We start from the raw sequence: 107,634 nt of genomic DNA on the forward strand, positions 1-107,634 counted from the left end.
AGCACACATGTGGTGGTGGCAGCCTCTGAAGCTCATGTCCTTGATTGTGTGACCATCTTGCACACCTTCCCTGTCGTGAACGGCCTTACCTGTCCTCTTTGCCCCCAGTCAGGGTCCTACCAGCCCCACTCTCCTGCTTCCCAGCCCCCAGCTGCTCTGTCTTCCCCCTCTGTCCCTTAAGACCCCTTTCCCAGCTCAGGCCTATCTGATCCGGAGGCCTAGATGTCAGTACACAGAAAGCAGAGACAAAGGTTAGAAAAACCTAGAAGGCGCTTTATTGGAGGTCTCGGCCTCCATTCACAGGAGAAAGGAGCCAGGACCCCCGTCTTGAGGGGTCTGGCTGCAGCCCTCCTCTCACTGGCCAGGCAGGGTGACAAGTCTGGCCACAAGTGCTCAGTGAGAGAGGAGGGGGGAGGGGAATGCCTTAGAAAAAATAGATCTCTATGTACATCTGACGTATTTATAACACATAAATTAGGGATGCTCTGACCCCCCACCGTGGAGCCCAAGCACTGAGCAGAGAGGTGGAAGCCAGTCCAGAAAGGAGGGGCTGGAGGACACTGCCTGTCCCCTCTGTACCAGGGCTCCCCAACAGTCTCCATGGCTGAGTCCAAGCATCTGCCAGGGAAGGTGTCATCGGCAGCAGCGTTGGGATTGGAAGCAGCCAACCAGCAGCTGTAGAGTCAGCGAGCAAGTCGCTTCAAACCCCAGGGCTTATAATTCCAGAAGGAGGACAGAGGAGAGGCTGCAGGCCCCGCTCCAGGAAAGGCCTGACCACACACCAGACTTCGGCTTCTCCACAGCTTTGCAGGGAGCACATCCAAATGGAGGGGCTTCCAAGCCTGCCTGGCCTCCAGGAGGGCTGCAGGCCTCAGTCCAAGTCCATGAGTTTGGTCCTGGTCTAGTTCAGCTCCTCAGTTCCGACTCTGAACCACCTCTTCTTCCTTCCAGCCACTGGAGTTTTTGCCAAACTTGTAGACCAGTCGGCGGCCATCCACCCGTTCCAGGATCTCGCGTTTGTAGTAGTACCTGGACCAGAGGCGAGGTGGTCAGAGATGCGCAGGCAGGAGACGTGGCCTGTGCTGCAGCACGTCCCAAATGGCCCAAGTCCTCGGCTGATCTGTCCCCTCTGGTCTGCAGCCAGACCCACCTGAGCCTGCCCCATACTTCCTGGACTGCTCTTCCCATCTGCTGCAGCCATACCAGCCTATCAATGTCTGCAGGGCACCTGCTTCTGCACTCTTTTGTTTATAGCTTATGGCTACGTCCTGGGACTTTTCATGAAGGCACATGGTGCAGGCTGAAGGGAGCCTAGAGATGAGCGAGGCCATCATTGTGGCAACAGGAGGAAACTGAAGCCCAGAAACAAGCAAGCAGAGCCCTGGCCCAGGCACGGCTGTGGTCTTTCCAGCACTCTCCAGGTGCCTTTCTTAGGACCACCTTGCAAATAACACATATGTCAGCTGAAGTCACGGTGCCTGCAACATGCCAGGCTAACACTTTCTCTGTGCTACCATTTGACCCCCCAGGTCAGTGGGCAACTTCACCGCCCTCACTCCACAGGATTAACACTTACTACATGGATCCCAGGGGTGACAGAGAGGGTGGGGAGGGGGGAGGGGAACACAAACAACCGGTCAGATCAACAAGTCCCCGGATGTCCAGCTCAGTCATGAGCCCCATGACTCTCATGAGCGTCTCACCTCATGGCCCGGCTCAGCTTCTCATAGGTCATGTTGCTGTTTTTTTTCTTTTGGCCCCACAGTTGGGCCACGGCCTCAGAGCGCAGGAACTTGAAGACACCCTCATGCCGGTTCTCCCACTTCATGAGACCTTCGTTGAGCTCAGGGTGGATGAGGATGTCCCGGATGAACTCCCATAGGTGGGTGCCTCTGGGGGCTACAAGGCCAGATCCCTTCAGTCAGCAGGCCAGGGCAGCCCCTCTCACCAGGCTGGCTGACCCTAACCCTAACCCTGCACACTGCTGACTAATGGCCAGAGCAGGAAACCAAACCTTCAAGAAACCGGCTACAGTGCCCTTGGAGTGTGTATTATAGTGAGCACTTTCCTCCTCATGTCCTCCTAGACGAGGCGCTCCAGGAAGACTGGACACCTCTTGCACAGCACAGATGTTTCACTCCTGACAATACTGATCAAACGTCTGGCTGGCATGGATGGTGACAAGGACCCCTATGGCCTCTGGGAGCTCATGGCTTGGTGGGGGCCCTACAGAGAAACCCATGGTGAGAGCTTGCTGAGTATGGGAACAGATAAGTAGCCCCAGGCTGGGGGACCAGGGGACAGCTTCCTGGAAAAATACACTCCCCACAGAAACCAGCTATATGTGCGTGAGAGCAAGCACCAGGCAAGAGAGGCCTTCAGGGCAATCTCCCAGAGGCTCAAAGCTGCTGGAGCACACAATGCCTGAGGCCCCTTCCCCACCCTCAGCAGGCTGGTGTCCAGAGTTTCAGCCCAGTGGCTCTAGGTCCCCTCCAAGGCACCCACCAGCGGCCTCCACCCACCACCTAGGGTGTCCCAGCAGGCAGGACAATGGCTAAGTGCGGACAGAACTGGAGTGGGTGGACTGGAAACCTAAACACTCAAGCCAGGGGCCTCCCTCCGGAGCCTCGTTTCCCCTCCTCATCAAGACCACATGGTAGTCCCTGCAGTGAGGCGTGAACCAGCGCCATACAGCCCTCCTCCTCCCCGCCTGCGCAGCAGCAGGGAAGCAGAGCAGAGGTGGCCTGCCGCCCACCAGCTGCCCGCCCGCAGGCCAGGGCTCACCCACCGTGCTTGCTCTTCTTGCCCTCCAGGCACTCCCAGTACTCCTTGCTCAGCTTCCGCGGGCGGCCCCGTTTCCGCTTTCCGTGCTTGCTTTCCCCCTTCTTATAGTCAGGAAATCCATCTATGGTGGGCAGGTGGAAGGTCAAGAGGGTGGTCATTGGGGGAGCAGCTCCTATCCAGAAAGCCCTGCAGGAGCAGGGAGGAGGGAACGGGACCCCCAGGGCCTCCCTCTGCTCACCTCTGGGGAACAGCTTGCTGTCAGTGGGGTCCAGGTCCACGTCACTTCCACCGGAGTCTGAGGAATGGAGGCTCTGGGAAGTACCGGTCCCTGGGTGGGGAGGTTAGAGTGAGCGCCTGTCTGCCACACAGGACCCAGAGGCCTGGGTTCCAGTGCTGGGACCCAGGGCGGGGGCGGGGGTGGGGGGGGTGGGGGGTGGGCTGAGCTCTCACCTGCGGTGGAGACGTCAGAGCTGCCAGGGGAGGGGGCTCCTGCGCCATAGCTGCCTGCATAGTAGGGGCTGGCCTGGTGGCCATCTTCCAGCAGCTCCTGGGTGAAAGGGCTTCCCTGATCTGAGGGGAAGAGGAGAGAGGGCTCAGGGGACCAGGCAAGGGCAGGTAAGGCTCCGGGGCCTGATGAGCTGCTGCCGGGACTTTTCTAGTTGGGTTAGGAGGCCTGGGGAGGGGCCGTTCCTCTCACTCTAGGTAGGGCCAGGGATAGGACAGGACAGGTAGACCTGGGCATGGGGGAGAAAAGGAGCCTCACCAAAGGGGCCGGGGTCTCCTAGGGTGTCCTGGAAAGCCATGCCGTCCTTCTCCAGCAGCTCTATGATCCAGCTGAGTTCGTCAGAAGAGCTGGAAGCTGAGGAGAAGGAAGGAGGGGTCACTTCCCTTGCCCCTCCCTCAGGGCCCTCTCTGGCTGCGCCCTCCGGCCAGGCTCCAGGTCTTGCCCAGGGCTCACCCTCTCCTCCCCTCCAAGGCCCCTCTGGCACCAGTGGCCTGCACTCACTGAGGTCCCGCAGCTGGGCATGGAGGTGGTCCCCCAGAGGCCCAAAGACCAGACGCAGCTCGTCAAGGGCACAGTTGCAGAGGGTGGCCCCGTCCATGTCACACCGAGAGAAGTCAATGGAGCTGGCATCGTATTTGTTCTTCTCCACTTGGTAGCTGATCCAGTCCAGAACCTGGGCCTTCGACCAGAACTGGGGCTGCTCCCCCAACCAGCTGGCCTTCTCTGCAAGGGGCCCAGCACAGCAACCGGGTCAGCACAGGCCCCATTTCTGGTGCCCCTTTGGGATTCTTTTTTTTTTTTTTTTTGTACCAAGTATTGGACCCAGGGGTGCTTAACCGCTGAACCACATCCCCAGCCCCTCCACTTTTTTTTTTTTTTTCCTAAGACAGGATCTCACTAAATTGCTTAGGGCCTCAGTTGCTGAGTCTATCCTTGAGCTTGTGATCCTCCTGCCTCAGCTTCCCAAGTTGCTGGGATTAAGGCCTGTGCCACAGCTCCCAGCCCCTTTGGGATCCTGTGTGCACTCCCACCTCATTTCTCAGGAAGCCTCCCCAGGAACAGGGGGAGAATGTGGCTTTCACGACACCCTGGTCCCAGTATCCTCTCTTGGCCCATCACAGTCCCCACAATCCCCACCACCTCAGCCCCTAGTCCTGGAGTTCACTTGGAAACCCTCCTCCCCGTCTGCTTCCCCATTTATCTAGCAGACAGCCGTGTCTCCCTCGGTCCCTGAAGGCACCCCATCCCACGTCACACACCTGTCCCCTCCAGCGACATCTGTGGGTTGCTCAGGGTTAGCACCAAGTCATCTGCCCCAAAGGTGGCAGCAGGGGGAGCAGAGGCCAAGCTGGGGTCCTCGGAGCTGTACATAGCACTGAAGTAGTTGCTGAAAACGTTGCTAATCTCACAGGTTGCAGCCATGAGGCTACCTGGGGAGAGGGGACAAGGTTGGTGAAGGTTCCAGACTCCTCCCCTTACACCCTGGCTGCTCTTTTCTGGCCAAACCTGGGCAGGAGCCACCCAAAGGGGCAGCAAGGTCAGCATCTGCGTGCGTCCTCTCTTCAAAAAGGGCTTCTAGATTCAGAGCAAAGTGTGGCTACTAGACCCTCCTGCTGGGGCTCCCTGCTCGGATCGCCCAGAGCCCTTAAGCGGGAGCTTCCAAGTCCCTGTCCCTCCTACAGACAGGATACTCTGACTCACAGGACCCCCCTACTGCCGCACACTCCTGCGGAAATTCCAGACTAGAGGCGGCAGGTTCAGAGCCGCAGATCCACTAAACCATCCCTGGTTTCCCGGATGGGAACGGACAGGTGGGGGTCCTACCGGGTGGCAGGGTACGGGCGTCAGGCAGGCAGGCAGGCTTCGGAGGTCACAGGTGGAAGAGAAATCCAGGTGGCCAACAGCTCGGCCAGGTAGCAGTGAGGAGTCTGGCCCCTGTGCTCCCCCACCCCTCCTATATAGAGCCGCAGGAGCTCCTCCCCACACCAGGTCTTCGGAGTTTGTCCCGGCGGTAACCTGAGCTGGTGGCTCATTGGATGGAGGGGATTTCCTGGCCTTCAGACTGGGCTCCTGGCCCCAGGTGATTTGCATATTCTGTGCCACTTGGCCCGGATCCTAGCAGGCGGTGCTGGGAAATCAGGCCCGGCTGGTTTAATGATTGTCAGACTCTGTCATCCTGCACCCTCTGGGGTTGGGCCCAGGGCTCTGACCTGGGCAGGTGGCGGGAATGCCGCTGGGGTGGGCATCTGTGCTTCTGGCCACCCTGTGGCTCAGGAAATTCCTCCTGGGGGCCAGGCCAGGGATGGGCTAGGGAGGGGAAAAGGTAAGTGGGGAAACCAGAACCCCTGATTGAACCCTGGCCCTGCCTCTAACTGTCCAGAGAACTGGGGACAAAGGAGCCTAGGAGGAGAGAAGTTATTGAGGTTTAGGGATTTTCTCCACAACACCCAGGATTTGGAGTGAAGGACGACTCTCCAGACTCCTTGCAAGGCAATATTCAGGGCTAATGGGTGTGGCCTGTCCTGCAGGTGTAGCCCCAGGCTCCAGGGTCCCTAGCCTCGGAACCCATTCACAGGGTCCACTTCATTTTTTGCCTGCCTAGGCCCCACCCAAGCATCAGGGTTCTGCAGCCACTTATGGTGAGATGGGGCTGTACTTAACAGTCCTCCCTCAGCTGGACATGGTGGTCAAAGCCTGTAATCCCACCCTACTCTGAAGGCTGAGGCAGGATTTCAAAAGTTTGAGGCCAGCCTCAACAATTTACCTCAAAAAAAGTTAAAAGGCCAGGGGATGTAACTCAGCGGTAGAGCACCGCTGGGTTCGATCCCCAGGACCACCACAAAACAAACAAGCAAGCCAAAAACCTTCCTCAGATGCCTAATTTAGTAGCCCTCCCTGTTTACCAGTACCGGTCTGCTGCCCTCTACTGGTCAGAAGCCTGACCCCGGGTCACGTCATTCGGAGAAGGGAATCCTGTGGCATTAGTTTCCTATTTTGTCAAGCTCTTTGTTTTTGCAGTTCGGGGATTGAACCCAGAGCACTCTGCCACAGAGCCACATCCTCAGCCCCTTTCATCTTTTATTTTGAAACAGGGTCTTCCTAAGTTGCTTAGAGCCTTGCTAAATTGCTGAGGCTGGTCTCAAACTTTCCACCCTTCTGTCTCAGCCTTCCAGGTCACTGAGATTGCAGGCATGTGCCACCACACCCAGCTCTCCAATACTTTTTATTTTGAGTCAGGGTCCCACTAAGTTGCAGAGCCTACCTTAGCCTTCAGAGAGGCTGGGATTATAGGTTTGTACCACTTGCCCAGCTTACCAAGCACTTTTAACATAAAAATCTTCACATAAAAAAATCCAGTAAGCAATATGCATCTTTTTTTTTTGTTTTATTTTGCTGTACTGGGATTGAACCCAGGGTCTTGCACGTGCACTGCGCTACCACTGAGTTACATCCCTAGTTTTTTGAGACTCACTAAATTGCCCAGGCTGGCCTTGAATTTGAAATCTTCCCCCTCAGTCTCCCAAATAGTTGAGGTTATAGGTGCACACCACTGCACCTGGCTAGTTACCTTCATTTAAAAAAAAAAATCTATTTTTTAGTTGTAGGTTGACACAATACCTTTATTTATTTACTTATTTTTATGTGGTGCTGAGGATCGAATCCAGTGCCTCACACATGTGAGGCATGCGTTCTACCTCTGAGCCACAACCCAAGCCCTACTTACCTTCATTTTATAGGTGAGAAAAATGCAGCTCAGAGGGGTGGAATGGCTTGCCCAGGCCAATGAATTAGGTAGGTGATAAGGCTGGGAAAGGAACCAGGTCCTTACACTCTTGAGCCTCTGGCTGCAGTTCTCCCCCTCAGTCTTGGGTGGAACCCTAGCCTCCCCTGTGGCAGAGGGAGTCCCACATACCTGTGCTTCTGTGAATTGAGCTCCAAATACAAGAGACTGGGTCCCACAGACCCACCCCTGGAGACCCTGAGCAGAAGTAACAGGATGGGAGGAGGTGGGAGATTAATGTTCCAGAGTCTGTTCTATGTGATCTTGGGCAAGGTGCATGGATTCTGCACATCTCCTTCTTTAAAAATAATGTTTGGGGCTGGGGTTGTGGCTCAGTGGTAGAGCACTTGCCTCAGTAGTAAAGCACTTGTCTAGCATGCATAAGGCACTGTGTTCTATCCCCAGCATTAAAAAAAAAATTAAACTAAATAAACAAAATAAAGGTATTGTGTCCATCTACAACTAAAAATATTTTAAAAAATGATAATGTTTGACTAACTGAGGTGACACACGTCTATAATCCCAGTGACTCTGGAGGCTGAGGCAGTAGGATCCTAAGTTTAAGGCCAAGCTGGTCTTAGCAAGACCATGTCTCAAAAAGCAGAGAAGGGTTGGGGATGTAGCTCAGTGGTAGAGTGCCCCTAGGTTTAATCCCAAGTACCATGACAAAAAGAAAGAGGTTGTTTGGAATAAAGAATCCTTAAGGTCTCTTCTAGCTCTTTGTTTTGTGTGGTGCTGGGCCTGGAACCCAGGGCCTGGTGAGTACCCTACCACTCTACACCCTCAGCCTCAAACTTTATTCATACATCTGAGATACAGGGTGCGGCTCTCCTCCCCATCCCCTTAACTGACAACACAGTAGTGGGGGAGGGGGTATTTTCACAGGTCACTTTAACAGAAGGTGACTCATGATTCCACATCCAGGTACCCCTCTCTGACTTGATAGCTGGAGGATTTGCTTCTCATCTTTCTTGTCTCTGAAACTACTGGGTGCCTAGGAGAGAGGGTTCTTAATGTCCAGAGTCCCCTTCACTGGGCCAGGGGTGGCAGGAGAGCCAGGGGCTCTGGGCAGGATTATTTTCAGCCCTTCAGGGGGCCACCCCCAAGGAGCCCAAGGCAGGCACACCCTCTACCCAGTCACTCACCCTGGAATGTGGGAGAACCGGCTGCAGCCCCAGGGCTGCTCACATGCTCCCTCCTGAAGAGCACCTGGCCAGGGCTCCAGAGGCAGGGTGAGGAGGAGGCACAGAGCATAATGAGAAGGCCACCAGCAACCCTGCCTTCATGAGGCTTCTCCACAGAAGAAACGGAGCTGAGGAAATCCTGCAGGCTCACATCTGTCCAACTATTAGTGCCTTCAATAACCAAATGAGGCAGGACAATAGAAAAGACTTGGACTTGGGGTCAGTGCCTCGGAGGACTGAGGAGGTTCCAGGACTGTGGTCAGACCAGCTATGGAGCAGGAAGCAAGGGGCCTTCCAAATACCACAGTGGCACAGCCTCACTCTCAGGACGGGAGGATGGCAAGAGCATAGCCCCCAGCCCTTTAAAGGACAGACACACTCAGCAAGACAGCAGGGAGCAAAGGTGGTGTGCCCATACTATGAAACAGGAGGACTCACAAAGCAAGTGCGACAGAGAAGGCTGCAGAGGAAGCACTCCCAGCCTTGGCTTCCAGAACCCTTCGTATTTACTAGGCTCATCCATGTTACAGGGTTTTAATACAGAACAAGGCTACTGGTCTCAGCTGATATGCTAAATACTAGGCTGGGATATGAGGATGATCTAGACAAGCCCTAAAATAGTCCTGGCCTGTAACATATTGCCAGGGGCATCCTGAAAGAGTTTGGGAAACAGTCTGGTATTAAGTTGCCAATGCCTAGGGCTGAGGCTGAAGCTCAGTGGTGGAGTACTTGCCTAGCATGCGCAAGGCCCTGGGTTCAATCCCAGTACTGCCAGGAAGGGGGGGAAAAGCCAGTGCTCTGAGTAGCTGCCCCAATCCTGGACCTCCCAAGTCATTCTATGATCCACAACTGCCCCCCTCTTCGGGGGAGGCTCTGAGCGTGCCATGGGGAAGAGGTGCTTTCCTGCCAACCGTCGGTTACTACTATTCTCTTGCTTTGGCTAAGACTGAGAACAAATCAACTGAAGTACTCTCTCTCAATCCCTGTGCAGGGAAGGCCACATGGATAACCTAAAATAAGGGACAGAACCACAAATGGATATTGGTTCAGGGATCCCTGTAGTTAAAAAAGGTAATCTAAATATAATTTTTCTTTCAACCCTCCTCTCACCTCACTCTCAAACCCAAGTTACTCACTGCTTAGCCTACAATGAAGCCAAGAAATCAGAATTTAGTATCAAGTTTTGGTTTTGGAATGCTGGGGATAGAACCCAGGGCGTTGCACATGCTAGGCAAGGTTCTACCTCCCCGAGTCCAAGTGCCAAGTTTTGAACAGATTCTACCCATCACCACACCATTAAAATATAGTTATCGAAGAGCACAGGCAGGTGAGGCCCCCGCAAAGGCCAGGGACGGGAAGGAAGGGGAGAGAGAGAGAGCACTAGATCAAATTTGTGTGTGAGAGGTGGGGAGGAGAGCACTGGACTGAGGCTGCAGCTAGGGAACTGGGCTTCGCTCCCTCCCACGGGGCAGGATGGAAGGCTCTTCATCCCCACGCTGTCCCTGCAACAGCCCTGCCATGTGGCCAATCATTTTTTTCACTAGCCTGCGTGGGCCCCACTCCTCTGACAGTTCCCTAAAGACAGGGAGACAATGTCCCCCCCGGCAGTGATGTTCTCTTATCACTCACATTAAGAAGGTACACCTGGTAGAAGAAATTAACAGTTACTCAGTGTATCACTCCAACTTATCTACTTTTTGCTTAAAAACATTTATTTAAAAAAAGAAAGGAAAACCTCTCTGCTTCTCCCCAGAAACTTAAGTGGGAAGGCAGGAGAAGACCGACTGCCCCCACCAACACCAGCAGCCTGTATGGAGAGGAGCTGTGGGAGGGAGGGACAGAGAGAAGCTCCTGCCAGAACACAGGCCCAAAGTGACAGATACCTAAGGTCAGAAAACAGATTATCCTGAGGGGACCAAAACTTCCGGATGTTGACTGGAAAACTAGAATTTGAGAACAATTATTCTGAAAGCCTGGGCAGTCTGAAGAGACAGGCCATGCACATGACCTCTAACTGCCCTTGGGCTCCAGGATTTGCTGGACGTAGTTGACAACATTGCTGTGGAGCTGGGAGGCAGTGGACGCAAAAGTCTCCTTGGCGAGGGTCTGGGCCACTTCACTGCCACTCATCATGGCGTGGTACAGCGGAAGGGTATACTTCTGCTTCCCCTGCAGAAACACATGCACGGGCTCTGAGCAGCTTGCTGTTGTCTTCCCAGCCCACTTCCCCTGGAAACAGTCTAACAGGGATCATGGTCAAGTGCCAAGAGGGATGTGGGACCAGAGTTGAAACAGAGAGTTTCCCAGTCAGAGGTGCTCTGATTCTGGCATCTTCTCAGGTGGCAAAGATCCATGGAGATAAATCTCAACATGCATCCAAAGTCAGGATAACATAGGGACCCTACATCCACAGAACAAATGAGATGGGTTAACACAAAGGGGCTGGCAACTTTTGGAGAGCTGGAGGTAGTCAGCTACCAACGTAGTGACAGACATAAAAGGTGACAGCACAGGGCTGGGGTAGGGCTCAGTGGTAAAGCACCCCTGGGCTCAATCCCTAGTACCATTAAAAAAGAAAATAACTGGGCTGGGTTGTGGCTCAGTGGTACAGCGCTTGCCTAACGTGTGAGGCCCTGAGTTTGATCCTCAGCACCACATAAAAATAAATAAATAAAGGTACTGTATCCATCTACAACTAAAAGATTATATATATATATATATATATATATATATATATATATATATATATATATATATTTTTTTTTTTTTTTTTTAAGACTGTAGCACATAAAATTCAGGACCATATAAGGTCAACTACAATCAAGCAAAAGAAAACCCCTAAGTCAAATTTGCATAACTGTCTACCTCACAAGAAGTGGTCAGAGGGCTCAGAACACCCCCAACAGACATGCAGCTCCTGCTTCATGCAGATCAGAGAAGCTGAGCATTGCTTTGTATCCAGCCCACTCTTCCCTGCTCTGCAATCAAATGACATTCAGTTCCTGGGGAAAGCCCCACCCTTACCCAGGAGGCAGATCTCATGAGCTGATGGAGGATCCTTCTGTCCATTCTAATCCCAAGTCCTGCAGCTTTCCCATGAGGCAGGGATCTATATAATCTAGCCTTTGCTCACCTTGCTTGTCCTCTGGCCCTCTCCCATTCTCCCCATGACCAGAACCATGCTATGTGTTACCCTCCTTACCAGTTTTGAGTGAGGGTTAGCTGACTACCTTTTATCCCTCAAGCCTCTACCAGATTATCTGCAAAAAAACCCCTAAGCTTGCAGGCTTTCTCTTTCTCTAGGACGATGTCTCCAGCAGCCACATTATTAACACAATGAGGAGTAAGATCCTCTGGAGGTCCCAGGCCCCACATCCTCTGTAGCTCTGAGCTCAGACCACAAGACACTGAAGACGCTTCGCCCACAGGATGACTTCAAGTATGGTGGATAGTCCACATCCCGCCTTCATGGGACAGGGAGATGGGGGTCACCCACCTGGCTCTGCAGGAACTCTTTCACTTTCCAAAAATCCTCCTGATGGTCATTTTTAAGTACAATTTGACCCCATCGTAGCCGCAGCTCTGCATTCCGGGCATTTGAGACCTTCGGGTATGCCTCTCCAAGTTTTTTCACATTCCCTAGAAAAGAGAAAGAAATGGAATGTTTTGTTTTTTTGGTACCAGGGATTGAACGCTGGGTGCTTAACCCTGAGTCATATCCTCAACCCTTTTTTTGTATTTTACTTAAAGACAGGGTCTCACTCAGTTACTTAGGGCATCGCTCAGTTGCTGAGGCTGGCTTTAAACTCGATCCTCCTATCTCAGCCTCCAGAGCTGCTGGGATGACAGGCATGTGCCTCCATACCCAATAGGATGCGTTGTTAATGACCAGCAGGGGAAGCCAAGAAGCCCCATTCTCAGGGACACTAAGTGCTTGCCTACCCTGAGGTCCTCAAAGAGGCCACAACCACCCACTTTATCATTCATTCTTATGCTCCGGAATGGTAACATTCTATTATCACAGTTACTTGAACTTCTTTTTTTTTTTTTTTTCATTTTTTTGTAGTTGTAAATGGACAGCATGCCTTTATTTTATTTGTTCATTTTTATGTGTTGCTGGGGATCAAACCCAGTACCTCATGCATGCTAGGCAAGCGCTCTGCCACTGAGCCAGAGCCCCAGCCCAGTTACCTGAACTTCCAAGGCTCTTCTGTCCAATGTCCCTTACTGTCCAGTCACCTAACCCCAAACTGGTAATATGGGTGCAGGTCACAGACATGCTCTTTTCCTGTAATCATCCTATTTTTCTTTATGGATTATAACACATGTATACCCCCTAAAATATGCTTCCCCACTTTTTTCCTACCATTAACCTGATCAATTCATCTGAACTTTACCTGCATCCCCCCAATACTGGAGACTGAACCCAGTAGCACTTTACCACTGAGCTACACCCCAAGCCCTCTTTATTTTTAATTTTGAATTAGGGTTTCAATAAATTGCTGAGGTTGACCCTGAACTTATGCTCCTCCTTGCCTCAACCTCTTGAGTAGCTGAGATTACAGCCAAGCACCACTATGTTTTAGCTTTTTCTCACCCCTTGGTGAATATTATCTCTTTTTCTTTCTTTCTTTCTTTTTTTTCTTTTTGGTACCAGGCCACCAAGCTACATCCCCAGCCTTTTTTATTTTTATTTTTTATTTAGAGACAGGGTCTTGCTAAATTGCTTAGGGCTGCCCTAAATTGCTGAGGCTGGCTTTGAACTCATGACCTTCCTGCCTCAGCCTCCCAAACGACTAGGATTACAGGCATGCGCCACCACACCCAGTGGTGAATATCATTTCGATCAAGCAGCAAGCATTAATGGTTAAAAGCTTTGGATGACTGTATTCAAATTCCAGTCCATTTATTGGCTGTATGAACTATGTGTGCCTTAAGTTCATTTGGTTACATGGGGATTAAAATCACAATTCCTTCTTCACAGACTAGTTATAAGGATTAAGTCACCTCACAGATATGCAGAGCCTAAAAAAGTGGCCTGCAGCACCTGAAGCATTGAGGAATGCCAGGCTTACTCTACCCCCCATGGCACCAGTACCCAGGACCTGTATTCTTCTGATGACAGGTTTCTCATGAAGTACTTGCCTCCCTGCTGTATCTGGCACTGCCTTGGGCCAAGATCTCGACTCCTCCAGACTCTCCTTCTGGACCAGGTTAAAAGCTGTTACCCAAGGAGACTTGATTCAGCATATTGAAGAAATAACCCACTTATTCTTACCCGGAGGGAGAGGGGATTTCTGGAGGATCTTATCTAGGAAGTAGATCAGCTGGTAGGTCTTCCAGGAAGAGATGGCCACAGCCTCAATGGCTGGCATGTTTAGCTCCTCAGTCACCCACAGCTGGGCCAGATCTTCAGCCGGCTTCATGAGTGAGTCCCCAGGAGAGAGATCAGGAAGGTAGGGGGGCCAGCCAGGAGTATTCAGCCATCGATCAAACTCAAAACCTGTTGAACAAAAGGAGAGAAGATACTATCAGAATTCTCTGGCCAGGTCAAGGTCAACTTTCCCAAGCAACTCCTAGAGACCTCAAGCCCTACCTCTCTTCAACCCAAACTCCTTCTCCAGTACTTAATGTCACTTTCCCAAACAACAATTTGTCCAGCAAGGTCGAAGTTAGGTGATACCTGGAGAATATCATAGTAAGGCTGGACTGTGACTATTTCTTCTGTGAAAGTGTTCTATGCATTTGTTTTTCAGTACTAGGGACTGGACACAGGAGCACTCTGTGAGCTCATCTCCATTCTACCTTTTATTTTGAGACAGGGTCTTGCTAAGTTGCTGAGGCTGGTTTTCAACTTGAGATTCTTCCTGCCTCAGCCTCTTGAGTGGCTGGGATTCCAGCAGTGAAAGTGTTTTGTTGTTTTGCTCTATAATTAACCTTATGTTGTCAGATGCTTTCCTAGCTATATTCTCCTCTTGATCATTGCAACAGCACCGTGCTTAAACACCAGGGCTCCAAAACAGGGCTCCCTGGGTTACTGTCCCAACTCTTCCCTTAACTAGCTGGGAGACCACAGGCACATTACTTCATGTCTTGGCGCCTCAGTTTTATCTGTAAAACGGTGGTGACAGGCCCTACCTTGTTTGATAGCTGTGAAGATTAAATGAGCAAATACACATTAAAAGCTTAGCACACTGCCTGGTGCATAGTAAGCACTCAGGAATTGTCACCTAGTGATAGCTACAGAATCTCATGACCTTCAAATTCAGGCCTCTGTCTAGAGAGGAGGTACTACCCAGGGCCTAACCAATCCAGCTGTCATAGGAGGCTGATGTTAGCAGGCCCAAGAGAGTGACTCAGAGTTCACAGAAGGACCAGGGGGTGTGTCTAATGAACTATCTCACCCATGACAGGACATTCTCTCCTCTCTGAGGAGGCAGAACCTCCCAAGCAGACAGCAGGACAGTGGCTGGCATTTTCCTTTGCTCAGAGGGCCATAAAGGCCAAACCATGAAGTTAAGGCAGGGGCTGCCCCTGTCCTGCCCTGAGACCGTTCGTATGGGCAGTGGCAGCAACTCTCTGGGGAGAGAGAAGGGAATGATCATGTGTGTTCAGGTGTGAGGAAAACACACCTTCCCTCTGGAAGAGTAGAGAAGCAAAACAGTTGAAAACGAGGCCAAGCGGAATTGAGAGAAATCTTTTACAGTGGAATTGAGAGAGGTCTTTTTGCAGTCATTGCTAGTTCTGAGCCCAGGGCCTGGCACACACTAAGCATGTGCTCTCCCACTGAGCTGCATCTTACATCCAAGAGAATCACTTTTGTGGAACAGAGCTGGGACCTGGGCTTGCTCCCCACAAAGGGCCACTTATCAGATAACTTTTATCCACTGACTTCCCACCCACCTTGTTCTTCCAAACATAAACTAGATATAACTCTCCATTATCTCCTAGAAGCCTGTGAGCCAGTTCCTCCACTTACCTGGGATGGAATCTACTCTCTTCTTCTTCAGCTCAGGGAAATATTCCAAGTAGAATTCCAGAAAGTCATCAGCTAAGATACTTTGGAATTTAAACTCATCCACATAGGCCTGTGGGAAGGGAGGTGCCTTTTAGCTTCTCTGGATGGCTTGGGCCTTCTCCAACCCCTTACATCTATGCCCTCTGCCTCTACCCTTGCATTCCTCCCAGCTGCTTTATCTGTTCCTTGTCCTTCTCCCCTCATTGAAAGTTGACTATACCTTGAGAAACTTGTCAAACTGATCCTGATCACCCACCAAGTGGGCCAAGTATGAGACAAAGCAGAAACCTTTCTCATAGGGTGTCTCATTGTAGGTATCGTCTGGGTCAACACCTAGCAGAGGAGAAAGCAGACAGGATTTGAGCATCTATAATCTACTCCCCTCACTGTCCCCACTGCTCCAAATTCAAAGACTAATGTTGCAAAACATCAAACCAGCTTCCCCAGGGACAGGAAGATCAAGGTTTCTAGATCCATTCTGGCCTCTCCCAAAGCACTTCAAAGGAGATCTTAGAGGGTCAGAAACTATGGACTTAAGAAGAGGAAAAGGAAACCAGCCATCCAGAGGAACTGACACATTTCCTTATTCCTGAGGTCTGCTTTGCTTGGGCAGGAACCATCCATTCATATTGGAACATGGAAACATGGAGTGCAGTCTTTTCCAGCCATATGGATCACCCCCTACCTACTCAACCTCCCCTCCCAGAACCCGTTGTTTTCACAACTGTTCTAGACTAAAACTAATTTACCAACGTACAAGAAGTTCATTTCCATAGTTGGAGGGACCAAGGAACATGAGCTTCAGCTGAACAAAATGGTTTTTACATTAGTCACCCATGGAACATTAAAAAAAAAAAAAAGTAAAAACCTCTGAACCTAAAAATGATTAGGTTCATGACCTTGGACAAGCCACTGAACTTGTCTAATTTGTCTAATGCTTCTCTGTTTACAAAAAAAAAAAAGGCTGTTTTCTATAGAATTCACAGGTGGCACACGCCTATAATCCCAAAGGCTCTGGAGACTGACGCAGGAGGATCACAAGTTCAAAGCCAGCCTCAGCAATCTAGGATGGCCCTAAGCAACTTAGCAAGACCCTTTTTCAAAATAAAAAATAAAAAGGACTGGGGATGTGGATCAGTGGTTAAGCACGCCTAGGTTAGATCCCTGGTACTTTAAAAAAGAAAAAGAAAAGAAAGAAAAAAAAAGGAAAAAGGAATAAGAAAACACCTCATGAAACAGCACGGACCTGTGAACTGTGCAGGGCTGGCCTGAACTCCAACCTGGCTGAAACGGTTGGGTTGTCAGTCTAGTGGCCAGGGACAGCTAGAAAGAACTCTGGAGGCTCCTCCCTCCCAAAAAAGTGATTCTAAGTGCACAATGATCAACATGAAATTCTAGCTTGGGGATACAGTGCAATTCAGGGGAGAGGGGAAGGCTGAGCAGCTTTCAGACCTGGTTCAATCTTCACTCGCAGCTTGTTGAGCGGGTTTTCCTCTCCGGTGATGTCCATGTGCTGCCGCAGCAAAGCTCGCCCAGTAGCAGCTTCCAAACAGGTATAAGCAGCCCCTGGAATGGACAAAAATGGACAAAATTTTTGAAACCCAAAAGCTGGTCACCACTTCCAAGCGTATTTTCCTGGAGAAAGCACTGTGCTGCCCCCTTGTGGCGTGAAACTTAATAAGGTCCCTTCCTGGAGTCAGAAGGTAAATAGGGTCGCAGAGACGTGACTCAGCTCTGAGCTCCCTGTTGCTCTAGGCTATAAGGACTAGGCTAATTAAGTTGTAGGTTTCTCCCAGGAGGACTGGGAGAACCACACCTTCTCCCTGACAGTTACCTTTTCCTATCTATTTTTATTTTTAGATAGCAATTGGATCTTCTATGAAAATTTAAATATTTTTCGTTTGTCAAACAAGAGAAACAGTCACAAGATTTTTAAAGATCTCAGGGCTGGGAATGTAGCTGAGTGGTACAGCTCGTGCACAGCATGTGCAAGGACATGGGCTTGATGTTCCACAAAAACAAAGCAAAATAATCCTAGGGACTTAGGAGGCTGAGGCAGAAGGATGGTAAGCTGGAGCCCAGTCTCAGCAAATTAGCAAGACCTTATCAAAATAAGAAATAAGAAGGACTGGGGATGTGGTTCAGAAGTGTCCTTGGGTTCAATCCCCAGTACCCACTCACACACACACACACACACAAATTCTTTTAAAAATCTCTAACTCTCCTTATGGCTTTAAACATAACTGAGAGCCTAGTATAGTGGTGTACACCTATAATGCCAAGTACTTGGGACACTAAGGTAGGAAATTGTAAGTTCAAGGCTGGCCTCAGCAATTTAGCTAAGATCCTGACTCAGAACAAAAATTAAAAAGGGTTGGGGATGTAGCTCAGTGTTACAACACCTGCGTAGGTTCAAGTGAACCCTGGGTTAAATCCCCAGTACCATAAAAAACAAATGAAACAACACAAAAACGCTGAAGGAATGGTGGAGAGGAGGGGACTGAGTGTTTCAACCAGCCAGCTCTGCCATTTACTAGGTACTCTGACTGGAAGCCTCTCTTAGCCTAGGTCTCTTCCTCTAAACAATGGGAAAGTATCATTTCCCTTAGGATTCTTAGAGGCTGATTAAGACATTCATAAACAGGCTTTTACTCTATCTACTCTGAATCGAAGTATAAATTTGTACTAACTTTCTGGGAGGTTAGGGACAATATGTACTAAAAAGTCTCTAAAATGTCCAAAACCAAGTGGTGCCTAGTAGTGCACATCTACATGTAATACCAGCCACTCAAGAGGCTGAGGCAGGAGAATTCCAAGTTCAAGGCCAACCTGAACACTTTACCAAGACACTGTCTCAAAACAAAAATAAAAAAGGGCTGAGGATGTAGCTCAGTGGTAGAATGCTTGCTTGGCAAACAGGAGTCCCTGGGTTCAATCCCCAGTACTTCCCAACACACACACACACACACACACACACACACACACACACACAGTTCAGATCCAGAATTACATTTCTATGAATTTACCCTTATTGAAGTTGTATCAGATGTGCATCAACATTTCTACAATAATTTCCACAATATTTCAGTGGAGAGCCGGGGATATAGCTCAGCACCAGCACTTGCCAAGCATGCCCAAGGCCCTGGGTTTGATCCCCAGCACCACTAAAAACATATTTATAAAAATGTCAATAGATGTTAATGGAATTTTACTAAGCAATTAAGAGAGAATAAAATCATGGCATTTGCAGGTAAATGGATGGCCCTGGAAAAGATAATGCTAAGTGAAGTTAGCCAATCCCAAAAAAACAAATGCCGATGATATTTTCTCTGACATAAGCAGGCTGACTCATAGTGGGGTAGAGAGGGGGAGCATGGGAGGAATGTCCTCATTTGGATAATGAGGATATCATTATCCAAAGTACACGTATGAAGACATGAATTGGTGTCAACATACTTTATATATAACCAGAGATACGAAAAATTATGCTGTATATATGTAATAAGAATTGTAATGCATTCCACTGTCATTTATTTTTTAAAAAGAAATACAATAAGTAAATAATGAAGCATTTTTAAAAATGTCAATAGATGGGAATAACCTACCTAACAAGTGGAGATTGATAAATCATGAAACATCCACACTATACAGCCATGTGTGTATACATATATTTATATATCATACATACATGTATATACACACAGGCCTTCTGCATGCTAGGCAAGTAGTCTACTTCTAGGCTATATCCCTAGGCCCTTGGACAAAATTTAATGACTTAACAAGCTTTTAAGACTCTTAAATTTTAAGTTTAAATAGCAAGACAGCTGTAAAACCATGGAGAGTTTGATAACTCATACACACGTACTACATATATATATATACATAAAAACAATTTGAAAGAATATACATTCATTATGCTTGAATAATGAGATTATAGATAATTTTTTCTTCCTTTTTGTGTTTTTCCACATATACCAAATAGATCTTCTTTTTGAGACAAAGCCTCGCTAAGTTGCCCAGGGTAGCCTCAAACTTGTGGCCTGTCTGTGTCAGCCTCCTGAGTCACTGGGATTATAGGTGTGCTCCACTGCACACGGCAAATTATGGTTTCTTTCCTCCACTCTCCCTAGTACTGGGGATTGAACTAGGGGCACTCCATCACTTAGCTACATTCCTAGCCCTTTTCATGTTTTTTATTTTGTGACTGAGTCTAAGTTACCCACGCTGGCCTTGAATTTGTAATCCTCCTGCCTCAGCCTCCTGAATAGCTAGAATTATAGGTGTGCATCACCATACCTGGCAAATTATTTTTTGCAAGGCATCTAGGACAAAGTTGGCATAAAGGTGATTAAGATAATGATGACAATGATTTTATGATTCATTCACAACTTAGCCAGCCACCTGGATGATCAACCCTGGGCAACTCTCCCACAGGGGTTGCCTGGCTCAGGGAGGAGTGTGCCTGGTGTGTGGCTGCAGCTTAGATTGGGAACTTTCATTTTTAGTTCACCTGTTAGTCCATTCGGTCAGTATAAACCACGGCTGCCACTGTCTCTGTGGCAGGCGGTGGAGCAGGGATTACCTACTTTAAATACAATGTTTATCCACTAGCCCTGTATCATCTTTCACCTGAATTTTCTGCACTGTGCCCTCCCCTCCTCTCCATGCCCACCTCTATCCTAAACCCCCAAAGGAGACAGCACTGGCCTCACAGTGGGGAATGGGGGCAGGTTGCCTGGGGGGAGGCTGGCACCTTACCAAACAGGATGGTGGAGATCCTCCTCTGGGCATACATGGTGAAGCCTTCGTTAAGCCAGAACTCCCCCCAGTTGGCATTAGTGACCAGGTTCCCAAACCAACTGTGGGAGATCTCATGAATGATGACGTCAGCCAAGGAGCGGTCCCCTGCTAGTAGGCAGGGGGTGACGAAGGTCAGACAAGGGTTCTCCATTCCTCCAAATGGAAAGGATGGTGGCATGAAGAGCAAGTCATACCTGCCAAAAAACTGAAAGGTCACAGAGATGTCCTGGCTCCCTGCAACAGACCTTACTTCCCTGAAGTGGCCTTCCCATCTCGCTGTAAACCCTAAGGGTTGCGGTTGCTAGACAGGCAGAGCGTGATCTCAGGTGGAAATGAAGCCCAGCTCCTCAGTCTTCTCCAGAGGGCAGGGCTCCCCTGTCCTCGGCCTCCCCTTTCCTAGGGCTCCAACTCTCTCTCCTCCAAAGCATGGGGTGAACATACTCCTGGCCCTGTCACACTCAGCTCACACCCTCACTCCTTTAGGAGGCCAACTTGCAGTCACAAATACCAGTGAATATCTAAGAAGCCTGAAGTCTAAAGATGTAAAAGGACAAAATGGAGAGTGGATAACTTCCCACCAGGATCAAAGGCCCTAGCTGAGTCTCCCCGTCTCTAACATGGCAGCAGAATTTTATCATCTAAAGATCCTTCCCTCCTGGCGTCCCCTCCTCAGCCACTCCCAGGGGCCTGGCTCACCCCTTTCTCTTCTCTACCTCCTCTCCTTCACTTCTAGGATCAAGGAAACCTTGCTCTAGGAGACACAAGGAAGGGAAGTAGCCCCAGAAGGCAGAATGGAAAGCAAAGACTCAGTTTAACAAAACACACTTGTCAGTGTGATACCACACCTTCCCCAAACATAGGGTCCAAAAAGCTTCTCTCCTGTCGCCAAGAATTCTTCTATCACTCCGTCATATTCCTCCTTGGCAGCGTCAATCAGGCAGGGTTCTGCCCACACCCGGCTCCTTAACGGTAAGAACACAGAAAAAGCAGAGGGTGTGTCGACACTCCTACAGAGACCAAGCCACCTTAAACCACCTGTAAAAACCAGCGTTGGTCTGTGTCTGAGTCAAATAAATGTGACCATGTGGTCAGCCACAGAGACAGAAGATGCAAGATCAGATCACCCGCACCTACTACCTTGGGGTAATGGGAGGTACCCTGCAGTGCTGAAGTCTGTGGCTTCAACACTGAGTGTGATCTTGCAAAACTGATCCTCAGTTTTCTTGATCATCAATAACAGATGAAGATTAGCTAAAACAGCATACAAGCTGGGCACAGGCCTATAATCCCAGCTACTCAGAAGGCTGAGGAAGGAGGATCACAAGTTCAAAGCCAGCCAAGGTGAATCTGGCAAGATCCTATCTCAAAATTTAAAATAAATAAATAAATAAAAAGGGCTGGGAGTATAGTTTGGTATTAGAGCATCCCGGGTTCAACACCCAGTGTGGGAGAAAAAAAAAAAGGCAAAGCATATGGGGCTGGGGTTGTGGCTCAGCGGTAGAGAGCTTGCCTCACATGTGTGAGGCCTTGGGTTCAATCCTCAGCACCACATAGAAATAAATGAATAAAATAAAGGTATTGTGTCCAACTACAACTAAAAAATAAATATATTTTTTTAAAAAAGCAAAGCATGAGAAAGGCCTTCATACAGTGACATACAAATGTTAAGTTTCCTTTTTCCTATTTACAGGACAGATGAAGAAACAGTTCTTTTTTGTTTTTGTGCTACTGGGGATTGAACCCTGGGGCCTCCTCCACTAAGTTATATTCCCAGACCTTTTTATTTTTTAATTTTGAGATAGGGTCTTACTAAATTGCTGAGGTTGGCCTCCAATTATGATCCTACTGCCTCAGCCTCCAGACTGGCTGGGATTACAGGGGTGCACTAGCAGGCTAAGAAAGAATTCTAATAATAGCATCTTTGGAAATGAAAGAAACCTTGAGAGATAAATCTATTAATGTTAATATAAAATTGCTATTGACCCAGGTGCGATAATGGTATGGTGCCTTTATTCTTCACAATTAAGGAAGAATCGTTTTACTCTTAACAGAGGCACTCTGATTTACTTTAAATGGTCTACAACAAATGAAAACAAACCCACACAGAAATAAAATTGATAATGACCAAATGAATGAGCATATAGATATTTAGTGCCTCATCCTTTCAATTTTCTGTACATTTAAAATTTTCATAATAAAAAATAGGAAAACAAAAGGAAAAGGCCAAGGCTGAGAGGTAACTGTCAGCACAAGACCATTTACTGAACCCAAGAAGAAGCTGACGCCAGAATCCAGGGCTCCTGTGCAAGTCAGTGTCCTAGAGCCTTGGTCTGCCTAGCTACAAACCAGACACGTCCCCATGGAATCTGGGTGAGCACTACAAGAGGTCATGTACAAAAGGCCTTCTGGGGTATATCACCAACCCCTTTCTGGCCAGGACTCTTTTCCCAAGGTGACAAGACTGGGGACAGGTGGCACATTTTGCTAGTCCTTCACATTTAACGTACTCTATGAGACCTTAAGATGTGACCCATGAGGCAGGGAGCATGCATCTGAGAAGGGAAGGAAAAAGTCACCACCAGAAGTTAAATAGATTCTGTCACCTAGTTTGATATACTGGTTGTAATTTTCTCACAAAGCTTCAAAAGATAAATAAAACATTATCATTACGTATGTTTAGAATTTGTTTTTCTCTGATTGCCCATTAATAGTTCACATTCAGCTAGGCACAGTGACACATGCCTGTAATCCCAGCTACCCAGGAGATTGGGGTAAGAGGATCACGAGTTCAAGGCCAGCCTTAGCAATTTATCAACTCTGTAGAGTGTTCTTGGGTTCAATCACTAAGTACCAAAAAACAACAAACAACAACAACAACAACAACAAAAAACACCTCACACTTTTATTAATAGAAACTTAGTAATGGTAAATACATTCTCAAAATGACATTCCTTTATTTATTTATTTCCCTGTCTATTGCAAAGATGACATCCCTTAGGTTATCTTTTCTTTTTATCCCTTAGGTTATCTATGGCACTGCCTATTAGGAAGAGGATAAGACCTTGTCTTTTAAGACTGACATTGTTTTGAGTGTGTTTGTTAGAAGCAGACACCAATAGAATCCTATCTATTATTCCACCCGATACCCAGGAACTAGATTCATGAGCCCTGCAGTGTTACCATGCCCAGTTACAAAGTCTGAGGCTTGTCATCACAATCTCGTTGAGGACACCACCACCTCCAGGAACTGAGAGCAGGGCCAGAGATAAAAAGCAGCAGCAGAGCCAGCAAAGGGCCTCAGCTTTGCAGTTCAATCTTTGATCCCGTCACAGCAAGAGCAAGCTGCAGTGGTAGATGATATAACATCCATAAAACCTATACTCCTGGTAAAATTTCTTGTTTGAGGAAACCTTACAAAATCTGTCTCCACCAAATCCACCTAATTTCACGGAGGCATTGTGTCACCCTAAGTTTAGATACATGCATCTGCAGCAGATAGAGACCCCTCCCTCTCTAGAAGGAAATAATGAAATCAAAATTGTGTATTTTTAGGAATAAAGTGTTAAAGAAAAATGGGAAGATTTGGTACAAAAATCATTTTTTTTAATTACTACAGTAGCAGGATGCAGTGACACAACACACATCCATAATCCCAGCATCTAGGGAGGTTGAGGCAGAAGGATCCTGAGTTCAAGGCCAGCAACTTAGCAAGGCCCCCAACAACTTAACAAGACCCTGCCTCAAAAAAAAAAAAAAAAAAAAAAGGGCTAGAGATGTGGCTTAGTGGTTGAGTGCCCCTTGGTTCAATTTCTGGTAACAAAAAAAGAAAAAAAATTACTATAGTAGCTGGGCACTGTGACACAGGTCTGTAATCCCAGCGATTCAGGAGGCTGAGACACGAAGATTGCAAGTTAGAGGCCAACATTGAGAACCTGTCTAAAAATAAAAATAAAATTAAAACGACTGGGAGTAGCTCAGTGGTAGTGTGCCCTTTCCCAGTACTGTCAAAAAATAGTGAATATAGTTGCTAGAGGGCATTTAGAATTTAAAAACACTATTAAAGATCAATCTTCTAGCCTGACATGGAGGCGCATACCTATAATTCCAGTGGCTTGGGAGGATGACAGGAGGATGGCGAGTTCAACGCCAGTCTCAGCAATAGCGAGACACTAAGCAACTCAGTGAGACCCTGTCTGTAAATAAAATGCAAAATAGGGCTAGGATGTGGCTCAGTGGCCAAGTGCCCCTGAGTTCAATCCCTGCTACCAAAAAAAAAAAAAAAAATACAAAAATAGGGCTGGGGATATGGCTCAGTAGTCGAGTGCCCCTGAATTCAATCCCCAGTACCAAAAAAAAAAAAAAAAATCAATCTTATAAAACTGTCACCTAAGTCTCAACATGACTCTAAAATGCAGCTTAGGACATGTGATCCCATTCCAGCAGGATTGTGATCTCATTCCAGACAGCAGGTTTAGAACTGGAGAAAAGGAGGTTGGAGGAGAAGATAGTAGAGGAATGTAGTAGAGAAAAGGGTGCCTCCCCCAGCTGTACTCTGCTTCTCCACTGCAGAAGGCTCTAGACGCAGACACAGGATCCCATGCTGTCCCAAGAACCATCCCAGTGGTACACTGGTCAGAGTCCTCCTTGACTCCAAGATCAAACCAACCTTGCCTGTGTGGTCTTTGTCTCCTACCTGGGTCCAACTTCAGCTGAAACCAGATCTCCGATGGCCAAAGCTATCAGATAGGAGGGGACAGGCTGACACATCTGGAAGAAGAACTTATTTGGACCTCTCTTCTCCCAGGTACTTGCACTCATCACAGCTGTGAAGCCATCTGGGACCTAGCAACAGAAAAAGCTTATAGGGCCAACCCAGAGTCTCCTGTGACTAGCTTGAAGAATAGTGTGTCCAGTGACCTGCATGGTGATACTAATGACCTAGAATCCACTCTACCTAGAATCCACTCTACCGCTGAACTACATCCTCAGCCCCTTTTTAAAACTGTGAGACAGGGTCTGGCTACAGTGTCTAAGTAGGCCTCAAATTTGTGACCCTTCTGCCTCAACCCCTGCAAGTAGCTGGGATTACAGGCCTACACCACTGTGACCAGCACTCTTGATTGTTTTCTGTTAGCTCTTAAACCAAGGGGAAATCTGAACACAAAGGCTTCAAGAAAGTAAACCTGTGCTAAATTTATGGGATTTAGAAAGCTATATAAAACTTCTGTAGGTAGAAGAGTTAAAGAGGATTCAATCTTTCAGAGGTACTACTGGATGGATAATAATTTGTCAACTAAAATGTAATATGATAGGTCTGAAATTATATATATATATATATATATATATATATATATATATATATATATATATATATATATATATTTTTTTTTTTTTTTTTTTTTTTTTAAAAACAGAGAGATCTCACTATGTTGCCCAGGCTGGCTTCTGCTTTGAACTCCAGTGTTCAAGCAATCCTCTTACCTCAGCCTCCCAAGTAGCTGCAACTACAGGTGCACAACACCATGCCAGGCTGAAATTATTTTCTTGGTCCCTGAGGGGAGGTGCACCTAACTTTAATCTCCTTACCTCAACAAGAGCTGAATATTTGCATTTCACTGCAGGAGTGTCGAAGCAAGGGAAGAAAGCCCGATTTAGAACAGCTTGACCCTGGGTATAGACAAAAGGCTTCTTCTTTCCTGCTGTCTGCTCAGGAGACAACCAGCAAACCTAAAGGAACAGAAAAGCATTTTGGAACTGACATCCCTCAGAGGAACTCAGTCCAGCCAGACAAAAGAACTGGCTAGCATGGGAAAATCTCAGGGAATTCTTCCAAGTAATTCAGGAGGCAAGAAGATTGTACATTTGAGGTCAGCCTTAGCAAGATCCAGACCAGCTAGACAACTAAGTGAGAACTGATCTCAAAATTTTAAAAAGGGGAGGGGGGCAGGGCTGAGGATATAGCTCACCCCTGGGTTCAATCTCCAGTACACACATATTAAAAAACCCTCAGGTAATTCTTAAAATCCTTCTGCCAGTTGATTGGGCTCTGACTGGAAAGTTCTCTTCTACTGTGTATTTACTCTCTCCTAAAATCCACACCATGTTATGTCATCCTCTTCACAGGGCAGAACTACCACAAAGGATTCATTTCTTACTGCATCCCAGGGGTCATCTCAGGAATCCTACACCTAGCCCCTGATCCCGTCACTTTGTCTTCTTCCTGTGTTCTTCTTACTGTAGTAGTCAACACTGAAGCAACTGTATTGGGACTTGTGATGACACAGGAAAGCAGAATCAAACTATGAATCTATGAGTCAGTGATTAACATGTGCTCTCCATTGCTGAAGCTTATCTTTTCAGCATAAATATATTTTATAAATTTTATATTATATGCATTAGTTGTATGATATTATTATTTTTTTTATTTATTTTTTTTTTGAGATGAACTCTTGCTAGGTCCCCAGGCTGGCCTTGAACTCCTAGAGTCAAGCAACTCTCCTGCCACAGTTTCCCAAGTGCCAGGACTAAAAGTATGCACCACAGTGCCTGATGACTATTGCAAGACAAGCACTCTACCGCTGAACTACATCCTCAGCCCCTTTTTAAAACTGTGAGACAGGGTCTGGCTACAGTGTCTAAGTAGGCCTCAAATTTGTGACCCTTCTGCCTCAACCCCTGCAAGTAGCTGGGATTACAGGCCTACACCACTGTGACCAGCACTCTTGATTGTTTTCTGTTAGCTCTTAAACCAAGGGGAAATCTGAATGATAAACCTAATTTCTGCCCACAGTAAAAGGTCACTTACAACATAGATATATCTGGGTGGGTGGGAGGGAATGTACAGCCATCCCACTCCTGCTTGTCTTGGCAGTAGGCTTTGCTACAGAGTGGTAGGAGACAGGCCTCGGCAGGTATAATGAATGGTTTCAATATAGAAGCATTTGAGACCTATTTTCAAGAAAGCTACATTGGGATGTCAGATTTTTTTCTCTGCTTGAGTTTTTATTTGTAAATGTGAAAAATTTAGTCTCCTTCTAACAAACACAGTATAGTATGGAAGTGGGGAGGTAACTTTGCAGTAGAGAAAACTGAGATATACTACTTCAGCTAGGCAACGGAGGTCAACATCAACAGTCAGAAATCATGGCAGTACTATGCAACCTCAATATGATGTGAGGAAACAGCATCTTACCTATGTGAATTTCTGCTCAAAAACCCATGATCCTAAATTAATCATGAGAAAAACATCAGATAAATTCCAGTGGAGGGTCACTCTATAATATACCTGACCAACACTCCTCCAACTGTCAAGGACATAAAAAACAAAGCTTGAAAAACTGTCCAGTGCCAAGAAAGATGTAAGGCTACACACCAGCTAACTATATGCGGTGTTCTGGATGGGATCCTAGAAGAGAAAAAGACATTAAGAACTAAGGAGGGCTGAGGGTATAGCTCAGTTGGTAGAGTGCTTGCTTGCCTTGCCCTGGGTTCAATCCCCAGCACCACAAAAAAAAAAAAAAAAAAAAAAATGAACTAAGGAAATGGAAAAAAAAACTATAGTTAATAATAATAATATACAAGTATTGGCTCATTAATTTTATCAGAAATGTCATACAAATGTAAAATGCTAATAGGAGAAATTGTGTGTATCAATGGGAACTCTGTACTATCTGCTCATTTTTTCTGTTTTAATCTATTTTTTAAAATAAAGTATATTAATTAAAAGATGAGTTAGCAATAAGAGTAAACACTCCTAAGAGTACTCACTATGTACCAGTACATAGTACTGGTACTATACTGGTCACTTACATAAAGACATCTCACTTAACTTTGTGAAGCAATTAGACTAGAGCCTGGCACATCTTAATAAGTACTGGCCATCATCCTCTTCACCAAAATTCCTTTTTTATCATCTGCATGAGTTTTGGTTTTTTTTTTTTTTTTTTTTTTCTTGGAGACAGGGTCTTGCAATATTACACAGGATGAAAGGGTGACCTCAAACTTTCAATCCTCTTGCCTGGGCCCTCACTAATCAATGGTATTTCAGGCATGTTCCACTGTGCTGAGTTTTTGTTGTTGTTGTTGTTTTGTTTTGTTTTGTTTGACAACAGAATGAAGAAATCTGGCAGTTCATACATTATATAAAGTCGTAAAGTCAGGGAGAGGGTGCTGGGGTGATTAATGTGAGAACCTTCATCAGAATGATAGTGAGGATCAGAGGGGAAGGAATACGTACAAGTGCCATTAATGCAGAACTTCACAGTGCAAAGGACGGCTCCTTGTAAAGCACAGACCTCTGCCATTATGTCTTAAATGAAATTCAATCCTGCCACTTTTAGTAGGCAAATTCAGGAGGGTTTAATTTTTCCATTCATCCTGTTTAATTTTTGTTCCTGCCAAAAAGCAAGGAACCAGGATATAACAGAGGAACCAAAGACACTAAATAAAGGTTACATTTCTCCACAGGGCACTGGGGTTTTCTTTCTCCTTCTAGGCTAGTTTGCATCAAGTGCTTTGGACTTTCATTTTTCAAACAAGTCCTATCATAAGATTAATTTTTTTCCTCCAGTGGTGAACCACAGGAACAGAACTGCTCTTTGGGCCAGTTCTAAGAGCAAAGGGGAACTGCTAGCTAGATGAATAAGTTTCAACTGCCCACTGTAAAACTTGTAATCCACCCTGAAAAATAACTAGCAGCCACAGCCTAAGGCCACCAAGGAGTACCTGACTATAAAAAAGGTACACCATATGACCTTCCATCCTCATATTTCCAATATTTGCTCCCAAAAATGTAAGATTTGCGAGTCAACCAACAGTGAGAAGTCCAAGTTATTATAAAGCCTAGAACATTCTAATCCCACTTCTCACTTTCACTCAAACTCTTCTGTTAATCAAATCCAGAACTACGTAGAATGAAACAAAACTAATTATCTGGGCTTCAAGCTTGTTTCAGCCTGTGGAACTAGAAGAGCACACAGAATAAAGGACAGAGTCAGCATCTGGCTAACTAACCAGCACTGTCCAGGGTCCCATAACACAGAAATAAAGTCCCTAGCTGACAATAGGACATAAATCCAAAAATCCCATAACAGCATTAAGTTCGGTGTATGAGCAGTTCGTTATCCAGAAAGGCATATGGAATACTGGATGTGGGGTATGTGATGAGAGGGAATGTGGGGTGATCTAGACAAGCCTCTACCGGGCCAGGGAGGAGAGGCAGGAAGGATAGTAGAAAGGCCAAGCCTAGTACACGGTGGCTGCAGCGGTCAGACTCCAGGAGAGGAAAACCTGGGTCCAGGGAGTTCAGAAGGAACTGATGGTCACTAGGGGAACTGGGGGAGCTCCAGAGTAGCGCTGTGAAGCAATTAGACTAGAGCCAACTTAACCAACTTATCTCTTCCTTTCCCCTCCCTTGGGTTTGCGTGAGTGTCTCCAGGCGCGGCTCCGAGGCCGGAAGAGAGGCAGGAAGACACCCGGCAAGGCCAGGGACCAGGGCTGGACACCGGGGGGGGGGGGCACTCACCCCGGGTCCCTCTCCGACGCGGTAGGTGAGCACCACCTGGAAGCGCTCGGCCGTGTGGCAGGGCTGCGGGAAGTCCAAGCACAGGGCTTGGCCGTAATGCGAAAAGGGCAGAGTGTGGAAGGGCACGGGTTCCGTGGGCAGCTCCTCCGATTCGGGCCGCTCTCGCCGCAGCATTGCCGCTGTCACCTCCAGGCAGGGGTGCGAGTCGAGCCGCAGCTCGGTGGCGCCCTCCGGCAGCAGGCAGCGCAGATCCAGGATCGCAGTGCCATTCAGCCCCCGGCTCCCCGGGCCCGGCCCCGGCGGCCCGAACTCTGCCCGCAGGTCCAGGTGTAAGTGTAGTATCTCGAAGGCCCGGAAACTGGAGGCCGAGGCCACGTCCACTGCCTGGGCCGAGTGCAGCGGCCGCCGAGCCGCGCTGCCGGCCGGAGGCCCACAGCTAGCCATGGCCCAGTAGCGCCGTTGCTCGTTGCTCGACCGCGGGCAAAGCCGGCCGGCTCCGCTGGGGTCACGGGAAGCCACGCCTCGTGGCGACGCGCCGCCGCAGGCCACGCCCCCGCCCCTGCCACGCCCCCTGGATCCGGCCGGACCACGCCCTCTCCATGCACCTCTTAGCCCACTCTAATAGCTTCACACAGAGGCTTCAGCATTCTGGAAGGGAGTGGTGGGACCAACTTATCCCACTGGAATGTTAGAGTAGTCCGCGGGAAATACCCGTCTCTGCCGACACTTCCTGGTTCCTCATTTTCCACACAGGCAGCGGGATATGGGGACAGAGTCCTGGGTTTTAGGTCTAGTTCAAAATCTCATGCTGTGTGCTTGCTCGGCCAGTTATTAGGACTTTGTGTGTCACCTTGGGGAAATTATCCACGAAAGGTAAATCTTTCCGAATGTCTTTCTGTCTCCATCTGTAAAATAGGAGTCATAATAGCTTTCAATTTCACGAGGTAGTGGTGAGAACTCAATCAGGCAAGGCGTCCAATATATTTGGTAAACAGCAAACACCTATATAGCTGCAAGGAATTTCACACCAGATCAAGGTTCGTCCCCTAGAGACACCAAGCACGCCTATCTCTCCGTCGTTGTGCAAAGGACAAGGAACCAGCACCGCACAGTTTGATGCTTGACTGTCCATTAAGTCACTTTTATTACTCTGTATGGTACAGTTTATAGAACTAGTTTATAGAACTAGTTTATACTTTGTTTCTCTTCTATACCAGTGGGTTGCAGTGGCCCTTCTGTGAATAGGAGCCAATCAGTTGTTTTACTGATTAGCTAGAAAATCAGATTTAAAAAAAAGAACAATGTAGGCAGTTTTTCATAAAAGGAAATAATCTTATGTGCTTTGTAGGTTTTTTGTTGTGGTGGTGGTGCTAGACATGGAACCCAGGGCTTTGTGCATGCAAAGCAAGCACTCTAGTAATGAGCTATATTCCCAGGCCTGTGCTTTTTGTAGTTTTATAGAATTGAAATTTATCTTATGAAATGGTGCTTAAAGTAAATAATTTTTAAAGTCCTCATCAATTCAATACAATTTCCTTCCTTCCTTCCTTCCTTCCTTCCTTCCTTCCTTCCTTCCTTCCTTCCTTCCTCCCTCCCTCCCTCCCTCCCTCCCTCCAAAACCTTGGGATACTGCTTTTCTATAGCTTTGAACACAGTGCTTGGTACTTGTTAAATATTCAATACACCTATCTTGAATTTACTCAATCTCCATTTTGTTAAGTATCTACTGTATGCCAGCAGTTAGGCTGAGTGCTAGGAATACAACTGAGTGTGAAACACACCCATCCTTGTGGTGCTTACAGCCCAGATCATGCACAAGAGAGAGTCATGACAGCTGTATGTGCTGTGATATCATCAGGGAAGGAAAGAGTCCTCTGGAAGCACATGATAGTGACACTTAGAGTGATCTTTCCAGTAAATATTGCTGGAGGAAACGAATCTTATCCTTGGATATAGGGTAAAAAATTTTGGAGTCATGATACTTCTCCATTCGGTTTTTTGATGTTGTTTTGTTTTTGTTTTTCTTATACCAGGGATTGAACCCAGGGATGCTTAACCATTGAGCCACATCCTCAACCCTTTTTATTTCGAGACTCGATAAGTTGCTTAGGGCCTCACTAAGTTGTTGAGACTGGCTTTGAACTTGCAATCCTCCTGTTTCAGCCTCCCAAACTGCTGGAATTATAGGTGTGCACCACCACACCCAGCTCCATTTAGTTTAAACTAGGAATACGAGAAATTTTATTTCTGTTTCTTCTTCCTTGCATGGATCCCACAGTGTTTGGTTTGTCTCAGATGTTGCCTGGAGATGGCAGGGTAACAGCCACAGTATAGAGATTTAGGAAGCCTTCTCTGCTGAAAAGAGACCCTTAGGCACCACATGGGGCAAAAGGTGATAACTGAAAGGAAAAATGGACAAATCTATGATTATGGTTAGAGATTTCAACACTTGCCTTTCAGTGTTTGAAAGAGCAAGTGATAAAAAATCAGTAAGAATACGTGGACATGAATAATAGTATCAACCAGCTAGACCTAATTGTTATCTATAGAACAACATCAAGGGCTGGGGGTGTAGCTTCAGTGGTAAAGCACTTGCCAAGCATGTTCAAGACCCAGAGTTCAATACCCAGTACTGCCAAAAAAAAAAAAAAAAAATCTCAATACCCATTCTTTTCAATCATATGTAGAACATTCATCAAATATACCATATTCTGGGTCATTAAAAAAAAACTAACATATTAAAAAGAATAGAAATTATACAAAATATGTTTTTCAGAGCATAATAGAATTAAGCCAGAAAACAAAAGCAGAGAGATATCTGAAAAGTTCTCATACATTTGAAGATTTTAAAATAATCCATGGATTATATAGGATGGGTTAATGCATATAAAGGATATTTTAAATTAAATAAAATTTTTAAAATATAAAAATTTGTGGACTACACTAGTACAGTGCTTGTGGGAAATTTTATAATAATAAATAGTTGTATTAGAAGAAAAAATTCTCAAATCAATAATGGAAACTTCCTTCTTAAGAAGCTAAATAAAGCTGGGCATGGTGGCACATCTGTAATCCCAGCTACTTAGTAGGATGAGGCAAGAGGACTGTTTGAGCCCATGAGTTTGAGACCAGCCTGGGCAACACAGATCCCATCCCAAAAAATAAAATAAAATAAAGAAATTATATACAGAGAGAAGACACAAATTACCCATATCAGGAACAAGAGAGAATATTGGCATAAATTCATAAATATTAAAAGGATGCCCAAAAGGAAAATGACAGATAATTCTGTTCATAAATTTGACAACTTACACAAGTCCTCAAAGACAAAACTAAAACTCACTCAATTAGAAATTGATAATTAAAAGTCCTGCATCAATTAAAGAAACTGAGTTTGTACTTAAAAAACATTCAGTGAGGGGCTGGGGTTGTAGCTCAGCCATAGAGTGCTTGCTTAGCACATGCAAGATCCTGGGTTCAATCCTCAGCACTGCATAAAAATAAATAAATAAAATAAAGACATTGTGTCCAACTACAACTAAAAAAAAAAAAAAAAAAAAAAAAAAAAACTTTCAGTGAAGATTGAACCCAGGGTCACTTTACCACTGAGCTACATTCCCAGCCCTTTCTATTGTTTATTTTAAAACAGGCTCTTGGGTTGGGGATGTGGCTCCAGTGGTACCGCACTTGTCTGGCATGCGTGAGGCAATGGGTTCCATCCTTAGCACCACATAAAAATAAAGATAACCTAAGAAAACTAAAAAAATAAATAAATATTTAAAATAAAATAAAAAACAGGCTCTTGATAAATTGCTCAAGTTGGCCTCAAACTTACCATCCTCTTGCCTCAGAACTCCTGAATCACTAGGATGACAAGCATGCCCAGCTCTGATGATTTCACTGATGAATAATGATGCCCACATGATTTATTTGATGAAGTCTATCAAACATTTAAGGAAGAAATGCCAATTACATACAATCTGTTCCAGAAAATAGAAGAGGTGAAAATTTATTTTAATGTCAGTATTATTCTAATACCAACACTAGACAAAGATATCTATCATTAAAAACTACAACCAATATCCTTCACAAATATAACTGTAAAAATCATCACCAAAATATTAACAAATCAAATCCAAAAATATAAATGAAAGATAATACATTATTATTTAGTGGGGCATATTTGGGAATTCAAACCTGGTTCAGCAATTGAAAATCAATCATGTAATTTACCATGTTAACAAATTTAAGAAGAAAAACCAAGGCTAGTATGTAGCTTAGCTCAGTGGTAGAGCACTTGTCTAGCATGTGCAAGGCCTTGAATTTCACCCCCAGCTCTGCAAATAAAAAAAGAAAGAAAAGAGAAAAATAATGCACTAATCTCAATTAATCTCATAGATGCAGAAAAAGTATTTGAGAAAACCCATTCATGACCAAAACAAACAGTTAAAATCCCTCAGCAAATTAGAAGGAAACTTCCTCAACCTTGTAAAGAGAATCTATAAAAATTCTATAAATATACTTAATGCTGAGGATGGAATACTCAATAATAGGAAATAAAGTTGGATATTCTCTCTTACCATTCCTATTAATAATATACTTGAAGTTCAGGGCCACAAGGACAAATAAATAAATAAATAAAAGACACATATACTAGAAATAAATGAACTGTTTCCATTCCATAATATGATTATTACAGATAAATAATCTCAAAGAATCTAGAAAAATCTCAATCTAAAAAAGCTACTCTAACTACTAATTGATTTCACCAAAATCAATATCTAAAAATAAGTTGGGCTGTGGGTGTAATTCAATGGGAAAATGCTTTCCTAGCATATATGAGGCCCTGTGTTTGATCCCCAGCCCTGCAAAAAGAAAAAAAAAATGAATTGTATTTGTATTTACTAGCACTGAATAATGGAATTATTCTCCTTAATGGAAGATGCTAGTTTATTTAGTGATGCTGGAATTGGGGCCTTGCACATGCTGGGCAAGCACTCTACCCCTGAGCTACACTCCAGCCCTTAACAATGGAATTGAAAATTTTAAAACCAACACTATTTACAGAAACATGCCCCAAAATGAAATATCTAACAAATTACATGCAGGATCAGAATGCTAAAAGTTACAAAACATGATGAAACTCAAACCCAGTAAAAATCCCATCAGGCTTTTTTTGTAGATATCAACAAGTTCATTGTAAAATTTACAGGGAAAAGCAAAGGGACAAAGATGAACGAAATCAGAGGACTCATACTACCAATTCCAAAATTTACTGTAAAGCTATAGTGTGATACTAATTATAGGCAGACACAAAAGTCAAAGCAACAGAATAGACACCCCAGAAAGACCGATTTTTGGCAAAGGTACAAAATACATTTGCAAATCATATGGCTTCCGTGTTTTTAACACAGAGCAAGATGGAGCACACCAGTAATCCTAGCCACTCAGGAGGCTAGGCAGGAGGACAGCAAATTCAAAGCCAGCCTTAGCAACTTAGTGAAGCCCCAAGCAATTTAGTGAAAACCTATCTCAAATATAAAAAATAAAGGGCTGGGATTGTGGTTCAGAGGTAGAGCACTCGCCTACCATCCGTGAGGAGCTGGGTTCGAGCTCAGCACCACATAAAAATAAAATAAAGATATCGTGACCACCTATAACTAAAAAATAAATTTAAAAAGTGAAAATGAAAAATAAAAAGGGCCGGGGTTGTGACTAAGTGGTTAAATACCCTGAGTTCAATTCTTTGTACCCCCCCAAAAAATAAGATTTATATTCACAATATATAAAGAATTCTCAAAACTGAATGATAATAAAAAGAAATAATAAAAATAGGCGATGTATTTGAACAGTCAGTTCAAAAAAGATAAATGGCAAAAAATACGAAAAGATGTTCCACATTAGTCATTAGAAAATATATAAATTAAAACCATAAGGAGATGTCCCTATGTATCTACTAGAACTGCTAAAATTAAAACAAAAAAAACATATTGGCAACTACCAAGTGCTGATGAGGATAGAGGGCAGCTAGAATTCTCATATGTTGCTAGTGGAAATGCAAAATGATACAGTCTGTTTGGAAAACATTAGGCAGTTTCTTGTAAACTTAAACATATAATTACCTTATAACTCAGCAACCCTATATATTTACCCAAGAGAAATGAAAATATGTTCACAAAGAGGCTGGGGTTGTGGCTCAGCGGTAGAACACTCACCTAGCACATGTGAGACCCTGGGTTTGATTCTCAGCACCACATAAAAATAAATAAATAAAATAAATATATTGTGTCCAACTACAACCAAAAAACAAATATTTTTAAAAAGATGTTTACACAAAAATCAATAAGTGAATGTTTATAGTAAGTTATTCACAATTGCCAAAAATTGGATACAACTCCCATGTCTGGTGAATAGATGAAAAAACAATGGTACATTTATATGATGGAATACTACTCAGCAATCAAAAAGAACAAACTTGGGCTGGGGTTGTGGCTCAGCAATAGAGCGCTTGCCTCACATGTGCAAGCCCTGGGTTCGATCCTCAGCACCACATAAAAATAAGTAAAGGTATTGTGTCCAATTACAACTAAAAAAAAAAAAATCAAAAAAATTTAATCTATTAAAAAAAAAACAAACTATTTATTCACACAATATTATGAATGAATTCCAATTATTATATGTGGAATCAAATTGTATGATTCCTTTTGAATGACATTCCTGAGAAGATAAAACCTAGAAAGTTTATCAGCGGGGCTGGGGATGTGGCTCAAGCGGTAGCGCGCTCGCCTGGCATGCGTGCAGCCCGGGTTCAATCCTCAGCACCACATACAAACAAAGATGTTGTGTCCGCCGATAACTAAAATAAAATAAATATTAAAAAATTCTCTCTCTCTCTCTCACTCTCACTCTCTCTTTAAAAAAAAAAAAAAAAGAAAGTTTATCAGCAGTTGCTATGGGTTAGGAAGCTAAAGGGAGAGGTTGACTGTAAAGGGGCAATATGAGGAAATTTGGGGGGGATGCAACTATTCTATATCAAACCGTGGTGGTGGATATCCCTCTCTATGCATTGTCAACATTTATTAAAACTGTACTCTACAATGAACAAATTTTACTGATTGTAATTTCTAAAATATTGGCCAGAACATGGAGAAAAAATTGGAATCAAGACTGGGAAAATGAATACAACTGTATTACAAATGAATCACAAAACTAGATTGAATGGCCAGATGGAATGTGGAATGCTGGATTGGACTTGGAGGGACTCATTATTTTCATTTTATAAATACATGAATAGAGCCTGGCCCTGTGAGGAATGCTGCAGTCCCAGATACTAAGGAAGCTGAGGCAAGAGGATCACTTGAACCCAGGAGTTTGAGGCCAGTCCAGGCAACATAGTAAGACACTGACTCAAAGAAAATTAAAAAAAAAAAAATGAAGAATAAAAAGTTCACATGAATAGATCCAGAAACAAATGTAAATATGTGAGTGTGTGGATTAGATAGTGTGTGAATTTCCTAGTTTTATATACTGAAAGGAACCAGAAGCAGTGGCTTCCAGTAGTGATGGACCTACCTAGCTTCCAGATTTGGTATCTAAATACCATTCTTCAATAATCTTGCAGAGACAGATTCCAGGACTTGGGCAGGGAAAATACAAGTTGAGCCTAGAGCATTTTGTGGTCTAGAAAGTCTAGAAGTGCTAAGATCCAAAAACCAAAATCAATGAGCAACACTGAAAGGGTAAAGGTCAACCAGAAAGAGTTTCCAATGGGAGTTAGAACAACCTGAGCAAATAAATAATGACAGTAATGGATTACAGCTCCAAATTAAATGAAACTCATGAATCCATACTGATAAAAATAAGAAAATAAATAAACAAATTGGAGAGAAGAGATGATTCTTTCCAGCAGCTGAATTCCGATTAGTACATCTAGAAGGAATGAGATAAACAGAAAATCACTATTAGAACACCATGTCAAAATTAGTGGGCAAAATTAAAGCAAAGACAAGATATTTGAGCCAGACACAAGTGGCACATGGCTATAATCCCAGTGACTCAGGAGGCTGAGGTAGAAGGATTGCAAGTTTGAGGCCAGACTGGGCAATTTAGAGTGAACCTGCTTCAAAATAAAAATGGCTGTATATATCTCAGGGCCTCCCCGCTAAAAAGGATATTTTCAGTATTTCACCAAAACTATTTATTAATCACATAGGGAAAGTAGTAATTGTTCCACAACTAGAGAAAACCAGAAGATGCCACTGTAATTGAGAGGTCCAAGTTAAAATCACAGGGCTGGAGTTGGGGCTCAGCTGTAGAGCTCTTGCCTACCATATGTGAGTAAGGTTTAATCCTCAGCACACATAAAAACAAAATAAAGACATTGTATCCACCTATAACTAAAAAATATTTTTAAAAAGTTAAAATCACAAGTGATAAATATAGATACCATCTATCCTTTGCCGTGATGTATTGAGAGGAGCATATTGTCTCCTTCCTGTCCAGTGATGCATAATCTTATGAGAACATAGCAAACTCAAACTGAGAAACACCTCAAAATAACAGAGCACTGCTCTTAAAAAAAGCATCAAGGTTGGGCTGGGGGTGTAACTTAGTGGTTGACCACTTGCATTGAGTGAGACCCTGGCTTCCATCCCCCATTAACACAAGTATCAAGGTCACAAAAGACAAAAAAACCAAGAAACTGTCAGACTAGAAACTAAGAAGACGTGACAATTAATTGAATTTGGAATCCTGTATTTGATCCTAAGACAAACAAAAAAAAGAATATTATGGGAAAACTTGGAGATCCAAATAAATTCTGTAGTTAATGTATCCACTGTGAATGTCTTAGTTGTGAGATAGATGTATATATATTTGGTACTAGGGATTGAACTCAGGGTGCTTAATCACCAAGTTACAACTCCAGCCTTTTTTTTTTTTTTTTTGTGACAGGGTATCCCTAAGTTGCTGAGGCTGACCTCAAACTTGCCATTTTCCTGCCTCAGCCCCCCAAGTTGCTGGAATTATGGGCACACACCACCACACCCAGCAGTTTTGATAATTATTTTATGGATATGTAAAATATTAACATGCAGGGGAGCTGACTGAAACATGTACTAGAACTCTATTTTTGTAATTTTTCTGTAATTCTAAATTTATCTCAAAATGAAACAATTGGGCTGAGGGTATAACTCAGTGGCAGTGCGGTTACCTAGCATGTGAGAAGCCCTGGGTTGGAATCCCAGCACAAGAAAGAAGACAGGAAGGAAAACGAAGGGAAGAGAAAGGAATGAGGAAAGGGAAGGGTAGGGAGAAAGAAAAAAGGGAGAGAGAGAAAAAAATTCATAAAATAAAAAATACAAAGAAATACATGAGGGCTGGGGTCGTGGCTCAGCGGTAGAGCGCTCGCCTGGCATGTGGGAGACCCTGGGTTCGATCCTCAGCACCACATAAAAATAAATAAGTGAAATAAAGATATTGTGTCCAAACTACACTAAAAAATAAACATTAAAAAAAAGAAATACTTGAGAATGATAAACATCAAACTCAGGATAATAGTTAACTCTTAAGGAAAGTAGGTGAATGAAATCAGAAACTTCAACCATAGGAGGAATGTTTATTTCTCATGCTGTGTAGAGGGCATGTTAGACATTTAGCATATTTTTGTTACATTTATATGCCTATCGGTGCTGCAGTCTGGCTGGGCACAATTCAGGAGCCACTTGTCAAAAGAAACTAACTTTATTTTTAGAACCACACATGCCAAACAAAACAGCTCCTCAGGAAAAACCCCTCAGAGCCCAACTGCCACCACCGACTTCCCACAAGCCACACACTCCAACCCAGCCTCTTCCTCCCACAATCCTCCTGCTCTTGAGTCAAAGAAACAACAGTGCGGAAGTTTTCTATTGCTTCAGTAGCAATCTTTCCAGAACCTTCTAGTTGTTTCTTATCTTTTAGTGCTTGTCCAGACAACATTTTCATTTCAACAACTCCTGCTATTGCAATGATGGGTACAATTGCTAAGAGTAGAAGTGTTAATTGCCAGCCATAGATTAAGGATATGATAATTCCTGTCCCAAGATTTGCTATATTCTGGGTAATTACAGAAAGCCTGGAGCCTATAGCCCCTTTCACTTGAGCAGCATCATTGGCAAGCCTGGTTGTCAATGCTCCAGTGGTGTTTTTAGGGTCATCAAACCAGCTCACATCCTGTCTCAGCATGGACCTGAAAACCATGTATCGGAGTCTCTTGGTGAGGATCTCTCCAGCTTTGCCAAATGTGAAGCCCTGAAGGAAAAATTTAACAAAAGAAACGATTCCTAGGATTAGAAACAACAGCAAAAATATGTTACTGTTCTGTCGTTGTATTTCAGGATCATTATTTTTTGTAAATACCCCTATAATCCTTGTTAATATTATTGAAAATGCTGGCTGCAGGCCTCCATTTATAATAGAACAAAATACACCAACCACAAAATAAGGCCATTCAGTTAAATTCAGCTTTAGGATCCTCCAAAAGGAAACTAGAGGTACATTTTCATCCTCTTTTTTGTCTTGGCCTTGTGGTCCATGGATTGATGAAGACATCAATGTCAATTTTGGATTCACCAATTTCATTTTCTAATTCAATTTCATTTCCTCCTGTCTGCATTGTGACAAGTTTGAAGTAAACACCTTTCTCTTTCATGAGTTCATCATGATTTCCTTTCTCCACTATGACTCCATCATCAAAACCAGCGATGACGTCAGCATTACGAACTGTGGACAAACGGTGAGCTATCACAATGGTGGTCCGGCCTTCTCTGGCCTTATCCAGAGCCACCTGAACCACTGCTTCACTTTCTGTGTCCAAGGCTGATGTGGCCTCATCCAGCAGGAGGATCTTAGGGTTGCGGACAAGGGCACGGGCAATGGCGATTCTCTGTTTCTGGCCCCCACTCAGCTGAGCGCCCCTTTCTCCAACCAGGGTGTCAAATTTATGAGGCAGTTTCATGATAAAGTCATAAGCATTGGCTTCCTTGACGGCTTTCTTAATCTCATCCATGGTGACATCTTCACGACCATAGCGAATGTTTTCCGCTATTGTGGTGGCAAACAACACAGGTTCCTGGCTCACCACACCAATGATTTCCCGCAGGTATCTTACATTCATTGTCCTAATGTCCTGCCCATCAATACTGATCACTCCCTCAGTGGGGTCATAGAGCCCCTGCAGCAGCTGGACCGTTGTGCTTTTCCCACAACCACTGTACCCAAATGGGCTACTGTCTGCCCACTCTCCACCTTCAGGTTGAGGCCTTTCAAGATCTTAACTTCTTTTCGAGATGGATAACTGAAGTGAACATTTCTGAATTCCAAATTTCCCTTAATATTGTCTGGTTTGTGCCCACTCATTGAGAAGCTGTCAATGCTTGGCTTATTATCAGTTATCTTAAAGACTTCATAAGCAGCTCCTCTTGCGTTTGCAAGTGCTTCAATGTTGGGAGATGCCTGTCCAATACTGAAAGCTCCAATTAACACAGCAAAGAAGACAGTGAGCACTTTTCCAATAGTATACTCCTTTGCGAGGACCAAGGAAGTCCCATACCAGAATGCCAGTGCATATGATGCATAGATCAGCAAAAAAGCAGCACCCATAGAAATGTTGGCTGTGATAGCTTTTTTTATTCCAATTCTTTTAGCTTCTTCTAAATTTTTATTGTACCTTTCAAGTTCTTTATTTTGTCCTCCAAATGCAATCACAGTTCTAATGGCTGCTAAGACTTCTTCAGCTACTGCTCCAGCCTTTGCATAATGCCAAGAGTTCTTTATCAGTAAAGGATGATAATATCTTTTCCCAGAGAGCAGCTGACAGTCCAAGAACAGGGCTGATGGACAAAATCACAAGGGTTAGCTTCCAATCACGTGTAAATCCTATTATATAACCAGTGAAAAATGTTGCCAATGACTGAAATAACATTCCAATTTTGTCACCAATTCCTTCATTAAGCTCGCCAACATCATGCACGTCAAACCAGCCTATCTCCTGCTTCATTATAGCATGAAAGAACTGTTTTCTAATTTTGTGGACTTGTCTTCCAGCGGCCATGCACCAAAATGAAACCTGAATATAAGCAGCAACAAGCACACCAGCACCGATTCCACTATAATAATAGGCATACGTGGTCATTTCTTCCTCCAGACTGATGTTCAGTTTAAAGTCAGCTCCACTTGTAAAGTTTTCTAACCATAGGAGGAATGTTTATTTCTCATGCTGTGTAGAGGGCACGTTAGACATTTAGCATATTTTTGTTACATTTATATGCCTATCGGACTTTTGAATTGGTTGACACTTTGCCTATAATTTATTCATTCAGACAATATTTATCAAGTACCTCTTTTGAAATGTGGTTCCTGACACCAGAAAATTCAATTTCATCATCTCCTGAGATCACAACTTACTTTTGTGTTGGCTGGGGGCATAAGATCTCTGTGGCAAACTCTGCTATGGTGCTAAGAAAGCAGCAAAACGCTGTGTACATGAATGGGTGTGTCTGAATTCCAACAAGTTATTTATAAAAACAAGTGTGTGTAGCCTGCTGACCTGGGGCCTAACAGAATCTAGACTCTGTTTTAACTACAACTAACAGACCACAGGATGGAGCTCTGAGTACATTTTCATCACTGGCGGATATTCCATATGTGAAATCAGATGCACTTCCAAGAGCAGGTGCAGCTGAACCCACTCTTCCAAACCCTCCCTCAAAAATCCACTACTACATGCTAATTTCACATTAGTCAGATGCTAGGAGAAAGGGAGAAACAGATGGGATCTTCTGATGAGTGCTGAAACCCCAAAATTGAAAATCTTCACTATTCCAGGAAAGATCTAGGGAAAACCTCTTTCCCACCTACTAGTTTCTCCAATTATTTATTTTAACATGATTTTGATGTTTATCACACACTCTACTAAACCACAGTTAGTTCTAGAATATTTACTAAATACTTCATATCAGTATTTTTAAAGGGTAGTTCGTAGAATCTAAACTACCCAATTTCTCTCTGTAGAGCTCTAATGTAGACCCTCTCTTGACCATAGGAGAAAAGGAAAGAGGCCCCAACTAGGTAGAGACAGGAAGCCTGGGAAACACAGCTGGAAACGTTTCCATAGGAGTTCCCACCTATACCTACTATCCTGCATGTGGTATGAGAAAATGTAAAGTCCTTTCCACCTCTTCCCATCTTCCTCTTTTCTACCCCATCCCTGATTCAAGAAAATTCACTGGTAATAAAGAATTGTCTTAGATATGCTGGGCTGAGGACACCAGAGTTAACCAACAAAATGATAAAAACACACCAGCATCAAAGAACTAGAATTCATATGAAAGCCTCAAAGAAATAGAATTCACATGAAAGGAATTTTCCAAATTGTTGCACCATTTAAACAATGATAAGGAATTTAGGAAACCTTGTTTTCTTTTAAGTTTAATATTTGCAGTTTGAACTGCTCTTCTGATACTGCCTCTCCTTGAATTTATGACTAAAAATTGAAGAGGTATAGACTTAAAAACAAATTATCCCCAAACAAGATATATGTGGGTTAGGGCATAAGGCCTTGAGTGTGGTCCCTAGCCACACACACACACACACACACACACACACAAAAGGAAGCCCATAAATACATGACAGTTCTCAGGATCATGTCTCTTGGGAAATGCAAATAAAAGCCATAATGAAATACCACATCACAAACATTAGGATGGCTACCTTTAAAGAAAAAGGAAGGACTGGGATGTAGCTCAGGGGTAGTATGCTTTCCTGGCACGCGAGAAGCCTTGGGTTTGATCCCCAGCATCACATGCAAAAGAAAAGAACAAGTGTTGGCAAGGATGTAGAGAAACTGGAACCCTCATGCATTACTCTTGGGAATATAAAATGGTACAGCCGTTGTGGAAAGCAGTTTGGCATTTTCTCAGAGTTAAACATAGCACTATCATATGACCTAGCAATTCTCACTCCCTAGGTAAAGATCCAAAAGAACTGATAATATGGGACTCAAATAGACTTCTGTACACCAACGTTTGTAGTGGTGTAACTTGCCACAGCCAAAAGATGAAACAGCTCAAGTGATCAACAGATGAATGAATAAGCATTATGTGATACACTCATACAATGGAATATTCTTCATTCGTAAAAATGCAGTTTTTTTTTTTGGTACCCAGGATTTAACCCAGAGGTGCTTCACCACTGTCACATACCCAGCCTTTTTAAAGTTTGAGACAGGATCTTGCTAAATTGCTGAGGTTGGCCTTGAACTTGCAATTCTCCTGCGTTAGCCTCCTAAGTCACTAGATTGCAAGCATGCACCACCAACCCAGCAATAAAAATTTTTGATATATGCCACAATTATGAATGAACTTTGAAACATGCTAAGTGAACTAAGACACAGGACAAATACTGTATGATTCCACTTATAATAAGCTACCTGGAAAAGACAAATTCAGACAAAGCAGGATTGTGGTTACTAGGGGCTGGAGAGAGGGAAGAATGGGAAGTTATTGTATAAGGGGTACAGTTTGTTAGTGATGAATACCCATCGGGTATATATAGTAGTGATGGTTAAATACCACTGTGCCCATATTTAGATACCACGGAATTGTACACTTATAAATGTTGGTGCTAGGGATAGAATCCAGCCAGGGCCTTGTGCCTAACAGGCTAGAGTCCTACCATTTTTTTTTTTTTTTTTTTTTTTTTTTTGAGATGCTGGTAATTGAACTCGGGAGCTTGTGCACACCAAGTGTTCTACCACTAATATATATATCCAGCCTGATAAATATTATATTATGTATACTTTACCACAATTTAAAAACCCTAAATCATCCACTGTAATTAGTAATTAAAAGCTCACTATTGTATGGCATTGCACTAAATAATAACTGTTTTCACAGTATCCACATGGATTTGTCTTGTTTTGTGCAGATGTTTAAGTAGGCAAATGGGAAATTACTAACATCATGCCTTAAAGGCCACATGCCACTTCCAATAAAATCAGGAAAATTGCCTGTTCTGAAACTCTCATACAATTTCCAGGCCCAACCAGACCCCACAACACACCCCTTATGGAGATCAGCTTCAGGGGACTTGGAACACATTAAAAACAGCATATATTTTATTTTCAAGCACACAACACCAAAATTTTCTCTGCATGAATTCTTCTCATACAGAAATGGGCATATTGAAAGCAAGTTGTTTCTGGTGAGGTTTCTGATGATCAGGATTCAGGACGTAGTAGCCCTAAAGTTAACAGTCTTGTACCCACCATCCTCAAAACCAAGACAGCATAGTTTACTTTCAAAGTAAAAGATAGTTACCATATCCTTCAATCCATAAAGCATTTCACTGTGAAATGATTCATGTCGACTCTGCATAATTCTTCTTATACATAATTCACTTCAAGTGAGATGAGGGACGAGTATAAAACATGCATTATTTGAAATATGCTCAGTATGAAAAGGCAGAACTTTATAATTTATCTTAAAAGAAAGAGTAAGTTCCAGGAGCTTTTTATTGTTTGAATAATAGAACACATAAAACCAGGCAGAGAAGTCCCTAAGGAAATGATGGTCATGTTCCACTGCTATTTGCCCTTTGGTCCTTCATCTTCTAAGCACTTATTATATTTTCTTTTAAGGACATTAGATATTTATTTTGATCACAAATGCAATCCGAGTGTGAATACATAAATGTGGCATCTTTTATTCCCCCACTCCATGTTCCTTTAAATAGAAAAAAAGTGCTAAATGTCTCTTCATAGCCTATTTGGCCACAGTTGTTCCACCTATGGTTTTAAAAACAGACTGCAACTTGATCTTCTGAAATCTTTCTTGAACTACAGCTCATTCTGTTAAAGAAATCCTGGGAAAAAAGTTCTACTGATATTGTCGATAGTCTCCAAAAGGTGAGGATGGTAACTGGGTGGAAGGCAACTGGGAGGGGTCTTCAGCAAACTGAGGACCTGCAATTAAGAAATAAAAATGATACTTAAATAACCTGAATGTTATATAATTAAAAAGAACAAGTCTCTGTATAAAGTAAACCAATCAACTAAAAAATTATGTGCTACACTAGAGCTGTAATCTGAATTTCATTTTAGACCTGCCTATTTCCCTCAAGAGGTCTGGAAAACCTTCAAATTTGTTGTAACATAACAGGTGTCTTCCATTTTTTCCCAGAATGAACAGCTCTCAAATGTTATGCCAGAAAAATCAGATGGATTCATTATAGCAAAAAGCAATACTTGAGGTTTTATTTTGGTTGGGGAAGGTAGAGGTACCGGGGATTCAACTCGGGGGCACTTGACCACTGAGCCACATCCCCAGCCCTATTTTGTATTTTATTTAGAGACAGGGTCTCACTGAGTTGCTTTAAGCCTCGCTTTTGCTGAGGCTGGCTTTGAACTTGTGATCCTCCTGCCTCAGCCTCCCAAGCCACTGGGGACTACAGGCATGCACCACTGTGCCCGCTAATACTCAAGTTTTTAAAGCAATTGTAATAACAAGCTGACATGTATCAATATTGGAAAAATCTCTCCCACCTCTTCACACATTTTTCGTAGCTATTTAAAATTATTTTTACCAACTAGTAAAAATAGTGATGCACCTATAATCCCAGAGATTCGGGAGGATGAGGCAGGAAGATCACAAGTTCAAGATCAGCCTGGGCGCCAATCCCCAAAAACCAAAGTCCAAATGTTTTCTTTAAGAAGTGGATGCTCATCCATAAGGGAGAAGAGGGGAGGGAATATTGGGAGAGAAAGATGATGGAATGAGATGTGCATTATTACCCTATATACGGGTATGACTGCACAAATGGTGTGACTCTACATCATGTACAACCAAAGAAATGAAAAGTTGTGCTCCATTTGTGTAAAAAAAAAAAAAAAAAAAAAAAGATCAGCCTGGGCAACTTAACAAGACCCTGTCTCAAAATAAAAAATAAAAAGGGCTGGGGATGTAGCTCAGTGGTAAAGCAGCCCTGGGTTCAATCCCCAATACCATACACTCATACACTCAGAATTATTTTCACCAAGTTTAAGTACTTAGACATGTTTTAAAAGAATTCAGTAATCCAATTTATATAACCAATTAAGTATGGAATAAATGAAATAGGAAGATATCCCCTAGCTTGCTATAGAACTAAGTCTTAGTTTAGTTTTCAAAGGATGAGGGGGCCTGGGAACTAAGAAAAAATGTGACACAGTGGCTCATGCCTGTAATCCCAGAGGCTCAGGAGGCTGAGGCAAGAGGATTGCGAGTTTAAAGCCAGCCTCAGCAAAAAGCGAGGGTTTAAGCAACTCAGTGAGACCCTGTCTCTAAATAAAATACAAAATAGGGCTGGGGATGTGGCTCAGTGGTCGAGTGCCCCGAGTTCAATCTCTGGTACCACTCTCCCCTGCCAAAAAATATTTATAGAGGAATAAACAAATCTTTTTTACTTTAGGGAAACTGAAACAGGCAAAAACATATCTAGGGGGAAAAAAAGAAGTAAAATGGTAAAATTCCCTGAATCTTTCTAAGTACTTCTACTCTAATGATATTTTTATTTCACTATAAAAGCAATATCTGTTCATATCATAAAACCTGAGAAGGCACTGGATGGAAAAGACAAATCAAAGATAATCACTGTTGTCATTTAGATACAGGTCTAGCTAATCTCTTTTTCATTATTTTAAGAACTTACTTTCTTTTTTGGTTTTGTTGTTTTGCAGTGTGTGGGTTGAACAGCCAGGGATTTGTGTCTGTCCGGCAAGTGCTCTACCACCGAGTTACATCCTCGGCCCCCCACCTTTTTAAAATTTTGACTTTGAGCCAGGGTCTTGTAAAGTTGCCCAAGCTGACCTTATACTTGCAATCCTCACAAGTTACTAAGATGTGTAAGTTAATTAGAAAAATATGATTACTTCTCAAAGATCTTCCCCCTATACAACATTTTAAAAACATATCTCTTGTCTGAAAATAAATGTGCCACTTTTAGGTTGCTTCTATATAAATGCTGAATTTTGATTACTCAAAAGGAGATTCCCTCTGAGGAAAAAAGCTTAAAGCAAAGTAACCAAGGCTAATCTCTATCTATAAGATAATATAACTATCTAAGTTTTGTTATATCCATATCTGAATTTCTGGAAATATCAAATTCTCCTGATGTTTCATGTGAAGTCTTTTTTTTTTTTTTTAAATCTTATTTTTTTAGTTGTAGGGTGAACACATACCTTTGTTTTATTTTTATGTGGTGCTGAGGATCGAACCCCGTGTCTCATGCATGCCAGGCAAGCGCTTTACCTCTGAGCCACAACCCCAGCCCTCATGTGAAGTCTTTTACACACAAAAAAACTAAAAAGCAAAATTAGAACATGACCATCATAATAGACTGTTAAAACAGAAATATAAAGTGAGATGGTCATCTAGATCATCCCACTGGCAACTAATGAGCAGTGCTCTCAAAAACTGTGCCAAAAAGATACTAATCTCTCCCTCAGTGCTTCAGGGAAATCAAATCAAATTGGGAGGTATGATCTATTCCTGATTCTATGCTGATTCTTTTCCAAGCTCCAAAAATAATTTTCATCATGTCTCACTATTCTGCCCATTTCCTTCCCCAAATGCCAGGTCAAGTTTTTTACTACCACAACCCTCATATCTCTGCTTGCCTTCCAATATCAAGGAATATTTCCATTTTGACCCTGAAATTTTTAACAGTTAATAAACTGTACAAGTTAATGGCTGAGTAGATATTCCATGACCATGTAATGATCACTGAATCCACAATTTAACTTTTTCCCTATGCATCAGACAAGAGGAACAATCAGCAACAAATTACATGACCAATTTCTCAAAGAGACTTTCCTTACAATCCTAACTCTACCCTCCAAAATATAAGCTACCTTCTACTACTCTACATTTTATTTTCTTCAAAACAAGCAATATTATTTTAAAGAATCCATTAAACTGTTAATGTATTACCCCATGAGAATGTAAGTCTTCAAGAGTAGATAAGGGTTGTCTTTTCTTTCTTTCTTTCTTTTTTTTTGTTTTGTGGTACTGGGGATTGAACCCAAGGATGTTCTACCACTAAGACACATTCCCAGCACTTTATTTTTGTTTGTTTGAATTTTTTTTGCAGTGCTGGGGACTGACCTTTTTTTATTTTTTGAGACAGGGTCCCACTAATTGCTGAGGCTTGCCTTGAACTTGTGATCCTCCTGCCTCAGCCTCCCAAATTGCTGGTATTACAGGCATGAACCACTGGGCCCAGCTAAAATGACTAGAAATTTCTTAGAATAAGCAAAGAAGCATCGATAAAACCCGAGATCCATAAAGAAAGACCAATAGCAAATTAAGTAACGAAAGAATTTTTGTCAATGTGGTTAACGAAACATCACCAAACTTAGATTATATTCATGTTCACTTTTTTGACTAGAAATTGAGCCTATTATCATAGTCTTCATGAACTTCAGCATGTTAATACCTAATGTAGAAATCAAACTATTCCATTTTAGCAGACAAAATATTCTTTCTTAACATTAGGAAACCAGGGAATATAGCTCAGTTGGTAGAGTGCTTACCTCAAATACACAAGGCCCTGGGTTCAATCCCCAGCACCATTAAAAAAAAAAAAAGCTCATTTTTTTTTTTTTTTAAATAAAATAAAATTTAGGAAACCATTCCAAAGAGCTACGGTATTAAGAAGAAAGAAGACTCACCATTGGGAAACTGTGTAGAGGCAAATCTTGTCAACAAGATACCAGCTCCTTCAATTAAAGCTAGGAGAATGCCACCCATTGCAGCTGACCCAACCATGGCCACTGGACCATCTGAAGACAATAACAAAGAGATTACTTTAAACGAAAGTGCTATCTGTATGGCATTCCCATTCCCAAACTCTTTCTCATTGTCTAGGACCCATAGTCAGCAAACTATGGTCCACAGGTCTAATTCAGGCCACTGCCTACTTTTGAAAATAGGTTGTATTAGAACACAGCCATGTTCTTTCACTTATACATTAGCTATGGATGCTTTCACACTATGACAGCAGAGCTAATTTGTTGTGACAAGGATCACAAAGTCCACAAAGCTTAAAATAATTACTATCTATCTGGCCTTTTACAAAAAAAAGTTTGCTCACCCCTAGGCTAAACCACAAAGTCCAAAGGAATTCTGGTTTGCTCTCTGTCTCAAAGATCCAGAAGTTGTTTTTAAGCTTTTTATTCAATATGGCAGGTACTATTATTAATTCTAGAGTAATGATGAAATCATAGCACAAAAAGTTTGGCAGACTGCCAGGTCATACAGGTAATAAATGACCTGAGCAGGACCTATAGTGCTCTTAACCATTCTCATGCACGGGTTAGAACTCCATGTTATATCCTCAAACATTCCAAATACATAGCCTTACACTTTTTTTTTCCCCCTCAAATGACCACATATATTCATGCTACGTCAAATTAAGCAATGTTCATTTTTTATCTTACAGATGTCACTAAATTAAGACAGGAGAGGGCTTCCCAAAAAGTCTGTCTATAATGATTGCTTACTTCTTGCTGCCAGTATAGCTCCTGTTAAGGCACCACTAGTGATGGAGTTCCAGGGATCTTCTTTTCCTCTGACTTGAACCATACTACAGTCAATCATAGAGAACAGGCCTCCCCAAACCGCAAAACTACCTATTTCATCATAAAAACAAACAAATACACATAAAAATTTCTTTTAACCCTTAAACTGTTCATTTGAAACAACATTTACCACATTTGCGAAATTCTCACACTCCAAATATGTACAAACACTGAACAAAAGTCAGAATACTTTATCTTTTCTTTTCTTTTTTTAATATTTTATTTACATTTTAGTTTTTGGCAGACACAACATCTTTGTATGTGGTGCTGAGGATTGAACCCGGGCCACACGCATGCCAGGTGAGCGTGCTACCGCTTGAGCCACATCCCCAGCCCCACTTCATCTTTTCTTTTTGGTGGTACTGTGGATCATTAGGCAAGGGATGACTTGCCACTCCAGTTACATCCTCAGCCCTAAATTTTTCCTTCTTTCTTTTTTTGGTACTATATATTGAACCCAGGGGTGTTCTTCCACTGAGCCACCTTCTTGGCACTTTTTATTTTGAGATACAGTCTAAGTTGCTGAGGGTTTTGCTAAATTGCTGAGACTGGGCTCAAACTTGGGATCCTCCTGCCTCAGTCTCCCAAGCTGCTAAAATTACAAGTGTATGCCACCACACCTGCATTACAATTTTTACTTCTAAGGAATGACAAGTAAAAAGTTTTCTTATGTCTTAAGAAAACAGTTGTCTCCACTTGGCTATATCTTTGATGTGAATATAATTTCCATTTTTTTCATCTCCCTTTTCTCAGCTTCTGAATAACCAAGTTTTATAAGCACAATGCAAGCACCAATCCTTGCACAATGAGTAAAAGAGAACCTTGGAGAAAAACCCAACCAGCTTGATCAGTTTCTCTCTTATGAAATCCTAACCCTTCAGATCACATTCTCTTCAACTTTACATTACTCCAGAAACTATTTATTACTGACTCACCAACACACTGTTTTTTTTTGTTGTTGTTGTTGTTTTTTCTGGAGCAGGGAAAGGGAAAAAAATTTTTAAACCCTGAACATCTGAAGGATAGACACAAGATTCTCAAGTATATGCAATAATTCAGTTAACTTTCCCACACATAAATCAAGAACTTATAGGGATCCTAGTTTGTGACAAGATGTTAAACTAAAATCCTCACTGGCATAATCTAAACTAACAAAAAAAATATATAATAGTTTCATCATCAAATTAACAGAAAAAAACAGACTAGAGTACAAATGGAAAATACTGCTTACCTCCCAATTGTGGAGCCCTGGTTCTAATAGCTGTCAAACTCCCTCGTAGTCTGTGGTTTACTCCCTATCACAAAACAAAAGGAATCAGTCCAGATTACTACACATTAGATGTATAAGACATTACTAACCTGCTGATGGGGATGCCAGAAATATTATCAAACTCCAGTTTCCAGGGAAGATATATAAGACCAATCCCCTACTTACCACTGGAGAATTTCGAAAACCTTTGATTGCTTGAAAGATACCACCACCTATGGTACCCATCGTAAAGGCCCCACCACAGTCATCCACAATTCGCCAGGGGCTAAGGACAGAGGAGGGAAAAAAAAAATGACCTTATTTCTCATTCATAAGCCATAAAACTTTCTTTGCTAACACAATAAGGGATACAACAGATTCCAATTCAGGATCCACTGCAATCAGCAAACATGTGGTCTATAATACATATATATGTATGTATATATATTTTTTATATATGTAGTTAGGCATGGTGGCCCACACCTGTAATCCCGGCTACTCAGGAGGATGATGCAGAAGGACCATGAATTCAAGGCCAGCCTGGGCAAATAGCAAGACTCTATCTCAAATGAAAAAATAAGAAAGGGCTGAGGGGGCTGAGGATGTGGCTCAAGCAGTAGCGCGCTCGCCTAGCATGCGCGGGGCGCTGGGTTCGATCCTCAGCACCCCATAAAAAATAAAATAAAATAAAATAAAGATGTTGTGTTCACCGAAAACTAAAAAATAAATATTAAAAAAAAAGTTCTCTCTCTCTCTCTCTCAAAAAAAAAAAAGGCTGGGGATATAGTTCAGTCATAGAGCAACTTGGGTTCAATCCCCAGTACAAATAATAATAATAATGTGTGTATATATAGAGAGAGAAAGAGACAGAGAGACATATACACACACCAAGATAAAGGACACTGATAATATCCATATCTATTCAACCCCAAGTCATCTAAGCTAGAAGTAACAGAATTGGCATTAATTTCGTATTTTTTAAAAATATTTATTTTTTAGTTGTAGTTGAACACAATACCTTTATTTTATTTATTTATTTCTTTTTATGTGGTGTTGAGGATCAAACCCAGGGCCTCACACATGCTAGGCAAGTGCTCTACTGCTGAGCCACAACCCCAGCCCCTAATTCCCTATTTTTAACAGGACTTTATTCATTCACTTACAATTACCAAATGTATTGTAAATCAGGCATTGTGCAAAAGCAAAGAAACAAATACTCGGGAAATTATGCTGTAATTAACAATGCTGATTCAGTCTCTTAGAGATCAGGGTTAAGTTCTCCAGCTGCAATAAATTTCAAAGCTGAGACTCAGTGAATAAAGATTTAGTAATTACAGACAAAAACAAATTTTAAAAGTGTGCAGTTCTCCCCAGGCTTATGGAATCTAACTAAGCATTTGAAACTGTAGTCTACATCATATCTTTTTAACACACTGGAATAACATACAGTAATTTGAGGTTAAATTTGTAACCCAGCTTCCAAATGTAGCACCCTAACTTATGCAACACTAAAATCTTGAGTAATTTGATAAGTAGAACAGAATTATTATTCTAAGAACCTGGCTTATAAAATTCTATGAGTCGTTAAATTCATTTTCTTTTATCTAGTCTCAAGGGAAAAGCACTACAATGAGCTGCCTGCTCTTAAGCTTATAAATTCAAACAATACTTGCTGGTTGGAGATTGATAACTAGAATAGAACTATTATTCTAAGAATCTGGCTTATTAAAGTCTGTGAGTAGTTAAATTAAATTCACTTTCTAAGTCCAAGATTGTTTTTTTTTTTTTTTACCCTACGTAACATTACAATTAGTTGAAGCTGAAATAAATCAGCATTTAAAAAAATGGATAAAGCCAGGCATGGTGGCAGACACCTATAATCCCAGCAATATGGGATGCTGAGACAGGAGATCACACATTTCAGGCCAGCCTCAGCAATTTAGTGAGGCCCTAAACAAGTCAGCAAGACCCTATCTCAAAATAAAAAATAAAAAAAGGACTGAGGATAGCTCAATGGTGAAGCACCCCAGAGTTCAATCCCCAGTACTAAAAGAGAAAAAAAAAAAAAGGATAAAAACAGCAGGCTTCAGATCAAAGAGCAGTTACAGTATTATAAGAGAATATCTGAAACAAAGGCAAGATGGAAACAGTTTGTGACTGTCTGGCTAAATCCAAAATGTTCCTACAGCAAAGTGATGGGCTGCAAAGGATAAAGCTGACTCCACAAGAATATAAATATCAGGTAAACACAGGCAAGAGAGAACCAGTAAATGGACTGGAGTCCTAGTTCAGTGGTAGAGCGCTTGCCCAGCATGTGTGAGGCACTGGGTTCGATTCTCAGCACCACATATAAATAAATAAAGGTCCATTAACTAAAAAAAAAAAAAATTAAAAATAGAAGCAGTAACTAACAATAAGATTAAAAGTATCATCCATATTTTAGGCAACCACTTATGCAAATACAATCAAGGAATTCCAAAAATGCTAAGTTCTTTTCCTTTAGAATCCATAATATTTAACTTCATAAAAGAACATTCTTGTCTCCTCTGCATCTCAGATTAAAAAAGAGGTTCATACAGAGATTAAGTAATTTGTTTAAGATCATATAAGCAGCAATTAGTAAAACCAATTAGAGTACAAAATCCAGTACTCTAAAGCCCCCCTATCTTTCCACTAGCCTAAAGGTTTGGTTTTGATCTTGGTACTGGGGATTAAACTCAGGGGCACTATACCAATGAGCCACATCCCCAGTCCTTTTTATTTTTTTTAAATTTTGAGACAGGGTCTCACTAAATTGACGAGGCTGGCTTTAAACTTATCGTCCTGTCTTGCCTCCCTAGCCCCTGGTATTACAGGCTAGTGCTACCACACCTAGCAGCCTAAAAGTTTTTGAAAAAAGAACCATGATGATTAAGCCCAAATGCTATATTAGACAGTGCTGGAGATAAGGAAAGCAATTAGGAAGTTATTGTAAAAGGCCTTAAGGCATCAAATAATATCATAACAATAAAAATTGAAAGAAAGGCAGAAATTTTGAAAGAATTCCTACTGCACATGTGGAAGGTGGGCAGTGGAGGGAGGAAAAAAATACTAATAATTTAAGATTGGATGACTTGAGAGGTTGCTTCAGGACTATATTGCAGGGTAGGCACACCCACAGCCCTGAATATCATTATTTTTATAAGATGATTAACTCAAGGAATTTACTTTACCTGCCCCCAACCATATCCAACAGCAATTTACAATGTGCTGAGCTCTGCATATAGAAGCACAATACACAAAGGGGGATAACTGTCTTTGATGAGGTAAGTGAGGAGCCAGGCAGTGCTTAAATAAGGTAACAGGGTTATTGCTAGCAAGGTAATAATTTAAACTCCTGGGCACTTTCACAACTTGAGGATACTTTGGTTCTTGTTCTTACACACACACACACACACACACACACACACACACACACACGCGCGCGCGCTTAACCCAAATATCAAGATATAATTTTTCACTTATGACCTCAAAATCTTTAAGCTCTGATAACCTGAGACCTCTAACAGGTACTACATAATTTTACAATGATCTATTTATGTGCTTGACTTATTCGTCCTTTTTTAAAAAATATAACTAATTGCTAAGCACAGAGTTTTCACTCAATAAAAGGTGAAAGAATGAATTTCTGTTTATGGCTTTTTAGAGAACATCCAACCATCTTTTTCTACTTCCCAGATTTTTTTTTTTTTTCTTTCCTTCTTCCTCAAGAGAGAATTCCAAGCAGGAAAACGATGCTCTGGCCTAATGAGAGCTTATCCAGACCCCGTGGTTGAAATCTATGTCCCACTCATTTGATATGCTTCACCTTGTGGACACGTCACGATACAAATAAGGACTCAAGAATGGCACTTCCAGAGGGCGTGGTGGTGCACGCCTGTAATCCCAGCGATTAGGGAGGCTGAGACAGGAAGATCGCCAAGCTCGAGACCAGCCTCGGGGAACTTAGTGAGCCTCTCAACAACTTAGCGAGACCCTGTCTCAAAACAAAAAAATAAAAAGGATTGGGGTGTACTACAGTTCAGTGGTAAAGCGCCCTGGGTTCAATCCTCAGTACCAAAACAGAAAAAAAAAAAAGAATGGCACTCGCTCAGAGGTCTATTTTTCCCTTTTTCCATGCAGGCACTGAGCAAAACAAGGCGTCGGGAAGCGTCCAAGGTCACCTCAGTGGGTCAGCGGGCAGAGAGGATTACTGCTGACCCCGCACAAAGTCGACGCTCTCAGCCTCGGGGGGCGGTTCCCAGGCTCCATCATGCCCAAGCCAGGACCGATCTCCTCACCATCCACCGCAAGGTCACTGGAGTCTTGGGGTGGGGGAGTACAGGACCGAGAAGCCAACTGACTGCTCACGTCCGCACTGCCTGCGATTATCAAGCCCACGTCGACGAGCTGCGCCTGGGTTCGGCTGGCACCTCGGGAGACTGAACAGGGGAAAACGAGGGCCGAAGGCAGAGGGGTAAAGAAAAGCAAGGGCAGCAGATGAAGCTCACCAAGGCTCTCTCGCATACTCCTCCATCTTGACTCCAGCCGCGCGGGCGAAGCCGGGCAAGCTGGGCGGAAACTGACCCCAGCGGCGGAAGTGATCCGAGAGGAGGGCGTTACGGTCTACGGGGATTGGTTCACCGCTTCCCTTCGCAGCCAATGGCAATCGGGGCTCCTGGGGGCAGTGCGTGGGCGGGGCCCAGGCCCGGCTCAGTGGGACTAGCCCCGCCCAGGTCCTCGAAGGCTGTGGGTCTGGGTTGTGTAGGCGAAGAGCTGCCAAGTGACAGAGTTCAAATTACTCAGTCACTGAAGTTCCGTGGCCTGAGATAAACCTGATATTATTCCGCTAGTGTTCATCAAGCTTCGTAAATACTTTACGGTTCCTTTTTTTTTTTTCTTTTTCTTTTGAGATACTGGGGATGGAACCCAGGGCCGCGCACTTGCTAGGCAAGCATTTTACCACTAAACAGCATCCCTGATCCTTTTAAATTTTTTTTATTTTGATACAGGGTATCACTAAGTTGCCCAGACTGACCTCCTACTTGTGATCCTTGTGATACTTGTGATCCTCCTGCCTCAGCCCCCCCAGTTGCGTCGCTAGGATTATAGGCATGAGCCACCAGACCCTTTTGATGCTGCTGCTGCTGCTTCTCCTTCTACTTCTTCCTCTCCCTCCTTCTCCTCCACTTCCTTCTCTTCTTCTTTTTCTGTGAACTGTGAGTTAATGCTATCTAATTCATTGTGAACTGTGAATCTCTTAGCAGCTACACCTAGCTCCTTTAGGGGAGACGCTGTCTCATTGCCTTATAATCACAGTGCCTGAAATGTAATAGATGCTCAATAGATGTTTCTGAAATTGAACTGCTTGAGCCAGCTGAAAAGCCATGACCAATTGGACCCTTGATTTGAGGGTCTCGACTCCAGAACCTCTTCTGAGCCTCCCCACTAATGATCACAAAAAGGCATGAGAAATTTTATCCCTGAGAAAAGAAACTAAAATGATGGGAACCCATTAGATTGTTTTAGCTAACAGTCAGCAAAAACCAATCATGCGATGGCTGTGGAAGGAGTTCTGTACTTTTGACTTTAAAGTGTGTACATTTTTTGTTTCATGGAAAAGTCAACGTAATAAATAGAAGACTTCAATGAAAAGTGGGGTTCCCTCCATTGGCTTGGAAATAACTTAAGCAGATGGATCAAACCCTTAATAGAACTAAAGATTAGCAGTGTCTTATATGTGAGAAGAACAGTTCAGACTAGTCATCTGATTTGGATATATACATATTCCAAAGGAGGCCTGTTTGGATTGTGTGAATGTCATTAAGCATACTTAAATCTAATTTATTCTACAAGCTGAAGAGAATAAGGGAGAGGGACAGTATGAGCCTAGAAAGAGGAATTCAGAGAGCAAGTATTTAATCAGCACTCCAGACAAATATTTCAATGACTAGAGATTGGCACTCTCATGGGGCAAGGATAATTTTTCTGGCCTAACAGTCAGGTGGAGTGGGGGAGACTAAGTTTCTTTTCTTTGCTTCCTAAAGGAGCCATGTGTAGTTGCTGAGACCTTCATAGTTCACAACAAATTAGGAGGTGTTAATTCACAGTTGACAGAGATCTTTGTTCTTCCTTGGTCTCAATAGTCAAGCTCTTCCAACCTCTTATTCCTTATTCATTATGCAATCTTCTAGTTATGATTTGGTTTCTGAATATATTTCCATATAGGAGTTAATTCCCGGGCCCATGCTTTTAACTATTCTTGTCTCTCTGGTAGTTAATATTGGTTTCTACATCTGCTTCTTTTGAACTTGGTTCTTTTGACTCAGTCATCAGGAATAGTCCAGGTTCTCCAGAGATATAGAACCAATAGTAGATAGATAGATAGATGATAAAAAAGAATGAGAAACTGAGTCATGCAATGATGGAAGATGAGAAGTCTCATGATCTGCATTTGTAAGATGAAGACTCAAGAAAGCTGGCAGGATAGATTCACCCAAAGCCAAAGGCCCAAGAACCAGGGGAGTCAATGGTATAAATCCCAATTTGAAGGCAGGAGAAGATGAGATGAGGTGTCCCAGGTAAGCAGTAAGGCAGGAAAAGAAGGGAGGTTTTCTCCTCGATATCTGATTCTATTTAGGCTCTTAGTGGATTATGTCCAGTCCCATCAGGAAGAACAGTCTCCTGAGAGTCCACCAATTCAAATTCTGTTTCCCATGGGGAACATCCTAACAGACATACCCCCAAACAATGTTTAATCTGGACACCCTGTGGCATAAGATTAACCATCACAATGCTGGTGCTCAGAGTTTACAAAGCTGAAGTCCAGATTCTAGCCTTTGGTTTTTCCAGCTGACTATTTCCTTTAGAGTAGCTATCCCTACTCTAAAGGAAATTACTGTTCTGGGAGACCCTCCCTAAGTGACTTGTAAACACTCTTAGACTTTTCCCTCTCTGTTTTCTTTACTTTCATTTTCTTCCAGTGCTGGGAATCGAACCCAGGATCACCACCATGCTAGGCAAGTACTGTACCACGGAGCTACACCCCCAGCCCAGCTTTGTTCTTTTTTTTTTTTTTTTTTTTGTGGTAGTGGAGTATCAGGGATTGAACTCAGGGGCACTTGGTCACTGGGCCACATCCCCAGCCCTATTTTGTATTTTATTTAGAAACAGGTATCACTGAGTTTTTTAGTGCCTTGCTTTTGCTGATGCTGCTTTGAACTCTCGATATTCCTGCCTCAGCTTCCCATACCACTGAGATTACAGGAGGGCACCACAGTGCCCAGTTGTTTTTTTTTTTGTTGTTGTTGTTGTTGTTATTTCGTTTATGGTACCTGGGATTGAACTCAGGGGCACTCCACCACTGAGCCACATCCTCAGCCTTATTCTTGTATATTATTTAGAGACAGGGTCTCACAGAGTTGCTTAGTCCCTCACCATTGCTAAGGCTGGCTTTGAACTCATGATTCTCTTGTCTCAGCCTCCCATGCTGCTGGGATTACAGGCGTGTGCCACTGAGTCCGGCTCAGCTTGATCATTTTTAACTGCAACAGGTAACAGGATTATTTTTGCCTGGGAAAGCCTGGGACTTAGGCTTTTTTGAAGAACATGTCACCTTTCCCTCAAAAATATCCTGGGTTCCAGGGTGTTGAATCAGGAAACCTTTTGGAATAAAAGATCTTGGTACTCTAATCTCTAAGCCTGAGGGATTTCAGTGGTCCTTGGTGAAGAAATAGTGATAAGAAGGGATGATAAAAGAAAGCAGTGGAGGTATTTGAGAGAAAACCCATCACGAATGTGGGGGGAGTTGGAGTTGGTGATTCTAAACACCAAGGTGAGTTTTGTTGGAAGTTTTCAAGTACAGATAGAACTCTTTCTAGAACCCTTTGTGATCAGATACTGGTAGGATGGACATTTTCAGAATCTGCCTCTCCTGACCACTCAGTACTTGTGTTGACTTAGAGGTTCCTGAGCCTCAACAGATTGAGTTCTGTTGAACCAGAAGCTACTGTGGCCTTAAGAGTTCCACCTACACCCAGGCCAGGTATATGCCCCATCCCCAGTCTTGCCTGGTCAAGTCACCAAAAAACTAGCTTGGCACAGATAAGTGAGACCTAAGCCACAGCCAGTTCTTGGGTTTGGGGTTCTAGTCTGTGACTAGGGCCAATCTGGTAGGCAGAGGGGTTTTAGCTTAGCCCAGGTAAAGGTGGGAAAAATAATCTCTTGTCCCTTTTCAGCCATTTTTCCTCTCCTGGTTCTCCTTTCAGGAAGCCTGTAGTAGGGCTTGGTGTTATCTCAGAGCTCCCCTCCAACATTTCTGCTCATATCAGGAGTGTTAGACCAGCCAAGTGGCTGGCTTCCAGACAAAGACTGCTGCTTCCTTCTAGAAAAACTACTCACGACTCCCAAAAGAGAACCAGTGTCACCAGGTGAGGTGGAACATACCTGTAATCCCAGTGACTCTGGAGACTGAAGCAGGAGACTCACAAGTTCAAGGTCAGCCTCAGCAATTTAGCAAGGCCCTCAGTAACTTAATGAGACCCTGTCTCAAAAAACAAAAAAGGGCTGGGGATGTCACTGGGTTCAATCACCAGTACCAAAAAAAAAAAAAAAAGAAAGGAGAGAGAGAGAAACCAGTGAAAAAATTTCTCTTTTGTGACTTACTTTGGCCCCTGCTTTAGCTATTTACATCAGAGCATATCTATCCATCTGTATATCTATATCCTTATATATAAACACATATGTAAGTATGAAAGAACTATGTAGCAAGAATTGTTGAGTGCTTACTTCATGCCTGATGCTGCTACTGTTAGTACTTTGTGTTATCTTATTTAACTTAATATCTCCATAACTCTATGAGACAGTATTAGGTAAATACTTTTAATATCCTAATTTTCCATTTCCTAGGCCTCAGAGAGGTTAAATAACCTACCCAGGGTTACACAACTCATATTTGAACCCATGTAATTTGACTCCAGAGCCTGTGATCTTGTCCACTATACTATACTACCACCCTATATTCCAGAAGATGTGACTTTCCTGGGGAATTCCAGTCTCATTAAGAGCCACCTAAGCCTTAGTTAAATGAGTCTGGATCCTCACTATCCCTCTCCCATCCCACCACATTTTTTTTCCTTTTGTTTGTTTTTGCAGTCCCATGGATTGAACTCAGGGCCTCATATGTACTAGGCAAGTGCTCTACCAGTGAGCTACATCCCTGGCCCTCACCATATATTTCAACTGGAACTTAGAGTCTCTTTCTTCTTTTTTTCCTCTCCACACCTCTAGCAACAACATGCTTAATTTTCTGTGAGGAATAGGCCAAGCCAGAATCTCCTGACCCCCAGGATGAATTTGTTTCAGATGGAAGAGGATTCTGAGCCTGGGCAACCATGGCCACCATACCTGTGTGGCCCCTGGTGGCAGGGCCTGGAAGAGGCTATACAGTCCCAGCTGTGGTGCCTTTCAAGGAAAGATATTCCAAGTCTAAAAGCAGTCTCAGGGGTCCCTGGGAATCTAGGGATCCAAGAGCTTCAGAATGTTATGTCAGCTGTTTGGAACTACGGGATCTGAGGCAGAGAAGTTACCAGGGTTCATGTGTAGACACCTTTGGTTAGGAGACCATTGTTAGCAAAAATAACTGAAACAGGAGCAGACCTCAAGTGAATCGGCAAGCAGTCTTTATTAAGGATGGATGCAAGAGCACATTTTCAGGGGAGAAAATGGCAACTGTTTACAAGAGGGGTCTGTTTTTATAAGTCTTAATGAGAGTTAATCCTAACAGAATGTTTAGTGTGACTTAATCATTAAAGACTTGGGACGTGTTGGCTGGGCAGTCTTTAAAAGGCTAAACTGCTCTGTACTAAATTTGGTCACGCAGCGCTCCTCATTGTGTAGGTTAAAAATCTAACTCAGGGAAACAGCTGTAAAAGCTGAAACTCACTGTTACTGGGATGAAAATCCAGAGCTCAGAGCCCAGAGTCCATTTGTTTGCCTTCCCCCCCAGGACCTGTTGCTGGGAAAGGATGAAAGACTAAAGCCCAGAGCCTAATGATTACCTCCTTCCTCCCTGCTCAGTGTCACTGGGAAGGGATGAAAGTCCAGGACCCAGGGCCAAATGTTTACCTTCTCTCTCCAGGGACCCATTGTCACCATTGTCCTCCCTTCTCCCTGGGGACTATCATTCCCCTTTTCTTGGGGGAATGTTATTTTCCATATCCTTCAGCCATGGATTCTGCCCTTGTGTCTAGAAGCTGTCTGGAAGTTTTTGTTGTTGTTGTTGTTGTTTTAGTGTATTCTAGAACAGGGACCACTAGGCTCGGGGGAGAAGGCCACTGAAACCAAAGGGTTCAGAGGCTGATCCCGGGACTGAGATAGTTATGTACATTCGGTCCCTGCTTCCTCTTCAGGAACAATGAACATTACTGGCAAAAAGCCTGAGAGAGAAGAATCTCAGGAAGCTGAAGAGCTGCTCTCAGCTAATGGGGATTAGAGGTTGGCTAGGGGGGGCTCCACAGCCTGAGGTCCCAGAAGATGATGCCTCTTCCAAGTAACAGTGAGAATGAATTAAAATTAATGCATCTTCCTTAGGACTCCTAATAGTTCCTAATAGTATCTCTTGCCTTTTTTTTTGCCCTACAGTATAACTATTTTTTTACCCCATTAAATTATATATTTTTGGCCAGGTATATGACACATGCTGTAATCCCAGCTACTTGGGAGATTGAGGCAGGAAGATTGCAAGTTTGAGGCCAGTCTCAACAACTTAGTAACACCCTGTCTCAAAAAGTAAAAAGGGCTGGGAATTTAGCTCAGTAGTAGAGCATGCCTGGATTCAATCCCCAGTACTGCAAAAAGAAAACAAAGGGAAATATATATACATTTTTAAGAGTGTTGTAATTATTTTGTATCCCTCTATCCATGGTGCCTAGCAGGGTGATATATATATTTAGTAGTATCTGAATAAATCTTGAATGTATGAATGGGAACTAAGTGAGAAAATGTGTGTGCATGTGTGTGTATGTGGGTGTGTACTGAGGGTGGTTACTACTGGAGGAAAAGAGGAAAGAAGAGGTGGGTTGAACAAAAAGGACCTAGGATAAGAGTAAGTATAAATAATTCTAAAACTTCAAATTGGGTGGGCTCTGTGGCACATGCCTGTAATCAGAGAAGCCCAGGAGGCTGAGGCAGAAGAATTTCCAGTTCAAAGCCAACCTCAGCAACTTAGTGAGGCCCTAAGCAACTTAGCAAGACCCTGTGTCTAAATAAAATATAAAAATGGCTGGGGATGTGGCTCAATGGTTAAGCAACCCTGCACCAATGTACCAGACAATTCCTGGTACTAAACAAAATAAAACAAAACAATAAATAAATAAATAAATACTATGTTTCTCTTGTATCAGCTAAATGTTTTCATATATATGACAATTTAGTGTTCATAACAATCCTACAAGGAGTGGGGAAAGGTTTTTTTTTTTTTTTTTTTGGAAGTTGTTATTTTACTGACAGGAGAAGCTAAGTCTCAGAGGAGAGGAAAATTTTCCCAAAGTTATATGACCAGAAAGCAGCAATACCAGGTCTGTTTGTCAGAAAAGTGCAAGCTTGTATCTCTGCAACCACACTGCTGTCCAGCCTCCTAGGTTGTGTGTTCCCATAGCCTCTGTACTTCTCTTTGGAGGCATTTTGTAGACTTTTAATTAGATAAGGATTATTTGTTATTATTTGTTTAATAACTGTCTTCACTGGTAGACTGTAGACTCCCAAAGGGCAAAGACCAGACTGATTTACATCCTTATTTACATTCCCTGCTCTCAGAGCAGTCACCTGTCACATAATAGGCACTCAATAAATACATGCTTATCATGACCAACCCCTAACTACTGACACTTACATGAAAACCCCGAGGGTTCTCTAGTCCTTTTCCATTCTCCCATCTACCTGCCTCACTTTTGTCTTCCAGTTTCACCAGTCAGCACCTTTTTTGCCTAAGCTGGACTAGTGGGCATGAATGCCACAGCCAAGTTTTAGTCCCAGACGATCCTGAACTCAGCAAATGCTGATCAAGTGACTGTCTCTCTCTGGCTTAGGATGGAAAGATGCCAGGAAAGATCGAAGCATCTACCCTGATGGTTTACACCAGGGCTTCTAGAAGGGATTTTGTGGCAGGAGGGAGGGGGGCAGGAGATTGAATGTCTGTGAGTTGCGCAGGGCAGCATGATGGATGAGTGGTGGAAAGCCCTTCAATGCGACATGCCAGAGCCATTGCAATAGTATCTCTCCCAATGGCCCAGAATTGTATTTCTCTGAAGACATGTTAAATTGTGCTCTGGATTTATATGTGGGTGGCAACCTGCTGGCTCCTCCTCAATGCTCCCCAAGGAGGTCTTTCTACAGATGCCCCAGCAGAGGAAGCAAGATGAGAATGGACAGAGGGGTGGAACCCTCTTCCCTAGAGCCTGGGGGCTCATGGAAACTGACAGCTCTTTAAGAGTTTCCAGAGTCCAGTAGATCCCACGCTGTTCCTCAAACAGACTTCCAGTTTTCAGTTTGGGTGCACTGTGAAAGGGGCTTATTCCTGCCCTCCACCCTCAACCCACACTGACCCCTGCCCTCTCTCTGGAGGTTAGACACAGCCTGTGATGCTCAGCATTCAGGTTCTCCTTGGTTTAAGAGAATGAGTAGGTGGAGCGTAGCATGGCTCCTCGTTAAAATCGAGTGTCTTTCCTGGGGCTATAAACACTTGGGTGTCTCCCGCACATTACCAAATACAGTAGAAAGGAGTCAATGAGCCACACACTGGCCACAGCAACATCCACCTGGCAACAGAGAAGCAAAGTGTGTTTGACCAGGGCATGCCTTGGGCTGGCCAGTTCCTGAACTCGCATGTCCTCGTCCTGCTTTTCTGGCTCTCCGGGCTGCGGTCCGCTTCTTCCAGACTCCGCATTTTTGTCTCTCTTTCTCATTGCATGGCCCCCTTGTCTTTAAAAGGCTAAACTGCTCTGTACTAAATTTGGTCACGCAGCGCTCCAAGATTCCCTGGAATGTCCTCAAGTTTCAAACAGCTCTGACAGAGAGGCAGGCCCGCCCCCAGCTTGGGGATTGGCTTCTCCTTTCAGGGCAGGCAGTTGCCGGGTCTTATTGGCCACTGGTTAGACCAGGCAGGGTCCGCTAGCCCTGGGCTGCAGGGAGGCTGCTGTGTCCACTGAGCACCTGTGGCTCGGCGGGGCCAAGGAGCTGCAGTCCTTGACCAGCTGGAGATTTGCTCCTAAGCCCCACTTGGCTCCATCCAAATCTGCCCCCGTGACCCTTCCCTGCCCACCTGCATTCCCATAGTCCCGGCAAGAGCCGTAGCCCACTTTGCCAATATGTCGAAGGTAGCCAAGTATCGCCGGCAGGTGAGTGAAGACCCTGACATCGACAGTCTGCTGTCCACCCTGTCCCCGGAGGAGATGGAGGAGCTGGAGAAAGAGCTAGACGTGGTGGACCCAGATGGGAGCATTCCCGTGGGGCTGCGACAGAGGAACCTGACGGACAAACAGTCCACGGGCGCATACAACCGGGAAGCCATGCTCAACTTCTGTGAAAAGGAGACCAAGAAACTTATTCAGAGGGAGATGTCCATGGATGTGAGTGACGTACCCTGGAGGGAAGAGGGAGGAGGGAGGGCTGGGAACCCTGACTCCTTGGCTAGGATGCATCTTTCCTCAGAGGAACTGCTCTCGATGGCAAAGGATTAAATGCTTTAGAACTATCATCACTAGACTAGCAGTGTGAATCTCCTACCTCTAATTTCTGTTGTATGAGCAGAAGTTGGTATGCTGCAGGAATACAGCCTCTCACAAAACCAAACAGGGCTACCAGTAGAAAGGGAGCTGGGAGTGTCCTTGAAGTATTCCTTGTCCAGTTGACTTCATCCTGGTCCCTGACATCTGTTTTCTCCTTCATGTTCATCTCACCCTATAGGGAGGAGGGACGCAAGAATAGAATGCTTGCAGTTTCCTGCCAGCTACCAAAGAAGAGAAGCTAAATCCTCCTTGTGAGACAAAGAGTCATCTTTTCCCTGACCTATGAGCTCCTCATAGCATAGGAACTATTCAGAGAAGCTTGGGATGGGGAAGATGGGCTTCCCAAAGCCAGGATCTATGGGCTGGCACATGTCTTAACCTGAAAGCTTCCCTTTTATTCCCAGGAAGGGTGAGGTGCTGTGTCTTCCTTCCTTCCTTCCTTCCTTCCTTCCTTCCTTCCTTCCTTCCTTCCTTTTTCCACTCTCTGGAGAAGCCCGTTGAGGGACCATTCCCCCCCTTTTGGCATTCAGCTCTTTATAAATTAATTAAGTCACTTTGCTAGGAATTCAGGAGAGAACAGAGGAAAGAAAGTAGAGACTGTTTGGGAGCATCTACCCACATCTAGGATGAAATGAAGCATGGCTTGCTTTCTGTTTTCCTGCGTTGGCATGGAGGAATTATTTTTCTTCACCATTTCTTTCATATATTAGTTTCCTTTGGACAAACAAAAGTGGCCTCCAATTGAGTCTGACTTTATGGGATCGCTTGGTCCATGGGGAAAAGGGCGCTAAGACTTTGCACTAGTTCTCTTCTTCTACTCAGCTCCGTCTCTTGCACAGTATCCATTACTTGAGAATTCTTGCAGGAAAAAGTTCATTTTCAATCCTTGTCTTTTGTTTTACTTCTATGGACACTGAGGCACGCAACATCAAAGTCACATTCATTCCCACAGAGAAACTGGGAATGTCTGCATGGAATGTCTGGCTGGATATGCAATTGTGTTGACTTCTTGTCAGAGTACCCTGGGGGACATGGTCCTGACTTCTCAAGAGTAGGAATGAGAAAGTAGGGAGGAGGAGAGAAGGGGTAGAGGTAAAATAAGTGAAGGAGGTGAGACTCTGTCTCTGTCCTGCCACCCACTGGGCCAGTGTTTAAGGCTCTGCCAAGAAGTGAGGAGAGTGTAGGAAGCCAGGGGTCCGGGTTGTTACCCTTGGGAGGGTGGTTGCCCCTGATGCAGTATGATAATGAAGAGTAAATGCCAAATCACTTATAGAAAAAAAATGACAGGATTTACTGCGAGGGCCTTCTGCCTCAGGACAGCTATCAGGAAACGTACAGAAAGAAATGAAATGCCATCAAAACTTTGGCAGCTCTGTGACTCCTGCCCTAGTCCCCAAACGTTCTTTCTGGAGTTTGGCTCTGCTCTTCTCTCACTCGCAGTCCCTAGTCCCTGGGCCTATGGCTGCCTTGTGTCCAGTGACTTCTGGAGGCTAAGGTCAAAGAGAACTTTTTTCTTTTCTTTCTTTCTTTCTTTTCTTTTTCTTTCTTTCTTTTTTTTTAACAATACTAGGGATCAAACGCAGTGCCTTGTGCATGCTAGGCAAGTGCCCTACTATTGAACTATACTCCAAGCCCTGAACAGAACAGGGCTTAGTAATGAAGTACAATGTTTAGGCCACAGAAGGCAAGTGACTCTTGTGCTCCTAGAACTTTCATTCTCCAGCTTTTCTGCTCAGCCAGTTAATACCATGGCTTGCCTCCTCTCCCCTGCCCTCCCCTTACCAGTTCCACACTTGATCCTGCAGACAGAGCCAGGGAATAAAGGAATAAAGGGTGGTGAGTGTGTGTGTGTGTGTGTGTGTGTGTGTGTGTGTGTGTGTGTCCTCAGGTTAAAGAGCTTCCTTCAAGGGGTGGGGGTCGTGGCTTAGTGGCAGAGCACTTGCCTAGCATGCGTGAGGCACTGGGTTTGAATCTCAGCACCAATTATAAATAAAATGAATAAAATAAAGGTCCATTAACAACTAAAAAAAAAAAAAGGAACTGCCTTCAGGATCATGGAGTTAGGCTGTTATGATCCTCATACTCCTACACAGTTCAAGGGCATTCACTGGTGTAAAGGCTGGCTGGAGTTCAGGATGTATGCTGAGCAACCGGCAGAAGTCACATCTACAAATCTGGGTGAATGGGAATGAACCATAAAAAAGTGACTTCTTTAACACCATTAGCAAAATAGTGAGTGTGGGGTCAAGGACTTAGATTTAAGTATCAGAGAAACCTTGTGTGACTACGAATGTCTCTCTTTTTTAAAATTTTTTTATTTGTTCCCAGTGTTTCTTGAGAATAATAGCATCCACCTCATGGGACTGTTATGAAAACTGAGAGATGATAACAGAAAGCTCTTAGCACAGAGGCTGGCATATAATAAACAATAAATGGCAACTACAAACCATGGATTCAGTTAGGTCAATTAACCCAGAAATTGGCCAAGTGAGCCAAAAGCAATCTCTGCTCCGTCTAGCCCTCCCTTCCCTCAGTTCCCTGGAGGTTTTGCAGGCCACATCTGTTCCTCAGTGTCCACAGCAAATGAACAAAGCCTGGTGCTCAGGTTGGGGATCACTAGTGCCACAGCCTCAGAACGGTGGGGCAGCTCCAGACTGCTGGACTGACTGCAGCAGCCCTCTCTCCTGAGATCTGCAATGAGGAACCGGAAGATAGTGGAGCCAGAGAATGTGAGGCAGTCTCACTGGATCTGAGGAAGAGCAGCAAGTTGAGCATTTACCGAGAAACTTCTACCTGTTAAGCTCATTCATACTTTTTTCTTTAAGCCTCACAAGTCTTGGGAGATGGGTATTTTTACTCCCATTACACAGATGAAGAAAATAATTCTCAGGGAGTTTGAATAACTGCCCCAATAAATAGCCTGCCTGACTAAGATGTGTGACACCGGGGTACAAAAGGGCAATGGTGCCAAACCTTGCTCTGAAGAATTTATGGCCCAGAGTCACAAAACACATACACATAGAACCACCAGAGAGGAGTGACAGATGAGTGGCTGCGCAGTCATATATTGTCACAGGAGCAGTGGATGTCACATAGTCTCCTAAACCTAACCCTAACCCTACCTTCGTAAGCAGGACCATGACTTATAAAACCAAGTATGGATGAGGGGAAGACAGCAGATGGTATTAAGGCGTTTTTGTTAATTCCTTTTTAGTGTGATGATGGGTCTATTTATAAAAGAGTGTTTATCTTTTAGACATAAATCCTGAAATATTTATGGAGAAAATTGGATTAGGGAATTTGCTTTAAAATGTTCAGACCGGGAGTATAGATGGAACAAGATTGGTCACGAGTGTCTGATGGTTGAAGCTGGGTGATGGTCCATGGAGCTGTTCATTGTGTAGTTTTTCTCTACTTTGGTTGATATGTTTGAATTTTTCCATAATAAAAAAGTGTAAATAGAAACCAAGAGTGGGGGACTGGGGTGGTGGCTCAGTGGTAGAGTGCTCGCCTAGCATTGAGGCACTGGGTTCAATCCTCAGCACCACATGACAATGAAATAAAGATATTGAGTCCATCACCTACAACTAAAAAATAAATATTAAAAAAAAAAGAGTGGGAGGGAGGCCAACTTGGGCCTTTCCTGGGGAGGGAGAGCCTTAAGGTTCAGATCCTAGCTGGGGTGGGGAGGTGGGGCTAGACTATGGGAGGGACCTACCTGCTTCTGCCTCAGCTGAGGATCTTCAGGACTGCTAACCACCTCTGTTGTCTTTTGTCAATATTCCCCCAGGCCTCTTCCAGGTCACCTCCTATTTTTTCCTTCCTGTATCATATAACACTACTTGCAGGTAGACTTCCCTGATCCCCCCAAGCAAGGCTGGGCACCTGGTCTGGGCACTCCAGTTTCACCCTCAGGACTACCTTCCTTTCTTTCTCTTTCTTTCTTTCTTTCTTTCTTTCTTTCTTTCTTTCTTTCTTTCTTTCTCTCTCTCTCTCTCTCTCTCTCTCTCTCTCTCTCTCTCTCTCTCTCTTTCTTTAGGATTGAACTCAGGGACACTCAACCTCTGAGCCACATCCCCAGCCCTATTTTATATTTTATTTAAAGACAGGGTCTCACTGAGTTGCTAAGCACCTCACTGTTGCTTTGAACTTGCAATCTTCCTGCCTCAGCCTCCCACAGCAGTGTGGCCACCACTGCGCAGAACATCACTTTTATTTACTTATTTATTATGCTGGGGATTGAACCAAGGTCTTGAGCATGCTGAGCTCCACCACTGACCGACACCCCCACCCCCTCTTTTCTGGAATTATTAATTTTATTGAGTATCTCCTTCTCTAATTTATGTGATTCCAAAAGGCAAATGCTAATGCAAGGTCCCATAGGTGCAGGCAAGGGGTGAGGGTGAGACTGAAGGTGGGCTTGGCAGAACTGACTGGGGACATCTGCCCCCTTTAAAGGTACAGACAGTGGCTTCCACCCCAGTCTTCAGGGAGTTCTCTTTCAGCCCAGGTGGAAGACAAAGCCCCTGGGCAAGTGTGCAGTGGACGGTCCAGTCAGACGTCTAGCCTTGGCTCAGGTTTCAGGAACCAGATCCCAACAGGTCAACCCGTGTGTGTGTTTTCTTTCCTTCCAAAGTGGGAAAGAAAATCTCCAGCCTGCCTCTCCTTCCTTCTCTCTGGGGCTATGGGGGTGGAGGATTAGCACCTGCACACAGCCAGGGGCAGTGGCAGGGGCAGGGGCAGGGGCAGCTGAGCTACGGGGCAGAGGAAGCTCTTAAGTTCTTCCTAGAAGTGAACTTGAGAAACAAACCTGAGGTTGGGCCTGAGCCTCTGGTTGCGCATACAGCCTCAGCAGCCCCCCTCTCACAGTCCGGGTTCCCTGGGGAGCGCCCTTTTATCCCCTTGGGGTAGGAATGCCGCTGCTGCTTGCTAACCCAAACTCTCAGCATGCCCTTTGCAGAGACGGGAATGGTCTGGAGCACACTGGGCAGCACGGCTCAACGCTTAAGGGGATTAACCCCGACTGGTACTCACCCAAAATAGCCCTGGAGGCCAGGGTGGAGAGGGCAGAAGAGGTGATGGGGACCTGTCCACCCGGGGAGGCAAGAGCAGGCACCCAGAGAGGGCTGGATAAGTTTACATTCTCTCCCTGGAGTTTGAAAGCTGCCTCCATCCAGAGTTTGGCAAAGCAGCTGTTTTCTTAAACTAGGTGGTAGGATCCACAGATGTTTAAGTGTTATTCTTACTCATAGAAGTGTTCTTCTGTGTGCTCATAATATTTAAAGGATTTGGGGTAAGTGAGCATCTCTTTGACAGGACAACAGGTATGAAAACATGTCTGGGAGAAAAATGCCACAGGGAGGCAGGACAGGTGGACAGGACCGAGGAACACTTGGGAAAATGAAATGGCTCAACAGTGAAAGGGGGCTGGGAGATGGTTCCCAGCAGGGATGTGAGTGCCACTGGCCAAGGGGGAGGGTACACCAGCATCTTGGAGGCCTAGAGGCTTCCTGCTTTGTGAAGGGGAGGGGCACACGGTCCCCAGGCTAGGACAGAAAGGGTTGGACAAAGCCTTCTTCTGACCTGTCTCCCCTCCCACAACCTTCTCCAAGAGACTGTGAGTTGGTGTCAGACCATGTCAGCATATTCACAGCTGGACCCCGAGTGGGCAAAGCCTTGAGTGAAGTGTACCAGGAGATATATGCAACCTACATGTATGTTTGCACGCGCGCGCACACACACACACACAGCACAGCAGGAATGCAACAAAGCACATAGCCCTGGGTGCAGGAAGAGAAGTTGATTTTAATATGCCTGCCAAGTTGGATAAATGGAACATCCTGAACTATAGTATACAACCCTTTCAGATTAGGTCATTTGTTAGACCACCCTCGGCATAACCAGCAAAAAGAAGTGGTCTGGATCCAGAGGATCAGTTCCCATTCCCACATCCTAGCATCAGGGCAGGGTGGTGAGATAGAAAGCCTGTGGTTCTTTGGAATCAGATAGGTCAGGTTTGAATTCTGCTTCAGCCTCTTGATGCACAAATGAACTAGAGTCAGTTGGGTAAGCTAGGAAGAACTTGAACTTTATTGACCACCTGGTGGTGCCAAGGGATTTATCTGCGATCTCATTAGCATAACCTCATTAGCATTACCTGTCAAATGGCAAAGATAAAATCAAACTTGAAGAGTTACTGTGAGGATTAAATAGTATGAAGTATAGAAGTGTTAGCACGACAGGGGAGTGAGAATGTTCTTACTCCCCTTTATACTTGCCTATATGCCAAAATTCTTCACCCTTTATACTTGCCTATGCCAAATCAACATTTTTAAAATCTCTCTTGTGGTTAAAAAAAAAATGCCATCAATAGAAGGGAGGAAATGACAGAAAAGGAGAGGGGAAAGGGGAGGAAGAAAAGCAGAGTTAATTTTAAGGAAGAAGGCAAGGCTTATTTAATTACTTAGAGCTGAGCTCCAGTTCCCTGATTTCTTGAAGTCTCTACCTAATTTATTTTATACCCCAAACTTGAGGGTCCAAACTGAATGGCTGAGTTGGAAAAAAAAAATGGCAGAGGAAAGGGAGATTAGGGGGAGATGTCAGGACTGGAGAATTCTTGTCTGCTCCCTTCCACCCCCAGCATGATCTCAGAAAAGCCAAGGCTGCTTTGGGAAACTTTGGCCTCAGCTATCTCTGGGGTCCACTGCAGAAAGGCCAAGCCAGGTCGTCAGGACACTGTTTACAAACAGCTAGGAATAGAAAGGCCTCCTGCCCCACACCCTCCACCCTATCCTCCCCTCACCTGCCTTCCCTCCCCCAGGACCCACAGGCTTAGTCAGGTTGTGGCCCTTCCTTCCAGATCAAATGATCAGGGACAGGAGGACCCCTGCCTCGTGAAACCAGCAGGTGAGAGGTAAAACATCCCTCTACCCCCGACCCCCCATGCCTAATTCCAGGCTAAGCTTTGGGTGCAGAGTGTATTGAGTCTGGTGGTTAGAATATCCCTTCAGAGGCCAGCCAGACCCAGATTCCCATTTTACTCTACCAGTTATTGGCTATGTGTGCTGAATAAGTTACTTCACCTCTCTGAGCCTGAGTTTTCCCATCTAGAAAAGGAAAAATGCAATGCCTAGGCAGATGATAGCAGGAGGTTTAAATTAAACAGTCTACATAAGACCCCAAGCAGTGTGCTGGGTTGGAAACCCAGTGCTAAGGGCCCATGAGCATTGTTTCTTCCTTCCTTTCACTCTCATCCATTCCACTCACTCCAGTTGTCTTCCTTCTTTCCTCCTCCTTCTCTTCTTCTCTTTCTCCTCCTTCTTCTGTCTTTTTGTGTGTTTGTGTGCTGGGGCTCAAACCCAGGGTCTCATATATACTAAGTACTGACTCTACCGCTGAGCTGGACCCCCAGCCTCTTTGTTCTTTTTGTGCACAGGATTCATGAGTCTCGTTTTGTATTTATAAGGAGGGAGGAGGACTCCATTAAATCATTTCCTCAACTATTTAGTGAGCGTCTATTGCATTAAGCCACTTTCTAAATATTAGGACAGAGTAATGAGTAAGACAGACAAGGTCCTTGCCCTCTTAGAGATTATACATGTTCTTCTGGTCTGGACAAACAATACACGTGTTACTGGAGAGTTGCATTGTGTTCTTAGCTCTTGTGTCTTGGCAAGAGGAGATTTCGAGCAAGACAAGAGATGTAGTAAAATTATAGTAAAACTTGTTAGATGAGAAAAAAGAAGGGGGAAAAGACACTCGCAAGAGAGAGAGTAGATCATCTTTTTTAATATATATTTTTAGTAGATGTTCACAATACCTTTATTTAGTTTATTTTTTATTATTATTATTTTTTTATGTGGTGCTGGGGGCTGAACCCAGTGCCTCACATGCGTGCTAGGCAAGCGCTCTATCACTGAGCCACAACCCCGGCCTCAAGAGAGGAGATCATCTTAAAGAGGAGATCCACAACTCACTTCTCTGTGAGCTCAGCTTTTATTGGGGTTAAGGGCAATTTTCAGAGGGTCCTGCCTGATGACCATCTCCTAACTCTCGACTGTCAGTTGGATTGTATCATATTTCTAAATCCCTGTTGTGTTTTACTCATGACTATCTAAGTGAAACCCACAGGAGTAAAAAGATCATAATTACGACAAGATTAACTAATATGCCAAGGACCTAAAGGCAACCTAAAGGTCATCTTGGTTTGTGCTGTGTGGTTTTATCTGAAATTCAGTTTCACGACCTTGAGACCACTGAGTTTTCCAGTCTCTAGTCAGAACAATCTGTCTTTTTCTTATCAGAAGAGGAGTCTTGGGCAGACGCTCCTCAGCCCTGTGAATAGTAGGTTGTAAGGGGACTATTATCTTAAATCAGAGCAGAGCTAGGATGAGTTTGTGTAAGATGTTTCTTTAAAATCACTTTGTGGGGACTGGGGTTGTGGCTCAGCAGTAGAGCACTCGCCTAGCACATGCGAGGCCCTGGGTTCGATCCTCAGCACCACATAAAAATAAAATAAAGATATTGTGTCTATCTACAACTAAAAAATAAAATATAAAAAAAAGAAAAATATCACATTGAGAATTAGCACAGGGCTGGGATGTGGCTCAAGTGGTAGCGCGCTCACCTGGCATGCCTGTGGCCCAGGTTTGATCCCCAGCACCACATACAAACAAAGATGCTGTGTCCGCTGAAAACTAAAAAATAAATATTAAAAACTCTCTCTCTCTCTCTCTCTTTAAAAAAGAGAGAGAGAGAGAGAGAATTAGCACAGAGGCTCAGTCTGTAGAATTAACTCCTCATTTTCCATGCTCCCCCTGCTCATGTCCACCTGCCCCCATGGCACACACCTGCACACCCAGACCACACAGAGCACGCAGAGGCAAGGACCCCGTATGTAATTGACCATATTGGTGGGGGACCATTTTCCAATGGAGTTGCCAGTGTCTTTTTCACCAAAGAGGTGACATTTGAGCCGTGCCTGGAATGCAGCCAGCCTGGAGAGAGAGCTTTCCAAGCCGAGGGGACAGCTACACACAGCCCTGAGGTGGCAGCCATTTGATGCACTAGAGAAAAAGCAAAACCAGTGTAACGGAAGCAGAGGGAGCTGGGGTGTAGGCGGGGACTAGAGAAGATGAGGCCCCAGAAGGAAGCAGGGTTCCGATAGTGTAGAGGTTTTAGGGCAGGCATCAGAGGAGTTTGGATTTACTTATTTACTTATTTACTTATTTTTGGTTATTTCTTTTTGGTGGAGCCCAGGGCCTCTCTCATGCTATGCAATTGTTTTACCACTGAGCTGCTTCCCAATCCAGAGTTTGGATTTTTATTCAAAGTATGGTGAGAAGTCTTTGGAGGGTTTACAGTGGGGGAGAGATGTGATAAGTTACATGGTTTGAAAGCCTCATTCTGCCAACTTTCATATGAACAGACATAGAAGGGTAAGAGAGGAGGAGCAAGACCCATTAAAAGGGTGCTGCAGCCACTCAGGAGTGAGATCAAGAAAAGTTGGGACTGGGGATGTGGCTCAAGCGGTAGCATGCTCGCCTTGCATGCATGTGGCCTGGGTTCGATCCCCAGCACCACATACAAACAAAGATGTTGTGTCCGCTGAAAACTAAAAAATAAATATTAAAATTTTTTCTCTCTCTCTCTCTTAAAAAAGAAAGAAAGAAAAGTTGGGATAAAAAATGGAAGCTTCTGGAAATACTTTAAAGGTAGCACAAAAAGACTGCCTAATGTATTGGGGCAAAGAGAGGAGTTGGGGTGACCAGTCCTGCCAGAGCTATTGGGTAAATTTGATGTCACTTACCAATATGGTAAACAGCAGAAAAGGAGTGGATTGGGGAAGCTTAAAAATTCAAATTTGAACATTTTTAAGTTCATCGTGCTAGCCGACACTCCCCAAGTGGAAATGCTGGATGGACAGGGAGTTAAGGCTCAGCAGGGAGGTTAAACTTCAACTTCAACTTGGGAGTCATTAGATGCTATGTAAAGCCATGAGCCTAGTAGAGATCACTCAGGGATGCAGACGGAGGAAAGCAGAGGGCCAAGAACCCAGCCCTTCCTATACCAACACTGAGGAATTAGAAGAAGATAAGGAGTAAATGGAAGGACCTAGAGGTGGGAGGAAACAGTGGTTTTATAAAATCAAGTGGTAAAAGGGCTTCAAGGAATAAAGCACCATGTCCATTCTTGCTGAGAGGTTTAATGAGAACAGAGAATCAACCATAGAAAATCAACTGGTAAAATGGGAGCCTAAACAAGAATTATTTCACTGTAGTGAAGAGTGCACTCAGGGCTGGGGATATGGCTCAAGCGGTAGTGCGCTGGCCTGGCATACGTGCGGCCCGGGTTCGATCCTCAGCACCACATACAAACAAAGATGTTGTGTCCGCCGAAAACTAAAAAATAAATATTAAAAAATTCATTAAAAAAAAAAGAGTGCACTCAATAGAAAAGCAGATAAGGATTGCAGATAGAAGAATATAGACAAGTTCTCTCTCTTTCTCTCTCTCTCTCTCTCTCTCTCTCTCTCTCTCTCTCTTTCTCCTCAGCTTTGTTCTAGTGGAAAGCAAAAACAGCTGGAGGCAAACCCTGTAATCAGGGAGGATTTTTTTGGTACCTGGGATTGAACCCAGAGGTGCTTAACCATTGAGCCACATCCCCAGCCTATTTTTGTATTTTATTTTGAGACAAGGCCTCCCTAAGTTGCTTAGGGCCTCAATAAGTTGCTGGGGCTGGCTTCGAACTTTCAATCCTCCTGCTTCAACCTCCCCAAGTTGCTGGGATTACAGGCATGCACCACTGTGCCTGGTTCAGAGAGGATTTTTTCAAGACAGGAAATATTACTGCATGTCTGTATGCTGATGAGGGTAATTCAGTAGAGAGGAAATCTCCAGGAAAGGAGACAAGGAGGGATGAAACATGCCGGACTTAGCAGGTCGGGCTTAGCAGCAGGCTGTCATTTCTGCATGAGGAGGGAAGGCAGTGGGGTTGGGCAGGAAAACAGTCTCGTGGAAAATGTGGTGAGGGAAGGTAGGGTTTGGTCTCTGATGTGTTGCCATGTGGAAGTGTGCTCTGGACAGGCAGCACTGTAGCCATATGTATGCTCGGCTGAAGTAGGGAGGAAGTTTAGGAGGCTGTGACAATGGTCAGAGGTGAAGACTGAGGACACAAGAAAAATGCTCAGTGCTCACTGAGTAAGGGGAGAGAAGACATGAAAACACTTCTGGACATGAAATCTGGCATTGAACAGCCAACAGACAACAACCAGCTGCCAAAACGGCTTGAAAATCCAGTAGATTTTCACCTCCTGTGCATCGATCTTCTGTCCCCAAGGCCACCCATGCCCAGGGAGAAGGAGGGAGCACACAGGTTCTTTCCCAGCCCACAACTGACAACTGGTGTAGTGGGACCAGCACTGGATTAGGGAGCCAACCTCGGGGGCACACAGACATAGGACTAATTCCCAGCTAGAATATTTGCCAGCTGTGTAGCCTCAGACAACAATTTATATTTATAAGCTTTACTTTATTTTATTTTTATTCTTGTCTATTTTGCATTTGTACTCTACAAAAATATATTTTTTTCTAATATGTGTTTTAATGAAATATAAAATACATACAGAAATGTGGACAAAGTAGCTGGGGCCGTGGCACACACCTGTAATTCCAGCAGTTCCAGAGGCTGAGGCAGGAGGATCGTAAGTTCAAAGCCAGCCTCAGCTATGGTGAGGTACTAAGCAACTAGATGAAACCCTGTCTCTAGATAAAATATAAAATAGGGCTGGGGATGTGGCTCAGTGGTCGAGTGCCCCTGAGTTCAGTCCCCTATATCCCTTCCTCCAAAAGAAAAAGAAAGAAAAAAAAAGAAATGTCCACAAAACCTAAGTGTAAAGTTTCACGAATGATCACAAAGTGAACAGGACATAGAGCATGGTCAGCATGGCAGGACTATAGTAGCCCCCAAGCGGCCTCTCCAGAGGTAACCCCCACCCTGACTCCTAACCTGATAGGTTAGCCTTGCCTATTTTCAGATTTTATAGACTCATATAGTATGTGTTTTATCTGACTTCTTTCATTCTACCTTAGATTTGTGAGATTTAATTTTGTTGTTGTCTATAGCTTTTGGTTTGTTTTGCTTTTGCAGTACTGGGGATTGAACCCAAGGACGCCCTATCACTGAGCTTGTTAAACTTTTTTTTTATTTTGAGACAGGTTTTTGCTCAGTTGCTGAGGCTGGCCTTGAACTTGGCCTTGAGTCCTCTGCCTTAGCTCCAGAGTCACTGGGATTACAGGCATGCGCCATTGTGCCTGGCTGCTTACAGCATTTTTAAACCTTCATCGCTATGCAGTATTCCATTGTATGAACATGACGTGATTTATTTATCCATTTCACTGTTAATGGAAATTTGGGTTGTGTCCAGTCTGAGGCTATCACAAACAATGCTGCTAAGAACATTTTTGTACATGTTTTGGTGCACTTATTTCTGATCGGTATGTACCTAGGAGTGGAATCACTGGGTCACAGGGAATGCATAACAAACTCTAATTTCTCCATCCGTAAATAGGGATGATACTACTAATTTGAAGTAGTCTCTACAAGGATCAGATGCAAAAGTTGAAGAAAGTGTAATTAATGTAGTATTGGCAAACAGTAGGCACTTAATTGATAGCCATCATTACCATTTCTAGAGGAGTTTATCTTTGATTTGCCATCATATCCTTCAAACTCATTCTGACTATCTGACCCACCCTGTTAAGATTTGGACACTTCACTAAAAGCCAGGCCAGATTCCTCTGCCTTGGAACTCTACCTTTCGCAAAGGTAGCAACATAAAAGCATGTTATGCTTCATGACCTCTTCTCACCCTTAACTTTACTTACTCCCAGTGTGGACTCATTCTCTTCCACTGAATTTTCAGGCCCTATCTGGCCTTATTTATTTTCCTCTGTAGTTTATATTTTACTTTGGTCATTCTCAATATCATCCTCCATTTTTATGCTCTGGTCTCTCCAACCTTTCATCACCGCCCCCCCAGGATGAGACCAATCATTTGGCATTTCTGTTCTGCACCCAGGCTGTTGATCACACCTAGAGAAAACAGCACAGGTGCTTCTGTGGATTAAACCCCATGACCTCAGCTGATCCCAAAGGCTGCCCAGAAAACCTCTACAGGTACCTTTCACTCCCCTGAGAGGTTATTCCAAAATCAAGTTTTCTCTAAATTCTTTATTATTATTATTATTGCTATTATTATTATCATTTGTGGTGGGAGTGTGAATGGAACCCAGGGTACTGTGCTTGCTAGGTAAGTGCTTTACCTCTGAGCTACACCTCAGCCCTAGATACCCTTTCCTCCTGCCATCTGTCTGCACCCTTAACAGATGATCTAGTTTTGTATTTCACTGAGAAACTGGAAGCCATCAGAAGAGAATGCCTTCACATTTCTCTTCTGCCACCTGAAAATACATAAACGTGTATATGCAAGCTTTCCACCTTCTTTCTTTCTCACGGGAAAGATAACTTCCTCTTGCTCCAGATTAGTACCCTGACCCACTTTTTGGATTCCATTCTCTACCTGCACAGGAAGCTTTGTTCCTTTAAACATCCCATCCTCCATCTTCAACATTCCTTTCTATTGTCTCCAGCTCCCCCCTCCCCTCCTTGGCTTTGTAGCCAAACTGGAGGAAATACCTTCTACACTCATGGTCCCTCAGCCAGTCTCTTAAGTGCCAACATCAGCCTTGGTGAGGTATCCAAGGACTTCCTTGTTGCTTAAGCTTAATCCATTGCACACTTTTTAGTTTCTTTTGTTGTTGTTGTTGTTTTGTTTGGTACTGCAGATTGAACCCAGGGGCACTTAACCACTGAGATACATCCACAGTCCTCTGTGGCATTGGTAAGTTGCTGAGGCTGACCTCGACTTGCAATCCTCCTGCCACAGCCTGCTGAGTTGCTGGGATTCTAGGCAGGAGCCACTGGATGTGGCCACTGTTTAGTCTTTATCCCATTTGCTTACCTTGTGGTATTGAGGCACCCTCTCATTCTTAAAACACTCATTTCTCTTGGCACCAGGACAACACATTTGCTGGCTTTCCTTTTCTCTCTCTAGCTATTCCTTCCTAGTCTCCTCTGAGAGCAGTCCTTCCTTTAATGCTTAAATATGATTGTTCCCCAGGACCCTGCCCTTCCCATGCAATCTTGCTGGGTGCCCTCATCCCACCCTATGGACTCAGCTACCTGCCGTTCGCATGCACTGTCTGATAGAGATATCACTGGCCTAGATCTTCATTTTGAGTTCTAGATCATTCCGTTGCCTTTTGGACACCTCAAATGTCTCAAATTCAACCAGTCTAAAAATAATTAATCATTGTCACCCCACCCTACCCCTAAACCTGCTTTTCCTCCTGCATTCCACACATTGGTAACTAGAAGCGCCATCTTATGAGACACCTAGGTCATAACTCTAGGGAATAACCTTCCCTCATCTCTCTCCCAACGTTTCCAAATTTCCTGGTGATAGAATCCTGCTGACTCTACCTCTGTGCTCTCTCTTGACTCTGCCCCTCCTCTCTATTCCACATCTATCACTTCCACCCATATCACTATCAACTAGAAGAGTGTCATGACCTCCTAACTGATCTCTTCTCGCACCATTGCAATCCATCTGCCCCACAGCTGCCAGGGTCTTATTATAAAATGAAATCATGATCTTGACACTCCCTGCATGAAAGCCTTCAATTGCTCAACATAGCTTTCACGATCAAATTTACACTCCTTAGCGTAGCGCAGAGGGCCCTTGGCAACCCAGCGCCTCCTGATCTCTCAAGCTACTAATACTCTTCTCCTTGACATTTACTGTTTGCTGTAGTTATACTAGACCCTTGGTTCTTCAGAGGGGCCAAGCTTTGTCATGCTTCTTGGTACCTTTGAACACACTGTTGCCCCTAAACGGGACATCAGACCTAGCTGACCCTTACTTATCTTGCAAGTATGATGCCTTTTAGAAAGGTTTCTTATCTCCCCAGTTGTGATTCTATGTCTACAAAGTACCATCTGCAGCTTCTGCCACTTCACCCACCCACCAGCTTCTGCCACAACACACCACTTTGGCATTGTTTGTTTCTGTGCTTTCCCAAATTTCTTGATGGTAAGAACTGACTCTTATTCATCTGCATGTCCCCAAGTGATGAATATGGTGCCTGGCTCAACCAATGCCAGTTGAATGAATAAAGAACGAAGAATTTGCATATGCCATTCTTGTCCAATTTGACTAGATCTACAGAAGTTGTGAATCCATCTATACTCTTCTAAGACTGCTTGTAAATCTGATTTGGGGTCCAAACTCTCAAATGGAGGGAAATTCAGCAGTGATCCCCCTACCCCAGTTTCTGTAAACAATCAATGAAATCAGTTTGAAATTTATACTCTGGGGTCTGAATTATTGGCATGGATTTCTATCATATTTTCCCTTTAGTTTGAACTTATCCCATTTCTTCTTTCTTCTATCTCTGTAGGGATCTGAGATTATAGGCTAACATTTTCAGACTGACTCAACCAAATCCACCCACGATCCCTGGGGCCCTTAACATACCCTAAAGAGCATATTAGTAATTTGTTCTATATTTAGCCAGCCAAGGTCTACAGCTCCCATTATCTGGATTCTTCCCTACAATGTTGGGGGAAGGGCAGTGTCTTTGCCTCTAGATCCAGAAAAAATAATACAGCTCCCTCTAGAACTTGCTACAACCAGATTTCCCTTTGGATCCACACAGAGCAGGAGAGGGAGCTGCCTTTCTCATGGTACTCACTCAGCAAGCCACCCCTCTGAGGAGGCCCAGTGCCTGGATTGTGAATATGGTGATCCAAAAGAGTTTGCATATACGAATTCTGTAGCCATGTAGACAGACTTAGACCTGCCCATCTGAAGCCAGAATTGTAAAGCTGGAGAAAAAGAGGTGCACAACTGAGACTAGGTTCTTGTTGACAAGATTAGGTCCTTGTTGACAAATGATCATCTTTTCTCAGTCAGGTTCTCAAGTGAGAATTAAGTCCTACAGAAAATCATTTCCTCTGTCTTAATCTGTTCTGTACTGCCACACAGAATACCAGCCTGGATAATAGATAATGATTAGAAATTTATTTGGCTGAGAGTTATGGCATCTGGGAAGTCCAAAATCAAAAAGCTGGATTTTGCAAGGGCTTTGATGCTATGTCATTCCATGCCAGGGGTTGTAGGGTTGGGGTTGGGGTCGGGTGGGGCGGGGTGGGTGGGGGTGGGGCAGAGACGAAAAGCAAGCATGCACTCAAGAGAACCAGGCTTCATATAAGAAATCCACCATACAATAATAGCATTAATCCATCCAGGAAAGCAGTGCTCCTGTGACCAAACATCTCCCATTAGGCCCCACCTCTTGATACCATCATATTGCGGATCAAGTTTCTTACACCTGAACATTGAGGAACACATTCCAACCATAGCACTGCTAAAGATGCCTACCAGCTGGTCCCATTTTCAATACATAGGGAAGAAATTAATTCCTTACATAATCGATGCCTTAGGGCATTAAAGATTTACATTTTCTCCCGGAATTCTGGTTGCTAAGGGCTGACATTGGGCAATTTGCTTATACTAAATTTACTAAGTTTCTCCAAGATGGATCTCTCACCTAATCCAATGGCACCATCTCTTCTACTTAGTATCCTCTACTGTGCTGAAAAGCCTAATTTAATCTTAAAATTACCAAGAAAATATCAATTATGACCCCAAAGTACTGAAGACTCAAAGGTTCCAATGGCCAAGGGTCTTTCTGTTTGGGAGGTTTTCAGATTTAGCTCCAGTTCCCATAGTCCTTGCCTTAAGGGCAGGAGTGAGGGGAAGTCCTCAGAGCATAGGTGTGCTGTTTATAGATCGACTTTCTTTAAAAAAAATAATTTATAATGAAATAATTCTCATTACAGACAATGTGTAAAACATAGAGGAAAAGAGAAAAAATAACCAGGAATTCTTTGTCTTATTAGTTAAATGTTAGGTATTGTCAAATTTTCCCTTCATTTTATTTCTTATGTTAATTTTTCTCTTTCTTCCTTTTCACTGGTGCCTTATAGTTGTACATGAGATTTTTTTTGTTACGTATTCATACATGTACACAACACAATGATATAATTTGGCCATGTCATTCCCCAACACTTCCCTCTCCCTCCCCTCCTCTTACCCCCGACCTTTTCCTCTATTGATTTACCTTTGATTTTCATGAGATTCCTGCCCTTGGCCCCAGCCTTTCTTTTCCTTTTTTCTCTTGAGCTTCCTAATAGGAGAGAAAATGTATGACCCTTGACCTTCTGAGTTTGGCTTATTTTACTTAACCTAATGGTCTCAAGTTCCATCCATTTCCCTGCAAATGACATAATTCCATTTTTCTTTATGGCTGAATAAAACTCTTATTGTGTATCTCCTATTGAGAGAGTCATTGCCTGTGTCTCTGTGTTGGAATGATGACCCTATGTTTTCTTTTCAGAGTTGCAGTGTAATTCCTAGGTCTTTGTCCCATTTTGAGTTGATTTTTGCACAGGGCGAAGGATAAGGGCCTAGTTCCACTCTTCTACATATGGATGTCCAGTTTTCCCAGCACCATTTGTTTAAAAGGTTGCCTTTTTTCCATTGTGTTTTTTAGCCATTGTCAATTTTTTTGCGGGTATAGTTCTATATGTGCGTTCCCTTTTGTAGTTAATTCTGTGCATGCACATATATTCACATAAATTTTTCCCACTTTTTTTGCTTATCATAATATACTCATTTTCCCATGTATTAAAAATTCTTCCTACACATCATTTCCAGTGGATGACATCATCATCCATCATATGGTTGTGTTGAACCATTTGCCTATATTTGGACATTTACACGGTTCCCATTAAATATACTTTCCAAGGCCCCAAACAGATCCCCAGAGCTTCAGCACGAACTCCTTCCCTTGGCCTTTGGCACCCTCCCCGGAGGGACAGAGCCAACCAAACAAGATGATAAATAGAACCATTAACACTCTGTTCTTGCGGCTGAGTCTTAGGGCCAGATGGGTGAAACGAAACTCCGAACGAGAGACAAACTCCTTGGACACTGGAAAAGAGGGACTGATGGGCAGATCACAGGGCAGTCACTCCATAGCCTGGGGAAACATGAGGCCACATAAGTTATTTTTTAGAGGATCAAGTTCCTTACGTTGTAATATCCACCAAGCAGAGCACTTACCCTCTCTCTTTGACTCAGGATAATGTGACAGTTTATGTGTACCATGGGTAGAGCAGAGATACCCAGTTTCCCTCTGTCTTGGGAGGGAAAGGATTGCTATCACTTAAAAAAAAAAAAAATGAAGTCTCCAGCTTTGGAAATTTTTTAGGTGTAGAAAGGGTGTCAAGAAGGGGCAAGCAGTCCATTCTCCCACTCCCAGAGGGCCCTGCGACACAGATTCTGGAGTATCATACCAAATGCACAGCACCAGGCAAGGTCGTCTCCCTTTCTATGAAAAATAGAAGGGGAGCCCCTCACATCCAGAAGACCATAGGGGAGCACTTGGCTGCTGTCTTAGGACATCACACAATATGCTCAGGCACAAATAATTACAGAGCTTAAAGCCTGGTGTGTGTGGAGCTTTGCAGACGTCCATGTCCATCATTTCATTTGATCCTCCCATGGCCTTGTAAGGTAGATAAACTTCAATCTGATGGACAGATGAAAAACTGAGGCTTCATGAGGTCACCCAGTTGGTGGCTGAGGAAGGTCTTGAGCTTTTTCTTTTGAGCTCAAGTTGCAATAAATCATGCACAACTTAACGTCAACAAAATCTGTCCCACCAGCCTTCACTGTGGACCTCCACTAGAATGGGAGATGCATTTATTCAGACAGCATCTAGGAAACATACACTGTGTGCCCAGTTCTAGGAGAGGGGCTGCTCAGTCCTGGTGGCTGTGGCAGCCAACAGTTTTCCTGTAACTGTGCTGCACCCTAGAAACTTGCTATGCTCTGAGATGGACACTGACCTGGCTCCTATACTGCCCTCTAAGAGGCCTGGGAATGGCTGTCAGGAAACACTCCAGGCCATTCTGTGGCAATTCCTTTTCCTGCCTGGAAGAATCCTGGTGTCCTGGTTTCCTTCCCCACTCTTCTCCCTCAGGGTCTGCCCCAGACTTTACTCACCTAGCTTCTCTCTCCTCTTCAAAGCTTCTCTCTCCTCTCCACCTCCACTCTCCTTTGAGGTTCTTCTCCCAAACCTAGCTATAGAACAGACTTAGGGTTTCTCCAGCCTACCTCTGGCCAAAGATACTGGAGGCAACCACACAAGCCTAGGGCTTTTCTTGCTCACCACGAACAGAAATGAACAGAGGGAAATAAAACTGGCCTCCATGGCAATGGCAGCCACCTTAGCGTCGCCCTGTCTGATGTGGCAACCACTGGCCACATGTAGCTGTCAAACACTTGAAATGAAGCCAGTCTGAACTGAAATGTGCTACAAGTGTAAAAATTATATTGGATTCCAAAAACTTAGCAGGAAAACATTCTGGAAAATTTTATATTGTTTTCATGTTGAAATGGTAACATCTTGAATGAGTTCAAAACGTATTATTAAAACGAATTTCACCTGTTTCATTTTACTTTTCCTAATATGGCTAATAGAACATTTCAAGTTACATATGTAGCTTGCATTATATTTCCTTTGGGCTGTGCTGTCTACAATATAATGTTTATAACTATGGTGCCTGGCATATTATTTTTTGTTTGGTTGGTTGGATTTTGTTTTCATATTTTCAGTTCTTTTTTTTTTTTTTTTTGGTGGTGGTGGGGGGGTATACCCAGGATTGAACTGAGGGGCATTCAGCCACTGAGCCACATCCACAGCCCCACTTTGTATTTTATTTAGAGACAGAGTCTCACTGAGCTGCTTAGCACCTTGCTATTGATGAGGCTGGCTTTGAACTTGTAATCCTCATCTCAGCCTCCTGAGCCACTGGGATAACAGGTGGGCACCACTGTGCCCAGCTATATGTCAGTTCTTTATTTAATCTTCATCCTTTAGAAATTAAAGCAAGAGAGAAAAAGAATGAGATTTTGTTTAATATAGCACTATCATTTTTATGTAATTAAGGTCAGGATATTTTAAAACTATCTTTAGGTTTTTAAATTTAGATGATTCACATACTATATCTCATCCTTTTTTTTTTTTTTTTTTTTGGCTTTGTTTTGTTTTGGTCCTGGGGGTTAAACCCAAGGGCTCTTTACTATTGAGTCACATCCCCAGTCCTTTATTTATTTTTTATTTTTTATTATGAGATATTGTCTCACTAAGTTGCTGAGGATCATGCTGAGTTTCCCAGGCTGGCCTCATACTTGCCATCCTTCTGCCTCAGCAGAAGTTGCTAGAATTACGGGCCTGAGCCACCATGTCTGACTATTTCACTCCTTTAAAGTATGCATTGGAGCTGGGTATGGTGGCACATGTCTGTAATCCCAGCAACTCAGGCCATTAAGGCAGGAGGATGGCAAGTTCAGGGCCAGCTTGGGCAACTTAGCAAGAATCTGTCTCAAAATAAAGTAAAAAGGACTGGAGGTATTGCTCGGTGGTAGTTGGCCTCTGGTTACAATACCCAGTACCACAATAAATAGCAATTTGGTGGGTTGTTGTTATATATATATATATATATATATATATATATATATATATATATATATATATATTCACAAAGTTTTGTAATCATGACCACCTAATTTCGGAGATTTTCATTACCCACCCCAAAGAAACCCTGTATTCATCAGGATGAGAAATAAGGATACTCCTTAGTCCCCTCTCCCATCCCCCCCATCCCCAGCAGCCACTAATATACTTTCTTCCTTTATGGATTTGCTATTCTGGATATTTCATATAAGTGAATCATACAAATTTAGACCTAGTTTATTTCAATTATATTTTCAAGGTGCATCATGGTATAGCATGGTACTTCATTCATTTTATGGCTGAATATTTTTCTGTTGTATGGACATATATCACATTTGCTTATTCATTCATTCAGCAGTTAATGGATTTTGTTTTCCCATTCATCTGCTGGGTGGTTTCTGCTTTGGCCCTGCTGTGAACATTTGTGTGTGAGTTTTTGTGTGGACATGTTTTGGTCCTCCTGTCTGTATATCTAGGTATAGAATTGCAGGGTTGTAAGGTAACTCTACGCTTATCTTTTTGAGGACCTGCCAGACTGTTTTCCAAAGTGGCTGCACTTATTTTTGTCTGACTTTTTTTTTTATTTTTATTTTTAGAGACACTGATTGGTTGTGAAGCATAGCTGATTATGATTTTGCCAATTCAGGCGATATGGGCTTTATTTTATTAAATAATTGAACAACTTCCTTGCTCCTCTTCTGTACATCCCTTTCCTCTTCCTGAAGACACTCTTTTCAGTGTCACCTTACTTTTGTGGTTTTCCTTGCTATTTATACACCCGTGACTCACAAATCTATACCTCAAGCCCAGACCTCTTTCCTAAGCTTCAGATCCTTATTTATTTATTTATTTACTGGGGTACTGGGGATTGAACTCAGGGGCACCACCACTGAGCCACATCCCCAGCCCTATTTTATATTTTATTTAGAGACGGGGTCTCACTTAGCACCTTGCTTTTGCTGAGGCTGGCTTTGAACTTGTGATCCTCCTGCCTCAGCCTCCCAAGCCTCTGGGATTACAGGTGTGTGCCACTGCACCTGGCTCAGATTCTTATTAATGCCAACTAGTTGGGCATTTAAACCTTGTCATGAGCAAAAAAATGTATCATCCTAATTGTCATGTTCATCTGTTCCTCCATATTGCCTGTCATGGTTATAAGCATCACCCCGACCCCATACTGGGGATTGAACCCAGGAATGCTCTACCTCTGAGCTATATCCCCAGTCCTTTTTATTTTTTATTTTGAGACAGAGTCTTGTTAAGTTGCCCAGCGTGGCCTCAAACTTGGCATTCCTCCTATTTCAACCTCCTGAATCACTGGAATTATAGACATGTGCCACCTTGCCCAGATAATAGCATCATTATCTATCCACTCAACCAAACTGAAAACTTCTCCTTGTCATTCCCCACTTCATTGAATCTTATCAACTGTAATCCAGATATGTCTATGGCATGCACTTCCCTCTCTGTGCACACTGCTCAACTTTAGTCCAGGATCTCATAATTTCTTGCCTATTGCAGTAGCTTCTATTGGACTATTGCAGTAGCTTCCTAATGTTCTCCTATTGGTTTCCTTCCAGTTTCTCCCAGTCTCAATTCCATCCTCCAAACAGCTGTCAGAACTATCTTTCCAAAATACAATGTTATTTCTCTGTTAAAAATCTGTGTGCTTCTCCCCTGGCCACTGGGCAAAGCCCCCACTGCTTAGCACCATGTGTATTCCATCATGAACTGCCTCCAGAGCTCAATTCTGGTTTCATCTCCCACCACCACCTTCTTCCCCTGCTGCAGTTACAAAGAACTTCTCTACAATCCCTGGATTTGCCAGGCTCCAGTGAATCCACACTTTGCCTATTTTGTTCCCTCTACTGAGGAGGTACTTCTTTTATCTCTGATGCCCAGATGACTTCTCCGAAGGAGGCTACTTCCAAAGCTTTTCTTCAAGGTTCCCACCACCCTTGTGGATTCACCAGGTTCTGCACTTAGAGGCCACTTGGCCTCCATGATGCAATGGCTTGGATCTTTGTTTGCTGCTCTTTCCTTCTAGATTCTGACTTCCTCCTTCCCTCACCCCCAGTGGCATGACCAGACATCCAATTGTCCTAGAGCTTAACGACTCAGCTAAATGGTTGACTTGTTCTTCAAGTGTGACAGATTCTCCCAGGGTATCTCAGAGGGAAAGACCCAGCCTCCCCTCTCAGATGGCAAGGGAAACTCCCATCTCATGACCATGGCCCATGAAGATCCTATGTCTCCTAGGGCTTCAGCCATTGGAAGGGAACTGTGCTTGGGAGTTGTAATGCCTTTGTAGTCTGAAAGGAGAGAGTTTCCAGAATTGGGCATGGGACATGGTGGTTCAAAGTTCATCATTTTAGTGGGGTAAAAATTCTCCAGGAAGAGTCAGTGTGGAGTGGAGGTGGTGTTGTCCTGGACCCCTGTAGAGACTTCAGGAAAACATTGGCAAAAGCTTCTCATGATGGGTTAGAGGCAGACGGAGAGATGTCAAGTGGAAGGTGGTGCAGTTGGGTGTTGATGGGTACTTCTTGGAGGTTTCTGGTAGGGTGCCAAGGAGTTCTACCCTGGACTCTGCCCTCTTCAGTGGGCACAAGGATCTAGAAGCCATGCCTATCAGATTTGCAGATTATCTGAAGCTAAGAGGGACAATGAACTTTTTAAACAGCAAAAACCAAGATCCAAAAAGTTCTGTTTGGATGGGTTGGGCTCAGTGAACTAGAACTTTTCTTCCCTAGAGAAGAGCAGCCTACAGAAGAGAAGGGGTGGCCTTGTTTTACATGGCCCCAGGAGGGCTTTCTGAGATAGAGCCAGTTTAGAAAAGAAAGAAAGAGCCGGGTATGGTGGCGCTCACCTCAGGAGGCTGAAACAGAAAGATCTCCAAGTTCAAGGCCAACTTAGGCAATTTAGCAAGATCCTGTCTCAAAATAAAAATAAAGGGCTGGGGATGTAATTCAGTGGTGAAGTGCCCCTGGGTTCAATGCCTAGTACTGGGGCAGGGGCTGGGGTGGGGAGAAAAGGAAGGAAAAGGAGGGGGGCAGTGCTTGTTGGCTTGTGTTCCTCAAAAAGAACTAAGCTCCCTGTCACTGGAATTATTCAGCACACACTGCTTAACAGGGACACTGTAGATAGGATTTAAATATTTTCAGTTCATTCCAGCAAATATTTATTCATTGCAAAGTGTTCTGCCAGGCCAGGGGCTAAGGATAGAAATAAAAGAGAGGTCCCTTATATTTCAAGTCACTCACCATCTAGTCCAGGGACAGGTGAGTAAACTAATTAGTGCTCAGAGAGCTGTGAGCTGGACCTGCTGCAGGGACACAGAGCAAGGACTCCTGTCCCAGGGGTTGGGAGGGCTACTGAAAGGGCCCTTGGGCTGAAGGTCAGTAGGCCATCAAGAGGCAAATGCTGTTATTAGTGGTTCACATAAGAAATGTTATCTCAACTATCTTCTTAAAAAGTTTCTGTCTTCTAGAGATGTACACTGAAATATGTATGTATGAAATGATATACCTGGAATTTGCTTTAAAATAAGGATGGGGACTAGGGAGTTCACTCACTGGTGGAGGACTTACATAGCGTACAAGAGACCCTGGGTTTCATCCCCCATGACTCAAAAATAAATAAATAAAATGATCTAAGGATGGGAGATGTGGGGCCTTGAACCCTCTTGTTCAAGAATAAAGACTTCCAAAATGGTCACAGCAGAGCATGAAACAAAGCCCAGGGCCCCCCTGAGCATGGGTCCCTGCAGGACTGCTGAGGTCAAACACCCATGAAGCTGGGCCCAATTAGGCCGTTGTAGCCTTTTCTGTTTAGTAAAAGAAGGAGGGTGTCTGGGTGAGAGCCAGGGCTCCTACTCACAGCTCCAGCAAGCAGCAAGAGGACAACATGTTCTTCTTGCTATCCCCCTGGGACCCAAGAGGGACCCAGCACTCAGGGAAAAATAGCTGACTTTTGAGTAGATCTTTACAATGTTTTCCAAACTCACTTGGGTTTTCATCTGGGCTGGGATGAAATGAAGATACAGAAAGTGGCAAGCAGGCATTTAGACAGCAAAGAACTCAAGTGTCTTATTTGTCTCTCGAAAGAGATTTCCTGGCTTCTCCAAAAATGGGGTTTACTATAAGCTTCCCAGCATGAGTCACCAGACCAGTTGGCAAAATATTTAGGTCTGCAGAAAGCAGTGGAGCTGACCCTTCCCTGGCAGAGAAATTCTGCCCTAAGCACCTCCAGGCCCCTGAGATGGGTTCTTCATAACCCAAGAGGAAACCGGAATGGCCTGCCTAGGAGGTGTTGCCAGCGCAGCCTTAAGGCAATTGCCACCCCTCCCAGCTGGGTCTTCTCTTTGCAGTAGCACGCAGAAGCCTCTGGTGCAAGTAGTAAGGGTAGTAAGGGCACCGGGAGAAGTGATCGCTCCCACCAGGTCTTCTTTCTAGTGCCTGTGGCAGAACTGCTCCTCAAGGTCAGGTCACCTCCCCCATTCAACACCCCCTTCACTAGAAACTGGGCCCCTGCAAGACTCAAGCAACCAAGGATCCCCTTTCCCTTTGGCAGAGAGTTCGGTGATAGATTGCGTGCAAGAGCCCAGCACCCCCAAGTTTGCACATCATTCATTCTCTTTTCTGGAAGTTGCTTCTGCTCCCCATCGCTTCCAAGGGCAGAGCAGGCACAGGGATGGGGGCACTGCTCCCCTGTGGAGCTGGTCTCCTGCCAAACTGCATCAGGAAAGGCCCTTTTCCAGGGTACCACTGCTCCCGCCAAAGTTCATCCTGGGAGAGAAAAATGAGCTGTGGAGTTGCTGTTTACACTAGAGCAGGAGGCCTGAGACCCTCCTGGTTTCTGCTCAGCACTAATATTTATCACCAGAGATGACTGGTAAGTGCTGGAACAGGACCAGGAGTGGCCAGGCTGCATGGTGGTTCCCTGCGCTGCAGAGCCAGGCAGAGGCTAAGCAGCAGGAGGGGAATGACCACCAATCTCTGCCCCCTCCATGCATTTCATACCTTTTCCCTGGCCACTGACTTGAGGGATCTTATTTTTTTTTAAATTTTTAATATTTTTTAATTTCTTTGTTTCTCAGGGCTGGGTATGGAAGCCAAACCTCATATATGCCTGGCAAGAACTCTACCCTTGGTCTATTCCTGCAGCCCAGGTCTTGCTTTTCTATTTTATTTTGTTTTTGCTATGAACTGGATTATTTTAAGATAATTTTCTCTTTCTCTCTTTCTTTTTTTTTTTTTTTTTGGTACCAGAGATTGAACCCAGGGGTGCTTAACCACTGAGCCACATCCCCAGCCCTTTGCATTTTTTATTTTGAGACAGGGTCTCACTAAGTTGCTTAGGGCCTTGCTTTGTTGCTCAGGCTGGCTTTGAACTTGCAGTCCTCCTGCCTCAGACTCCTGAATTGCTGGGATTACAGCTGTGTGCCACTGCGCCCAGTGATAATTCTTTTTTTTTTTTTTAACAAAAATTTTCTTCCTAATCATAAAAGTAGTTCAGATTTTAGATATGTCTTTGAAATGAAAACATTAAATTGTTACCTTGCATTGTAACCAAAGTAAAAAGTCCAGACAGTCAATCTGAACCTCTAAGGACAGACAGAGCTCAGCAGGAAGAAGGGGAAGAGTTTTCCAAAGGATAGGAACATCCTTGCCAATGTGCAAGGCCTAGCTGCCTCAGGCACTTAAGAGTTTTGCAGGATGGATGGTGGGTGGGGGAGGCCAACTCGCCAACAAAGGACTTCAGCGGCCAGGTCAGGAGGGGCCTACAAGTCTGCACTTGTCCTGAGGGTGTTGGGGAACAACTGAGAGGTTTTAGGCCAAGAAATGAGTTGAGGGATGTGTGTGTGAGGAGGGCCCCAGGCTGCAGCATGGAGATTCTCCTGGGGGACATCAGCAAAATCTGAGACAAGGTTGTTGTCCCAACCCCATGAGAGCTGGCCTGGCTGGGACCAGGGCAACCTGACAAAGGACGGAGAGAGGCTGGTTTGAGAGGCATTAGACTTTCTATCATCTACATGTGGGAGACAGGGATAAAGTGGTCTTTGTGAAAGAGCCTGATTTCCCAGCCTCCCCCACGTCCCTTGGGCTGCTGGTGAGGAAAGGGATAAGTGAGTGCACAGGGGTCCGACCACCTCCCAACCTCCCCTCCTCTCCCTTTCCCAGAAGGGCTTCTGAGAAGAGCATGAGATATCTAGAGGAACCATCCTCCAAGACAGGGAGTGTGTGGGAGTAAGCAGGGGGCGGGGGGGGGGGGGGGATGAGAAGCCCATTTTTTTTTTTTTTTTAAAAAAGAAAGAGGGAGAGAGAGGGAGAATTATTTATTTTTAGTTTTTGGCGGACACAACATCTTTGTTTGTATGTGTTGCTGAGGATCGAACCGGGCCGCACGCATGCCAGGAGAGCGCGCTACCGCTTGAGCCACATCTCCAGCCCCAGAAGCCCAGTTTTTGAGGTTCTTTGGGGGCACACAAACCAAGATGTTTGCTAGACAGTGGGATGGAAGGGTCTGAACCTCTGTAGTAGTTTGGAGAGAACATAGAAGGCAACTGACGCCAGCGGAGTGGATGAGGACACCCAGGGAGAGGGTCTAAAAGTGGAAACAAAGGGGCTTGAAATGAGACTTGAAAACACCCCCAGGGCTGCGTCCAGGAGGGGCAGCAGGTGAGGGGTAGGCTACACCTTGTGGGAGACTGAAAAGGAGGAAAGCCATGGGGGGCAGGATGGAAACCAGGGGAGGAAAGCATTCAGCAGGAGGGCCTGTCCTCAGGACCAATTGTTCCTCCAGGAGTTGAGCAAGATAAAGCATGAAAGATGTGAACCTGATTTAGCAACAAGAGGGGCAGAAGTCATGGGGGGGGGCGGAAAACGAACTGCTGTGGACTGAGGGGAGTGAGGTGAGATTGTGTGGAACTGAGGAACAGGAGGGATGAAGAAGTAGAGTTCTTTGGCGGAAGTCTGGGTATGGAAGGCTGCAGAGAGAGGCAGAGCCTGATAGAGATTTTGAGGTGAAGGCAGGGAGCTAATAACAGGGCGAGAGGAAGGAGCTGGGAAAGAGGGAGAGTGTGGAGAGTGGAGGGCTAGGCTGGGGCCCATGGGGTGAGGTGGACCCCAGGCAATAGGAGAGGGATGAGGACAGGATTCAGCAGGAGTGACGCTGGAGATTGGAGGATCCCACTGGAGGCTTTCTGTTTCTTCCCGAGGAGACTCTCTGCCGAGAATGGAGACTGAGACTAGAGACACACGGTCCCAGGGGGTCCCTGAATGTGAAGGGAACTGGGACCAGTCCTGACAGGTGGCTTTCCCACAAGCTTCGGGAGCCCTTGGCGCTGTTGTAGATGCTTTGCCTGCAGCTCCTCATTGGAGCCTCTCAACAGCCCTGTGAAGGATTATGGTCCCATTTGACAGATGAGAGGGGTTCACGAACCTGCTCAGGATGCCATAAGGCAGGGACCGGAACCCTGGCATTCGAACTCCAGAGCTGGTGCTCAGCCTTGGCACTGCCCTGGAGGGTGTGGGTAGCGGGGTCTGCCCCTCACAGTGGGTGGGTCTGGGGAGACCCAGACAGCCAGTAGCCTGGGATGGGGAGCAGATCAGGCAAGGGGTTGCAAGCTACAGGGCTGGGACTTTGGCCATCACTGGTGACCAGGCTGAGGGTATTGGCAAGTTGATGAATGACAGGGCTAGATAAGACAGGAGGTGACACAGTCAAGGCAGCTGGAATAGAGAAGTCAGAATTTGGGCCTCGTTCCTGCAGTTCCATGGATGAGCGGATGCCCAAAGGAGTTGAGAATAACGACTCAGATATGAGGACACATGTTTGTAACAGCATTATTCAGAAGGGCCACGACTAACCTGAGTGTCCCTCAACAGATGAATGAATCGTCAAAACGTGGTATGTACATACAGTGGAATAGTATTCAGCCTTTAAAAGGAAAAGAATGTTTGAATTTGAATGTTTGAAATGTCTCCTTGGGGCTGAGGATGTGGCTCAAGCAGTAGCGCGCTCGCCTGGCATGCGTGTGGCTGGGGTTCGATCCTCAGCACCACATACAAACAAAGATGTTGTATCCACCAAAAACTAAAAAATAAATATTAAAATATATTCTCTCTCTCTCTCTCTCTCTCTCTCTCTCTCTCTCTCTCTTAAAAAAAAAAAAAAAGAAAGAAAGAAAAAAAAGAAATGTCTCCTTGCCCAGGTAGTATGTTGCAGAACTTAAGTCTCACTCCCTCACTATGTGAAAGGGGTGAGTGTTGGGATTGCTTCTTAGGTACTATGGTAATGTGACAGTCATTAGGTCATGAAGGAAAAATATTATGGGAAACAGTGGGAAAGGAAAACCACTCACGACACAGCTGAGGTTCCCTGAACGTGAAGGGCCCTGGCTCCCACCAGCCACCCTGGGCAGGCCCCTCCCGCTAGCTTCCTCCTGCTGAGACTAAAGCCTGAGGAGTCTCTGCCTGCTCTGGACTTGGGAGAAGCACTTAGCGCGGAGTCTGGCACCACGTAAATACTCCTAGATGGTTGTGGAGATTAGTACCAGCATTCTTATTTAGTGTTGGGTGGCCGGGTTAGAAGAGCTGTCTCTGGGGACTAGGTGTTCTGGGGAAAGAGTGGATTGGCTTGTGGCCCCACTCACACACCACAGTGTAATACAACTGGCCTCCTCACCCCCTGGTTCCCCATCAGCAGATTCAACTAGCTGAGGATAGACTATATTAAAAAATTAAAAATAGCAGTATAGCAATCAAAATAATATGTATTTTAAAATACAGTATTAACTAGTTACATATAATTTACATTGCTTTACGTATTATACGTAATCTAGAGATGATTTAAAGCATTTGGAGGATGTGCCTAGGTTCGATGTGAACACTGGGCCATTTTATATTAGGGACTTGAGCATCACAGACTTTGGTATCTGAGGGGCTCCTGGAGCCAATGCCCTGTGGATTCTGAGGAAGATGGCAGAGGGGTTAAAAGTCTGGAGCCTGAGAACCTGAACTTGAATCCTTGCTTCAACATTATTAGCTGTGTGTTCTTGGGCTTCCATTTCTTCTTCTCTAAAACGAGGATGACAGTACTCAGTCCCCGGTGGGCCGCGCGCGATAGGGAGCATGGGAGTTGGTTACCATCCAGGAACACGTGGAACAGCATGTCAGGCAGCTCTGGAGAGGTCAGCTCTTGTCAGGCTGGAGAGGTGAGGTGTTAAGAACCCATGGGGGGGCTCCCTGGACTGAGGATTTGGGGAAAAGCGTTGAACAAAGGTCCTGGATCTTTTCTCAGGTGGACTGGCAGCCCAGGGTGGGGTCATGCCCCTCAGACAAAGGGGCTTAAAGTTGGGAAGTGAGCTCCCCCAGCGCCAGGGTTGCTCTGGCTTCCTCACCCAGTAGAAGGAAGTCTGACTTTTGCCATTCCCAGACCTGAGGCGGGACCATCTACAGACGGGCATCTCTCTGCCAGGGGGCTGATCCTGTGTACTACCCTCGGGAGCTGACCCACTTGCTCACAGCGGCTGGGCTGACCACTGGGGTGCCTGGGAAGCCAGAGAGAGGCCAGGTAGGGTGGGGCTGGGCAGCAGGAGTCCCGGATGCTTGCGAGTGCAGCTGTTCTTAGCTCTGTGACTGCACCGGCCCTGGCTTCTCAGCCCAGAGCTCACCAGGTGCACGCCTCCCTTGGGGGTGCCCGCATTACCCTCTCTGAAGCCCTGAGCCTGTGAGAGGTTGTGTCCAGATGGCCCACATTCTTTTTGAGGATGCAGGGGAAAAGCCTCCAGGTCTGGGTCATGTTTACTGAGTGTTCACTAGTAGGCTCCAGGTTGGGAGCAGGCCTGATGGGGACATCTGCACACCGCTGGTGTTGAAGGGCCAGACTGGGGTGATGTGGGTGTCTCTGGCCTGGTCCCTCTTTGTTGCGGACAGCCTCTATGTGGATTACTGGATGGTGCGCGTGGCTGTCCATGCCGACAAGCCTTCGCACCAGGCTGTGCGAAGCCCTTGCAGGGCATCTTCCATGCTGTCCTCTGTGGTCAGGGGCTGGGCGCTCCAGATGTGCAGAGTGGTCAGTGGTCACAGAAAGCATGGGAGGAGGTGGCACTGCAGTCCCACATCATAGGACAAAGGCTCCCAACCCCAAATTAGGAATTCTATGTTAAGTCCCTATTTTTATGAGACTAACTGTACTCCAGTACGGGCAGGAACTGAGCATATGTGTGGTTGTGTGTACAAGCCGTTGAACATTCTGGAAAGTTTCTTTCCAGAGATGTTAGCTGAATGGGAGGAAGGTTATGGGCTCACTCTCTCCTCGTTGCCTGTTTCCTCCCCACTTCTCCAGCCCCATCTCTGAGGCTTCGGTTTCCTCATCAGCCTCTTACAATTAGGAGGGGTGAAGAGAGCTTTCCTTAGAACTTGTCCTCAAGGGCCAGTGGAGACAGTCTGTGTTTCCCTAGAGTGGCGGGGCTTTGGAATAGGGGAGGCTGGCATGGGATGATCTGGGAAGGGCCAGGGGATGCTGTGAGGTGCCCAGACTTTGTCCACTGCCAGGCGGGAGCTGAGAAAGGGGCTGCCTGACCTTTTTAGGGGGTTGCACAACCCAGTGTGGAGCCCCACGGTGATCAGTCTTGTGCATATAAGACAAATTCAGAGGGCCTAAGTAACTTACCCAAGGTCACACAGCTATCAGGAGGCAGAGCTGGGATTTGCACACGGGCCAACCAGGCAGTTGGGCTCCCATGCCACCATGGTTAGACCTTTGCCAGAACAATCCCCAGTTTTCCTGATAGCTCTGAAGGGAACCTGTGGCTCTCTAGGGGCAATGCCAGTTATTAAAAGATCTGTCTAATGAACCGGGCAGAGCCTCAGTAGAGGAATGCTGTGTCACAGACCGCATTTCCTGTGGTCCCTTCGGAGACTGCCAGTCCTGGCGATGCTATTTTCCCCAAACAGCAGTGGACCCTCCCAAAACTGCTTGCTAGGAGAATCTAGAAACTTTCTTCTTGGTGGAAAACCCATAAAAGAGTCACATGGAGTGAGGCAGGAGACCGAGGAGACAACTCCTTTGCTCCCCACCAGTCGGGGCCAGCCTGCTTGCCTGCCCTTCACACCAGCCCTGAAAGCGAGCTGCTCTCCCAGGGGACCTGTGGCCAGTTTCTCCCAGCCCCCCCTTGTGCAGACAGATGACACTGGCAGCCGCAGTTCCTGAGACCAGGAGGTCACCAGGTGGCTGGAGGGAGTGCCCCCTGCTGGGACAGCTTCTTGAGAAGAGCAGGGGAGTGAGATCTTGTGCAAGACCAGGAAGGACAGGTGGCAAGGGGTCAGCACGTTGGGAGCAGGACTATGAGATGTCCCATTGATCTGGGGGAAGTAAGAAGCAGGCCACCGCCAAGGTAGAAATGCATTTTCTAGTGAGTTCTGGATCCACACACAGGAGCCTGTCAATGTCCTCAGGGACAATGGCAGCTAAGGCCTGGGAAGAGGGTCTACCAAAAGCCGAGTTGGGGACCTGAAGCCCTGCATCCAGCCTGGAGCTCCAGCTGGGGGCGTTCTGGATGCCTCCAGCCAGAAGCCCTTGGAGGTACTGAGCAGGACACAGCAAGAGGGCCACTGCCGTCTGAGTCAGCATCACCTCAGTCTTGCTTTAGGGAGAAACAAAGGTGCCTGACTTCACAGCGGGGTTATCACACGTGAGGGGTACAGTCATGCAGGCGCCCCTGCCCTCCATGACTCTGACTCTCCTAGGCCAGTGGCTGGAAAGGGGACACAAGCAAAAGCAAAAGCAGAAGTCCTGTGCCTTCTTACGGCCTAGGGTCCTCCTGCAGACTCCTGGCAGCTGTCTGGGGCTATTATGGCTCTCAGAGGGGCAGACGCCTCCTCCTCAGGTGCTGGGTCACAGGAAGGAAAGAGATGAGCTGAGAGGAGTTGGCATAAGCCAGCAGGGGTTCAGCGAGCAGGTGCTGAGTGCAGACGCAGAGGCTTTGACTCTCATACGTAGAAAGTTCTCACTTTTTAAGTTTAGACAATTGTCTGTCTTTATGTCTTTATATACAAATGCCTTCTGGATAGACAATTCTCTGCTCTTTTGGCAAGGGAGGTGGTAAATTGTTCTCTTCTCTGCAGTTAGATAAGACTCCACAGGGAATCCTATCAGAAGACCCCCCCGTGAGGAAAAAGATGGTGTGTTCTGCCCATTGACCCCACCAGGGGCATTGAACATGGATCTAACTCATGTGACCATTCCCAGCCCTTTTTATTTTTTATTTGCTTAGGGCCTTGTTAAGTTTCTGAGGCTGGCCTCAAACTTCCAATCCTCCTGTCTCAGCCTCCCCAGTGGTGCACCACTGTGCCCAGCCCCACTAGAGGCTTTCCATTCCCCTGCCTATGGGCTTTCCCTATCCCTTCAGTTTTTCCCAAGGGGGAAAAGATATTGTTACTTAGGTCTCCCATCTAAAAGAATCAAACTGTCATTCTATGGAAGTTCTTTGTCATGGCTAACTTAAACCCCTTTTGCTATAAGGAACAAACTAAAGACTACGGACAGGAACACAAGCAAAAATAACCTCTGGAGGTCACCAGGATGCACCACTAGTTCTAGAAACAAAAAGAAGTCAGCCTGGACTCCTTCTCAGATAAGCTTGAAGGAGATGGCGCTGCTGTGTGCCGAGGAACTCGCCCCACAGAAATCCCAGGCCAGGGAGGACTCCGGGCTCCTTCTCCTTTTAAGGCAACATCTGAGCTCCCAGGGCTGCTCCAGCGCAACAAGCCCCAGCCCCACTCATTCCTGGCTATTTGGAGGAAACTGATGATTAATCAGCCCTTTCCCCTCCCCCACTCGGCCTGTTTTTCATTAGGTTCTTTTTAAAGGGTTGGCACACCTCCCCAGAACAGGCACTTGGCAGATCCTAGCCAAGCAGGACCACAGCGGAGGGGAAGCACCTGAGAGGGAGTGGCAAGAAGTCGTCCCCCCCACCCCAGGACAGAGGGCAGAGGGCAGGACCTGGGATGTAAGGGAGAAAAGTGCCCAAATGTGGAACACAAGCCCTGGTTGGGAAGGCAGCGAAGGCTCTGAATGGGAGCCCGGAGCCTGACGAGGTTTACTGAGGTCCCATGGACAGCAGGGGCACTCGGGGACCCAGGGGATCCTGGGCAGGCAGGGACGGGGAGCCTTGGCCCCTAATAGGAAGGTCGGAGGCAGTGACACTGACTTGGTGGCTGTTTGAGTCAGCTTTTTCACTGCTGTGACTAAGAGATCTGACCAGGACGATTGTAGAAGAGGAAAAGTTTATTTGAAGGCTCACAGTTTCAGAGATCTTAGTTCACAGACAGCCGGCTCCACTCCTCAGGGCTCAAGGTGAGGCAGAACATCATGGAGGAAGAGTGTGGTAGAGGGAAGCAGCTCACGTGGTGACCAGGGAGCAGAGAGAGAGCCCGCTCTCCAGATACAAAACACATACCCCATGACCACGCTCCCAACTCCCACCTCCTCCAGCCACACCCACCTGCCTCTAGCCACCGCCCAGTTAATCCCATCAGGCATCAATCCACTGATTAGTTTAAGGCTCTCACAACCTGATCATTTCTTCTCTGATCCTTCTTGCATTGTCTCACATGTGAGCTTTTGGGGGATACCTCACATCCAAACCATAACAGTGGCTGTTCGTGAGACAATCAAGCCTAACCCCCAGTTTTTCCTGAACCTGCTGGGTGGAATTGGCTGTCATCTCTCTCTGGGTCCCCAGCTTCTCTCAGTGCAGCCTGTGACCGAGAGGCACGGCAACTCTGCAGTGGACGGTTGGGACGTGCCTGGTGGGCTCTGAGACATTCCGCTGTGGACGCATTCTGGGAAGGGAAGGAGAGGGAGGCATGATGTCTAGAGGCCATGCCATCAGCTCTCACCGCCAAGCTCCAGGTGGATGGGACCACTCTGCATGTGGCATGGGAGGAGAGGAGATTCCCTGGTCACATGAGGGCAGATGGTTATAAAAGTTCCTTAAAAGGAAACCCATTGGGTTTCCTCATTTACATCCTATTTGCATTCTCCTTTACATACAGCAAAGTTATTACCACTTCCCATTCAGGGCAATCATAAGTGGGAAACTCAGTTCCTTGGGGGCCACAGTGAGTTGGGGGTGCTCTCGGTCCCCTGTTCCATCAGCACAGCTCCAGGCAGAATCCTGTGCATTCTAGGGCAGGAGGCAACAAGTGCCCTTTCCAAGGCTCTGTCCACCAGGCTCTGGGCCCCTGGGCTGCCTATCATGAGTCTAGCAGAAGAGCCGAGGACTTCTCTGCCAAATACCCAGGGGCTGGTCTCCAATGGCATGTGTTTGTGGTTCCGGTACAAACTGTCTCCAAAGGGCCAACCTTGCCCTCCATTCCCTCTGGGACAAGGAGTGCCTTTCTTCCTTCCCCTCTTTCCACACCCCACTGGGCTCTCTTTAAAGAAACCCTCCATGCTCAGGCCATGGTCTCCCAATGTGTCTTTAACGGAGGTCCTCCCAGCATCCCTTGGAGTCCCATTTATTCTGGGGTCTCCATCCCAGTTGGACAGTTAAATTTAATGCCGTATCGTAGGTAATCTGCTGCTTTCTCTGCTCCTGTGGGGGGGGATGTGCACTAGGTCCTCTTGAAATAGCTCCTCGACTTCATGAAGCAAGAAATACCGGCCTCCCCCTGGGAGGTGCTGGGTGGCTGGTGGCACTAAGAGCACTCAAGCCTCCATTGTGTTCCCCTGACTCCATCCCACAGCCTCCCCAAGCAGCAGCCCACATCTGCATGGTCAAAGTGGAGTTGCAGAATCCTAGTGGACTCCAGGACTACCTACGGGAGAGGCTTGACCTTAGCAAAATTTTTACTAAAAAATAAAGGACTAGAGCTGGGCATGCAGCCCAGTGGCAGAGTACTTGCCCAACATGCATCAAGCCCTGGGTTCCATCCCCAGCATTGCAGTAAATAAATAAATAAGTAAAAGACAACACTGTGAACTTCTGAAGAGACACACGTGTTTCGCAATTTGCTGTAAAGGTACATCTTTTGGTCTGTTACCTACTTCTTAATAATTAGCTCCTTGTTTCAATGAGATGATGATGCTAGGTAGAATTTATGAATATCCTTAATTGGTAAAATGTTAGCAACCCTGTCTTGATTCTTTCAATTTCTTTTTTCTTTGTAAATGTACTGGCTTATAACATTCCAGTATCTGAGCACTGGTGACCTCCCCTTGGCAGCGGGGCTGGGACTAGGTAGGAGGCAGTGTGAACTTGAGCACAGAATGCAGGGGCAGAAGCCACATGAGGTGGCACACACCTATAATCCCAGCAACTTGGGAGGCCGAGACAGGAGGATTCCAAGTTCAAGACCAGCCTCCGCAGCTTAGCAAGAGCCTGTCTCAAAACAGAGGAAAAAGGACTGGGGATATAGCTCAGTAGCAGGAGCACTTGCCTCACATGTGCAAGGTTCTGAGTTCAATCTACAGCACTGGGAAAAAAAAAAATTCAAAACAGGGTCAGTGTTGGTGATTTTTGCTTTTGCCTCAGGTGCTAGCATTGTTGGAAGCAGTCCTTCTAAGGGGGTCAGAGGTGCCATGGGTAAATCATTCATGACAGAAAAGGCAAACCTGGGTCTGAAGATGCTCTGGGAAAGAAACTGCGCTTGGTCCAAACCTCTGCAGGTGTTCTTTCTGGCATCTCATGACCCGTGGCGGGGTCTGACACTGGCCCGTTCTCTCCAGCTGGAATCCCGCAAAGTCCCACTTCGGCTATTCTCTGAGGGACATGCCCATCACTCTCCCAAACACCCAGTGTCCTTTGGAGGCCCAAGGGCAGTTGTATAAGTGCTCCCTCGCTTGTCCTGTAACCCGCTCCTCTACTGAAGCCAGCTCTTCATGTTTATTTTTCTTTTCTGAATTCTTAGGAAAGCAAGCAAGTGGAGACCAGAGCCGATGCCAAGAATGGAGAGGAAAGGGGCAGAGATCCCAGCACCAAGGCCCTGGGCCCCAGACGGGACTCAGACCTGGGAAAGGAGCCAAAGAGGGGCGGACTAAAGAAAAGCTTCTCCAGAGACAAAGAGGAAGCTGATGGCAGGAGTGGGGAGAAGCCAAAGGAGGAGAAGGTGATCAGGGGCATCGACAAGGGCCGGGTCAGGGCTGTGGTGGACAAGAAGGAGGCAGGGAAGGACGGGAGAGGAGACGAGAAGACGGTGGCCGCCAGGAAGGAAGAGGAGAAGAGACGGAGTGACAGGAGTTCAGGCCTGATCAAGGACAAGGACAAGAAGAGCGAGGAGGTGAAGGAGCTGGCCAAGAGAGGGGACAGTGAGAAGGTGAAGGGGGACAGCAAGAGCACAGATGCCAGACGGGAGGAGGAGAAGCCGAAAAGAGCCACTGGGGACACAGACAGGAAAAAGGAGGAGGAGGGGGCAAAAAGAAGAACCCAGGACAGGGACGTGAAAAAGGAGGTTGAGAAAGTCCAGAGGGAGGAGTCCCCAAGTGAGAAGGAGGCCCAGGAAGAGAGCAAGACCAAGACGGCCGAGAAACAGGCGGCTGGTGGCCCCAGCAAACCCTCGGAGGGGCCCCCCAGGGCAGAGGAGGAAGCGGCCCCCAGCATCTTTGACGAGCCTCTGGAGAGAGTGAAGAACAACGACCCGGAGATGACGGAAGTGAACGTCAACAACTCGGACTGCATCACCAACGAGATCCTGGTCAGGTTCACCGAGGCCCTGGAGTTCAACACCGTGGTCAAGGTGTTCGCCCTGGCCAACACGCGCGCCGACGACCACGTGGCCTTCGCCATAGCCATCATGCTCAAGGCCAACAAGACCATCACCAGCCTCAACCTGGACTCCAACCACATCACGGGCAAGGGCATCCTGGCCATCTTCCGAGCTCTCCTGCAGAACAACACGCTGACCGAGCTGCGCTTCCACAACCAGCGGCACATTTGCGGGGGCAAGACGGAGATGGAGATCGCCAAGCTGCTCAAGGAGAACACCACCCTGCTCAAGCTCGGCTACCATTTTGAGCTTGCGGGGCCCCGAATGACGGTCACCAACCTGCTCAGCCGCAACATGGACAAGCAGCGACAAAAGCGGCTGCAGGAGCAGAGGCAGGCCCAGGAAGCCAGCGGAGAGAAGAAGGACCTGCTGGAGGTGCCCAAGGGAGGGGCCCTGGCCAAGGGCTCCCCCAAACCCTCACCCCAGCCATCTCCCAAGCCTGCTCCAAAGAACTCCCCAAAGAAAGGGGGGGCTCCAGCTGCCCCTCCCCCTCCTCCCCCGCCCCTGGCTCCACCCCTTATCATGGAGAACCTGAAGAACTCCCTCTCCCCAGCCACTCAGAGGAAAATGGGAGACAAAGTCCTCCCTGGCCAGGAGAAGAACTCACGTGACCAGCTCCTGGCCGCCATCCGCTCCAGCAACCTTAAACAGCTGAAGAAGGCAAGTTGCTGTGGGCGTGGCCACAGGGCAGGGTGCCCAGGGGCTGACAGGAGAGGGCAGTTGTAACAGGCCAGCATGCAGACACTCCTGCAGGTGCACCCAGACCCCGGGGCCTGCAGGTCATCTCAGCCATGCTCCTGCCCCCAGGCAGGCCACATCTGTACCTCCCTTACAGGTGGGACTCTATGCTTCCTTTAGCCTCTCCCTCCACACCTGGAACTCCTTCACCAGCCATCAAACCTGTTCCTCCTGCTAATGGAGAGGCAGCCTCCACACATGGAGTGTTGCTGTGGCTCTTCCTCTAGGTTGTCTTCTCCTTCCCCTCCCCCCTAAAACTGGAGATATCGAACCCAGGGGCTCTTTGTCACTGAGCTATCTCCCCAGTCTTTTTTATTTTTTATTTTAAAAAGGTCTTGCTAAATTGCTTAGGCTGGCCTCAAACTTGGTATCCTCTTGCCTCTCATCCTATTGCCTCTCATCCTCTGGGCAGGAGGAATTATAGGCCTTATCACTGCACCTGGCTTCTTCCTCCGAGTCTCCTTTTCTCCATTTCCCCAAACAAAAGTGATATTGGTTTTATGTAATCCCCTCTCAGGATCAGCCCAGTTCTATGGGTCAGTCTATCCCAAAGGTTTGCCCTCAGTATAGTTTACCTTTGACTAACCAGTGCAATGGACACATGGATCATCCCTGGACACCCTACTTCTCATAGTCCTGCCTCCCTGGATGACAAAGTCCATCGTCATTTGCCTGTCTGAGTGAATATCCTACTCTCACATTATTTGCCACTGGACACCATGAGATAAAGGACAACCTCACTTATAATTCTAGTGGTCATCTGATGACATCCAGGTTTTTTGTTTGTTAACTTTTTGTGATACTGGGTATTGAACTTGCCACTAAGCTACATCCCCAGCACACACACCCCCTTTTAAATTTGAAACAGGTCCTTGATGAATTGCTGAGGCTGGCCTTGAATTTTTGATCCTCCTGCCTCAGCTTCTCAACTTGCTGGGCTCTGATGTCTAGTTGTTACAGAACAGGAGAAATGCTCCTTCAGTGTCAATACCTCATACATTCATCCCACAGACACATATTGAGAGGTGTGGGATGGTGTACTTCCAGAAGGGAGGGAGGTGAGATGAATTCCAGAGGCCCAGTTGCCAAACTCCTTGCTCTAACCTGTCTCTCTGCCCTACAGGTGGAAGTGCCCAAGCTGCTTCAGTAGGACCAGGCTGCCGGGCTCTGGTGCCAAGGCCATGATGGCCCTGGCTCACATCCAGGGCTGCACAGACCCTGCCCACACCACTCTGGCTGACCTGCTGTGGCTGTCCCTGTTCTGCCATGGGAGAGCTCAAGGCCTGGGCCACACTCAAGGGAGGACGCTGCATCTCCTCTCACCTTCCCTTTCTTGTCTCTGGGGCTCTCCAAAAATTGCTTATACCTGGAGCTGAGGTTTCTGGACAAGAAGAGTTGTTGTTGTTTTTTTTTTTTTTGTGTGCATCATGGAGAAGATGGCACTGCCCAGGCCCTATGTAGTTGGCACGCTGCAAAAGGCCTATGATCCGGGAAAGATGTCCCCAGGGACCACATATCCAGCCCCACTGCCCTTCAGGGCCAGGATCCAGGCCACTGAGGAGCCCTTGGGCAAAGCTGCTGGGCCAGTGGTACTCTGAGGGGCAATGGCAGAGGGAGCCAGGGCATGGGAGTCCAAGGGGACAGTAGGAGGGGCAAGGACACGGAGGGCAGCTGGCCTGGATGGACAGTGCCCGGTGAGATTGGGCTCCAGAGGAGAGGAAAGGAACAGACCTGAAGGTTTGATGCCAAAGCAGACATTTTCCTCACACCCACCCGCTGTTGTAAAAATAGCTGTGTATCTGTTTTTCCATAAGATTTTGATAATATATACAAACCTTTAGCTGAGAGTCACTATGTCTCACTTCTGTCATATACTACAGGTCCTGATACTCACCCAGGGCTCCCAGGAAAGCTCTAGAAGCTCAGATTCCCTGCTTCACTGTACAAGTTGACCATAAACTCAGTTTACCACCACAAAAGGATCACATGGGGGAAAGCCTAAGCTCTGGGTGCAGGACCCCCAAAGTAGTTGTCCTGGGTGTGCTTCTGAATTAGGCTTCCTGCCTGGACTCAGTGTCCAGAGCTGGTCTCAGGGTAACAGGGCAGAGCCAAGCTTGGGGCCCTAGATGGCTATATTAGGCAAGTTCAGGGGATGCTCATTCCATGACTCTTCCCAACTTTGGGCTCACAGCCAGCTCCCCACAGCAGTCATAGGCCCAGGAAGGGAAGTGGAGGGACCATGCAGGGAGTAGCACCCACACCAGATCCCAGGGTACACTCTACCTCAGAAGGTATGAGCTGAAGCTAAGCCATTTCCCCCTATGCCTGCTGGGTTATGTTCACTAGCTAGATGCCTTGTATTTTTCCGGTTATCCTTCAACTCTGTGAGGTGGATACTCATGTTCTCTCCATTTTGCAGATAAAGTTTGAGACAGAGATTAACTGTCTATGATCACACAACTAGCAAAAGGCAGAGGGCGCAGGTCTTGAGCCTTCGGAGCTGCTTCTCATAACAGATCCTCCTGCTTACCCCCACCCCACTGAGATGAGATTGGTGATGGTGCCTCAGGAAAGCACTAGAAACCTAACAGAACTAAACAATCTCCAAATCTTCAGGCTTCAACAGAACCTGTCACCTTAGAGCCCTTTCTACCAAATTTGAACGCGGTTTAGCCAGAGGAGAAGCCTACTCCCTTCCTCTGCCCTCCTGGGGGATCCTGCCGGGGCCTGGGATGATGTAATCATTTCTCTGGTGCCTCTGAACTTGATGCGGGGGCACAGCGCCATCTGGGGGTAGACAGCTTCCCACGTTCTCCCGCTGCTCCTCTAGGTGCTCTGGGGACCTGAAGGAGGCTACCTGGGCCAGGAAAAGAAGAAGGGCGGATGGGACTGGGAGCCTGTCGCACTCTAGGGGACTGTTTCGGGGGCTCTGCTCGCCGTCTTGGAGGGCCAAAGGAGAGCGCTAGGCACGCAGCGGACGCAGGCACTCGCGACCTGTTCTCTAGTGGGAGAGGGGACGGTACTCGCCGGGACGCATTTCTGCAGGACGTGTTCGCACCGCCGCCCACCTGCTCCGCTCGCACTGGGAGTCAGGGGTTTGCTGGCTTTCCCTTCCTGAAACCCAGGGGGAAACAGCCAGAGATGTTTTACCCTAATCCAGAGTATGAGCTTCAAAGAGAGCAGATGACTTGTCCGAGATGATGAATCCGGACTCAAACCCAGGTCTCCTGACAACCAGTCCATCATGCATACATCAAGGAGAAGCCACGACTCGGTTCTGCAGAGTCAGCCTGCAGTCCCCGTCGGAATACCCCCAAGCTCTCCCTGCCCCCATCAACTTCTGGCGGTTCCCCTTCCAGCTCTCCTGCTCCTCTAGCTTAGTCCTTATGGCCCGGGTCCCACCCTGTCTGGCCTCACCCCTGCAGGAAAAGTGCCCTTCCCACCTACCTTCGGTCCCCAGGAAACTCCAGAGCCTGGCCCTAGTCATGGACAGGCACCTGGGGCCTGCCGAGGCTCTTGCCAGACTTACTGTCACAGGAGCTCCAGAGGCTCCCGGCTCCAGTCTCACTCACTCCAGATCTCCTCCTCACTCACACCTTTTCAAGAAACAAAAGTTCTGGGCAAGTTTCACCCAGGATCGTGCTTTTGGAAGGCCAAGACCCCCCCTCAGGGGCTGGAGTGCTATACATGTGGTTCCCGTTGGCAGCTCTCTGCGGGAGCCTCTGAAGTCAGCCTTAAGTCGGACCCTTGAGTGCCTCCCCGGCAGCCCGGCCTTGCCTAAGCGGCCTACGCAACCTCTCCGTCTCCGTCTCTGGGCTCCCACCTCCAGTCCCCTAGATCCTCTTCCCTTACCGGCTCTGCCTTCCTTCACTACCAGCCCCCTTGAAGCTCTGCCTCCCTGATCAAGTTGTTCCTTTGTGGGATTTTGTGGTTTTGTTTTCTGCAGAGCTGGTGATCATATCCAGGGCTTCATGCCACATTTTCCGTTTTATTTTATTTTTTTATACTGGGGATTGAACCCTGGGGTATGCTAGATCCAGACACGGTTTGTGTAAAAAAGCTTCATCTGGGTTTCCTAGACCTGCCCAATTTAGAATGCTCAGTGTTCCCTTGCAACCTA

The 107,634-nt window shown here is 45.2% G+C and overlaps 4 protein-coding genes and 1 pseudogene across 6 annotated transcripts; 1 reads left to right on the plus strand and 4 right to left on the minus strand.

Moving 5' to 3' along the window:
• Positions 1–301: 301 nt before the first annotated feature.
• On the minus strand, positions 302–9,734 carry Elf3 (E74 like ETS transcription factor 3). 2 transcript variants are annotated; one of them, XM_076873018.1, is made up of 9 exons: positions 5,114–9,734; positions 4,549–4,719; positions 3,791–4,012; positions 3,548–3,643; positions 3,235–3,354; positions 3,023–3,112; positions 2,789–2,905; positions 1,704–1,899; positions 302–1,029 (listed from the first exon to the last, which is right to left on the minus strand). In XM_076873018.1, exons 2-9 carry the CDS (start codon positions 4,709–4,711, stop codon positions 915–917), a joined length of 1,119 nt encoding a protein of 372 aa, XP_076729133.1. In that variant the 5' UTR covers positions 4,712–4,719; positions 5,114–9,734; the 3' UTR covers positions 302–914. The 2 variants fall into 2 exon arrangements, with proteins under 2 accessions (XP_076729133.1, XP_076729132.1); XM_076873017.1 differs by having other exon boundaries at positions 4,549–9,734.
• A 206-nt stretch (positions 9,735–9,940) lies between these two features.
• On the minus strand, positions 9,941–30,101 carry Rnpep (arginyl aminopeptidase). Of its 2 annotated transcripts, XM_076873015.1 has the most exons (11): positions 29,596–30,101; positions 25,659–25,799; positions 24,766–24,914; positions 20,918–21,034; positions 20,031–20,266; positions 16,725–16,838; positions 15,493–15,605; positions 15,234–15,342; positions 13,533–13,757; positions 11,751–11,893; positions 9,941–10,423 (listed from the first exon to the last, which is right to left on the minus strand). In XM_076873015.1, the coding sequence occupies exons 1-11, from the start codon at positions 30,037–30,039 to the stop codon at positions 10,265–10,267; spliced, it is 1,950 nt and encodes a 649-aa protein (XP_076729130.1). In that variant the 5' UTR covers positions 30,040–30,101; the 3' UTR covers positions 9,941–10,264. The 2 variants fall into 2 exon arrangements, with proteins under 2 accessions (XP_076729130.1, XP_076729131.1); XM_076873016.1 differs by lacking the exons at positions 24,766–24,914; positions 25,659–25,799 and having other exon boundaries at positions 29,596–29,675.
• A 7,414-nt stretch (positions 30,102–37,515) lies between these two features.
• Positions 37,516–42,119, minus strand: LOC143412111 (ATP-dependent translocase ABCB1 pseudogene; annotated as a pseudogene).
• A 2,608-nt stretch (positions 42,120–44,727) lies between these two features.
• Timm17a (translocase of inner mitochondrial membrane 17A) lies at positions 44,728–56,110 on the minus strand. The gene is made up of 6 exons (XM_076832485.1): positions 56,027–56,110; positions 51,684–51,783; positions 51,480–51,543; positions 50,171–50,299; positions 49,340–49,450; positions 44,728–45,595 (listed from the first exon to the last, which is right to left on the minus strand). The coding sequence occupies exons 1-6, from the start codon at positions 56,050–56,052 to the stop codon at positions 45,510–45,512; spliced, it is 516 nt and encodes a 171-aa protein (XP_076688600.1). The 5' UTR covers positions 56,053–56,110; the 3' UTR covers positions 44,728–45,509.
• Positions 56,111–64,662: 8,552 nt separating this feature from the next.
• Lmod1 (leiomodin 1) lies at positions 64,663–105,354 on the plus strand. The gene is made up of 3 exons (XM_076831951.1): positions 64,663–65,140; positions 101,922–103,436; positions 104,638–105,354. The coding sequence occupies exons 1-3, from the start codon at positions 64,880–64,882 to the stop codon at positions 104,662–104,664; spliced, it is 1,803 nt and encodes a 600-aa protein (XP_076688066.1). The 5' UTR covers positions 64,663–64,879; the 3' UTR covers positions 104,665–105,354.
• Positions 105,355–107,634: the final 2,280 nt, after the last annotated feature.

Source organism: Callospermophilus lateralis, chromosome 13, assembly GCF_048772815.1.
Source record: "Callospermophilus lateralis isolate mCalLat2 chromosome 13, mCalLat2.hap1, whole genome shotgun sequence".
In the NCBI taxonomy this organism is placed as follows: Eukaryota; Metazoa; Chordata; class Mammalia; order Rodentia; family Sciuridae; genus Callospermophilus; species Callospermophilus lateralis.

Coding starts and splice junctions, on each gene's coding strand:
- Elf3 (XM_076873017.1), bottom strand. CDS start 4,834: ATGCTGACCTTGCTGCCCCTTTGGGTGGCTCCTGCCCAGGTTTGGCCA. Junction 4,013..4,548: donor GATGTCGCTGGAGGGGACAG/GTGTGTGACGTG, acceptor GGCCCCTTGCAG/AGAAGGCCAGCTGGTTGGGG. Junction 3,644..3,790: donor TGCCCAGCTGCGGGACCTCA/GTGAGTGCAGGC, acceptor CCTTCTCCTCAG/CTTCCAGCTCTTCTGACGAA.
- Rnpep (XM_076873015.1), bottom strand. CDS start 30,039: ATGGCTAGCTGTGGGCCTCCGGCCGGCAGCGCGGCTCGGCGGCCGCTG. Junction 15,606..16,724: donor GCGAGTGAAGATTGAACCAG/GTCTGAAAGCTG, acceptor CTCCTCTGCTAG/GTGTTGACCCAGACGATACC. Junction 13,758..15,233: donor GAGAGTAGATTCCATCCCAG/GTAAGTGGAGGA, acceptor TTTGTTCAACAG/GTTTTGAGTTTGATCGATGG.
- Timm17a (XM_076832485.1), bottom strand. CDS start 56,052: ATGGAGGAGTATGCGAGAGAGCCTTG. Junction 51,784..56,026: donor GAGTATGCGAGAGAGCCTTG/GTGAGCTTCATC, acceptor CTCTGTCCTTAG/CCCCTGGCGAATTGTGGATG. Junction 49,451..50,170: donor AGCTATACTGGCAGCAAGAA/GTAAGCAATCAT, acceptor TATTGTCTTCAG/ATGGTCCAGTGGCCATGGTT.
- Lmod1 (XM_076831951.1), top strand. CDS start 64,880: ATGTCGAAGGTAGCCAAGTATCGCCGGCAGGTGAGTGAAGACCCTGAC. Junction 65,141..101,921: donor AGAGGGAGATGTCCATGGAT/GTGAGTGACGTA, acceptor CTGAATTCTTAG/GAAAGCAAGCAAGTGGAGAC. Junction 103,437..104,637: donor ACCTTAAACAGCTGAAGAAG/GCAAGTTGCTGT, acceptor TCTGCCCTACAG/GTGGAAGTGCCCAAGCTGCT.